This window comes from Podarcis bocagei, assembly GCF_964188305.1.
Source record: "Podarcis bocagei genome assembly, chromosome: 4".
NCBI lineage: Eukaryota > Metazoa > Chordata > Lepidosauria > Squamata > Lacertidae > Podarcis > Podarcis bocagei.
Genome location: NC_138128.1, coordinates 64,868,902 through 65,013,080, shown reverse-complemented (window position 1 = coordinate 65,013,080; position 144,179 = coordinate 64,868,902). Strand labels below are relative to the sequence as shown.

General features: G+C 41.8%; 2 protein-coding genes across 10 annotated transcripts; both read right to left on the bottom strand.

The window, feature by feature from the left end:
- Positions 1-28,871: 28,871 nt before the first annotated feature.
- LOC308585519 (uncharacterized protein) lies at positions 28,872-31,803 on the bottom strand. Its single transcript, XM_081191206.1, has 3 exons — positions 31,474-31,803; positions 29,704-29,951; positions 28,872-29,297 (listed from the first exon to the last, which is right to left on the bottom strand). The coding sequence occupies exons 1-3, from the start codon at positions 31,742-31,744 to the stop codon at positions 28,974-28,976; spliced, it is 843 nt and encodes a 280-aa protein (XP_081047332.1). The 5' UTR covers positions 31,745-31,803; the 3' UTR covers positions 28,872-28,973.
- A 13,052-nt stretch (positions 31,804-44,855) lies between these two features.
- KNDC1 (kinase non-catalytic C-lobe domain containing 1) lies at positions 44,856-125,298 on the bottom strand. 9 transcript variants are annotated; one of them, XM_081189442.1, is made up of 30 exons: positions 124,154-125,298; positions 121,692-121,890; positions 114,630-114,688; positions 92,271-92,423; positions 90,628-90,745; positions 88,701-89,671; positions 84,549-84,663; positions 83,679-83,750; positions 83,528-83,589; positions 80,999-81,157; positions 80,588-80,665; positions 78,682-78,763; positions 78,355-78,517; positions 75,611-76,515; positions 74,096-74,240; positions 71,895-71,980; positions 66,986-67,344; positions 64,028-64,121; positions 63,834-63,931; positions 62,754-62,977; positions 61,734-61,847; positions 61,192-61,339; positions 60,770-60,964; positions 59,695-59,904; positions 59,160-59,242; positions 57,996-58,146; positions 47,229-47,351; positions 47,030-47,089; positions 45,584-45,741; positions 44,856-45,334 (listed from the first exon to the last, which is right to left on the bottom strand). In XM_081189442.1, exons 1-30 carry the CDS (start codon positions 124,238-124,240, stop codon positions 45,103-45,105), a joined length of 5,703 nt encoding a protein of 1,900 aa, XP_081045568.1. In that variant the 5' UTR covers positions 124,241-125,298; the 3' UTR covers positions 44,856-45,102. The 9 variants fall into 9 exon arrangements, 8 of the variants coding, with proteins under 8 accessions (XP_081045568.1, XP_081045569.1, XP_081045570.1 ...); XM_081189443.1 differs by having other exon boundaries at positions 66,986-67,326; XM_081189444.1 differs by lacking the exon at positions 45,584-45,741.
- Positions 125,299-144,179: the final 18,881 nt, after the last annotated feature.

Genomic DNA, 144,179 nt, shown 5'->3' with positions numbered 1-144,179 from the left:
CATACATCACTACTGGGAAAACCATAGCTTTTACTATACGGACCTTTGTTAGCAAGGTGATGTCTCTACTTTTTAAGATGCTGTCTAGGTTTGTCATTGCTTTTCTCCCAAGAAGCAGGTGTCTAATTTCGTGGCTACTGTCACCATCTGCAGTGATCATGGAGCCCAAGAAAGTAAAATCTCTCACTGCCTCCATTTCTTCCTCTTCTATTTGCCAGGAGGTGATGGGACCAGTGGACATGATCTTCGTTTTTTTGATGTTGAGCTTCAAACCATATTTTGCAGTCTCCTCTTTCACCCTCAATAAAAGGTTCTTTAATTCCTCCTTACTTTCTGCCATCAAGGTTGTGTCATCTGCATATCTGAGGTTGTTGGTATTTCTTCCAGCAAATTTAATTCCGGCTAGGGATTCATCCAGCCCAGCCTTTCGCATGATGAATTCTGCATATAAGTTAAATAAGCTGGGAGACAATATACAGCCTTGCCGTACCCCTTTCCCAATTTTGAACCAATCAGTTGTTCCATATCCAGTTCTAACTGTAGCTTCTTGTCCCACATAGAGATTTCTCAGGAGACAGATGAGGTGATCAGGCACTCCCATTTCTTTAAGAACTTGCCATAGTTTGCTGTGGTCGACACAGTCAAAGGTTTTTGCATAGTCAATGAAGCAGAAGTAGATGTCTTTCTGGAACTCTTTAGCTTTTTCCATAATCCAGCGCATGTTTGCAATTTGGTCTCTGGTTCCTCTGCCTCTTCTAAATCCAGCTTGCACTTCTGGGAGTTCTTGGTCCACATACTGCTTGAGCCTTCCTTGTAGAATTTTAAGCATAACCTTGCTAGCGTGTGAAATGAGTGCAATTGTGTGGTAGTTGGAGCATTCTTTAAAAAGGGTGGAAGAGAACACTCTTGTTTCACTCCTCTTGAAGTTTTAGAGGCTTCAGAATGAGGGTCAGAGCTGGTCTAAATGGAAGTGTAACTGAAGCCTCTAAAACTTCAAGAGGAGTGAAACAAGAGTGTTCTCTTCCACCCTTTTTAACATTTATATTAAGGACTTGGTACCCCAACTGGCTTCAGCAAGTTATCCTCTAATTATTATTATTATTATTATTATTATTATTATTATTATTATTATTATTATTATTATTTATTACTTATATCCCGCCCATCTGGCTGGGTTTCCAAACCACTCAGGGCAGCTGCCAACAGATTAAAAACAGAATAAAACACCACACATTAAAGACTTTCCTAAACAGGGCTGCCTTCAGATGTCTTCTAAAAGTCAGATAGTTGGTTTTTCCCCTTGACATCTAATGGGAGGGCATTCCACAGGGCGTGTGCCACCACCAAGAAGGCCCTCTATCTGGTTCCCTGTAACTTTGCTTCTCGCAGTGAGGGAACTGCCAGGAGGCCCTTGGAAGTAGACCTCAGTGTCTGGGCAGAACAATGGGGGTGGATACGCTCCTTTAGGTATACTGGGCTGAAGGCTATTTATTTTGATGTATGCAAATCATAAATACTTACTTTGTAAGTAAAAGTAGGACATTTCCTCTTGTTAAAAAAAAAAGGAAGCAAAAAACCCTATTCTTCCTGGTGGAAATCCTTTGTTCTGATATAAACTATGTATCTTGATTCTAACACTGAGAAACGAGGATGGTCTAGTCACTAGTGGCATGGGCATAGCCAGGATTTTTGTTAGGGGGCAGGACGTTTGTTGGTGGGGGCAGAACTGACGTGATTGGTCAGTTAAGTATTTCTATTGTTTTACTTGATCTGGGGGGGTCAGCTGCTTGACCCATGTCTAGTGGTTAGAATGTCCTCCTAGGATACAGGAATGGGGAACCTGTGGTCCTGCAGATGTTGTCAGACTCTAATTTGTCTGTTTTACTATATGCTGATGACCTTGTTCTGCTCTCCCTGAACAAAATTGGACTCAGAAGGATGCTGGTCAAATCTGGCCAACTGTGCAAAAAAGAACATCTAAAAGTTAACTATGTGAAAATTAAGGAGGTCATATTTGGTAAGAGGGTTACTAAATCCAATTAGACATTAGGTGGTCATACTCTTGAGCAAGTACATAGGTGTAAATACCTAAGATTATTTACGGATGAAAAGCTTTCATGGAAACCCCACCTGGATGCAACCAAGTTATTATCTGCCCGCTCTACTGGACAGTTTTTCTGTTTGAAGGGGGGCCAGTTAATCAACCCAGCCATCAAGATCTATGTGTCAAAGATCATTGCACAAATGCTTTACAGGGCTGAACTCTGGGGAAGGGGTATCAAATCTGAACTAGAAGTCCAACAAAACAAATTCATGAGGCAGATATTGGGGCTTCCACTGGGGACCTCATGTCAGGATTCCAGCCGCGGTCAGAGGTACACCGGCCTCACTCCAGGCATTCGGCTGGGATCCTTGCTGACCTTCCGTCTGCGTCCTCCGGCAGGCAAGGTCATAAATCGGCGATTCTCCTCAGACGTGAGGAGAACACACCCTCCTCCTCCTCTCCCTCCCTGCATTCACCCCAGGGAGGGGAAGAAAGACAGACAGGAGTCCTATTTACATGTTTTATTCCTGTCATTCAGCAGTACAGAGAAAACGTGTCTGTACCTTTCAGACTCCGGCAGAAGAGTCTCTACTCCTCCCCTGTGCTTCCAGCACAGGTCAGATAACACTCTGAGCTAACATCCGGTGCTCAGTACAGAGAATAGACTCCACCTTTTCTCCAACAGTACATCTGCAAACCACAACATCCTGTTTTGCATTCCAGCCATCTGGAGTTGGCTTTTGCCTTGCTGCTTTTTCCCAACAACCTCCCCCAAAAGCATCAATAGGCAAAACATGATCCAGAGAAGAAACCAAACAGTTGTTATACATATAACAGTCCCCTGTTGTTTCAGTTCCACCCTTGGAACTCCCCACCACTGGTTTCACCAGTGTACCTCTCTGGTTGTCTGGCTTCCAAGGAATGAGTGCTTCTGCATTACCTTGGCTAGCTACTCTCTGTTGTGTCTTTGTCTCTGACTTAGACACTGCTTTAACCTGCTTTGAGTTGTTAACAATAGCAACACATGCAACAGCTAAGTTAGCAAACTCTTTTGAGTACCTCTTTGGTGGTACACCCTTTGTAACTCTCTCAGACCTGCGTATGAGGTGCTGATCCTCTCTGCTCACTGGTTCAACCTCTGGACTTTGTTGAGAACCAGTACCAATGGCTAACAGTGGTTCTTCCTTCACCTGTGAAGGTCTGTCCATTGTGTGAGATTTTCTCTCAATGACTGCTACAACTGAACTCTCTGAGCTATCACTGTCATCATCAGTACCACTGTAATCTGTGAAATCGTCATCATCTGAATTGTCATCTGTGGGAAATGTGTGTACTACTACCCGCTCTTGTTCCGGAGCACTCTCTAGAAACTTTGTGAGAATCACCTGACCAGATTCAGACAAAATTACTCTGTAGAGACCCTTTTCATAACCCACAAAAATGCCTCTGGCATTCTTTACACCACCTGGAGCTTCTGTTCTCACATGAGACCCGAAAACCTTGAAATAGGCAACAGAAGGTTTTCTGTGGAACAGCTTCTCAAAAGGAGAACATCCCAACTCTGTTGAGACCTTTCTCACCCACACGTGAACATAGGACGCTAGAGACTCCGCCCAATATTCATGTGGCAAATGTGAACTCAGCAATTGCGCATTCATCCCCTTTTGCAATTCTTTGTTCACCCTCACACAGACCCCCCTGTTCCACGCTTCGGTTGAAACAGCAACTTTGTGGTCTATCCCTTTTCCATCCAGGAACTTCTGAAACTTCTGTAACAGGAAAACTTGTTTGTCATCTGTGAAGAGACAATCAATGTTAGCATCATGCATATTTTTAAGCTTGTCACAAAACTCCTGAAACTTTTCTAAAGTTTCTTGTGGTTTCTCCATCATAAAAACCCAAGAATAATTAGTGAAACAATCAACACACACAAGGTAAAATCGTGCACCGCCCCTAGATGGTTCTAGAGGACCAATCACATCAGCATACACCCGCTGAAATGCTCTGTCGACCTTCTTGGTCACCTTCCTGGTGCTCACACTGGTCACACCTGCAAGAGAGATTACGTTAGAATCAGAAGAATTACATTTCATGTAATCACTTTGATCAAAAGTCAACAAATACAGTCCATCTTTGTAGATCTTGCAGCTTTTAGCATCATAGGTCAGTTTCAGTCCTTTCTTTGCAATCTGCGACACACTCAGCAGATTGAATCTCAGTTCTGGAACCAGGTAAACATTGCTTATAGTCAAGTTCAGACTCTCAAGATACACAGTCCCAATCCCGGTCGCTTCCAACTCCTGACCATTGGCCTGTTTCACAGCGAAGCTTTGCTTCTTTAACGTTGAAAACAGTTCTCCGTGCGGGCACATATGAACCGTCGTTCCAGTATCGATAATAAACGTGTTCCCAACATCTGGCGTGGTTCCTTTCGCCATCAAAGCCTTTGCAGGTTTCACCTGGTACTTGGTACGGCTTTTGCCTGACACCTCAGGCTTCGTAGAGCTGCTCTTGGCTCTTTTCTGCTTTCGCGGCCTCTTACAGCTCCGCTGAAGATGCCCAGTCTGTCCACAATTGTAACACCGGACAGCACTCAATGCTGTAGCATGCTCTGCAGTAGCACCATCAGTGGGGGAGCCAGAACTCTGTTCCTCCCTCCCCCTGTCAGCAACATCCATTGCATCTTGTTCAGGAACACTTGCAGTTCCAAACAGCCACAGTTCCTTCACCCCCCCTTCTGGGGTCAAAGCTCTCCTCAGCTTTCGATGAGCTCTTAGGAACTTGGCCAGCATCATCTTGGCTCACCCCTTCTGAGGTAGTTATCCATCCAGACCATGATGAATAACTGTCTCTAGTCAGGGGAGATGAATAAGGCAGGTCTCCCCCCTTCTTGGCATCCATCTAGAATCCAAGCCTTCAGCTCACACTCAAGTAAGCTCTAAAATCCAACAGTTGTTTCCTGTCATCTCTGTGGCAGGCAAACTGCAAGTTGTTTACGCTCTTGGCACCTGGCAGCTAAACGCTGGCTGCTATGGAAAGTCCCTTCCAAGAGTTCGTAAGTTTGTAGCCAAAACATTCCGTGGTTTTGTTTCGCTTTCCTCAAGCTTAGCCTCACAGTCCAGCCCCTTTGCCAGTAACTTTCCACGATCGTTACTTAGCAACAGTGCATTCCAACAGGACAGCTTATCTACCACAAGAATTTCTGGCATGCAAGTCTCCTCTTTCAGAGCTGGCTTTTTCAAATGCAGCTCCCGTGAACCAGGGAATAAATCAACCTGCGTTCACACTTTTGGCCCGAAATTCAGCATACCTTGAGGTTCCGTTGCTTGGAAAACACCTCCTCTTTCCACCAGCCGTCTGTTGAGCCTCTGGATTCATGCAGACGCTTGCCTTTCCTTGGTGCAGAGGATGGCAACGATCCATCCACCTCACATGCAGATTTCCGATGAATCATAACCACCGGTGCTGCTACCAGATGTCAGGATTCCAGCCGCGGTCAGAGGTACACCGGCCTCACTCCAGGCATTCGGCTGGGATCCTTGCTGACCTTCCGTCTGCGTCCTCCGGCAGGCAAGGTCATAAATCGGCGATTCTCCTCAGACGTGAGGAGAACACACCCTCCTCCTCCTCTCCCTCCCTGCATTCACCCCAGGGAGGGGAAGAAAGACAGACAGGAGTCCTATTTACATGTTTTATTCCTGTCATTCAGCAGTACAGAGAAAACGTGTCTGTACCTTTCAGACTCCGGCAGAAGAGTCTCTACTCCTCCCCTGTGCTTCCAGCACAGGTCAGATAACACTCTGAGCTAACATCCGGTGCTCAGTACAGAGAATAGACTCCACCTTTTCTCCAACAGTACATCTGCAAACCACAACATCCTGTTTTGCATTCCAGCCATCTGGAGCTGGCTTTTGCCTTGCTGCTTTTTCCCAACACCTCAGAGCTGAGTTGGCTCTCCTCTTGATAACAGCCAGAATCGAACTACCCTACCTCAGATACTGGTGCAGGCTGAATGCCTCTGAGGAGGACCATATTCTTGCTGAGCTCTGCTATTTAGAGCAACTAAGGACAGGTGGCTGGGCACAAAGGTGTCACAATAAGCTTAGGGTTTACAATCTCCAAATGGAGACATATTTGGCCTTAAAAATTGTGTCTTTGACCAGGATTCCAATCGAGATAGAGCATTCATTATAGCTGCCCATTACTCTACTTGGTACTCCCAAATTAAGATCAACCATTCAAGGCCCCACTACCTTGAGATACCAACTTTCCTGCAATTGCATTTGTTGGACTAAGATTCCAACAGACGCAATCAGCATACTTAGAGGGGAGACACCTGGGAATCCTCCATAGGGAACAAATGCATTTATGGATGCAATCAGGTAGATGATATCATGCACTACTTGCGGACTTGCCCCCTATGTACAATGCCCAGAAGAGGGGAAAATGCCATCTACTCTTAACCTTTTCTCAGGCCAATCCCCCCAGGAGGTGACAGTCAAACTCTTAGCTGATAAAGATCTACAGATTACACACCTGGTAGCCAAATTTGCTCTGGCAGATAAGAAGCTCCCTTCCGCTTTTGTTAATGCTCTCTAATTTTATTTTTTTATCTTACAAACTGTTGTAAAATTTTATAGGGCATGCCACGCAATTTCAGAGGAAAGCCTTGCCATGCCCTCTGCTGTACATTGTAAAGGCCTTTGGCTATGTATGATAAATTGATTGATTGGCTCCAACTTCCAAGAGTCCCAGCCAACATGATCAATGATCAGGAATGATGGGAGTTGTAGTCCAGCAGCATCTGGAGAGCCACAGGTTCCTCATTCCTTTTCTAGAACTAAGGAGTAAAAGGTAAAGGTAAAAGGACCCCTGACCATTAGGTCCAGTTGTGACCGACTCTGGGATTGCGGCGCTTATCTCGCTTACTGGCCAAGGGAGTCGGTGTACAGCTTCCGGGTCATGTGGCCCCATGACATGTTCTGGCGAACCAGAACAGTGCACGGAAATGCCGTTTACCTTCCTGCCAGAGAGGTACCTATTTATCTACTTGCACTTTGACGTGCTTTTGAACTGCTAGGTTGGCAGGAGCAGGGACCGAGGAACGGGAGCTCACCCCGTCGCAGGGATTCGAACTGCCTACCTTCTGATTGGCAAGTCCTAGGCTCTGTGGTTTTAACCCACAACACCACCCTGGGTTCAATTCCTCACTCAGCAGCAAAACTCACTGAACAATCTTGGGTCAGCCAATGTCTCTTAGCTCAACGTACCTCATGGAGTTGTTGTGAGGTCCATGAAGTAGGAGGAGATATGCATACCACATGATGTGCGATAAATAAATGAGTGGGCAACACTATTACTGTATCAAGCAAACATTTCTATTTTTTAAAAAGATATTTATTGCAATTTTTTTTAAACAACAAACAAACCACCAAACATATAAAATACCATCACCATACAGACAAAAAAGTCAAAGCAAAGTTAAGAAAAGAACAAAGAATGAAAGAAGAGTACATATAAAATACAGTTGTTCATAAGTCATATTTTCATAATCTTTGGACTTCCTCACATCACCCTTCCCTGCGTTCTCAGTCACATAGTTATAGACAGCAATTTATTACCTTATTTCAGTTCTTATTTTATAAATCTCAGATATTATGTCCCAAATTTTAAATAACTTTATCGTAAATTAAACTGCTTGGTTTGAACATAATATTGCTTCGAATTTCATCAATTCCTTGAACCTCACTTATTTTCATATGTCTTACAACAAAATTGCTGCTGCCATGTTACTTTCAACCGTGCATTCTCCTAACATTCATACAGTTTATAGTGTTTTTGTAAATAGTCTTTAAATTTTTTCCAGTCCTCTTCCACCGTCTTTTCTCCCAGGTCCTGAATTCTGCCAGTCATTTCAGCCAGTTCCATGTACTCTATCAGTTGTGTCTGCCATTCTTCCAGTGTGGGTAAATCTTGGGTCTTCCAGTGCTTTGCGATGAGTATTCTTGCTGCTGTTGTTGCATACATAAAAAAGGTTCTATCTTTCTTTAACACCCCTTGGCCGACAATGCCCAAAAGGAAGGCCTCTGGTTTCTTAAGGAAGGTATACTTAAATACCTTTTTAAACTCATTATAGATCATTTCCCAGAAAGCCTTAACCCTTGGGCACGTCCACCAGAGGTGAAAGAATGTTCCTTCAGTTCCTTTACATTTCCAACATTTATTATCAGGCAGATGATATATTTTTGCCAGCTTGACTGGGGTCATGTACCACCTGTATATCATTTTCATAATGTTTTCTTTCAAGGCATTGCATGCCGTGAACCTCACTCCGGTGGTCCATAACTTTTCCCAGTCAGCAAACATAACATTGTGCCCAATGTCCTGTGCCCATTTTATCATAGCTGATTTGACAGTTTCATCCTGCGTATTCCATTTCAACAGCAAGTTATACATTTTTGAAAGTACCTTGGTCTTAGGCATAGGCGCCGACTCCATGGGGCCTGAGGGGGCCCAAGCCCCCTCAAAAATTCGTTTGGGGGGGCTCTGCCCCCCCAATAATCTTGGGCGCCCCTCCAGCAGAGCGCCACCGCCGCCCCTCCCCCAGCCCAAAATGCACAGGGTCGGGCTGCATGCCTCCTGCCCTCCCTCCCGAGCAAAAGCTCCACCCAATTTCCTTCGGAGCTGATTAATAGGTGCAGCACGCTCTCCCCTATTCGCTCACGAGGAGGTGGCACCACTTTATCTGCATATTCATGAGCTTATTTATTATTCATGAGCTTTCGCGGGCTCCCCCAATATTTTTTATAAGTCGGCGCCCCTGGTCTTAGGTTCTAACAGTTCTGTTTCTAATTTCGATTTTTCCACCCGGAAACCTATTTTTTTATCTGCCTTAAAGACCTCCCTAATCTGAGCATAATGTAACCAATCTCGCACTTTGTCCTTTAGTTTCTCAAAACTCTGCAATCTCCAAGTATCTCCTTCTTTTTCTAATATTTCCCAATATTTCGGCCAATTGGCCTCCATATTGAGTCTTTTCTGAGCCTTGGCTTCCATTGGTGACAGCCACCTTGGGGTCTTGTTTTCTAATAAGTCTTTGTACTTTGTCCAGACATTAAACACAGCCTTCCTGACAATATGGTTCTTGAAAGCCTTATGGATTTTTACCTTGTCATACCACAAATATGCATGCCATCCGAAAGCATTGTTAAACCCTTCCAGATCTAGGACATCAGTGTTCTCAAGAAGAAACCAATCTTTCAACCAGCAGAAAGCTGCAGATTCATAATACAACCTCAAATCTGGCAGGGCAAACCCCCCTCTCTCCTTAGCATCAGTTAGTATTTTAAATTTTATTCGGGGCTTTTTGCCCTGCCAGACAAATTTAGAAATATCTCTCTGCCACTTTGTAAAACATTCCACTCTGTCCACAATCTGTAGGGTCTGAAACAAAAACAACATTTTTGGCAATACATTCATCTTTATCGCAGCAATTCGGCCCAACAAGGATAGTTTTAGTCTTGACCAACTTTCTAAGTCCTTTTTAATTTCTGTCCAACACTTTTCATAGTTGTCCTTAAATAAATTCAGATTTTTGGCAGTCATGTTAACCCCTAGGTATTTCACCTTTTTAACCACTTTTAGGTCTGTCTCTTTCTGAAACCACAGTTGTCAATTTTTTTCCCAAAACCTTAGTCTTTTGCTTGTTTAGTTTAAAACCCGCCACCTGACCAAACTCATGAATCAATTCTAAAACCCTTTTCGTACTAAATTCTGGCTCCTGCAATGTCAAAACCAAGTCATCTGCGAAAGCTTTAAGTTTATACTGTTTGGCTCCGACCTGAATCCCTTCAACCAACCAGTCCCCTCTAATCATATTCAGGAGCACCTCCAGGACCGAAATAAATAACAAAGGGGAAATAGGACAACCTTGTCGTGTTCCTTTCTCAATCTTAAACTCTTCTGTCACCACATTGTTAACTATTAATTTAGCTTTTTGTTCTGAATAGATTGCCTCTATGCCATTTTCAAACTCCCGTCCCACTCCCATCCCTTCAAGGTTTTTCTTCATAAACTTCCAAGAAATATTATCAAAGGCCTTCTCCGCATCTATAAAAATCAACACTGCTTTTGTATTAATGTTCGTTTGTAAGAGTTCCAAAATGTCAATAATGTTTCTAGTGTTATCAAACAAATGTCCAAACAAACATTTCTAAAATCATTTTAATCTTGGACAAAAATAATTATACCTTCACAGAGAGCAGCAGTGCTCTGTTTCTGTTTAGTTGTAAATTAAAATGCTCTAGTGGTTTCAGGGATGGACTCTGGTAATATGGCACCCTGAACAAGGATAGCATTTTGTGCAACATCCCCATGTTTATTTTCATGATCATTCATTTTGGTACAGATTACCATTACAGGGATACCTCGGGTTACATATGCTTCATGTTACATACGCTTCAGGTTACAGACTCTGCTAACCCAGAAATAGTACCTCCGGTTAAGAACTTTGCTTCAGGATGAGAACAGAAATCGTGCTCCTGTGGCGCGGCAGCAGCTGGAGGCCCCATTAGCTAAAGTGGTGCTTCAGGTTAAGAATAGTTTCAGGTTAAGAACAGACCTCCGGAACGAATTAAGTACTTAACCCGAGGTAGCACTGTATTATTATTATTATATTATTATTATTATTAATGATGTGCCCCTTCCATTCAGCATTTGTGCTGGGAAACTGCCTGCAACACCCTAAAGCCAGCAATGCTCATTTGAATAAATAGATTCTGCTAACAGATTCAAAATAGCAAAGTTAATCATGGCTTTCTAAATAGCAGCAATATTCAATTTAGTTGTAAATTAACATGTTCTATTGGTTTCAGTAAACAGGTAGTATTCATCATTGTTCTGAAGTACTACATATCAAAGGAGAACTTGATTTAAATCAGCCTGCCAGTACCCTGAAGCCAGATCCTTAGAAATCTCCTTATTCACTTGAGTGTGATTATTCTGAAGCAATTGAACCCACGATTGTAGCCTCCATTTGTCATCCTTTGAACCTGATGCATTCAATGTTGAATTGCAACTCACCACTGCAAATTTATTTCCCATGTGGATTGGCCTACTGTATTTCTGGGTAAAGGGAAGATAGCACTATCTGAACATAATTCTAAAGGGAGGGTCTGAAAAGAATAATCCAGCAAGATTAGCTTCCAAATGTATAAAGGGGCCTACAAATTTAAGGAAACAAGTTTTCTACCCCCAGGGCCAACTTGAGGAGCTGAAGATTACTAAGGCTTGTCAGTCACAAAATGGCGTTGCAAGGTCAGAACCGGTCACAAAATGGCAGCAAGTAGACACAGAGATTGTAATGAGCAGCTGGCAATTTCTGACATCATTTCCTGCCGCTATTTAATCCCTCTTTGGAAATTGCCACATGCTTTGCCAGAGCCATTTTGATGTGACATGCAGTATAGTTTATTCTAATATGTAGTTAGACACATTTTGTGCACTTACTTCAGCATACGGGATTTAAGAAGGAGATGGGCTGTTTCTTAAAAAGAACCAGATTATGGAAGGATACAATGAAATAGAAAATGATGGATAGGCCTACTAGGAGTCTGTCTGGAAAACCTGTCTCCACCTGCTACAAAAGTTACTTTTCTTTGCTCAGCCCTTCAGTAGAACTAAATTGAAGTAATACAGTTCTCTTTCAGCAGGCAGATAGGGAAATCAAAGGATGGGCCCCCAATTCTCCTCTGAGGCCATTGGCTCCAGAAGTCTCCAACCCTTCTGTCTTCTCTCAATTAAAATAGCCATTGCAGCACAGAACCGGTTTCTCCCTAGAATTCTTGGATCATTCATTCCTGTTTTCTATTTACTTGACCCATTCTGGATAGTCAAACCCAGAAGAACATTCATATCACATAGACAGCTGGAAGTTTTGTTTCAACGCAGGAGGAGGCAACATCCCAAAGAGACTCCCAGTTTGAAACAAGGCCCAACAGACTGCAAGAGGCAGAAGGCCAAGAGGCAGAAGGCCTCCAGACCATCTGAATGGTTATCAGACCTGTTGATATTATAAGGTTTGTGTCCAGCACCATATTTCAGACATTGTTGTGAATAATGCATGAGTTCCACACTACAGACCACAACTGTAGAGTTTTAAAACTGCCATTTCATAAAGAGTTTCCATTAACCTCTTGCGTACCATAATATTACATAAAAAGCAGAACCTTCAACAAAGAAGGGGTGGGAAACTTTTTTCTTTTTTTTTGGTCAAAGGTTGCAGGATCCCAAAGCTGCTGGAGGGTCAGTACTGAGTAGGACCTCACAACGCCACACAGACTTAACACAATGAAACCTACACCAAGCAGAAGAATTCAAATGATGTCAAGAAACAGCTGATCTGAAAGACCTGCCTTAAAGGTAATTGGTAAAGGACCCCTGAAAGTTAAGTCCAGTCGCAGACGAGTTTGGGGTTGCGGCACTCATCTCACTTTACAGGCTGAGGGAGCCAGCATTTGTCCGCAGACAGTTTTTCCGGGTCATGTGGCCAGCACGACTAAGTCGCTTCTGGTGCAACAGAACACCGAAACCAGAGCAGCACACGGAAACGCCGTTTACCTTCCTGGTGGAGCGTCTCCTATTTATGCACTTGCACTTTTTTGGCGTGCTTTCAAACTGCTAGGTTGGCAGGAGCTGGGACAAAGCAAAGGGAGCTCATTCTGTCATGGGGATTCAAACTGCCGACTAAGCCCAGGAGGCTCAGTGGTTTAGACCAGTGTTTCCCAACCGGTGTTCCGCGGCACACTAGTGTGCCGTGAGACGTTGGCTGGTGTGCCGTGGGAGGGAGGCGGGCGAGTCGGGCGGTGAGAGGCGGCGGCGGCGAGGATCCGCGTCGAGCCGGGGGCGGCTCCGCGGTGGTGGTGCCGAGGTTTCTCTCTCCATTCTCCCCTCACACACACACACAGGAAATAACACAGGATCAGCTGACAGGACCCAGCCAATGGGGCGGCGGCGGGGCAGCGCGTGCAAAAGGGAGGAGCGCGAGACAGCGGACGAGGAGGAGGCCGGCATGTCCGGGCAGCAGCAGCAACAACAGCAGCAGCAACTCCCGGCGACGGCTCCTCAAGCCCCGGGCAACCCTACTCCCTCACCGGCCTCGGCCGCCCTCCTGCTCCACCCGCCGCCGCCTCCCCCGCCGCCGGCGGCCACCTCGGCCCCGCCGCTGCCCCCTCCTCCGCCCGCTATCGCCGCCACCACCACAACAGCCGCCGCCGCCTCAGCTGCCGCCGTCCCTCAGTCCCTCGCTTTGCTGCCTCCTCCCCCCCCACCCCCAAAGCTTGGAGGTTCCCCGGCAAGGGGGAGGGAAAAAAATTGAAAACTTTCACTTTCGTGCGTCCCTCCCGGCGTGACGCTGCGCGCTGATGTCACGGGGCTGTAATGGTGGTGTGCCGCGAGATTTTTTTCATCAAACAAGTGTGCCTTTGCCCAAAAAAGGTTGGGAAACACTGGTTTAGACCACAGCGCCACCCGCGTCCCTTACAGTTATCCAAAGCCTCAAACTTAAAACTTTAAAATATGATTGCATCCCAAATACTGAATGCATGCAGTTGCAAAACGCATGGGACACTTTTTGCATATTTGCAAGCAGCACAACCTTACTGTTTATTCTGTCCCCCATGCTTTGCAACATCTATATGAATGTATGGAGCTGCCAGGAAGTTTCAACCAATGTTGTCATCAGTATGTGGATTTTGCCTAACTACCCAACTCTATCTCTCCATTCCATCACAATTCTCAGACTAGTTGCTAGACTAGTGCCTAAAGGCACTGATAGGCTAGATTAAAACTCTTAGTTGCTGGTGATGGGTGGCTCCCAAATCCAGAAGTTTTGGTGAGAGCCTGTTCTGGATAGGGATAGACCTGAACAGATCTGTACTGGAGCCATCATTGTCATTTGACGTCTAGGAAGCCCCAGTGGCAATGAATGTAAACCACTCTTCATAAACCACTTTGATGGTGTGTTTCCCCCCCCAATCAAGCGAAGTATAAGTTTTATAAAAATAGGAAAATAAATGCATTTTCCCACCCCTCCTGGTCTTGGATAGCCTAGCAGCAGTTATACATGCTGTGGAAGCCTCAACTTTAGTCTATTGTCATGCGCTGTACATGAGGCTGCCCTTGAAGATGGTCCGGAATGCAGCTGCAAGGTTGCTGAGTGATGCAGCAAAATGTGATGATAGAGTTGTGGAGCTGAGTGGGACCCCGAAGGGTCATCTAGTCCAACCCCTTGCAATGTAGGAATCTCAACTAGATCATCCATGACAGATGGCCTTCCAATCTCTGCTTAAAAACCTCCAAGGAAGGAGAGTCTATCACCTTCCAAGAGAGCTTGTTCCACGTCAAACAGCTCTTACCATCAGTAAGTTCTTCCTGATGTTCAGTCGGAATCTCCTTTCTTGTAAATTGAATTCATTGGTTCTGGTCCTACCCTCTGGTGCAGGAGAAAACAAGCTTGTTCCATCTTCCACGTCGCAGCTCTTTAGATATTTGAAGGCAGCTGTCATACTCCACCTGTTTCCTACCAGACACAATATAAAGTGTCAGTTTTGGTCCATAAAAGTTTATACAGTTGATACACAAATGCTTGAAGTTCTGCAGAGGAGACTGCCTTTCAACAGCTGTGGCTCTGTGGGTGGTTCAGGGCCTTCTGTCCTGACACCACAGTTTCTAAGGGATGTACATAAATATAGCAAGAATGAGAAAGTAGATAAAATCAATTAAAGTTAATCATGAAAACAGAAAATCCTTAAAATGGCTGCTGAAATAGAAATCTTTGTCAGGTGCCTGAACTTCAACAGAGAAGGGGCCTCTCTGGCTGCAGGGGGAGGATGTTCCACCGGATCACACCCACAATACTGAGCACGCAGTTCTGCTGGATTCAGGCCATGATCTGAGCCACTAACAGAGATTTTGGAACTCCCTTCCACTGGAGACTGTCTGTCTTGCACATTACCAGCTTTTATGTGTGTGTATTTTCCTTCAGGCTTTCGGAGACAACTGAGCTACGGTGCTGGTCTCTCTGCTACATTGGATGTCTGTTTCCTGATATTTCTTTGCAAGTGATCTTTGGTTTTACCATTTTAATATTGCTGTTTTGATTTCTTGCATTTTATCAAATATAAACCTTTGGGTTGAAATGTAAATTATTATTCCTGTTACCATCACTGTTATTGTTCTTCCACAGGCATTGGCATAAAGTGAGAAAATACTCTGTATGTAGTCTGTGCAAGCTTTCAATTATTACCAAGATATGTTTTCAAAGACTGCACACTTGACAGTGCAAAAGTAGTTCCTGGACTGAGCCCGGGATGCATTTGAGCTATTATGTCAACATTTCAGAGAGGGGTGTCAAAAGATTTTCTGGAATGATAATGATCTCTACCATGCAAACACATTGTTAACCCACAAAGAGCTGTTACTCAACCAGGCAAAACACAGTTAACCCATTAAGGAGCCTCCATGAACAGAGGCAGTATAGCACCAAATACCAGCTGCTAGGGCTGCAAACAGAAACAACTAAAATCCCTTTGTGCTTGGTTGCTTCCAGAGGCATATGTCCCTAGCTGACGTCAGAAACAATATGCTGAAAAAGGTGGACTTTCGTTCTACCTAGCTACATAGGATCTGGTGCCTATAATCCCCCGTTCATGCTCATTAGACCCCTCTTTCTTGCCAGATCACAGCAGAACATTTGGGTGATTTTGCCAGTCAATGTAGAGTCTTGTAGACAATGCTGATCTGGGTAGATCAATGGTCTGACTTGGTATATAAGGTAGCTTTCTGTGTTCCTAAGTATGGCCAGCAACCATTCAACAGGTAAAGATTACCTATACCCAGCAACAACCAACAGGTAAGGCTTCCCAACATTGTTGTGACAGGAGACGCGCCTTCTTTTCCCTTTCCTTTTCCTGCAAGGTCACACCAGCTATTTGGAGAACTGCTGTTGTTCCATTCTAGGCAATACCTTCCAATCCACAGAGCATAGGGGGTTGTAAAAGAGCCCTGTAAGGGCCAGGCGCCAGGAGTCTGACATGATCCCCAGCTACTCAGGACTGGATTTGGCTGATCAAAGGAATCCAAAATAGGGCAGCTCCCACCTCATCCCCTCCAGACTGTCATTGTCCTCAGGCTTTGCATGGGAGACAATGCCCCCCTCCCATGCTTCATTTAAGATCACACATCATTATCTGCCCAGAGGGACAGTTTCCCTTTTAAGTACCAACCATAAGCAATTGATGGCTGTTTGTAACACTCACCGCCTCCTTTGGAAATGCTAACAAGTTTATTTAGTCCAGCCTTTGATGTCCTTATCATTGCTATTAGATAGTCAATTAGGCTTCAATGAGATTAACTGGGTAAGAAAACCTTTTGTTTAAGGGACCCTTGCCCACTAACTTGTCCCTTACCTCGCCTTTTCCCTACTTTGGGGCAAAGGAGATATTTGGCATTGGTAAAAGTGTTGCAACACACACAAAACAGGGTTTTGGGACAGCTTGACATACACTTTCTCTTTCTTCCCAAATGGAGTTACCTGCTCCTTTACCAATTAGAATCCCATTCCTTCCCATTTGCTTCTGATTTTGAAAAAAATAAGTCACAGTTTCAAGGCCATTGGTTTCAAGGGAGGACTCAAATTGTGATTATCTCAGTAAATCTCATTAGCTCCTTGCTTGAGACTGATGATCAAAAGGATGGGATTGTGAAATGCGCTGAACAGCATTGCTACAAAAAAAAGTAGAGCAGATTTGTAAGTCTCTCACTCGCACAATGCCCCCAACTTGGTGAAATGGCCTTTTCTAACATCTTTGTGAGCACTTAGCAAAAAGAGAGTTCCATTGAGAAGGGATGGAATCTGCATTAGTGCTGGTTGTATTCATGTTGATCACATCTGTACATATATTTTTGACAGCTGGGTCTGCTGTTGGTTGAGGACTGAAACCTATTTTACGAAAGACAGCAGTGAAGGATTGTCCATGAGGACACTAATCTCACTCGGCCAACATCTTCTGACATCCATTCAATCCAGGGGTTGATACTTGCTGCCCGCTTCTACCTCCTTCCTCTTGGTGTTGCCCATTATAGAATGCAGCAGGGAGGAAGAGGAAGACCAAAATGGAATGAGTTATCTCTGCCGTTTATTGCCTCTGGCTTTAACTCCCTTCCTTCTACCCTCTCAATGTATTTTAAATCTTGTTGGAAGCCGCTCAGAGTGCCTGGGGAAACCCAGTCCAATGGCCTGGGTATAAATAAATGACGATTATTATTATTATTATTATTATTATTATTATTAGGCACCAGCCACTACTGAAAAAGGGGGTAGACCACCTCCCCTGCTCTAAAAATCCTGAGTGATATCTTGTTTAAGATTACATGAGGGTTTTTCTACAGTGCCCCTTTTATCATATATGCACCACACTTTCTAATGTCAAAATTATATATTTATTATACTATTTAATCTATACACATTACACAGTGCTATTATTTTTCTCTTAACACTCCCCCACTTTTCCTTTCCCCAGTTTTGTTGCAGATGTGTTGAAAACAGCTGGATGAAATCCAGACACCCCTCCTTGCAGCTGCTTCCAATTCCAAACTGCCTTGAGTCAAGAAAATATTCCATAAAAACCCAAAGCTTGAGTCCCCCACCACCACCACCACCACCACGCCCAGCCTCCTTGGAAAGGGAAGGGGGTGGGTTATCCTAGTTTAACTGACAGTTAATTGTGCTTCAAAGGGAGAGATAATAGGCAGCAATTAGACCTAATGGCCTGGCAGGGCGAAATCTTTCTCCTTGAACTCACAGCCTGAAATAGTTTCGCCTGCCTGGTAGGAAGGCATCAGGGGGCAGAGTGCTTTGCCCGAGGACACAGCTTCCTGCTGGCTTTTCTAGCCCCATTGCAGAATGGTTCCTTGAGCAAGAAAAAGCCCAGATTGCCTTGCTGATTCAGTCATGTTTCCCTGGAGTGTATCTGTTAAGGAATAATAATAGTCAGTAGGGGTCTAAAGTTGATTGGCAAGGACCCAGATCCCAAGCTTCCCTGGAATAAAACGCACAAAAACAAGTGTATTGGGTTAATGGGATAAATAAGGCCACAACTTTATTGGTTACAGATGTATTGGCTTAGGCAATTGGGTGAAGCAAGACTATAACCCAGGGATCAGCAAACTTTTTCAGCAGGGGGCTGGTCCCATAGCTGTCAACTTTTCCCTTTTTTAAAGGGAAATTCCCTTATTCCAAATAGGATTCCTTGCAAGAAAAGGGAAAAGTTGACAGCTATGGCTGGTCCACTGTCCCTCAGACCATGTGGGGGGCTGGACTATATTTTTTGGGGGGGACGACCAAATTCCTAAGCCCCACAAATAACCCAGAGATGCATTTTAAATAAAAAGGACACATTCTACTCATGTAAAAACATGCTGATTCCCGGACCATCCGCGGCCTGGATTTAGAAGGTGATTGAGCCGGCTCCGGCTCCCGGGCCTTAGTTTGCCGACCCATGTTAGAACCTGACTCCTGCACGCCCGCAGGAAGTCTCTTTGAAGGGTTAACCACTGGAAGGGGTGAGCCCTCTGATGTACATCAAATGAGGTCCCCCTCCCCGGGTCACCGTTAGGGATGTGTCTTGGTGCATGCCCAGGCTTCGGACAGGAACCACACACCCAGATCCCCTTAACGGGATACCCTTACCATGGAGGGGCAGGCGGAAGCAGCAACCTCCACTCCCACAAAAGGCTTGCCCAATGCCTAACCTCACAAAGTTGTGATGATTGCTACTAGGTAGGCGAAAACCAAGTGGCTAGAGTCAATTATGCCAAGTGGAAAATTTCCTACCTGGCCCCAACAACCAGGCAACCGACGTAAGTCATATCAAGGTCAAACTACAGGCTGGGCAGGCTGGGAGATCGAGGACTGGAAGCAGAAAAGGCAGCATCCCTGGCCACGGGAGAAGCCACGCCCCTATGCAAGCCCAATTGGTTGGGGCTGAAGGAGACACGGCCGGGGACCCTGCTGACCTGGGCGTCTTACCTCCGCCCACTCCAAGGTCGCTATGGAGACCCGGCTCCCCTCCCCGCAAAGCAGCCCCTCCCTAATGGGGAGTTGACTTCTGAAAAGGAGGCACAGACCTCTCAGGGAAGATCTCCTGGCCTGAGACCAGTGTCCTGAGTTGCAGATTTGTGGCAATAGGCCGGTCCTTAGTTTCTCAGTTGCTGAGAAAACACACACTACATATGCTCAACTGTACTGTATGGGCTGTGTCCAGTTACATCGTACTCTGAGGACAGGCATTAAAATCAGGGGACTGCATTGCAAGGGGATGGACTAGATGACCCTTGGGTCCCTTCCAACTGTATGATTCTAAGTTAGCCAAGTCCACTGATCTCAGTGCACCTACGCTGAGTATGAGTCACAGGCAGGATATGTGTTTTACTTGGACCAGTCTCTCTTGAATGAGAGTGTCCAAGCATCCCAATCACACACACCCATAAGATCTCCCAAAGGTGACTGCAGTTCTATAAAAAGCAACTGGAGCTGCATTGGTCCATAAGATCCAAAATAGACAGTTGGGCAATACTTTTATTAGGACCAACCAGCATGTCACAAAATAGTGGCAAGCTTTCTGAGTCCTGCAGAACTCTTCAGGACTTCATCAGGTGCTATGCAGAGCATGGGATGGGGAGACAAGGAAAAAGACAAACATTATGATGCAATCCTATGCTATAGTTGGCTTTGACTTTTTTGTAGCATCAGCTGAAGCCTTCCTAAGCTTAGAATTCTGGTTTTGATGTATCTGTGCCACCAGCTCTGCTCTTGTCTTAGCTGCTGCTCTTTGTAGTAGATGCTTTTATTGTCATCTATTTTATGGCTCTGGTTGTGTCATTGTATTTTATGTTGCGTATCCCTCCCAGGTGTCTTTACGGATGAAGAGTGAGTTATACTCACTTTTTAAAAAATGAATGGATAAAATCCATCTGGAAATGTCCCTGCAGATTCCTTCATACGACTATATCTGAGCAATGGAGCAACTGTTTGGATAGAAGTTTTGTTAACAGGAAATCCCTTCACAAATGAGATACTGGTTGTTGCTCTGCACAGATGTGCCCCAAATGATAGCCTTAGGTGATGCCTCCTTAACACAACACTAGATGCTGGTGAAGGTATTTTTAGGATTTGAATTCTCTTTGGACAACAGGTTTTCTGCAGTATCTCATGATCAAAGGCTCAGTCTAAACATTACCCCAATAAGCAATCAGTGACCACACTAAAGATATTTGATAATGTATTGTACTCTATGCTTAACAATGGGGAGATGCTTGAAATTTATTACAGTTTTCCAGAAAGTAGCACAATGAGATTGATTAAGAAGATTGCAACTGGAATATTTTTCTCATACTTTAACACTTTTTTTTCTCAACAGAAAAAGAACTTTGTGATATATATGGATGGTAGTGCATACTGCCCATTATGGCACTATACAGACTTATCATACTAAAAACACATTTACTTAGGAGTGAGCCCTATGGAACATAGTTAAACTTGCTTATGTTCATAAACATTATGTTTCAGTGTCATTAAGAAAGGTGAATTTTTCAACCAATTATCTTTCAAAATGGTTTGTTTTGTATTTCCTGCCATTAAAATGGTAATTGCCATTTTGGTCCTAGAGATTAAGAGATATAACAGAAAAAGTAGCCTATTTTATTTCACTAATGTTAGTTGGCGTAGAACCATCTACAGGGTGAAACGCTATGTGTCACATAGAAGTCTTTATCACACATAATTATCTGAGAGTTAAGCTATCATTCTGTTCTGCCTGGTGAATGTTCTGTGTAACCAGAAAGCTTACAATAAGACTCCTATTGTAGCAGAAGTTGGTCCCTAAAAGACTGTGACTCTGCTCCAACTCCAAATGATCACATTGTGCATGACTGAATTGGGGCCATGTATTCTCATCTACATCAACTCACTATTGGGGCCTGTATATAATATGCACACATCTCTAAACTGGTTCTGAATGCAGATCTCCTTTGACAGCACAGAGGAAATGTGTTTGTTGCTTTATGCTCCTGAAGTTAGGTAAATGCTTGACCTTCTCTGGCACCCATAAAGGCACCTCTTGTTTGCTACAACGTAAGTTACTCAGCTTATCATCGTCTGTCTGATTTTTCCTCTCCACTTCCTTTTTGTTTCATCTTCTCTGATGTTACTTTATCTCACCTCCCTTCCATTTTCATCCACTTGTCTTCCACAGAATGTCACAAGTTCCTTGTTTGTTTAAGACCATGTGTCACCGGTCCTTAAGAGGCAACACAGCTGGATACAGCGCCTTCTGAGAGAGAGAGGCACTGTTTGGCGTGTCACATCCTAACTCAAATGACAGAAGAAAAATAAGCCTGAAATCCACCAATTCCAAAATGCATTGATGGGGTCCAGAAGGTACCATTTGTGCATGCATGGCCAATTCTCCATTCCCCTCAGTTAAGTTTATGATTTCCAAATCATGGCCGTAGAAAACTTGTCAGTGGATCTCATGAGCCTTGTGGTAAAGAATTGGTTCACCATACCAACCTCAAGGAGGTCAATTGTTGAGGCCAATGTGGTGAAGAATGGCTGCCTCAACAAGCAGACCTAGAACAGCTTGCCTGGTGCCTAAGAAAACAATTGGCATCCATCGACAAAAGTGACACACTGCAGTTTCCCCATCTTTATTTTCTATCCCAAACAATTACAAAGATGATGAAAACTCTTGGTTAAACTAGGAAAATGTTGGGAGATATGAATAGGATCCTTCTTAGATCATAGCTGTTCTCTATTGATTCTGGAGGTACTTCTTTCTGGGCTCATTCTGCCGATGCATAGCTGTTCCCAAATTAATAATATATTTTGTTTTCTAAAAATAACAAGGCAGCAGTCTACACTGTTACCTATTCCTAGGACTTCATCAGCAGTTTTCTCTGCTCCTCCCATTCATTCTGCTTTTCTCCAATGCATTCTGAATGGGAGCTAAGTGGGCTGTAAATTCTCCCCTTATTAACACCCTTTCTTAATGACTGTAGTTCAGCAAGTAAGATCTGGAGATATGCCCTGGGGTGAAACAGACAAGCATCATCGTGAAACAGACAAGCATCATCTCCTGCTTTGAAGGCCACCTGAGAACTAGAAAGCCCTATAACTCTGCAGGGCTTTTAATTCAATGAGTTAGCATTCCAAGTCTAGCCCTGGTGTATTTTGGAGTACAAGCACCCAGTCTGGTTGTCCAAAACTAGGGATGGCTTAACAGCTGTTGGATGCAGACAGGATTAACCAGTTCATGGAGCTCAGGCTCCCTCTCATCTCTCCCGGCCTCCTACATACACCATTTATTATTGCAATTATTTGTATGTTTTAAACAGATTTTCTATATGTATATACTTTTAATTCTATTAATGTTTAGTTGTTTTAAATGATGGTTATTTCCTCCATGTTTTTAGTGATTCTTGATTTTATCTGTAAGCTGCCTTGAGTCCCATCAGGGAAAAAGGGAGCCTATAAATATATAACAACACCCCCCCCCCCGAAAGTAAATGTAGCGTCATGGGATCCAATTCAGATTAGGATCACAGCCCTGGGGATGGGGATGGATAAACTATTATGTAGAAATGAAAAATCACGGGAGACGAGAGAGGCAGGTGTAACATGAGGCGTCTGTCAGGGCGGGCCCTGGGAGCCTATTTTATTGAATATTGCAAGCATTGCCACAGGTGGGCCTGTGGCTGATTGGTTGATACATACACACAGAAACTTGTGATTGGTTAACATAAGTACTAAGGCGGGAATTACATGTGAGAGGTGGGGATTACATGTGATCATTTATCATTGATGGAGTAAAGGCTGGGAATCGGAGCTAGAACTAGACAGGCATGAAGCCTCCTAATTGAATTGTAACTAGAGATTAATATGGCACAAACAATATAACAATCAGGTTCTGTAGTTGTTGTCAGCTAGGCATGGAGAGCAGGTACGGTTTGTTTTCCATGAGCTTAGGATGTCTGTTACTAATGATTGATCATAGCATGTAACAATATAACAATCAGGTTCAGCTAGGCGTGAAGAGCAGGTTCGTACAGTGTGTGCAAAAGCAGGGAAAAGCCTACAAGCAAAACTTCTCAGAAAGCAAGAGAAAGGAGGAACAAGGCTTCCCCAAAATGGAGCAGTTTTGTGCAGAAAGAGACTAACAGTTATGTGCAGAAAGAAGACTTCCCTTTACTATTACCTCCATGTACCCATTTCCTGGTCTGAATCACTCTGCCAGAGCAGCAACTGGCTTTGCAGAACAACACCTGCCACTGCCAGCAGCTCTTGGAGGGAGATTTGGGCCAGGAAACTGGTGCAAAAGGAAGGAGTTGAAGTCCCTTCTTTTGTTACAACCCTGATCCAAACTGGGATTTTTCTGTGGCTGCATTTATCCTTCCCCTGCCAAAATAGGGGGAAGGGAAAACAGTTCTCCCAGGTAATTGTACTCTCTGTCTCTGTGTTGCTGTTGTCTCAATATCTTGGCCTGGAAGGGCCAGTTTCTTTGAACAATGAGAAAATATAGCACAGCAGCAAGAAACTTGGATTAAAGTGTTTTAAGAGCCGGTATGGACAGAGTATGGACAGAAGGCTGATCGCCAAAGAATTGTTGATTTTGAATTATGGTGCTGGAGGAGACTCTTGAGAGTCCCGTGGACTGCAAGAAGATCAGATGCATCCATTCTTAAGGAAATTAGCCCTGAGTGCTCACTGGAAGGACAGATCATGAAGCTGAGGGTCCAATACTTTGGCCACTTCATGAGAAGAGAAGACTCCCTGGAAAAGACCCTGATGTTGGGAAAGATGGAGGGCACAAGGAGAAGGGGACGACAGAGGACGAGATGGTTGGACAGTGTTCTCGAAGCTACCAGCATGAGTCTGACCAAACTGCGGGAGGCAGTGGAAGACAGGAGTGCCTGGCATGCTCTGGTCCATGGGGTCACGAAGAGTCAGACATGACTAAACGACTAAACAACAACAACGACAATGGACAGAGTGCAAGATTTGGACAAGCAAGACCCCCTTCATATGCCTACACAGCTGTGAAACTCACAGGAATGACTTGAAACAAGTTGTCCTCTCTCACAGCCTGCCCTACCTTACAGGTTTGTTGTGAAATGAATGTATACTGCCGTGAACTGATCGACCACAAATGCATGCTACCTAAAACTCATGTGTTAGTTGCTAGTTAATTACACTTAGGTCTGTTGCCATATGGTAGCCAGACTATATTTATCTTGAATATAAGTATTCCAAATAAAGCATCACAGAATGCCATAGAGGTCTAAAACACATCAAATTCTGCCTGTGTGTAAACTCATCCTTCTTGGAAAGCCTGTAAAAATAAACAAGTTCTTAGTATAAAAAGTGTACAATGTAACTTCAGAGGGCTGTGTGTTGCACAATTTCCAAGACTTCACATCTCAACCTTTTCACATTGATGCACAATTTGATGTGTACATCGCCAGGAAGGATACCTTCACAGGTATTTGCTAAGTCCATCACCATTTTACAGCCCCATAGGGAATTAGAAAGCAAAGCTACTCTGACTGTTTTCTGAATCTCAAAACATCAGTGGGAATAGAGCTGGTTAGAATTTTTTTGTTCAGAAAACTTTTGATTTTTTTATACTCTCCCAGGCTAAATCTCCTTTTTGTCTGATAAAGTCACATGTCAGGGTTCCCTTGGAGACATTTTAATCTTTCATCACATTGAAGAGAGAAGAAATATAACACCAGAAACTCTTTCCCCCTTTTTGCTCAGTAACTGATTCACATAAGGATGAGTAAGGCTAGAGACAAGATGCAGTATGAAATGGTACATTCCACCACCCTGGCAATCTGCTATTAGCTTCCAGATGTTCCCATCAGTTATATGTTCATTGTTGCTGAAGGATATGGTAGGATTCAATCTATTTATGCTCCAATCCAGGCTCAACAGGGAAGAATAAATGAACAAGGGCAACTGAACTGTGTTACATGAATGAACCACGCACTATATGCCACCTGTTTTCCACATGATGCGTCCATACATCATCCTGATCAAATGTCCTTAAATAGGATTTCACTACTGGGTATTGTTCATTATGAATACATTTTCATTGAGGTAGTCGCTTGTTCCCTGGGATTTATTTCTATCTTATCCTTAAGACAGGGCTGCCATGCGTTCAAATTTTCCCAAACATTACCAGGATTTCAAAGGCAGAAATGATGTCCAGGGAGAATTTCTGAAATATGGTGCTTTGTCCTGGATCTTAGGCAAGTTAATCAATTTTTTGTGTGTGTTTTTGTAAAAAAAAAAAAAAAAAAAGCTCAACAACATCTGGGTTTTCCTTTAAAAAGCTCAACAATTTGGGGGGGCGTTCCTCATTTTTATTTTCATGGTGTCCTGGTTTTTACTTTTTGAAATAGGGCAACCCGACCTTAAGAGCTCAGAGTGGCAAGAATGTAGGGGCTGTACAAAAGGACATATAAGGGGCCTTCACGGTAAGCTGCTCTAGATTTTGGGGGGGAAACCTGTGCCTCTCAAGTGCATCCAGTCCAGTGCTGGGTAAGGACTAGAATATCACTAGACACTCACAAGTGGTTCTTTGCAAGGGAAGGGCTGCAGCCTGCTGCTTAAAGTAGCAGACAGGCAGTGGCAGATAAGTGCTCATTGGAGCTGGTGGAAAGTGGAGAGGTCAACAGTGGATGGAGCCAATGCCAGACAGAGCCAACTCATTCTAGTTTTGCCTGCTGACTCTCTATCTTGTTGGGCTCCAACTCCCATCAACCCCAGCTAGTCTGGATTAAGGCTGAGATTAGAGTTTAAGGGTCCCAATCTTAAACACACAATCAACAGCTGAATTAAGATATGTGAAGTCGTTTCAGCATGAGGATTTGGGTTTAGGGATGGGCTCTGATCTCAGATACCTTGCCTTTTATTCAAAGCAAAGAGCCAGATCTTGCAGAATCCCAGTAAAGCAAATGAAATTACCCATTTTGATGCATAAGGCTTGGCTCAAGTTTTACTATGCCAGAAGAGACACCTAATCAGTGTTCCTGTGCCCTTAGGAACAGCCTGCTGTATACAAATGCAATTACACGTCTGGATGCCGTTTAAGGAACAAAGTAGAAAAAGTGGTACTTCACCTATTGCATTCTCAAGTTACCCATTAAATATGAATAGGTCATTCAAGCCGGACACATTGGAATGTCATGTGTTGAGATGAAATCCATAGGCTTGTAAATTAAATTGAAGGGTTCTATCCAATGCTAGTCATACTCAGAGCAGACCTATTGAAACTAATGGGCATGACTAACATAGGTCCATTAACATCAATGGGTCTACTCTGGAGTATAATTTAGCTGGATATATATGAAAGTTTGAAAATGTGTATTTTTATGGAAGCACACCCAGCTGGAAGTGGAGGGAGTATCAGCTCTGCATTGCTACTTCATGATGACATGGACCTCAACTTGATCCAGATCTGGGTTCAATTATTTCTCTGGGAATCCAGTGCATGTCAAGAGGCATGCTAAAAGACACACACACACACACAGAGAGAGAGAGAGAGAGAGAGAGAGAGAGAGAGAGAGAGAGAGAGAGAGAGAGAGAGAACCTAAATGAATCCATTAAAAAAGAGAGAAGGCTTGCAAAGTGAACCAAATGAAACTTCCAAAACTTTTTTTTTATTGTGTGGGGAGCATATAAAAATATACACATTGAAATAAAGTAGAAAGATGAAATCTCCTCTTAATACTCATTAACCGATTAATAAATCACTTCTCAACATTTGCACAAATGCTGTAATATTAAATCAGAGCAGATCAAATCAAATACAATCACAGTTCAAATATCTGTGGACTATCCAAAAGATACAAAATGATTAGATTTCTTTTCTGTTGGGCCACTTCGTCTAAAGTGCTAACATTAGGAACATAGAAAGCTCTCTTATACAGACTATTGGTCCATCAAAGTCAGCATTTCCTACACTGACTGGCAGCAGCTCTCCAGGATTTCAGGACTTTTCCAGTCCTACCTGAAGTTGCTAGGCACTAAATCCTGGACCTTCTGCATGCAAAGCATTTGCTCTACCACTGAGCTATAGTCCTATAACCTGAGAATAAACTCCATTGAACCTGATGGAATTTGCTTCTGAGTAGACATGAATAGGCCTGCCCTGCAAATTACAAAGCAGCTCACTATAAACCCCTATTCTGTAATGTGGGGGATATTAATGATCTACCTTGCAGGGCTGTTGTAGTTACCGGAGTATAAAAGTAGTACTATATAAATGCCTAGTACAGTGGTACCTCTGGCTAAGAACTTAATTTGTTCTGGAGGTCCATTCTTAACCTGAAACTGTTCTTAACCTGAAGCACCACTTTAGCTAATGGGGCCTCCTACCACTGTCCCTGCACTGCCGTCATGCAATTTCTGTTCTCATCCTGAAGCAAAGTTCTTAACCCGAGGTACTATTTCTGGGTTAGCAGAGTCTGTAACCTGAAGCGTCTGTAACCCATGGTACCACTGTATCATAAGGATTTTAAAAAAGGAATGTGGCAAGTTCCCTCAGTCTTCATCTGCTTTATGGGGAACAATAACCTGGACTGGGGACTCCTTTTCAGCCTTTCTGGAGGCCCTATGACCATGGGGAGCAGAGCCAGAGGAACACATAGGCAGAGGAACAAGAGAGGAGCTAGTTCCTACACACACACACACACACACACACACACACACACACACACACACACCTCTATCCTTCATCCAGGGAAGCAAAAAACATGATCAGAGTTCATAAACACATTCCAGCCAGGCAAAAACAGCAAAGGAATGTGCCAAACATGGCTGGGGAGAGGATGCATGACTAGGGATGGGGTGAGGCCTGGGGGAAAGTCCCAAGCGCCAGAGAGGTCTGGAGGCACATTTTGCCTATGGATATTGTTTACAGGATTGTTGTTAGCATAACAACTAGGTAATGCATGTAAATACCTGAAAGCACTACACAAATGTTAAAATTATATAGCTGTTTTTTAAAAAAAACAAAATGAATTTGTAATTTGAATTTTGCTTTACTGTAATAAAATCTCTAAGTGGTATATCTGATTAATTCTGCACATGCATACATCTTTACCAAAATAAATGGTTCCAGTTATTTTCTGTATTTGATATTGCAAAAAAAAAAAAAAAAGGCCAATCCCCACCCCAGCTAAAAACATACCTATTAATGCAGAAAGCATTTTGAATTAGCTTATGGCTTACATCTTATCATAAAGAGCAATATATTGATAAAAGTACAATATATTGCACTGCAAACACAGACAACTTTATCAGTGGGTTGTGAATGAACACCAGAATTTTATGGCACATCAATGTTCTCAGGGTCACCCTTACAAAGAAGTAAGTTAATCACAGTGTTTAACATCTCTCTGATGCTATTATTGCACAACTTTCCGAACAACACACTATCAAGCCCTAAATCAAGCATAAGCTGATCTTGCTAAATCGATCACAGGTGATGGGCTCTTGTCTAATTTTATATCAGGCTTCTCCAGATGTTGCTGTTCTGCCCCATGACCTAAATTTAAGGGGCAGCTTGAAGCTGGTCTGTGTCAAGCCCTCGTTTAAATGTCATAACTCAGTTAAGGTCTTGCTGAATGAATTAGCTTTTTTTAAAAAAACACACACATTGTCATCCCAATTTCCCACTCATATCTCTGTGCAAAATATATTCAAAACCTATGTATTCAGGAATCTCGGTAGCTATAAATATAGCTCTGGAAGAGCAGACTTTAGTGCAAATCCTTCTGTGGGTCAGCAGCATTCCTGACGATTGACTCAGAGGGGCAGGAAGACCGTTCTAGGGTCCTGGCATCCTACGAAGTAGGGCATGGGCATTGGCCAGAGAGCACCAGGTTGCCCTCCAGAGTTGCTTCTGGGATCCAGAGCTGGAGCTGGCATTGGAGGGAAGGGGATGCCAGAAGGAACAGCTTCCCTCCCAGTGAAAGTATGCTGGTGTGGAGAGTAAACATAGGACACAGGCCCACTTTGAGGTCCAAAAGGGAGGGGGCTGTAAAATGGCACTGCATGAAAAGGTTCGGGTCTCATCTCCTGCAACTGACGCTTCAGTTTCATCCGTCGGTTCTGGAACCAAGTCTTGATCTGTGGACAGGAGAGAGAGAGAGAGAGAGAGAGAGAAGTGGATGAACTAATGGAGGAGCCCTTCATTGGTTAACACAGCATTCTCCCTCACTCAACTACTTTTATATTGAAATCCTTCTGCTTCTTTAAAATTTCCCACACCACCATGTCATTTCCAGATTGTCATTTTTTTGGTGGTGGTGGGTGGAGACCTTGAACCTCACGCTGAAGGAAAGGCATAATATAAAATGCAGTGAGAATTGTTTAAAGTTAAGAAAAGTCAGTCAAGGAAATTCTCTCATGCACACATCCATACCCACCTGCCTCCCCAAAAGTAGCTAGATTATTTTATTGTCTTTTACTCAGTATAATAGCCATGTTAGGGTCTCTTGAGTTTGTCAGGAGTTGAGCCAGTCTGGTCGCTTACCTGCACTTCGGAGAGTTGCATCTTACTGGCCAGTTTGCGTCTCTCTGCGGCGCCCAAGTACCTGTGCCGCTTAAAGGAGTTCTCCAAGGTGCTGATCTGCTCCACGCTGAAAGCGGTGCGCAAGCGGCGGCTGTTGGTGCTTCTACTGCCGCTGCAGTCTTCAGGGGTCTGGCCCTCCGAGAGGCTCCCTTCGCCGTCCGAGCTGCCCTCCGTTGCACTCCACGTCCGCTTGGGAGCCTCAGACGCCTCTGGCAGAAAGAAGAGACAAAAGCCAGATGGTCAGGGACACGCCCACCGTGGAAATCAATAGCGGGTAAAGGAAAACATTTCCCATGTTCGGAGAAACTGATGTTTTATCCCCCTCAAAATCCTAGGGCAGTAAGCTAGGCTCAGCTATTTCCGGCTCATTCGTCCAGCCTACATGCATGTCTTATTTTTTTAAAAAAGAGCCCCATTGCACTGAAGAGAAATTACTCCCAATATAAGTATGCATCGCATTGCAGTTTTAGCGCCGTTCATTCACAGCACCGGGAAAACACTTCCATTATCCTCTATTTTATTTTGCTCGATCAATCGCACTCTTTGAAAACCCCGAACTATTTCACAATAAAAACATCAATAACCTGTGCCGCATCAATAACACACACAAGCGACTTCTAGGCCAATGCAGAGAAGACTGGGGGTGGGGAGATCTCCACTTAAAAGACTTGTTAAAAGAGAAAGGACTTCAATAGATGCCGAAAAGATAATAAAAGAGGTGACCGACTGATGGGAGTTAGTTGCAAAGGGTCTGAACCGCCTCACCAACAGTCGCGATTCCCTTCCCCTGCCCTGGGCAGTTTGTTGATAAGAGCATGAGACTTTTAATCTCAAGAGCCGTGGTTTCGAGCTCCACGTTGGGCCAAGTGACCCTCCCAAGTCAATGATTCTATGATTCCTACACCTGAGCTTGCCATTTGATGTAAGAGTTTCACCTGGGTGATTAAGTCTTATAGAGCTGGTTAGGACTTCCCGCACAGGGTCGGGATATATTTCAGCCAGGTCTTCCCCCGCAAAGTTGGCTTTTAGTTTGACAGATAGTGGTGGAAACACAGGCCACTATTTCCAGGTGGAAAGAAGGGCTCGGATGGGTTTTAGGGAAAGCGGCTTGCGATCAATGGTTTTCGCAGCTCGGCCTTGTCAAAGGAATTGAAAGGAAGCAAAGGACCTGATCAGTGACCGGGAAACCGGAAAACAGTAAGTGGCCTATACTCTTATTCCGTGCTCGATTGTTAGGAAAACCGAGCCAGTGTCTCGCCTCCCCATTATTAATGTTGAAGCCGCCTTTCCAACCTCCTAGGCTTTCGAACCAGCGTCCCCAGAAAACCCCTTCGCGCCCCGACGGGCAATATTCCCCACGTTGGAAAGTCCGGCTAGACTCCAGAGAGCATTAGGATTCGCCCTTCCCCAACGTTGCATTATTCCGTCGAAAAAAAGCAACAGCAGGGGCACTTGCTTCCGAGGAATTGCGAGTTTAGAAACCCGGAGATCAATGGGAAAGACCTATAAAAACAATAAGAGCCGTGCTGTATCAGGCCAGCGGCCCAGCAAGTCCGGCGCCCTGGTCTTAACAGTAGCCAACCAGATGACCATGGGAAGCTCAATAGCGTTCTCCCCACCTCCGTTTCCCAGCAGCTGGTATCAATCAGGACACAAATTGGAAGTAGAGTATAGTGAAGGCAAATTGATAGCCTCTCCTCCATGAATCGGAGCCTGCTAGAGAAGTAGTACCTGCTGACGTCGAGGAGGAATTCACTTTCTTCTGGAGCGAAGGGAGGTGTTCAGAAGGCGGTTCGTGGCCCCTGGGAACGACGTTTTCCCCGACCGGCCTTCGTTCTCTCCCGGCAGACCGGCAGTTAGACGGAGGCTCGCTCTGTTGGGTCGGGATGCCGTCGGGGAAGGCCGAAGACGCGGTTGGGCTGACTCCTTCCCTGCTCCGGGCGTGGTTGGTGGCTTGGCTGCTCTGGGAGAGCCACTCCACCGAGAAGGGAGCCTTGGTCATGGCGCGCTTGCCGTCGGGGGTTAGACGAGCTCGGGTCCTGTGCGCTGGATGAGCTGAAGCCTTTGGACGCGCAGGCCGTGACGCGCATCTTCCCTTATATGGGGCGCCCCCAAGCAAACAGCGACAGGGGCAAACACAACATCAAAGGCCAGATAAGTACCGGCCCATTATCATCATGCCTCCCCGACAAAAGAGGTTGTTCGCACATTTTCCAAAGCCCTGGTAGGGCTGGCTCCACCGTGTCTGCCGAGAGATCATTTCATTGGATTGTAAGCGATTTACAGGACTTGTCACATCCTTTATCCGTCCATGCAAATGTTCGCTTACTGCCCGACTCGATTGAAGGAGGCTTCAAAAGGCAACCGGGGAATTTCAATACCCCGCGCTCGGAGCAACGGCCATTTCTTCTTTTCTTTTTTCTTTCTTTTTTTTCAAATACACATTTCGGAGAAAAACGGGCCTGGATATCATTTACCGTCGTCTTCAGACTGGAATGAGGACCCGTTTCAGAGTGTATTTCCTTAAAGAGCTGCCAGGGTCGTAAAATGGATGTCAGAGAAGGCAAAGGTGAGCTTTAATGGGGGAAAGAAGCATCGTCGGTTGTTGCTGTTCGATCAGAGTTAAGCTTTTTCCATTCAGTATAGCAGGGCCAGGCAAGCTACATTTTTTGCTGGACCCCCAAGATCCAAAAGGCCCTTCCAATGAAACAATCCAGGCAGTTGCTTTGTGTGCAAGGCCTGGAGTTCACAGGCCTTCTAGGAAAACACCACTTCCTGGTTCTCCCCAAGCTTCTTCATAATTCAGAGAGGGTCAGAAGTGCTGCTTTGTTGCTGTCATCATTGAGCAGTTGGGAATCGGACATCCTGGCTGGTCCATTGCAGATTGCTGAGAGATCCAGGAGCAGATCCCAAGCTCCTAGACCCCTCAAGCCCCACAAACCCCAGCAATTGCACCAGCCAGGTTTTGATGTTTCTGTACTGTTAGTTATACTACCCATCTCCCTCCCTCTCCCCTCTCCAAAATAACAGTTTTGCCTCTTCAAGGCACTCCGTGGCTCTTCTCCCTTCTTGGCATAGTGGAATAGTCATAGCTGTTGGACTCCAAACTCCCATCAGGTCTAGCCGACATGGCAAGTGGTCAGGGATAATTTGAGTCAAATCCCATCAGCATGTAGAGTGGACTATGTTGGTGGACTCTGGGTTAAAACGTTGGGCTCCTAGGACCTGGAAGGCCAGGGTTCAAAGCCCAACTTGTCATAAAGCTCACTGATCTTGGAGCAGTCACCAACTATTAGTGTAAGTTGCAGGGTTGTTGTGAAGGGCGGAAATGAGAAGGGGGATGTCATGCAGTCCACATTGAGCTCCTTGGAGGAGAGGTGGCGTAGACATCTGTAAATAAGTAAATGAACAGAATTCTCACAAACAGCCCCTAATATGGGTTATTTTGAGAGTTTGTTGCTGTCCTAAGATGGCGATTTAAGATTCATGACTGGTTGGGGTTTTGAACCTAGGACACTGCCAGTCCTCCTTTACACCATGTTGACTTTCCCAGGTAGTAGTGAAAAGGACAGGCCATAGTTTGTGTGTTGTGATATGCAGGTATGTGCATATGTTTGTTTTTAACATTACAGTGGTACCTCGGGTTACAGATGCTTCAGGTTACAGACTCCGCTAACCCAGAAATAGTACCTCGGGTTAAGAACTTTGCTTCAGGATGAGAACAGAAATCGCGCAGCAGCAGCAGGAGGCCCCATTAGCTAAAGTGGTGCTTCAGGTTAAGAACAGTTTCAGGTTAAGAATGGACCTCCAGAACGAATTAAGTACTTAACCCGAGGTACCACTGTATTTCTACATTGAAATCTAGGGCACTGTTTTCAGTTTCCTTTTCTGAGCTTTGACGCACCCCATAAGCAACATAATATAAGAGATGGAAAATTCTTAAATTGGCATTTTGGTTAATTCTCTGCCAGCAAGGTTTGGTGTTCAGGAGAACAGCAGTTTCAAGGGAGAGATTAAAGCATGTCTCATTCTGTGTGAGATGGTGCCTGATTCTGTGTGAGATCGTGGTACAGATGTTTAGTAAAACTACCATCTGTAACCAAGTAGATCTGAGAAACTTTTCCAAGTTTAGCACCTGAACAGAAATCTCTGAAAACAAGGAGGGATAGATCTGTATCTGTAGATCTGTGGCATTTAAATACGTAGTGATTTGCATACATTATGTAAGCATTCCTTACAATAGCCCTAGAAGATACTATAATCCCTGCAGTGTCGGCCAATATGGTTTCAGTCTTTTGTGATCTACTCTCCCCCACTCTAAACAGAACCCTCGTGGTGCATTACACAATTTAGCTCTACAAAGCACCAGTGTTTATGGGGGATTTCTTTAACAGTTAAGGCAATAACTTAATCTGTGTTAGTGATGCCTAACAATATTAAGTAATGGCCTGCTGGATTCAATCAAGGCCCACCCTATCTAGTATTCTTTGGAAGAATCCCCACAAAGCAACAGGAGGTAGATGGCCCTTCAGAAATTGGCAAAACCTGATATACTTTCTGCCAGCCCTGTTGTAGATTAACCTCAGACACAAGGGCTTCATTGATTAATACTATTTTATTAATTCATGGCTAAGGAGAAATATAAACCAAAAAGACGTCCACACTTACACCTTTTGCTTCGATACCTACCACAACAGAGCACCAGATCCAAAACATGCCAGAATTCGCTGTAATGTTTTCCTCTGGCATCCAGTCAGGTCACTGATTAGCACTCATTTTCTGAATGTTTTTAGGGAATACAGTAGCAGCATCTCTATAAAGAAACAGACTATCAAGGAATTTTGGGCCTGCAAACCTTCAACTGGTAAAGGTAAGCTGGAACAGGTGAGTTTTTGCATTGAACATGTAACCATTGTAAAACATGGTTCTTTTTCACCAAAACCCCCCTCCAAAATCAGTACAACTTACCCACACTATACCCTATATTTTCAATTTGCAGCTAATATTTATCTGTGAGATCATCAACCAACCTAGCCCCTGGACAATACTGTCTCCAAATCCACATTCAGTAATGTGAGACAGGCCTCCTGTGCTTTTATTGATTGTAGAGGAGGAAGGATTTTTTTAATCATTTATTTATTGCAGCTGCCATGTTTCCTGATAGTGATTTAATGGGGGCAGGGGAGCTGTATCTTTTGAAATTTGCCTTCTCTTTGGCTGTTACCAGTTAGGTTTCTGGGCCTGAATTGAATCTGGTAATCATATTTATTGCTACAAGAAAAGTATTGACCAGTAGGCTAGGTTGGGTAGGTCTGCTGAATTGCCAATTTAGTTCATTGGCAGGAAAACGGGGTTAATGGCAACACATTTCTTAATGCTTTTTATGAAGCTGCCAGGTAATAACACTGAGCTAGCAGTCATTGTTCTTTCTCTCACTGACTACCCAAAGTGTTATGTCTATGGCAATGCTGTCCTCATTACAAGGTTCTTGCTTTTTTTTGGGGGGGGGAGGGACCATAAATCAGTGACATCCTTCCATGAGAAGGTCCCAGATTCAATCCCTAGAATCTCCAGCTTAAGAAGGATCAGTGATGGAAAAGAGTCAAAGTTGACAATGGCTGGAGGAAATGGACAAATTGTCCAACCTGATACAAGGTTGCATCCTATGCCGTAAACAAGGAGTGGGGGGGGTCTTTCAGCTTGAGGACCACATTCCCATCTCTGCAGCCTTCTGGGGACCACGGGCAAAAGTGAGCATGCAGTTTAGCATTGTATAGTTGTTGTTTAGTCGTGTCCGACTCTTCGTGACCCCATGGACCAGAGCACGCCAGGCACTCCTGTCTTCCACTGCCTCCCGCAGCTTGATCAAACTCATGCTGGTAGCTTCGAGAACACTATACAACCATCTCATCCTCTGTCGTCCCCTTCTCCTTGTGCCCTCTATCTTTCCCAACATCAGGGTCTTTTCCAGGGAGTCTTCTCTTCTCATGAGGTGGCCAAAGTATTGGAGGCTCAGCTTCAGGATCTGTCCTTCCAGTGAGCACTCAGGGCTGATTTCCTTCAGAATGGAGAGGTTTGATCTTCTTGCAGTCCATGGGACTCTCAAGAGTCTCCTCCAGCACCATAATTCAAAAGCATCAATTCTTCAGCGATCAGCCTTCCTTATGGTCCAGCTCTCACTTCCATACATCACTACTGGGAAAACCATAGCTTTAACTATACGGACCTTTGTTGGCAGCATTGTACAGTAGGCCTCTCTATCTTTATCCAGGCAACCAAGGGGCATTTTGATAGTAAAAGGGCACATTCCAAGCAAAAGCACTCAGGGAGGGCAGAAAGTAGGATTGGTCAGGGTTAAGGGTGAGAAGGTGCTGTGGCCTGAGGAGAGTCTTGAGGGCTGGATAGAAAGGCCCAGGGGGGCATTTTTGGCTCCCAGGCCTGAGGTTCCCCCCCCCCGCCATAAACCAATTGTTCACAAGGGCTATTAAAGTGCCAATGTGTTATTCTGCTATCTGTAAAGATTGGCAGATAGGCTTCTGGTTCCCTAGATGGCAAAGCTAGGATCATTTAAATGATCCCCCGCTTCATTGTTCACCAGCACCTAGAGCACCTTGCAAAGTCAATCCTTTTGGTCTCAGCAAAGGCCATCAGCAATAATAAATAAATAAACCCAGCCCATATCCCTGGAGGGGCTTAAATGACACCGTTGATCTGTAGACAAACAGCTGCTTTGTCCAGATTTGTATTCTATTTTGCATTGTTCAGGACCATCTGATTGCCATGACATTGTTTAGAAAGGAATTTCCCCTCAGGTCTGTGTAAGAAGGGGCCAAACTGATGGATGGCTATTCTTTGGGGTTTGCTCAGATGGGACCTTTTGCTAAGGTCTGGTAAGTCTTATGTCTGAGCTTTGGAGCTGGTGTCCTCATCCCCCCCCCCAACTCTCTTCAGTTGTCTGCTGCATTATCCTGTTTCAGACTGCCTCATTCCTTATGCTTCACCTTGGATCACAGATCCTCCAATGAGGTTTGGCCAGCTATTGCCAGGAACTGAGCCTTTAATGTGGCAGACCCTGCCCTTTGGAACTCCTTGCCAATAGAAAGTCAGCAGGAGCCATCTGTACTTTCTTTCAGACAGGCCTTAATAATGTTTTTCTTTTCTTTTCAAAATCCGAAAACGTGTTCCCCCCCACAAAAAACCCCCAATGTGTTTTCATTGATGTTATTGATGTAGGATGGTCAAAAAGTTTTTATTTTGTACACTGCTTTCTTATATATTTACTATGAAAGTGTGGTTTATAAATATCTAAATAAGAATATATTTTAAAGCAGGCAATTTTTTGTAGTTACCATACTTTTTGCTTGCCATAGGAGACACTCACATCCACCAATGAGTAGGTCAACTTATTTTGAAATGGTCTGTGCTGTTGCTTTTACACACACACATTCACCCATTTTTCTTACAATTATATTGAGGGGGCAGGCAGATGGGCACATGTTTCCCAGAAATATGCAAAGAGCAACAAAACAAAAGGTGTAAAATGAAAGACAGGCCAGAAAAATATGCTGCAATCTGGACAAGGCGTTGGAAACAAACTGCCACCTAGTGGACAAAGCACAACATTGCAAATGAGTGTGCCAGTTGGCAGCGTTGCTAACCCCTGGCCAAGGGTGGAGTGCTCACAGCACATTAAGCAAACACAAGGCTGCCCAGTGAACTAATATTTGTGCTTGCCAATGTGGTGCCTTTCACTATTGTGGTCAAACTCAGCTTAGTGAAATATTACGCCAGAGCCATTCCCTGTTTATTTTTAACTCCGCTTTCCACAAATTAATAGCTAATCCATCACAAACGGGAGTGAGCCAGAACATAAATCTCCAGCACATTCTGGTGACTGAGAAGAGGCCTGCTTTTCCTCTCTCTCCCCAGATGTTACAGGATTTAATGGGACACGTGGCTTCTCTAAACCTAGAGAGGAGATGGTAAACTACAGGTTCCATAGGACTTAAGAACATCATAAAGACTTATCAGTTGTTATTGCAGACTCAGTTCTTTTAAAACCAACATTTTCACCACTGGGATGACTCACAATTTAATATGGAGTCCAGCACATTTAGGTTCCATTTATTTCAGTGAGACTTGAATGTGCATGAAGCACATCTTTTGCCGTGTCAACTGATGGACACTTATGCGCATGTCTAGTCATCTGGTGCTATTGTGGCCTGTGCAGGCAACTGTCTGGTTCCTACTTGTGACAGGAGTAGATCTAGAATGTGGCAGGCTGCTTGATAGCTGGATGTGTCTTGCTGAAGAAGGCTTGTCCCAATTTCTGTCTCTTCCATTTCATGGTTCTACCTACGGGAGGCAACCGTTTTAGGAACGTCCAATTGACATGCGATTGCCGCAGTGTGAGTCTTTTTGGACCAGGAAGAGGATTGGAATGGGGCAGGCCTACCACCACTATGTCTTGAAATTAAGCAGCTGTATGTGACAAAGTACTGACCTGCTACACAACACACAGTGGCTGCCATCCAACATAGTCTATTCCTAGCATTGCTGGTTTGTAACCACTTGTTCTAATCACAGTCATGAAAAGATTGCCCATATTAGAGAGGTGGAACCTGTGGCCCTTCAGATGTCTGACTACAACTCCCATCAGCTCCCTCTAGCATAGGCAATTGTCTGGGATGGTGGAGTATCTGAAGTGGCATCCAATGCCCTGGTTCCATTAGCGCAAGGATTTATGATTGTGCAACAGACCTTTGCCCCCTTTCTCCCATATATGCTCCACCTGTTGTCCCTAAGTCTGTTCCAGAGACTTGATGAAACCCCAGAACAGATTTAGGAGGCATGGAGAGGGGTGGGGCAATTTTCATTGTACAAAGTTAAATCCTTGCACTAATGGACTTGATGCTACTCTCGATAAAAGTCCTGGTCTATATGCAGTCATGCCTTGGTTCTCAAACACCTTGGTACTCTTACGTTTTGGCTCCTGAACGCCGCAAACCCAGAAGTAAGTGTTCCGGTTTTCAAACATTTTTCAGAAGCTGAACTTCCAACGTAGTTTCTTCTTGAGTGCAGGAAGCTCCTGCAGCCAATTGGACGCCGTGCCTTGGTTTTCGAACGTTTCAGAAGTCAAATGGACTTCTGGAACAGATTATGTTCAAGAACCAAGGCACAACTGTATACTGCTTTGATGAGCAAATATAAGTGTCTCAGGTTTACCTCTTCCATGGTAGAGGGTAACCTAATGCAAGCCTACTACTTTTTTAAGGCTAGAGGGCATCTAGTCTAGTTTGCTAGAGGACAATTGCTTAGGATGCATTTCTGATGCTAACAGATCACCTGAAGAGGCCCCCTAGTGCCAATACTGTCTTTGAACAGTTCTCTTGTTTAAAAAAAGTAGAGTATGATTAATAACAGTAGAAACTTAATTCCTCTCTTCACATGGAAGGATTTATTCTAATAATGGAACATCAGGCTCTATTTTATTGCACCCTGGATATGGTACTATGTAACTTTATGATTCCTATGAAACTGAAAATACAGAAAAGGAGAATGATTGTGATGCGGTAAAAGACTAACATATTTATTGGAGCATAAGCTTTCATGGAAAGCTTATGCCCCAATAAATCAGCTGAATATTTCAAACCAACCAGGACTCTGTTTATTAAATATTAGATATGACAGAGGCTCAGGGTATTGCTATTCAAAAACTACAGAGGTGCTCCAGTACCACCTTCTGGAAGACAGTGTAATTACAAGGTACCAGAAAAGAGGGGAGCGGGGGGGGGGGAGGGAGAACTGGTACTTTTTCTAAAAGTCATTTTTCTATTTTTTTAATGTTTCCAAAGAGAAACTATTTTGAAATAAATAGGATGTATCTTTCTTTACAGTTCTAGTGCCATATTTTCTCTCTTCTATATCATTTATCTTATTCTCATTCTTTGCTACCATTTTATGCTTTAGGGGCAGGGTAGTACCTCTGGTGGGGGACATGTCATGCTCCCTCTCTGGTAGTTTGTCCACCTTTGGTTCCCACCCTGAACTCAGCTCTCACCTGTGGCCCCTTGAAGCTGTCAGCTTGCGACAGCGGCCACAACCCAGGAATGGCTTTGACTGGCCAGCTAAACCAGATGAGGGTAGCCAACAGGTCAGTGAGTTAGCGATTTCCCCTGCATGCAAAGACAAGCTCTGGTGGATTGAGCAGATGAGACCAAGAGTGGATCTGGTGGTGGTTTCTGCACATGCTGTAGGGGGAAGTGAGAGGTAAGTGGAGTTTGTTAACCTGGGAAGGTAGCCCATCTAGGAGAAGGAAAACTGATCCTAAACCTCCACTGTCTTTCAGGATATCTTCAGGAAAAGAAAAGGGTAAGGAAGCCAGGATTTATGTTGGGATGTGTGCGTGGCAGCTGGCGCCCCCACCTTGGCTACGCCCATGGTAAGGAGTGAACCCAACACAAATCTGGAGTGGAGTCCCTATGACAGCTGGCCAGGTGGGGCTCGCTGGCTCTGGGAGGAGGGGTGTGATTCCTCAGTTGGCGTAAGCTTGGGGCAGGTGAGGGTAACCTGCCTCATCAAGCCCAGATGCTGCAAAAGAGAAGCAGAGCTGAGGTGTCTGTTCAATGGCACATGTTGATGGACTTTGGGCTTGGATGCTCCTGGATCTCTAGGGGACGATGCTTCAGTATCCTGTATCTTGACTGTTGGACTTCAGACTTGGATACTTCGATTGACCCTGGACTGCGTTTCCTGACCTTTGGACTTTGCTTGCGTGACTTGACCCTCGGACTTTGAACTTGACATACTGACTTGCTGCCAGGTAGGCCAGGGGTTCAGGACACCATTTATGTTTTTAAAATGAAGCAGAAACTTCAATAGGAATAACACAAAAGCAACAAAGATAATACAAACTAGTCATTTATTTTCATGTGGTATCATAAAAAGCAAAAATATTTGGCTTTAAAACCCTTGTTACTTTACATATTGGCTGTTTCATATAGAAATAAATTATAAGCAATGTAAAAAAAAAAAAGCGCACATTAAATTCTGGATTGGGGAAAAAACAGATTTCAGTATAAGGAACCTCAAAGGAATTTCAAATATTATATAGTCACACAAACCCAATAAAATAGGATATTATGGCTTGTCATCTGAAAATAGAGTATTTTAAAGCAAAGAATTTATTTTACACTGCAGTTAATTTAATGAGAACTCAAGCTTGATGAACTGCTTATGAATGAGTAGCATTTTTTTAATTTTTAGCAATGATGGCTTTAACTCTTTCAGATGCAATTTTCTGCTGCAAAAGATATATACAGGCAGAAAAAAAGTAATTAACTTTATTGAAATGCAACAGGAAAATAGCTAATGAGAAAGTATAATGAATATTTTAAGATACTTATTTTGTCACAACTTTTCATTTTGTTTCAATACAAAAGCTGTCTAAAACCATAGTGTCAGGATTAATGTATTAAAAATAGAGGGAGAATATGTGCACTCAAAATTAGTGCAATAAAACTGGCAACACACAAGAAATGCAAGGCGGTTTCAAAGTTATACACAAATAGCTCAGTAACCAAGGAAAAGTATTGAGAGGATATAAAGAAAGCAAGACCAACTGGAATGAAACACCACAAGAAATCAGTGTTTGTTAATTGTGTGCATGTTTTGCTCTCAACAGGTCAGGAAGGAGATGAGGCTAAGCTCAGGATTGCCATTTCTAAAATAATATGGCTCTGGAGGGCCTTTGCTGCAGCTGCTTTTCTGAATCTGGATTTCCACAGATGCCCTTTTTAGCATGGGAAGGGAAGCCTTGCTAGGCCTTCATTGGACTAGACCAGGGATGTGGAACCCTTGGCCCTCCAGAAGTTGCAGGACAACTCCTCCCATTACCCTTTATCATTGGCCATGCTGGCTGGGGATGATGGGAGTTGAGAGTCTAACATCTGGATGGCAACAAATTAGCTATCCATGATCTACTCATAACCTGGGGAAGGTTAGGCAAGTTTAGGCCTTTGCGGGCATAATCCACTTTCAGGGCTGCCTAAGTGGGTGCGTATCTTAGTACCCTAGTATACATACTGGGGTAGCTTTATTTATTTCAGCTATGGTAATTACCAAAGTTTTGTCTGATTATTAGAAGTAAGGTTAAACCTCAGCTTCTTCACTGAGGTTTAACTTTCACTGAAAGATAGAAGCTTCCATACAGTTCTACCTTGTTAACTCTTCAGAGGAAACAGTTAACTACAACTGTCATTACTAAGGCCCTTGAAGGAAAGAGAGAGGGGTTGATGGGAATGCAAGATTTAATGCCTGTAGACTCAATGTGGTTTTCAGCAAGCCAATCTCATTCTATACAATACAGTACCAATCAACCTTCCTTACAGCAATGAAGTGTTCTGAGCATTGTAAAGTCACTTCACAGCAAAACATGTGCTGGGCTTTAAAAGCATCACAACTGATGCCTTCTCATTCTTGCCTGATGCAATGTAGGCACTGTAGTACGTTGACTGCCAAGGACACAGGGCCATCCAGTTATCACTGGCACCCAGAACTAGGGCGAGATATGCAAGAGTTTCAAAGAATTGAGGAGTCCAGGCACAAAGTGGGGGGTAGTTATACATGCACAGCTGGCTACTGCAGTGAAGTGAGAAACAGTTGGCAGCAAAGTCCATTTCAAGGCACTTAGCTGCTCTGGCATTCTACATTAAGATGGATGGGTTCATGGATACAGAGGCTGGAATATAGATAGGAAAGAAGATTGCAAAATTGATTGACTTAGCTTCTCCCAGGTCTCCTGCTATGCAGGTCTCGGGTTACACCTAGGATTGTATGGAAAAGCAATGGCTGATTCCAATTCTGAAAACAAAGTCCAGCAGTTACCAGGATCTATCTGCCTCCTTAAGCACAAAACACAAGTTACTTATTAAAAAAACAAAGTAAAGAAAAACACAATAGTTTTCTATTATCAAAGTTGGAGGGAAATTTTGGGTATGCAGGGGTGGGGTGGGCAGGTGTTGAAGCATATAGCCTCAGATTTTGCAAAGTTTATTTGTAGTTTACTTATAGGCCCAATACCTTTGCGAATGTGTTGAGTTCTTTAGTTAGGGTGGTTGCTGTGTTTATGGGGTCTGGTGTTGTGACCATCAGGTTGTCTGCAAACAGCCCTCGTTTGTATGCTTTTCCTTTTATTTCCGCACCCTTGATATCTGGGGCTGCTCAGAGTCAGATAGTTAGGGGTTCCAGGGCCAAGATGACTAGGAAGGGAGACAGTGGGCATCCTTGTTTTGTGCCTCTTTGGATTGCTGTGGTATTGGAGTCCATATTGTTAATTCTGCATTTTGCAGTTAAGGTTGGCATTGTCAGCCCTGGTAGGAATCTTTCAATTTCCTGTTCAGATGGGTTGCGGGAGGTGTATAGGTTGGCATAAAATTCAGCAAATTCTGAAGTTATTTCTTTGGTGGAGGATGTTATGTTACCGTCTTTTTTAGTGATACAGTGTATTCTTGTTTTGAGTGATTTTTTTCCTGCATCTGTTTGCTAATAGTCTGGAGTTCTTCCCTCCATATTCATAAAAGCATTGTTTTAGAGTATAGGATGTTAATCATTGTTTTATTGATTTCTAGAGTCAGTTTCTCTTCTTTTTTGTTCTATGAGTTTAAGGAGTTTTTTTGGCTCCCGATTGATTGTAGTGTGATGAGAGGGTTGTAATGTCCTGTTCTAGTTTACTAATTTTTGAGGAGGTTTGTTTTTTAAGGGATGCCCTCTCCTTTTATGCCTCTGATGACTGCTTTCATTGTGTTCCAGGTGGGTTGCAATGCTGCCCACATTGTTGCCTTAAAGTAGTTTTGGAGAGTTTTTAAGAGAGCCTCTCTAGCTAGTTCATGGGTAGGCAACCTAAGGCCCGGGGGCTTTATCCAGCCCAATTGCCTTCTAAATCTGGGCTATGGACGGTCCTGAAATCAGCCTGTTTTTACATGAGTAGAATGTGCCCTTTTATTTAAAATGCATCTCTGGGTTATTTGTGGGGCATAAGAATTCGTTCACCCCCCCAAAAAAAAATAGTCCGCCGCCCCCCCTACATGGTCTGAGGGATGGTGGACTGGCTCCCGCTGAAAAAGTTTGCTGACCCCTGAAGTTGGTTTGTGGTTAGGATGGGGCTGAAGAACCATGATGGGGTAGTTTGTGCTTCCTCTATTTTGAGGGTAGCTTCTACTGGGGCGTGGTCTGTGATTTTAATGTTACCCATGGTTGTTGTTTCTACCAGGGGGAATCAGGCCTTGTGTGAGCAGAATGCTGTCCAGTCTGGACACAGAGTTGGAGCTCTCTTGAGATTCTGAAATTCTGGCCTGCCTTGCTCGATTGTGCCCCAAGTGAAGACGTCAACAAGGGTAAGCAAAGTCAATCCATTGCCTTCATGCCTGTTGAATAGGAAACATCCCTGTTGAAGAGGTAACCAGGCTAACGATCCATATTTTGCCATGCTGTGAAATTTATGTTATTGCAGTACAGTGTGGCAAAAATAAAAAGGTGTTGGTCTGGTTGGCTTGTTAACAGGGATGTGTCCCTCCCCGCCCAAAAAATCCATTCAGACCAAGGGATAGGCCTGCAAAAACATAATTTCACCCCCTTTTGTAAGGTCCTTTGAAAGGTCACCAAAGGGGAGGCTCATGTAATGGCTTGAAGAAGCTTTTAGCAGAAAGCATCAAAATGCCTTCTTGGCACAGCATTCATTTCAAGTGAAATCTTGAATAAAATTACCTCTTCAATAGGCTCTGAAAGTAGAATGGGCCCAGTTCAAAGAACAGTGGTGGATAATGAGTTCATTGTTTGGAAAGGGAATAGTTGAGGCAATTACAAGCCTTACTGAAATGTAGAGATGTATACTGGCCTTCCTTTTCCACATTTAGCACCTCTTATTCTACGATAGAAATAACTCATACTGCAAGAGATCAGTTTGTTTTTCCTAAAGGAAAAGCAAAAGCAAATCTCAACCAAAAATTAATATACCTCCTGACAAGATAATAAATACTCAAACTTGATATAAATATAGCACTCATATTCTCCAATAAACTCCACTGTTCAGACAAAATCAAAACAAAACAAAACAATAAGGACTTAATATTTAATTTCCTCACATGACACACAGCTTTGACAAATTCATATGAGGGCAACTTGCTATTTGACAAGTGAGCAACACAGTAGGAATCTTGCCCCTTTTGCTTAGTGTTCGGATTTTTCAAACTGAAACATTCATAAATAGACCTCAGTCACTGCTGAGATGATACATTTATGGACCAATTACTATAAAAAGTAAATTATTTAAACCTTAAAAAACTGAGGATGAAATATAAGCAGTTATTGAAACATTGCCTTCATCCTATGCAGTGTGTCCTGGATTTTCCGAGACTGCTTTTCAGCTGGTATCTGGTAAAAGTTGGCATAGTTGTCTGCTGCTAAGGCAGAGATGTCTGCATCCCTAAAAGATGCTATTCTGTGTCTTAAGAAAGATTGCAGCAGGTGATCTGGAGAGAACAAGTAGTGGTTTTCTTGCAGTGCATGAACCTGGCTCACAACTTTCGCAATGTTTCTTAAAACAAAAACAAATTAAAGAAATGAGTTAGTTTCCCAGCTGACAAAGGGCAGGAAAGACTAATGTGTATATAATAAATATTTTTAAATGTTTTTTTGGTAGACGCACACAAGGCATTATACAATGAAATCAAACCAAGTCAACTCTTTTTACCTATAGTGAGATGCCAAAATACTGAATGTACTTTTAAGGTTTCCATTGCTCTATATTGGTTTGTGAAGAATTCTGTGGCATAAGTAAGATTACCTAAGTTTAGTCCATTTATATGTCCCATTTCTCATCGTAAATCCTCCAGTTTCAAGCTGCTGAACATGCATTGCCAGAACATGGGCTGATGGAATTGTTGGTGAAGTCTTAAATCTCTCTCCTTCCATTAAACACAAGCTGTCACTTTTTAAAAACACCTGGTATAATTTGTATAGATACATATGCAGACACATTAGTACATGGCATAAAAGATAAATCAGATGGGGGCTTTAGGGCACTGTACATAACATGCTCAGTGCAACAATAGTGTTTTAGGGAAAAGAACTGGGATTAGAGAAGGAAATAATACAGACGAGTAAGTGAAGCTTGAGTAAGAGATTGGCATGACACAGCCTGGAAACTTATCTCCAGCCAGGTGAACCTGGACAGGGCAATGTAACATCTTAAACAATTGAAGTGGCCGCATATCTATTTCATTGGAACCGAGGGTCCCCTGGAATGTATTTCAGAAACTGTAGTCAGGCCAAGAGAATTGCTAGATTTTCAACAAGAAGCACTTCTAGATTTAGGAAGCCAGAGTCCAAGGGGCAAAGTTAGTCGTAAGACAACTACTTCTGTTTACAAGTTAAAGATTATTATCAGTAAAACCCTATGCATGTCTAGTCAGAAATAATCTCAATTAGTTTCAGTAGGACATAGCTCCAGATGTGTGTATTAGATAACATACAATTGATGGATTGATTGACTTTCTCAGTTATACTGAATCTAGTAAGATAAAAGCTATTCGGAAACAAAGGTAGGGATTCCTTTCCTGAATGAATTTCCAATTCCTCCACCAATCACTATCCAGAATTTGTGAATGTTCTTTATAGCAAAGAATTTGAATATGAGTTATCTTGAGGGACAGGTAAAACCAATCAGCGGGGGCAAAGAACAAAAAGCTTTGTTGTTCAGAAGATAAGAGGCTCTAGCTCTGACTAGGGAAATCTGGTTTAAATTCCCCCATAATCATGAAGGCTCACTGTTTGAGAAAGTCTCCCCTAGGATCACAAGATTGTAGAGAGGATAAAAGAGGAAACCTGAGCTTCTTGGGAGTAATACTGGGACAAGTGTAAAATGTAAAATAAATAAATATTGTGCTAAACATAATGTGTTGGATTCGAGACCCATTAAAAACAGTGTGAACAATAAGTGTAGACTAAGTTAAGTCTCACTGATTTCAATGGAACTTAATTTCACCTAACCAATTCTGGATCCAACCTATTTGACACAATCCAAAATGAGAGGTGTGCAAGTTCCATTGCTTTCAGCTTTCTACAGATGCCTCAAATTTCCCTAGAAAAGAAAAAAAAAGTGTGTACATTTTCTTACTAAAACTGGATTTGCTGGGAAGCGGAGAAGTGGTAGGGAAGAAAAAAAGAATAACTTGAAGTTGGCTCCTGTACCTATCCACAATTCACATAAGAGATTATATTTTTGCAGTACCTCAACAGCCTTTAGTTCTTCCATTATTTCAGACACTTTAGAAGACAAGCATTTCCAAACCTTAGTGGAAAAAGGAAATTAAGCAAAGTGTTAGTCCTCTGAAGCTTGGACTTTGATCTGCAATTCAACATATTGCCTGTCCAAAATATATTATAAAACTACAATATCTGGATGAATTGCAAAGTGAATGCTTACTCACTGGTAATTGTCTCACAATGAGGTTTTCCAGTCCTTTTAGGATTTGCATTGCAGTAGCAAAATTTCTTTGCTCATAGCAACATTTTGCAATGATGAGTAATTTTGATAGCAAGTTCACCTGCATCTGGAATAAAAATAATAATACAATACATGTTTTATAGAACATGCTGATATTTAGTGCCAATGTGTGTGTGAGACGTATGCTTGGAAACCCTCACATTGAGGCTCCAGTGAATCTATTACTGTGCATATTGTTAGGCAATGAGAGAAGGCAGGGCTGTTCTAAGGAGGAAAATGAAAACAGCTAACTGCAGAACAACCCAATGCATGGAAATGCATTATCTACCATCTATAAGCTGGCAAAAAGGTTGACTTTTAGAGCAGACTATATAAAATTAAATAGCTATCAAATATTGCTTTACATGTTGGAAACAGGTATCATGGAACACTTATTTCATGACATCCTTATTCTGTAAAACCCTGTATTTTTTTTTTTTATAATAATTTTTATTGCGTTTTTTCCAAATTACAGATAGAAAAGAAAGAACATAAACAGTAAAAAGAAAGAAAAAGACAGAGAATCTCAACCATTTCATCAACTTATTTCAGAATTCTATCGGACTTCCCCACATCTCCCGCATAATGCATTCTTAACAATAAAATTTATCAGCAAATTATAACCTTGTTTCATGTGTTTCTTTTTTTTTCAATTGCAGTTTAAGTTTAAATCTCTTGTTTTCCATTTACTCTTAAAAATATAGCATATTGTCATTTTTACCCATTTAAACCTTAGTTCTTTCATAAAAATTATCCAATTTCTTATATAAACCACTTTTGTTGCTGGGGCTAACATTCCAAATCATACGGCGTCTTAAGTTTCATATAACTTATAATACTTTTGCATATAGTCCTTAAAATTTTTCCAATCCTCCTCCATAGCTTCTTCTCCCAGATCTCGGATCCTTGCAGTCATCTCGGCTAGTTCCATGTAGTTCATCAGTTGCGTCTGCCAGTCCTCCAGTGTGGGCAAATCTTGAGTCTTCCAATGCTTAGCGATAAGAATCCTTGCTGCAGTAGTAGCGTACATGAAAAGAGTTCTATCCTTCTTTGACACCTTCTGGCCGACAATGCCCAGGAGGAATGCCTCCGGTTTCTTAGGGAAGGTGTATTTAAACACCTTTTTTAACTCATTATATATCATTTCCCAGAAGGTCTTCACTCTTGGGCAGGTCCACCAGAGGTGAAAGAATGTCCCTTCAGCCTCCTTACATTTCCAGCATTTATTATCGGACAAATGGTAAATCTTAGCAAGCTTGACTGGGGTCATGTACCACCTGTATACCATTTTCATAATGTTTTCTTTCAAGGCATTACATGCCGTAAACTTCATACCGGTGGTCCATAACCTTTCCCAGTCCTCAGACATGATGTTATAACCAATGTCCTGAGCCCATTTTATCATGGCTGATTTAACTGTCTCGTCCTGTGTGTTCCATTTAAGCAGCAAGTTATACATTCTCGATAATAGCTTGGTCTTTGGTTCTAACAATTCTGTCTCAAGTTTCGATTTTTCCACCTGGAATCCTGTTTTTTTATCTAGCTTAAAAACCTCATTAATTTGGGCATAGTGAAACCAATCTTGCACCTTACCCTTTAACCTTTCAAAGCTCTGCAACCTCCAATTGTCTCCAATGTTCTCTATTATTTCCCAATATTTCGGCCATCCGGCCTCCATATTGGGTTTTTTCCGAGCCTTGGCCTCTATTGGTGATACCCACCTCGGAGTTTTGCTTTCTAATAAGTCTTTGTATTTTTTCCAGACCATAAATATTGCTCTCCTGACAATATGGTTTTTAAACATTCCATGTGTTTTTGCCTTGTCATACCACAAATATGCATGCCAACCTAACGAGTTATTAAAGCCTTCCAGATCCAGGACATCAGTGTTTTCCAACAAAATCCAATCTCTCAACCAGCAGAAGGCTGCAGCTTCATAATATATCCTTAAGTCCGGCAGGGCAAATCCCCCTCTCTCCTTTGCATCAGTTAATATTTTAAACTTTATTCGAGGCTTTTTGCCCTGCCAGACAAATTTAGAGATATCCTTCTGCCACTTTCCAAAACATTCCACTCTGTCCACAATCTGTAAGGCCTGAAACAAAAACAACATCTTTGGCAAAACGTTCATTTTTATAGCTGCAATTCGGCCTAACAAGGATAACTTCAGTCTTGACCAAATTTCTAAATCTTTTTTAACTTCTAACCAGCATTTCTCGTAATTATCTTTAAATAGGTTCAAGTTCTTGGAAGAAAGATTAACCCCCAGGTATTTCACTTTTTTAACAATGTTTAGTTCTGTTTCCTTCTGAAACTCTTCTGTTTCAGTAGCTGTCAAATTTTTCCCTAACACCTTAGTTTTTTGTTTGTTCAACTTGAATCCCGCCACCCGACCAAATTTCTGTATCAGTTCTAAAACTCTTTTTGTACTAGATTCTGGCTCCTGTAATGTTAAAACCAAGTCATCTGCGAATGCTTTCAGTTTATATTGTTTCACTCCGACCCGTATTCCTTGTACCTGCCGATCTTTCCTTATCATGTTCAGCAAAACCTCCAGGACTGAAATAAACAATAAAGGGGACAGGGGGCACCCCTGGCGTGTTCCTTTTTCAATCTGAAGTTCTTCTGTCACCACATTGTTCACTATCAACTTAGCTTTTTGTTCGGAATAGATTGCTTCTATTCCGTTCTCAAACCCCCTTCCCACTCCCATCCCTTCCAAGTTTCTCTTCATAAATTTCCAAGAAATATTGTCAAAGGCTTTCTCCGCATCGATAAAAATTAGCACTGCTTTAGTGTTAATGTTTGTTTGTAAAAGTTCCAGAATATCAATAATGTTCCTGGTGTTATCAAACAAATGTCTACCAGGGAGAAAGCCTGCTTGGTCCTTATGAATTACTTCATTTAAGACCTTTTTAAATCTATTTGCCAAAATGTCTGCAAATATTTTGTAATCCACGTTTAGGAGTGAGATGGGACGGTAATTCTTAAGTTGAGTCTTTTCAGTTTCCACTTTAGGTATCAGAGTGATGAATGCTTCTTTCCACGTATCTGGTGCCCTCCCTCCCCCCATAATCTGGTTGCAAACCTCCACTAATGGTTGTGTCAAGTAGTCCTTTAACATCCTGTAGTACTTGGAGGTAAGTCCATCAGGGCCTGGGGATTTGCCTAACTGCATGTTCTGTATGGCAACCTCAATTTCCTGTTGTGTTATTTTACAATTCAAGATTGATCTCTTCTCTTGAGATAATTCTGGTAGGCCATTATCTTTCAGAAATTGTTCTATCTCAGCCACTTCCTCAGGCCCTTGGGTGTACAGTTTTTTGAAATATTTCTGGAAGCACTTTCTAATTTCTCCTGGTTTCTGAATATTTTTTCCTTCCACTTCTAGATTGGTAACATAGTTTAATTTTTGTCTCTTTTTCAACTGCCAAGCTAACAGCTTCCCACATTTATTCGCAGATTCAAAAGATCTTTGGTTCATTTGTTTAATTTTCCATTCCACTTCTTGGTTGATCAGTTTCATATATTGTGACTGGTGAAATTTAATTTCTCTTAAAGTCTCTTTTGATTTTGGATTTAGTCTTAATTTTTTCTCTCCGGCTGCTATCTTCTCTAATATCTTATCCTTTTTCCCATTCCAAAGTTTTTTCTTGATCGTATTTTGTTGTATCAGAAACCCTCTCATAACAGCTTTACTTGCATCCCAGATTATTCTTTTTTCCACCGAGGTGTTGAGATTAATTTCAAAGTAGTCCTTTAAAGTTTTTTGGGCCTTCTTTACAATCTCTTGATCTCTTAGCAGGTTGTCATTCATTTTCCATCTGAAGGAATCGGCAGTAGTAAATCTCATTTCTATTTTCATAGCGTTATGGTCGGAGCATGTCTTTGGGCAGATTTCTACTCTTGTGGTCTTAGGTGCCAGACCTCTAGTTGTCCAGATTTGGTCGATTCTTGTCCATGACAGATGGGCCTCAGAAAAGAAAGTTCCTTCTTTACCTAGGGGGTTTCTCGTCCTCCATAGATCAATCAAATCCATATTGTCAGTTAGTTCGAAAAAAGTCTTTGGTAGTCTTCCATCTTTGGTCAGGTTCTGGTTCTGTGACTTATCCATATAGGTAGAGACCACCCCATTCATGTCTCCCATCATAATGATGTTAGAGTAGTCCAGATAATCCAGTAATGTCTCATGAAGCTTCTTGTAAAATTCTGATTTCCCCTCATTTGGTGCGTAAATTCCTAATATCAAAACTTTTTCTCCTTGGATTTGTATTTCAATTGCCAGGGTTCTTCCTTGTTCATCTTTAAACAAAAATTTTGGTGATAAATTCTCTTTTGCATAGATCACCACTCCTCTCTTTTTAACTCTGTCTGATGAGATAAATTCTTGGCCTAATCTTTTGTTTATTAACACTTTCCTGTGGAGCCTGGTCACGTGGGTTTCTTGCAAACAAATTATATCCAAATGTTCCTTCTTCAAAATATGAAAAATCCTTTTGCGTTTTTCCGGGGAATTCGCGCCATTAATGTTCCAACTATACAGCTGTAGAGACATCCTGTATTAATCTGTTGTTGCTCTTTATGGGGTGTCTTCTTTCTTGTCTAAATCCGAGGGTGCTGGCACTTTCCCAGACTCAGGTGGAGGCCAAGGACCTGCTATTCCCTTCTGCAGGTCTTCTCCGTGGTCGTGCAGAAACTTCTGGCTATCCTCTTTCGTTTTGATTTTAATCTTCTTTCCTGTGTAGTTGAATGATAGGCCTTGTGGAAACTCCCACCTGTAGGGTATTCCGTTGCTTCTCAAAAGCCCAGCTAGATCAGTGTAGTTTGATCTGAGATCCAGTAGTTGTTTAGGGATATCCTTGTAAATTTGAGCTCTTCTGTCCTGGATCTCAAGTGCTTTATTAAAATGTAGGTCAAGTAGTTTGTCTCTCTCTTGCTTGGTCCTTAAGGTGATCAAACAGTCTCTAGGCCTGTCCTTCCTGGCAACTCTTCCCAGTCTGAATGCAGTTGTTATTTTAAAGTGTATCTTCTTGTATACCCCAGAATTTAGAAAATTCTGCTGTCAAAAAGCCAGTCAAATCCTCTTTCTCAATCTCTGGGATAGAACGTAATCTCAAATTATTTTCCCTGTTTCTCAGTTCCACCATAGACAGGTAGGCCTGCTGGTCGCTGACGTGTTTGTAAAGCGGCCTTACTTCTCCTTTCAATTCATCCGCTTTCTGAATTGCTTGGCCTGCTTTTTCATTCGCAGCCTCGGCCAATTTCCGATTTTCAGATGTAGCGTCCTTTAAACTCCCAATATCTTGTGAGTGCTTAGCCACCTGTTCAGAAAGTTTAGTAATTGAAGATGTAGCTAGGTCAATTTTAGCAGTTTGATCGTCAACCTTTTTATTCAAAATTGCAAATTGTTGTAGCATTTCCTCTAAGAGAGATCCAGATCCCCCTGCTGCCATATCCTCAGTTGTTGGCCGTTCAGCTTCCTTAGATGGAGCTGTTGTTGAGGGTACAGCTCCCTGTAAAACAGCAGGGACTGAAGATCTGCGGGCCTGGGAAGTCAGAGTTGTTTGTACTAATTGGCCTTTTCCTGCTTTCGACGCAGCTCTTGTTTTCGGTGGACCACTCATTCCACACCTGCCTTTGGATTCAAGGTCAAACTGTCAAATGTTCCATGAGAAAGACAGGCCTCAAAGTAGATAACCAAGCCACAGAGAGTCAAAACAAAGTTGGTTCTCAGGAATTTGTAAATCCCAAACTCCACTAGAGGGAGTGTTGTTACAGTTCAGGAGAGAAGAAAGAAAGTTCAGTCGCCATTAAAGTTCCTGCAGTTAAGTAAATTAACAATAATCCTCAAAGAAAACTTTTTTCCACTGGCAAAGCCCTTTCAATATTGTCCCAATAGTTTATCTGAAGATGCAAGATACAGTTATTTAATTGTATCCACCAATGATGCCTCTATGTATCCGTTTCAACTTTGTATATGTATCCGCAAAGAAGCTTTTTACCCCCTGCAAGCCCGGGACTGGGGTTTTTAAAGTTTTAAAAGTCCAGTAAGGTAGAGGATCCTCAAGTAAAGTCAAAACAGTAACAGATAAAAAAATAAAAGCTTGCCTTTCCCTTCAGTTACCAACTCCACCAGACGCATGAAGCTCCCGTCTTTAAATCCCTTTTTATTGCTTCCAGCTTGTCAGTTCCTTTGCCTTTGATCTCTAAGCACTACCGGGAGACGGACTTCCTTTTTCTCGTTTCCCGCTTTCAGCCAAATTTTAACTTTGTAGTCCCGAAATTAATACTCTTCCTACTCACGAGTAGATGATTTAGAATCCAATTCTTAAGGAAGAAAGGTCGGCGCTCATCAGCAACAGCCGCGCGGCTTCACTCCCGCAGAAAGAGCGATGAATCCACAGCACCGCTTCCCCTCCGCGCTTCAGGACCCCCTTACGGGGACCCTTCTTCGTTTTGGGGGTCGCTCTAGGTGCCCGCCGGATCCCACGGCCACGAGCTCGTTCTGCTCGTGGTTTATCTTAATGGGTCGTCGCTTTGCCGCAGCGAACGACCCTTTTCTGCGGAGCCCCTCTTCGCAGCGCAAAGAGGACCGCCATTACTTGTTTCGCGCCGCCTCCGGAAGTCCTTTATTCTTCTGTAAAACCCTGTATTGACCACATTTCTTAACAACAGGAAAAGTGGCTGTTCTCTAACTGCTTGTTTTCTGTTACAGATAGGTAGCCGTGTTGGTCTGCCATAGTCAAAATAAAAATATTCCTTCCAGTAGCACTCCTTCCAGTAGCACCTTAAAGACCAACTAAGTTAGTTCTTGGTATGAGCTTTCGTATCTGAAGAAGTGTGCATGCACACGAAAGCTCATACCAAGAACTAACTTAGTTGGTCTTTAAGGTGCTACTGGAAGGAATACACTATGTGCATTTCTGAAGAATGCTATAGATAGAAACATGGAAAGCTATGAAAAGAACAGCTAACAAAATTTCCTGCTGTGCATGTTGAAAAAATAATCTAACTTATTCTTTGATTGAGGCTGGTGCTATCAAAATGATAGGAACAAGAATTCTCAAATTGACAAAATGAATCAACATATGAAATAGGAAGACAGGGTGTATGGACCCCATGCCGCTCTCGTGTATAGTATAAAGTTAAAACAGTCCAGCAAAGCAACCTGGCACTGGTAATATATTTTATTAATAGAAATATCTGGGATTTGTACCTTCTGAATTGGCAAGTTGGACTCAGCTAAAGAAACTATAGCATAAACACATCTTGGCTGCATTGGCTGAAGAACTGAATATTGCAAACAAAACAAAAACCGATATTTTTCAGCAAACATGTCAACAATGCAAACTTTTTATGGTTTCCTTTTAAACCTGCTAAAAATGTATAAATGAATTGAGCCTTTCACAACAGCACCAAATTTATAAAAATGCCATGCATCAGTGGCATATAAATTGCATTTCTATTATTTTATGTTAGGAAACTCATCAGCTCATCAATTATCCTACTGTATATGTTTCCTCCCCAAAGTATTGAAATTGGATAAGAAAGCTTATTATGGTTCCAAGTAAATCCTGACATTAAAAAAATATGTATCATCTGTGCACATGAAGGAAAAAGGCAATGAAGTGCAGTGGTTCTTATACATCATACTAGAAGTTCCCTTTGGGATATAAATGGGGCAGATAAATGCACAAATAAAACTCCTTCCAGTGTCCTTCCTTCTGCATGCATCTGCTGGGAGTCTGGCACTGCAAGACCCCTGCAGGCAATTGACAACCAGGACATTGTTTATTCACCAGCGGCTGTAGAATTATGGAGGGCAGCTGGTTTCCAGGAGATCCCTGCAACCAGCAGAGTCACAAATTACAACACTGCCAATGAAAAGGCCATGCTGATTTGCTGGAACTAAAGGCAAAGAAACAACTGGAGCTTGCAAGACTGTGGCCATAAGAGATTTCCACATGGGCAAGAACAAAATGGGTGACCAAGTGACGAGGAGAGGATCCTCATCTTGTTAGAGCTGAACCGAGGGGCAGATATATGGGTCTTTCTCCATGACTAGGTTTATTTATGGGACTTTTATCCAACCTTTACACTTTAGCAGGGGGGCACTCAACACAGAACAAGAAAAGCATTTCCACCTTTCTCTCTCTTTTCCCCTCTAAATTGCATCCTAAAACAATAGTTCTGAATAATACTCTTAAAGAGTTCCATAGAATTTGGTCATGTTATGCCTCATTTGTTTCTGGAGTACTAAAAGACTGCACCCCTTGTCAATGGACTATATGCAGAGACACCACAAAGGAAAATCATTCATCTCAATTTCTGCTGAATTCAACTTGCTGCCACACATGTACAAATAGATGACAGCTATTTCATCACACTGTGAGAAACGGTGACGTTTTATTGGTAAATTACTTTTTAAAAGGAAAGTCAGTATGAATGGTAAAGCCAACAGATGCAATTATGGCAAATTGCAGTCTCCTATTGAACCAGAAGGGGATTGTTGAAAGGCAAGCAGCTTAGCAGTTTTATCTACTGATCTGCTCCTGGTCCCAGATATTTTTTTGAACGTTAATAGAAAGATATGTCAACTCTACACTTCTGCCAACACTTGCAGAACATAACATTCCAATAAAGCAAATTTAATGAAAGGTGGAATCATGCCCTGAATCATAAAAATGAGAGATGGGTTCATGCAACCATGTAGCTGTGGCTATCTTAAATACTGCAAACCTGACCAAATTAGTGTGAAATAACATTTTATAAACTTTAACTTTAGATAGAGATCTTTTCATCTCAAGCATGGGAAAAAGCCCCTTGATGGCAAGAACATATTTATAACGCAAGATTAAAGGAGAGTTCTAATACCCACTTCAGAAAGTCATAGGAGCATACTTGCAACTCTAACTACTACTACTTCTCTCTTTTTTCAGAAGTTTGTGTTTTGCGTAGCAAAATATCCTCTCTCCTATCTGTTTGTGCAGCAGCAGCAGCAGCAACTGTACTGCAAGTGGAGCTGAGTTGCTCTGCCAGCTTTCCAACACTATGTATCACTGCCCTCGCCAAGAGGAAGAGGCGAAGGTGTCTGAAGGCCAGCACAGTGTGCTGGCACAAACCACACCACACTGAGGTCTCTGCTTCTTGCGCCTCCTGGTATTTGGTTGTGGCTCATGAGGAAAACAGAAGAGCAATACAGCCCAACCAGCTGCTACCATGTGTGTTTGTGTGTGCAAGAATATAAACAGGAAATCTTGGCATTCATGAAACAGAAGGCTAATTAAACAAATTTTTACTACATGCCTAGCTCATGGCAGGCCTTTGCAAGGATGCAAATGAATGATCCTAATCTCTAACAGCTATGAATTTCTAAAGCCTGTATAGCTAATCCATCCCTTTTTTAAAAAACCCTAAAAACAAAGGTGCCTATAATAGATGCATTTCAGTCCTGTGCAACACTTCTCCAGGTTATCTCTGTACTGTTATAGGAAGAGGTGCTGCCTTCTGCCAGAACATACTGAATGTATTCATTCATTTCTTAGGCCGCATCTGCACCATACATTTTAAAGCACATGGGGTGGTATTCAATGCTAGTGCTACTCAGAGCAAATCCACTGATGTTAAGGACTAACTCAGGTCCATTAATGCCACTGACTCCACTCTTGTGTAGAACTTATTTGAAATGTTTGACTTCCACCAAGGAATCTTAGGAACTGCGATGGTTAAGGGTGCTGAGCACTGTAGCTCTGTGCAGGGCAAGCAACAGTTCCCAGGATTCTTGGGGTAAAGCCATGGGTTTTAAAGTGTTACAAATGTGTGCATTAAAATATATGTTACAGGTGTGAACAATATTATTAAAGATAATCAAAATGTAATATAAACAGATACAAATATCAACATAATGTCAATAAATCAATGGCAGTATACATAAATCTCAACACTACTAAAAGCAACCACACAAAACAATGATTTAAAGCAACTGTATACTCTAACCCGCAGTTTAACCAGGAGAAAGAATAAAGCATATATTTTGTTATGTAAACAGAAGCATTGGGATTGTTAGGGAGAGCCAACAGAAATTTCACTCTCTCTCTCTCTCCCTGCCATAGTATTATAAAAAAACAAACAAAACCCTTTTCTCAGGAGCTAATGTTTGCATTGCAAGTGAAGCCTCTTCCTTTGAATGTTAAATCTCTTGCAGCCACTATGGCTACTTCATCCTACTGGCTGAGAACCTTATTTAGATCATAAAGGTAAAGGTAAAGGACCCCTGACAGTTGTCCAGTCGCGAACGACTCGGGTTGTGGCGCTCATCTCGCTTTACTGGCTGAGGGAGCCATCGTTTGTCCACAGACATTTTTTCCGGGTCATGTGGCACTAAGCCGCTTCTGGCAAAACCAGAGCAGCGCATGGAAACGCCGTTTACCTTCCTGCCGGAGTGGTACCTATTTATCTACTTGCACTTTGATGTGCTTTTGAACTGCTAGGTGGGCAAGAGCAGGGACTGAGCAACGGGAGCTCACTTCGTCGCGGGGATTCGAACCGCCAACCTTCTGATCGGCAAGCCCTAGGCTCTGTGGTTTAGACCACAGCTCCAGCCACGTCCATTCAGATCATACACAGACAAAATAACTGAATAAGAAGGGTCAACCACAAATAAATTATCAATACATATGAAAAAGCAATCATGAAAAAGAGGACTGCAAACCTTAGAGCTGTAGCTTGTTACAATTTCAGCAGCAACCCAATTACTGACATTGTCTGCATATTTTAAAAGCTGCAAAAGGTAAGCATCTTGGTCACAGTTTTCCGCAAAAAGGTTATAGGCTTGAGGAGGCAATTGCTCAGAGGAAGCAGCTCTGTAAAAGACAAGCATCTACAAAATTTAAATACTAGATTATATCCATACAAAGGGGGCAAAGCAACATTATTTCCTTACAATTAGTTGAGTGTAGCTCCCAGAATTACCCAGTGGCTCAGACAAAGAGACAGGTGTTGGTGATGGGGCTAGAGAGAGACATTCCTAGTACAATAAAGGCTCCTCCTCTTGGCTGTGAGGAGTCAAACAAGATACTCTGGAGCAGCCAATGCAGTGGGTAACAAGGCTTGGCAGGAGAGATTTGAATGAAGCAACAGAGTGAAGCAAGTATCACGTCCTCCTGGCCACCTGCTTATGTGTGTGGGAGGCATTTACTGAGGGGCACTCCTGCCTTCATTCCAGCAGATGGAACCCCTGTGTGAATAGCCAAATAGGCTAAATATATTTATTTTCCCTTTTCTCTCTCTCCCTGTGTCAGTAAAGTAACTGGCACAGGTGCCTTTGATTTACAGTCCCTTACCATTTCTGCTTCGCTAATTTACTTCTGTTAATCCCAAATTATGTATAGTGGGGAAAATAATGGAGAAAATGTCTTAACTCCCAGGCTCCAGTCTTAAATTGAGCCAGCAAAATATAGAACCTACAAAACATGTCAAAGGTGTAACAAATTATAATCGTGAACTGGAAGCAAGAGGTACGTTCAAAATGTGAGAGACCTTAGAATGTTTAACCAGAAAGTTTTCTCAGAAGTATAAGCACTAAGTTGCCTTATATAAGCCTCTGGCTAACACTAGACTATTAATAAATGAAAAATATCTATCTTACAAACTAGTTGTATGCTACTATTTTGTCAAAATGTTTTGCTTAAAAAAAGTATGTTCAGTGTTCAGCATCAGGCAGTAGCTATGTCCTTGGATAATGTTGCCCTGTCTCGGTTGGTGTGCTTTGTTGAAGTCTCTCATCATACTCTTAAGTCTACAACAAATTTTCTCATGCTAATAAATTTCCCCCCAATACATGCCATTAGGCTAGGCAAAGCAAAAGTAAACTTACTTTTGGAAAGACACACTCTTATCATTGACTCCAAGGAATCTTGAATTTAGAAAGTGCACTGGGTGACATTTCTGGAACATTTCCTAAAACAGACAAAAATGGCGTCTGATGCCTTTGATCTGGTGTACACTACTTATCCATTGACCCCCTAACTCTGACAACCTCTCTAGAAAGATACCATGGTTGATGGTATCAAAAACCACTGAAGAGGTCCAGGTGAATCAACACAGTTACACTCACTCTGTCCTAGGGCTGCCATATGTCCGGATTTTTCCGGACATTACCAGGATTTCAAAGGTGGAATTGATGCCCAGGGGGAATTTCAGAAAGTCAGCGCTTTGTCCTGGATCTTAGGCAAGGCAATCAAAGGTGTCCTGGCTTTTACTTTTTGAAATATGGCAACCCTACCCTGTCTCTTTCTTGGCAGGAGTCATTCAACAGGGCAAGAAAGGCAGTTTATGTGCCAGAACCAGGCCTGAACCTCAACTAAGAAACTGACCCAGAAAGTCGGTTTTATCCAAAAATGCAATTTTACCTGTTCCAGCAGCGTCAGCTGATGGCAAAGTTGTTGTGCGGTATATTCTGTTAAGAGATATGGCATTCCATCTATTTTAGAGTAAAAGCCTGAGAATTCTTCTGTTTCATTTGAATAGCATGGATTTGCTAAAGCTGATGTAATGCTATGCTTGCCTCTCTGATAAGGTGCAACAATTTCACTTTCCTTTGAGATATTCCAATTAAAGCTCTGTACAAAAAGAACAAAAGGCATTTGCTCTGTCTATAACTTTACTCAGGCAAAAATGAACACATTATTACATAATGTAATATGTAAGTTAAGTTCAAAGACTAGTACCTGTACAATAAATCTATGCGGTTAAATTTTATACCATCATACCCTAATACAACAATATCCATTTGAGAGCACAGTCCACAAGTCTAATTGAACAGGACTCTATAGAACCCTATTATTTCTGCTTCCCCCTTGCATTAAAATAACTTTGACTTTTTAGTTCAATACTTCAAGTTGGGTTTTTGTTTTTTACATCATTCTCCATTCTAGCCTAGTTGAAAGACTAATTATAAGCCTTAGCCAGAAAATAAGCTATAGCTTGGGTTTATTAACATGTAACAAGATATGCTAACAGCAAATATTTCAACTTTGGTTAAAGAATATTTTGACACAGTTGCCATGCTATTAATCTCTGTACACTAATTTAGCTCTGGTCAAAAATATGCTCATCATGCATATCTCCATACAGCCTACAATCTTCTATTCCCAATACTGGAGATCTCTCTCTCTTGAACTGATTATTTTCCATACTAGTAATCTTTTAAGGAAGTATGATGGGGACAGATGCTGTAGGGGAGAAGAGGGGTGAAATTCCATTGTGCAAGCGGAGGTCTGCTACACTACCAGAACAGCAGCCAGGAATGACCTATTATCTGGCGTGTCTTAATCTAGGCTGTGAATGTAACTCTCAGACCCTGTAACAGTTGTTGATGTTTATTGTATTGCTTTGGGGAAAACTTGTAATAAAAACTAAACAGACAGACAGAAGAGCACATGCCAGGTGCTGCTGTCTGTAGAGCAAGTTAAAGAAGCCTCGTACCTTTTGCAAAACATCTTTTGAGCTCTTTTTGCAATGAAAGTGTAAAGGTTTTATTTCACTGGTCTCCTCCTCCTCTTCTTCTTCTTCTTCCCATTTTTCTGTCTGGTAGTATTCAGAAACATTGCTTTGCTTCCTGCTAGTAATGCTTCCCAGTAGTGACAGCAACCATTCGCCATAGCCATTGAGTGGACCTACCTACAAAGAGGGCATTAATTAGAGTCTTCTTCAGATTATAATGGCCTTAATATCTCCAAAATAAACCCTGCTTTATTAGTGTGATTTAGGAAACAAAACTTATGGATCCCCAAGGCATGTTATATCCTCTCAGTTCAATTATATCGTATAACATTGATGCAATTTTGCATGTCATGACTTACTTAGATGACATCCACCTTAAATTTCCTGTAAGTATAGTGAATTACCTTAGAAATGATAACGCCTTTTAGTGTACTCATAAAATCAGGATTTACTGCAAAGTCTACAGCATAGCAGTCTTTAATCCAGGTTTGCAGAATGGCGAAGCTACGATGACATATTTTGCTAAGCAACGAACAAGATTCCAGGCTTGAACTAAGAACAACAGAAAGTTGGTGAATAAACTGACATTTGAATATTCCACCAATTATAATTATGTACTTGAAAGGATTATGTGTCTCAGTTTATCTCTTCCAGAACACAAACAAGAAGTGTAGGTTCCTTTTTTGTAGCTTAATAAGAAAGGAAAGCTATTGAAATAAGAATGTATTTGTTGGACAAAACACTCAGCCAAGAAGAGGACTCTTGTCTTTAATTTGCAGTTGTATCTTGTAATAAATTTTATAAATCCCATCTAACTTAACTGAATGCTTTTAGTTTCAAAATAAAGCGATCATTCACAATTTCAAAGGAACAAGGAAAGACTACCGATACATCTATGCTAGTAAACTGGAATGTATCAAGAGTTCAGCTTTATTTCAACACTTACTTGGGTAATGTGATTCTGATTCTATCAAGAAGAAATTGAAAAAATTCTTCTTGGGAGCAGAAGTAACGAAAGGTGAAGAGGAATTGCTGTACATAGCCTTCTAAAAATGCATTTCTACAGAGTACAAGAAAAAAATCAATATTGTAAGCTCAAGCGTGCTTTCTTGGAATCAAGTACAGCGAAAGATTGAAAAGTGAAAGGAAGAGATTCAATTAATGTCACTTGTATTCCCACAATCTCTATTTTCTTTTAAAACAGATCCTTTGTTTTTAGAAATTCCATCTTCAAAAAATTAATGACATTAAAGCACAATCCTACATTTTCAGGAGCTGCAACGAGGAATAGATAATCCCGAGTGATATCCAACTAAGTAATATAGTAGTCTCACTGAAATGATTTATCAAACCCTCTTATGTAAACAGGTCTATTGTGATTAAACCCCATTATTTCATTGGGTCTATGACTAACACTGGACATACCCTATTTCCAGTCCATGTGAATTTTAAATGTGTTCACTTCTTAAGTCTGTTCTGTCCCATTCCAACATTAATCTGTGATTTTAAAAAATATGCAGAAATAATTGGTACTTAAATACGTGTTTTATCCCAATGTGTTCATTTCTAAATGTTGATCTGGAATGCTCAATGTAATCCAGAAAATGAGAATTTCATAAAAATAAGAGCTCCCTTTGCCTTCCCCAACCATGACATGATAAAATAAATTTAACTCTAAACTATAGGAACCCCCCCCTTGCTCCAGTACTTAAAATGATAAACAGACCATCCTACTCTCCATTGCCTAAACTTGGAAAAGAATTGTTGAAAGGAGTTGTGTTAACCTGGGAGTGATTCCTTAACTTCTTTCTCACCTTACTTTTGCAAAGCAGTGAGACAGACACTTTCCTTTCACTCTTGCAGCATAAAATGCATGGAGATTGATAACAGAATTAAACCTTCATTTCAGTAGGGAGGGGGGTGAGAACAGACATCACCTTTTGTGAGACTGCAGAACAGGCTGTACCTGGAATAGAGATATGCCATCAGCCCAAGTGGTGTTCCAGCTTGTAGATTTCTTGGCTGAGTTTGATTGTCATTACACGGGGCTCTGTACTGGGTTTTATTTATATTATAGAAGAGGAGCATGCAGTCCAAGGAGCTAACAATGCCCAGAGCTTCACTGCTTGCCATGTTAACAACTGCAAGAAGGTTGCGTGCCTCAACTCCCCATTTCTCTATAGACATAATCTGCAGCAGAAGGAGACAAGGCAGACAAAATGGTACAAGGTTATTCCAGTGATGGGGAGGAGAAGGGAAGGGACACAAAGGCACTACTAACAGGGCCGTCTTTAGCATATGCCCCGCCCAGATGCACAGATCTGCCCAGCGCCCCAAATTTTAGTTTAGCCGCCCCCAAATTAACTTCTATTGAGTGGGGAAGCCAAAGTTGTTGACCTTTTCCCCCGCTCACCTGTAAAAACAACACAGCAGGGAAAAACCTGCTTTTGTTTTCTGACTCGTCGGGAATATTTGTCGCTACGGAGTAACAGAGCGACGGAGGAGGGGGGCAGGGACTTTCACTCCATTGCTTTTCACTGCTGCCAATTGAGAGGGACTGGAATACAGCAGGTATACATTTGACGCCCCACAGAATTTGGCGCCTGGGTGCCCCGCACCCCTTGCACCCCCAGGTAAAGACGGCCCTGACTACTAATTTGCACATCACTGGGCATGCAAAAGCTGGACATGCATATCCTCACTGCCCTCCCAGGAGGTTCTTTGAACTCTGTGCTGGAGAAGGAACTGCACTAGCTCAAAGTCCACCACCCTGATTCTGACACTGCCCAGCCAGATGCCTCTAAGGAAGCTGCTCATTCTTGTGTGACCAATAAACAGGTCCAAGAACTGGTGGGGAACTATGGGAGTGGTGCTGATCAAAGGGAGCCACTTCTACACATTAAAATAGCAATGCTACTTTGGACTCTCATACTTCATTCCTCCAGCACTGAAGTGTGGCATGCAGGAAAAAAATCTACTTCCTGCTGCACTGATATGGAAACAGTAGATACCAATTTCTAATTCAAAAAGAAAGCCAAAGAATTACCTGCAGATACTTCTTCACCAGGTCAAGAAACTGCACCTTTGATTTCATTTCTTCCAGCTGTCCCTTCAGCTTGGGCAACACTGTTTTCACTTCACCACCTCAAGATTTAAAAAGTGCAGTAAGGGCCACTTTGCGTCAGCACAGATGCACAATTACTGTAACAAAGCTCTTAAAATTACAAACTACAGATATACCTTTGCTTCTTCTCTCCTTATGCAACAACCTCTGGTAGAATTTTATACTCTTCCTATAATTCTTTGTCTCCATCGTTATCAGCTGCTCAAGTTCCTGGTGTGAAGGACGGAGGGAAGTGAAAGTATAGTAAGTATAATGATGTAGTGGTTTTACTTCTGATAAGCAGAAGCTGGTTGCAAATAAGAATCAACCAACAATAACACCTAGTATTGCCCCTAACAGCTAATATGCATAAAAGGTAAAGCTAAACATTATCACATTTTAACTGTCTGTTAACAATTCTAACAACTAGCCATATGGGTCTGGTTCAAAAGTATAAATTTTGTTCCGATTAAACAATGGTTTATCAGACCCGAAACTGAGTTGTGTTCCTATATGCCATCTCTTCTCTGGAACATCCGATTATAACTGTGGTTTAAGGGCTCACTCCAAACAAGGATATGGAGGGCCATCTTGATACGGAATGAGCCCTTAAACACCCTACATGCTTGGCTATGACAAGAAACTGTAGTTTAAATAGAGCAGGATATCCTCAACAAGGCCAGGCATACAAAGGACGGAGAGAAAAGGAGAAAGCATACAGACACATAGTTTGCTCCCAATCTGCTAAACTGTGGTTAATTGGAAATGAAATTCTCTCTGAACGGGGTCATAGTATCGGAATAATAGGTACTTAAACTCATTTAACCACATAAATTGTACTTAAATGCCTTTAAAATTATTGATGAACATAATTATTTTCATTAATATTATATGCACATCATATAACCCTTTCTTTCTTTCTTTCTTTCTTTCTTTCTTTCTTTCTTTTTCTTTCTTTCTTCCTTTCCAGGAATACTGACAAGTCTATAGTCTGTTTTAAATTGAATGTTCAATGCCAGCTGAAGTAGACTTCAACGAACGGTGTAAAAAATCAGGATGAATGAAACAAAGTATTTATAAAAATATCTAGGGACCATCAAGACTAGTCATGTGTCCCAAAACAAGTCAATGTCATATAGGAAATAAAGACTTTGCTCTGTTTGCTTTCATTAAAAGATTTATATTCCGCAATTCTATCATGAGATACCAAAGGTAGCTTTTCCCAGCTCTGCAAGGGAGATCTGTATGCTAATATGGTTGTATATCATTGTGTGAATCCAGACTCCTTTCTTTGTGCATCTGATGTAGACCAGGGTATACATTCCTATTCAGGGGCACACTAACTGATGTGTGTTTCCCCTGAGCAAACAGTTCTTAAAGGGTGGAAAGAGTAAGTGAAAACAACAATAATTCAGATTCTTTCCTGAGTTTCAAAAGCATGTTTTCAAGTTGTAGGCAAGAATCCTATTAAAGAAGAATTACACAAAAGTCCTGGTGCATTTCCGTCTGGAGGGTGGCCTTAGCATGTGAGTGAAAACAAGCTGTATGACTGACACACCTGCAGATATGCAATAAAGCCTGGTGTTTTAATTATTTCCATTGGAAACCATTATCAACAAAGCACAGCAGTTAATTCTAGAATGAATAACTTCTTAAATCAAATAAGTGAGGTCTGATTAGGGCTGTTTACCTTAAATAGCAGCGGCATTGCCTTATAGCATTCTAGGTGAATGTGGGTGTTTGTAAACTGAAAAGCATTTTGTGAAATAAAAGAAATGGGAATACAGCCAACAAACTCAAAGACAAACCAGTTCTCTTTCTGGTTTGGAAAAAAAAAATCATTAGGTTTAACTCAACATAAGCTTTTGATCTGTTAAAGTAAGGACCATCTTCCATTGCTCTCCCTGAAGCTAAAGATGCCTGAAGGCTAAAATTTCTTTGATAAGAACACAAGGTGATGTGTGAACTAATACAGTGGCTCTTGAGAACAGCCTTTGCATTTAAGCACATATTAAAGACCAAAGGTCAACGTTCTTCGATTCAAAACATGTCCTCACAAAAATGATGTCTCTGCTAAATACTTGACCTACTATGTAGGCAGAGAATTACACATCAAAAGTGTGCTAGATTTCTGTGAGCTTGATCGCTGAAATTGTAATGCTCATTGTAAGACTATACAAAACCCTTGATATTAGCTGGTAGTGAAAGCCTAGTAAACCATTTGGAGTACAGAAGAGACGGCATTAAAAAACAACAACCCCAGAGTTTTTTATGGCACCTTAACGACGAATACACTTATTACTGCATAAGCTGCTGCAAACTCAAGCCCACTTTGTCAGATGTGTGAAGTGAAATCTTAGTTGGCAGATACAAAAAGGAGCAAACTGTAAAGTTGAATGGCAACTCAACCAATGAACTCCAGCAGCAGCAGCTCTCCACAAAAGGGCTCCCCCCTCTCCTTCCCTGGGGCCTGAGATTGGTCCCCAGTACAATCTGTAAGGGAAGGGGACAGGGGATTGCTCAGCCGGGCAAGCTAATATGCTTGTGAGGATGGAATGTCTGTAACAGTGTGACATTAAATTCCACTCGTAGTCTTTAAGGTGTTGCAATACTCTGCTGTTTTCTCTGCAAGGGGCTAACATGACGTTTCCATTTCTCTTGCGAACAAATGTCTCAACTTTCATAATCAGGCAGAGTAGTTTAAGGCACAGCTTCGCAATTCTCCATGACTCCCCTTCATGCTCATTAAACATGAAGCCCAGGGAAGCTCCCTACCCCAACATTGCTCATGATACTGTCCAGATTACACAAACCTACACTGGTACTTATATGTACTGCAAGAGGATATTGCAATAGTGTGGACAATAGTAACTAGAGTAACCCATCTTGATAGGATGGAGAAAATAGGTTTTAAAGCATATCCAATGCTTTTAAATCACCCATATGAATGCACCTTGTAGAAAGCATATGTAATGTACTAGTTTACATCTGGAAGAATTAAAATGTAGCCTGCTTTTCATGCTCTATATTACACCTTGAAACAAAAAAAAAGTATCCCTGATTTTTCATCCATTCTTGAAAATCAGGATACCTACCGCTTTTTTCGCATCTATGTCTTGTGCATCATTAACTTTCCGCTTTCCAAGTTTTCTTATGTAGTGATGTACTTCCAAACTAAAACATTCCGAACCATAGAATGCAGTGCTCCAACCAAGACAAAATCCACACAGTTCAGATAAGCAGGGAGCTTTGGTGCAAACATTTTCCTCCAACTTTAACAGAACCTGCTCTTGTTCTTGGTTCTCTGCTGGCAAGTCTGCACGGAGGTAACATTCGTTGGCTTGCAAAATTTCTCCACCATTCTTTTGGATTCCACCTGCAATTTCCTGTGATTTGGCTTCCTTTTCAGAATTATCTTGTGGGAGGTCATCTGCATCTGTGCCAGCAATAGAAACTGCAGTTGTGTGAAAACATGTTCATCACATTTCTTTCATCAAACTGGCAACTGTCACCAAGCCAATTGGCATAAAAAACATGCGCACAAACATTATGTGTAGCAGCTGTGGGAATATTCAGCGGGGCAGGAGAGAATATGTTGTTTATTAATATCTTTTCTAACTTGCATTAGCAAGTTTCTTTACTTAGCAGCATGCATTCCCCTTTTCACAGCAGAAAACTAGTTGCAAACTCATGTGAGTTTCTTAAGACAATACGCAATTCAATCTGGCTCGTCCAGATTGAAATGTGTTCTAATGTTTTCCTGGTAAGACCACTTGAATCCCTCCTAAAAGAATAAAGACACCACAGTCTTATTCATAAGCAATAAAAAGAAAGTTTACTCATGATCGGGCAGAGCACAGTGTGATCCCTGAAGGCAGGTTTATTTCTTTTAAAAAAAATTTATTGGTTTTTTAACACATAATTAACACAAACAAAACACAATACAATTACAAACAAACACATAAACATGTAAAATTTCAAAACCTTCTTTTCTTAAACCCTGTTTCTCCGACTTCCCCATACCTTCCCTTTCTGCATCCCTGTTTTCAAATTTCTTCCAGCAAATCCTCGCTTCAAAATTTAACTAATTGACCTTTTACTCCTCTTGTCTTTACCAAATCAATACAGCAGTAACCTCTTAGTTTCCTAACCTTGGCGTTTTAGCATTCATTTATTTTATAATAGTTCTTAAGATAGACTTTGAATTTCTTCCAGTCTTCCTCCACCGTCTCTTTTCCTTGGTCTCGGATTCTGCTGGTCATCTCAGCTAGTCCCATGTAGTCAATCACCTTCGTCTGCCATTCTTCCAGTGTGGGTAGTTCTTGTGTCTTCCAATACTTTGCTATAAGGACTCTTGCTGCTGTTGTGGCGTACATAAAAAAAGTTCTGTCTTTCTTTAACACCAGTTGGCCAACCACGCCCAGGAGAAAAGCCTCTGGTTTCTTAAGAAAGGTATACTTAAATACCTTTTTCATTTCATTATAAATCATCTCCCAGAAGTCCTTAATCCTTGGGCAAGTCCACCAGAGGTGAAAGAATGTACCTTCAGTTTCCTTACATTTCCAACATTTATTATCAGGCAGATGGTAGATCTTTGCTAGCTTGACTGGTGTCATGTACCACCTATAAATCATTTTCATAATATTCTCTCTTAAGGCCCTGAAGGCAGGTTTAAGGCTTAAAGTTACAAACTTATACTAACAGGTTTATCCCATAAAGAAGATGACCTGGAGGACTGCTTGGCTGGCAGCTAGCAGTTCATTCCAGGAAGTTCGCAGGATGAAAAGAAGATGGAAAAGAGAGAGAGAGTGGCAGCATGCCTTGTCGTTTTAACAGGTCTGGAAAGGTCACGCCCATCCACATGCAAGGAAGGATGCTCCAGGCCAAGAGGAACAGGAAGTTTCGCCTGGCTGGACCAAACATTCCTTTGCATGTCCACTATAGCAAAACAAGGAATGTTGTACTTGACTGCTCTCAGTGGATTACATCCCACAGCAGCAACCTTAAAATTTCTTCATGGCCAGGGACCCACATACCCTCTTCACACAGAAGTACAGCCACTGCAAATTTTCTGCAAGGTGGGGCTCTATTCCACATGCCTACACTGCATGCGGGGACACCATGTAGGGCCTTGACTGAACTGTACAAAGGTTAAAAAAAAGATTTATCCCATTGCAGTTTAACACTGCCCTATTTTCTTAGCTTTTTGAGTAGGACGCAAAACTCCTCTCCCAGTAAGCCTATGGGCATTTACAGTAGCAGAGTGTGGCCTTATGTTCCTCCTGCTGTAGATTATTTAGAAATATTACAATCAATGAGTATTCATGATATTTTCATTTTAACTGTGTTATTATTTTTTGTTGAATGTCAGCTTAAGCAATGAAGGGGCAGTGCACAAATGCTTAAAAGAAAGAAATGTAAACAAAGTATGCTACTCAACCAGAATGATTAAAGGATGGATATATTGTCCAGCCATTCCAATGCAATCTTAGAGGCGAAATCAGGTTTCCAATACACATTTCTGATTGAGAATATGGATTAGTATGGCATCGCAGCTGCTTTGGAATAGCAGTGAGTAAAAGGGAATGAATCTTTGCTGCATCTTCACATGTGTGCACCCATGAGGGTCTCCTGCCCTATTTCTACATTAAAATTTTTAAAAATCAGCATGAAAATTCATCTTTCAAATAAGTATTTTTTTTTCAAAAATCTGCATTTCCAAACAAATTTTGCTTAAAAAAAAAGCATTATTAGTTGTTGTTTTTTAAGCTGCATTTTGAACCAAAAGTAGAAACTATGAAGATTTGGAAAATGCAAGCTGAGGTGGGATCTGGGGTGGGAATCCTACTGTTTATGACTCAAGGAACATTTCTACCCTGGCACTGCCCAGTGCACCAGCACTCAACTACTATCTTCCCTGAACACCACTGGACAGTGTACCCCAAAATAGCACAGAAACAAGAATTCTGCATAGACCCCACAACATCACACACAGTTAGGTTTTTATATGGAGTACTTCTGTCACTGTGCCCAAGTTGAGGTAATCAGCTAAGATACAACCTCTCCCATACAGGGTGTGATGTCATCTGCAGCCTCAGAAACAATACTGACATCATAATTAAAGATGCTGACAAAGGAGCTGCCGTCATCACTATCAACAAATTGGGACTATAAAAGAAGGCGAGACGCAACTTTCCAATACCATTCTTCTACAGTCCCCTATTTTTAGCTCTCATTAAGAAAGTACAGTTGGTACTAATCTGAATGGTAGATTTTGGAGGAGTCACTGGGCTATCAGGTTGGTCTTAGGATATGCCTTGATGATGAAGCAGGAAAAGAAAACTCTTCCAGGAAGTAATTAGCTGCCAATCAGTTTTACAGACCCTCCAAGATCGACAGTCAATGGAGTCAACACAATAAGGGTAAGTAAAATAACACAAAACTCGCGTCCCAGTAAGGGTGGGGGACTTGTGAACATTCCAACACAAACTTATAGACCATTGCAGTCCCCACTAGGACAAAGTCCTAATAGCCCAGTGAACCCTCCTAAATCTACTGTTCAGGTAAGTACCAACTATACTATTTCAGGAGGGTGTTGCTGGATTATTGGGTTGGGATGTTCCACACAGCAAACCCAATTAGAGTGGATCCCAGCTGCAATGGAGAGTAAGGCAGAAGGACTTGGTGCAAGACCATACAGCCAAAAAGCAGCCTCTGCTGAGGCATAAGCTCCATCTTATGACTTCCCCTTGTGAATGTAGCTAGGGACAGCCAACTGGCTGCCCAACAGATATCAATCAAAGGGTTGTTAGCAAAGAAAGCTGTCAAAGTGGCTGCCACTCTAGTAGGATGAGCTGTAAAGATGGTTGATGAACCATCTTTGTTTCATCAAAGAAGATGGTTGGAGAAGCTTCAAAGCTCCATATTCCACCACAATACAAGCTTTAAGCCACCTAGATAAGGTGGAGGAGCTAACCATTTTGCCCAAGGAAGTGTGGTGAAAGGAAATAAATAAGAAATCAGTTAATCTACACACTTTAGTCCTTGGGTGCACACCTCACATCTAATGAGTGCCAGGCCTTTTCCAATGGGTGAGCAGGGTTGGGACAAAACGTAGGGGAAACCAACTCTTGCTGAACATGGAATCTCAACAGAACTTTGGGTAGAAAGGAGGGGATGACTCTGTCCTTGTGGAAAACACATAAATGCTTTGCTACAGATAACGTCCCCAACACCAACACACTATGAGTGGAAGGGACAGCTATTAGAAAGAGTTCATTCTCCTGTGCACCTTCCAATGTGATCTGTGCCATCATCTGTCAACATTGCCTTTCTACATAAGACAAACAGGTCAGCCTCTATTTAAAAAATAAATGCACATAAATCTGACATCATAAACCACAACATTAGAAAGCTGGATGGAGCAGGCAGCATTTTAACCACCATGGACACTCTGAAAGTGAGCATCTTGGAACAAAACAATTTCAAAGAAAGTCTGCAACATAAAACTGCTTAATTAGAATACATCAAGAGGTTCAAATGTGGTCATTTGTGAACTGAACCTAGACAAACTCTTTTTAGCATATTATATATGTTAATTGGTTCCACAATATGTGATATCAACAACTGTTTTGTGAATTATCACTGTGAATTAGGCAATTACCGCTCTGCACTTTTCTGCATATCATTTCCCTCTGACCTCACTATTTACAATTTCCCCACTCCCTGCCATCCATGTGTATATGTATACTTGTAATTCGGGGTACATATGCATCTGATGGAGTGGAGTGTAATCCACTGAAGCTTATGCCATAATACATTTGTTAGTCTTTAACATGCCACAAGATGCTTCATTGCTTTTTGCTGCAAGGAGCCAACATGGCTATCCCACTGGCAATTGAATTAATATCTTCAGCAACTGAATTAATATCTTCTAACACTTTCTGGTCTCATTATCATCATCACAAGCTGTGACCATCATCACAAGCTGTGGTCTTTCCTTACCATTTGTTTCTTCACTGGCATCCCCAAGATTCTTAGGTTTATTTTGGCTCTGAAATGTGTTGCCACAGTATTTTGTTTCTTTCATGCTGTAAATAGAGAGACGGGGTGGTGAGATAGTTGAATACACAGAGACATGCAGGAAAGATTTGTTAGGGAGAAAAGCTCAAATAGGAGGTTCAAAGGGCCTGAAGCTTTTAAAAACAATTTCATTCAGGTTTTCTTGTTATGCAGCACACAACAAAAGTAAAGGAAACAAGACCTCGGAGACCTAAACTAGCACTCCACGTGAATTGTTTTGGACCAGGCCGCAGAGTCTTCTGCAATGTACCATAATAATAAAAACAAAAATTAAACAAAAGTCTGGCAGACAGGTCGATGTGCAGAGTTTCCATAAAACAGAAGGTTTGAAAACCACTCCACTAGTATACAATGACATTGGACAAGGTACAGTGGTTGTGAAATTTCCTCTGTTGTTCTTTCTTTCACCCAAAGAAGCGTGCAATATAAATTCCAGAGACATTCCTAGCTTTCTCCTCAATAGTCAATCCACAACACATTTTCAGTTATGTCTATAAAAGATGTTCTGAACACAGTAATACCTGATAAAAATGTGAAAATACTTCTTTTAGAAACTATATTAACACCACCCCAACACACACACATTTCTCTCTTTTATACAAAAAACCATTTTCCAAAACATTGCCAACAGGGAATAGACACCAGTATATTATCAGACTTCATTAAAGCCTCCTATGTACCACATTAGTCATGAGATACATTAAGCAAAACTAGAGGCATTCATGATATAAATTGTTATGAAATGCCAACCATATGTTTTGAGTCATCGTCTTTTTCTTTTTGCACTCAACACCGAAATTAAGAAATATCTTCATTATATTCTTAATGAAGTTTTAAAGTTAGATACACTATAACCAGGCTCTAGAGAACAAACTGCATAGTGTGAACAAGAGAGATTCCATCTTGATTGCACGGCAGCTTGCAGTCACAACTTCTGAGTGGTTTATAGCCTCTCATGGGTTTATTCATTTTTACATCAGCACAGTCATGTTTATGTCCATACAGATATACCAGCCAATTCAAGCTCCTGCATAATTCTTAAATGCTAAAATCCTTTCCTTTTTAAAAATGCATTTCCCACTTGGTTAAGTTTCCCTGACTTAATAATTAGATGAAATGTCAGGATCCGACCCAGGAATGGTAGTTTAGGAGTCAATGTCAAAAGCCAAGGAAGTTCATAGAATCACAGAACTGTAGAGTTCAAATGCGCTCCGATAGTCATCTAGTCCAACCCCCTGAAATGTAGGAATGTCAACTACATCATCCATGGCAGATGGCCAGCCAACATTTGCTTAAAAACCTCCAAGAAAGAAGAGCCCGCCCACCACCCCCTGAAGCAGTCTGTTCCACTGTCAGACAGAAAGTTCTTCTTGATTAATTGGAATCGCCTTTCTTGAACCTTGAATCCATTGGTTTGAGTCCTACCCTTCAGAGCAGGAGAAACCAAACTTGGTCCATCTTCCTTGTGACATCTCCTCTCAGTTTCCTCTGTCCCAGGCTAAACATACTCAGTTTCCTCAACCATTAGATCAATGAAGAAGTTCTAGAGCAGTGTTTCCCAACCACTGTTCCGCGGCACACTAGTGTGCCGCGAGATGTTGCCTGGTGTGCCGCGAGATGTTGCCTGGAGGGAGGCGGGCGAGTCGTGCGGTGAGAGGCGGGGCGGCGGCGGCGAGGAGAGGCCGCCCAGCGCGGGGCTCTCGCCGTCTGCCTGCCTGGCTGCCTGCGAGCTCGGCGGGCAGCGCCTCCGTCCGCAGCGCCCGCCTCGCGGCTCTCATTCCCTGCCCCTGCCAAAGCTCACCCAGCCAAGCCGCGCTCTCCTTCCTGCCTCGCTTTGCTGCCTCCTCCCCCCCACCCCCAAAGCTTGGAGGTTCCCCGGCAAGGGGGAGGGAAAAAAATTGAAACTTACACTTTCGTGCATCCCTCCCGGCGTGACGCTGCGCGCTGACGTCACGGGGCTGTAATGGTGGTGTGCCTCGAGATTTTTTTCATCAAACAAGTGTGCCTTTGCCCAAAAAAGGTTGGGAAACACTGTTCTAGAGAGTTCCAGTGCCTCATTCAGAACTCAAGCCAGAGAACAAACACCAACACATATTCTAACAGATAACAGAAGAGTCACTTACCTTGCAAATATAACAGTTTTACCATTTGCTGCATCATACAGTTTTGCTAGTAGTTTTTCTTCCCAGAAAAGGCCGCAAAATTTTTCGGAGATTGCATTACAGAAAGTTTTATATTTGAGATCCTTTAAGCTGTAAATATATTTACCTGGTTCAAGACATTTTAAAAAATGTGAATTAAATCGGGACGGGGGAGACAGCAAATCTTTTACGTGGTTATAAATATGTTTTGTGAAGCTATGTTGGGCAAAGAAGCTTTGTTGATTTTAATATTGTATTTTTAAATGGTTGCAACCCACCCTAGGACTCATGGTGAAGAGAAGAGAAGAAATTGAATAAATAACAAGTTATTGTTCCTTTGATCAAGGGAATGTCCAAAGCACTTGAATTTTGATTTAAAATGAAATATGGGGGGGAAATACCCCAACCAATTAAGGTATAGGGCTAAGTAAACAATCTGTCACTGGGAAAATATAGTTCACCCAAATTTGTATGTCTATTGCAGTGTGAAGTATCACATATGAATGGCTGCACCAATTATCGCAGCAACCGACTGGCTACATTACTGATTATAAGTGACCTATTCTCTCCTGCATGCCTGCAACATTTTGTGAACATATTTTAAGGAGGGGACAAGCTCAAAGACCGATCTCATGGTAAATGACCCTGGGACTGCTTACCATGTCTCAGGGTAACCTACTTACAAGGTTGTTGGGAGGATAAAATCATGTAACACCTGTATTGAAAGACCTACATTGGCTCCCAGTATGCTTCTAAGCAAAATTCAAAGTGTTGGTGGTGACCTTCAAAGCCCTAAACGGCCTCGGCCCAGTATACCTGAAGGAGCGTCTCCACCCTCATTGTTCAACCCAGACACTGAGGTCCAGCTCCAAGGGCCTTCTGGCGGTTCCCTCACCGCGAGAAACGAAGTTACAGGGAACCAGACAGAGGGCCTTCTTGATGGTGGCGCCCACCCTGTGGAATGCCCTCCAATCAAGCAACTATCTGACGTTTAGAAGACATCTGAATGCAGCCCTGTTTAGGGAAGTTTTTAATGACTTATGTTTTAATGTATTTTTAATCTTTTGTTGGAAGCTGCCCAGAGTGGCTGGGGAAATGCAGCCAGATGGGCGGGTTATAAATATTAATTATTATTATTATTATTATTATTATTATTATTATTATTATCTTAAGTTCCTTGAAGGAAGGGCAGGATACAAATGTATATAAATAAAACAAGAGCTTCAAAAATTCTTATCTAGAATAAGCTTTCCCCTTTACACAGATGAAATCAGATAAAGGAAGAAATCAGAACCACTGGAACTATTCAGGTCATATTAAAAACAAAAACCACTTTCAATGGTACAGGAGAACTCTTGGGATCTGCACATGCCAACTTTAATTAAAAATAACCATCAAGACCATGCCTTGCACAAAGCCACCAGAATCTCTATTTGAGCATGGTCTAGAATATATTTTTGCATCTATGATGTGATTTTCCAAGTATTAAATGCCTACCTATGGCCAGAGCTTCAACTGTGTTCATCAGATGACTACCAGATGCAAACTCTTCTTGGATAAGATGCACCACTTTCTTCAAGAAATTTTCGTTTATCCCATTATTATGGAGAGAGGTTTCCAGGTTCAGTGAACAAGGAGGACTTGATTCCCCAGAGGCAAGCGACGAGTGATTTGATAAAGGGTCATTATTCCTTGCATCTGTATTGCATTCCTCACAAAACGTTAGGGACAGATTCTTTTCAGGATACCTGGTTTCAGGCTCTTTGTTAACTGTAGTTAGGGGTAAACTATTAATCTTCAGTTTCATGTCCAGACATTCATGCCGTGCGTTACTAGTCTCGCAATTCCTCAGATGGTTCGTGGGTGAAGTGCTTTGCAACGCTTTGTCAACATCATAGTTCACTATAGAATCCGAAAGGAGGACGTGTAAACTGGGACAACAACTGTAAGCTGTTTTTGAATGAAGAGGCTTATTCGGTATTTGCTCTGATATAGCAATCTGGACTGGTACGAGGGTTAACACCCTTGTGACTGGGTCCTGCTTCAAAAGGAAATTGTTTATAAAAGCCATACTAGAAGACACGGTGCACTTAGGATCGCTTGAGGAAGGACACTTCCCTTGAGAAGGACATGAGGCTTCAGAGAATAAGGGTAATTTTGCCATGCCTGAGCTAGCACTGTTTGTTTTTGGCTCCTCTGCACCAGTCGGAAGTGATGCTTCCAATCCTTGTTTATCCTGCTCCAGAATACCAGATGTAGTAACGCAGGCTGCTGGCAAATCAGAGTCCTCATCCATCTTGCTTTCAGAATCAATATTTAAACGTACTGAATTTTTAAAATCCACAGGCACACCACTTTCCATAGTCATTCCACATTGTATCACTGAGGATGCAGCAGTACCTCTGAAAAACAAGATATTTTATGCAAAACAGTTGCAGGAATTTGACACATCACACTGACCCATCCACAATCTGCTGTACTCTTACCTTCCACACCGAAGTCTTCTTAATACAGTCATACCTCATGTTACGTCCACTTCATGTTACGTTCTTTCAGGTTACGTCCCGTGGCGACCCGGAAGTACCAGAAAGGGTTACTTCCGGATTTTGCCACTCATGCAGAAGTGCAAAATGACGTCATGCACATATGCAGAAGCGGCGAATCGCAACCCGCATGTGCACAGACATGCCGCTGCGGGTTGCATTCTTTTCATGTTGCGGACGGGCTTCCAGAACGGATCCCGTTCGCAACCAGAGGTACCACTGTAACTGTTTCTGTGTTTCAGTGACAACTCTGAACGTATCTACTCTGAATCCCCTCCCTAGTTCCTGTTTAATCTTTGTTGTTATTTGCCCTATATATGGCTAAGAAAAGACATAATAGAGGTTTGTAGAATTTTAACTTGCATGGAGAGACAGAACAATGTTTCTTTCCCAATATAACCATCAAGCTAATTCAATCAATTTTATTGGTAGTAGGTTTAGAACATATAAAAGATTTTTCCCCCCTCACAGAATGAATAATCTTACAATTAATTACCAAAATGTAATGATGGATACCAGCCTCAATGACTCTTAATAGGTGCATCAATAGCTATTAGGCATGGCAGTTAAGATGAAATGCTGCTTTCCTTTTTAATACGGATGTAAGAGAAAATTGTTTCAAGGTGATATCAACAAGGTACATTACTTCTCACCCATTAAGCAAAATAAAAATCACTGTTTGAGTCTGAAGAGTTAGAAACAGCCAAAACAATGAAAGGAGGGTTTTTTTTGTAGTAGGAATGGCCCACTATAAGAGTACTGGGGGAAGGGTGGGAGTAATAATTCTACTGCAAATAATTCTTAAAATTATACCTGTGGGAGATTTTGCAGTCAAACCTAACAAGGCATGTCTATGCTAGTTAGTAAATGAAGTGGTTAAGGACCACAGAACTGTAAATTGCTAGAGAAGACTCGGCTAGGTCATGCTCCCTCAGCTTCAGGGAGGGAGGATTAAGGGTTGTTTCCTGTTTCCACACCCCTCTTGTTCGAACCATGTAACTGACCAGAGGCATGAGGCTGGAACTCCCAAGCTCCAGAAACCAATTTTGAAAACCATCTTTTGTATTTTTGTACTCAGTAAGTTTTTACCTGTGTTGTTTCTGCTACAGCACTGAATGATGCATGAGTGACCTATGATTGCTGTAAGTAAAATATTTAAACTTACTTAAGTTTGTGGTCTTTTCACTGAGAGGGGATAGAAGTGTGGGAATCACATTGTGAGTGTTTAATACTGGGATATTTAAAGGTCTAGCACCCTAAATTGCCTGCGGTTTGCATCTGATGTCAAAACTACTGGTGTGGTATTTTTGCTATAAATAAGGCACTGTTTCAATTTATGGCATTAAAATGAAATGAAATTCCTCTTCCGACCAAGTATAGCCTCGAAGACATGTTAGCAAAATGGAAATTCCATATGACGGTACCACAGCTATTGCAAATGCCAAGGATGGACATCTGACTTGCCTCCGTGGGCAATCTGAATGATTCTTGGTCTGATCTAGTAATCCTTATGCTCTTATTATACTAGAAAAAGCAGGAAATCTACATGGCGCCTTGCTGAAAAATGATGTTCAGAACACCAAACCAAGCCAAAATGGCTTCATCTCAGTCAAAAAGAAGGAAGAATATTAAAACAATACTAAAATCTCATTTTGCATTGCAAAATGTACTTTCTGGGCATTACATCAACACACTTACTTTTTAATATCAATGTTTTGATGTAGAATAATAGGCTTGAAATGGGTTGCTGTAGAAGTGAAAGCACTTGGCAATATGGTACTTTCTCTGTTCAAAGAAGGCTGGCAGGGGACTGGTCCTTTCACTGCTATCAGTTTGCTTTCACTGCTCATAGGTAAAAATCCTGAATATGCAACAAGGTGAAGACAAAGACAAAAGTATGCATTTAGCATAAAGGTAGGATGTACAATTGCTTACATAAGAAAAATATTTCCAACATGACTGGACACATTACCTACTAGCGTCTTCCCAAAATAAAAATGCAGGAATGCCTACAGGTATACTCACCTAAGTTTTCATCCACTGAACTTCTCTCACTTTGTAAATCAAAAGGCATGCTATCATTAAAAGAATCCGCTTCTTTGAAAGCCTAACAGCCAAAGAGTAAAAAACAAAAACACAAATGCATTATAAATTGTCTTTTAAAGCACACAGTGATAAAGACAAACATTTATTTGCTCAAGCTTTCTTCTGCTCTTTCCTGAGGGCTCAAGACACTTAATACTTCCAATTTCAAAGGAGTCAAAAGAATAAAAGCATAGAGCGAAGTCCTTGAGCCCAATGTCGTTTATATTTCTAGACCAGCCATAATTGTTCCTTCCTATTGTGAAATATTGTTGAAACTTGCTCTGGATTAATAATAGCTACATTTTCTGCACATATTCCCTGGAAGGAATGCATCACCAGGTTTGAATCCCCCCACTCCCAAAAACAAATGCACCAGAAATAAAAGGACGCGTGGAATGCGGCATTTAATTTCCCAAATGCACTGGGAGGTTGGGGAGAAGTCGAATAAGCAATTGTAGGTCACTAGTACACTTCTTGGTCATTTGAGTCAACTGGCAGACAAAATGGCCGTTGTCAAAGTCTAAGGCTACCCTAAAACCACTGAGGGTACTTATCCTATAAAAGGCTAAGCATCTCTTGGTCATATTCCAGCATGCTCCAATTCTGCTGCCATAGCAACAAGCAAGAAAAGCAAAGAGGGAGGGTGCTGTCTTTCCAGGCACCTCTTTCCCACACATTCTTGCCATTTTTGTAGAACAAGTTCTTTAATCAGGAGAGCCACTAGCCTGGTATATCAAACTCTCTTTCTGCTCTAAAAAATACCCTTATTTGAGCCAAGCATAGCGTTATGTGGCTCCTGGGTTTTTAATTAATGGAGCTTGAACACTAGAAGCCAACGCTGACCTCATACAGTTTGACTCATACAGTTTGAAACTTGTCAGCTTCCAAAAGTACAGTATAGATTCCAGCATAATACAAGGCCAGGAAAGACTAGACAGTAGAAAGAGGTTTGAAGGAATGCAGCGCAAGAGCTACTCAGAGGACATAAGCTATTCTCATCCAGGCTTGTTTTAGAAACACATCAAAACAAACACAATTCTGTATTGGTATTATTATAATATAATATTATTTTGAGTCACAATACCAATTGCATTGGGACAGTCAGTGCATATTATACATTCATTATATACAGAGTTGTGTTTGTTTTGATTAGATTCTATTCTTTGTATAGAAACACAACACAAAACAGAGAAAATGTTAAAATATGACAGTATTCCATGTTGATGTGGGAGAAGTGGAAATAATAGTGGAGGGACAGCCAACATAAAGATTTCTAATTGGACATCTGCCACCAAGTCATGCCCCAACAGCACTGGTTTGAAAATTACTAGCTGATGAAACTTTTCCAATTGGGAGGTAGGCCAGTTTGCAGAAGAGCTACTCCCAGTATATAAAGCAGGCAGGATTCTGTAACACATGTAAAGCAGCTCCAGATATTGCAGCAAAATGTACAATGCTGACAGAAATCTTAACTTGTCCTTAATTAAGCAAGAGTTTCGTGGACAATGGAGGAGATGTGCTCCAAGATATTTGAGATATGGCACATCTTTAATGATTTTTGAACAGCCAACGCTAGTGCTTCTGTGGAGTGTTGTTATTGTAGATGTGGTTGTTAGGATTCAGGAGCAGTTTACATAAACATGAGAGAAGGTTTACACATTTACATATGGAGTTAAAAAGAAATCTTAATTACATTGATCTGTTATGTTAAATCTATTTAACCAAGACATTGCAGAAATGGGAGGTGACAGAAGAGTTTCATGGAGCCAAGTCTAGTTCTAAGAAGCTTCATGGGAATTCTCATTTATTTATTTATTCCTGAACACATGAAGGTAAATACTCATACCTGAAAGGCAGATCTGGTTAAACATGCCAGAACTTTCTTGCTGCTTATTCTTTGTTCAAGAAGATAGCTATCACATGTCTAGAAAACAGCATTTTGAAGTGTTTAGTATTAGACAGAGGATAGGTGCAAAAATTAGAAATAATTTTGCAAATAATTTTAAATTTAGGAGTATTATTTTATCACAACTAATCTGAAGTTGCTATCTTTCAATATTGTTTTTAAACAACAACAAAATGCCACACCTTGGTTCTCAATGGAGCCACTAAGGAATGAAACCGAGTACATTTATCAACTCCTTAATTTAGAGTTGTTACCGAAAAAAGAAATTTATCTTCAGTACCAGAATAATTTGCAGGAATAAAATACATTTTTACAATTTTTGAAAAAAAGAAATTGCTTAATTTAAATCACCTTAATTGCATCTGCCAGAGAAGGCCTGTCTTCTGACTTTCGTCTAGCCATATCCAGAAGAAAATTCTTCAGTTTCCTTGGCAACACTATTTTGTGATCAGGTGGGAAATTATGTTTTGCAGCTCTCCACAAAATTGCAGCAATACAGTAAATACAGACCTGTTGGAAATGGCACAGTGAATAGGCAACCAAGTCACTGGACGACTCCCACTCAGATTGAACCCTGCTCTTAAATACATATACTTAAAGCAGCCAATTTCAGGTCTCCAGCGCAAGGATGGGTATTCACTAAAAGCACAATCTACAAATGGCTGTGCTGACATTCCTTCCGGCATCGGCACAGGCAACTGAGCCAACCCCAGGCATACCTGAGGTCACGGCACAGCATAGCATAACTATGCACCTTCCTTCATGGTCACCGAAAGCATGCCACAAGCACACGTTGGTCACCACTGAGTTAGTACCACTGAATCGTCAGTTCTGAAAGTAACACAAAAGCAACCTGGAGGGAGAAAGCACTGTTGCAGTTCAAGACTTTGGAGGTATCTAAAATCCAACTAGATGTGCTGTGTAGAACAGACATAACATAGCAGAATAACACAAAGCCTCCAAAAAGAATTAAAGTGTACAAAATTAAATAGAAAGGAAAAGGTTTGCAAAACAGCATAGCTGGCTATGGGGAGAGGGAAAAGAAAAGGGAAGCTTTCTCAATGCGATGTTCACACAACGATAATGCAGACAGCAATCTGCAGCAGCAATGAATGCTCCCTGTCAATGCGTCATATATTGTTTTCAAATATACAGTGGTACTTCTGGATAAGAACTTAATTCGTTCCAGAGGTCTGTTCTTAACCTGAAACTGTTCTTAACCTGAAGCACCACTTTAGCTAATGGGGCCTCCCGCTGCCGCTGCATCGCCAGCGTGCGATTTCTGTTCTCATCCTGAGGTAAAGTTATTAACCCAAGGTACTACTTCCAGGATAGCGGAGTCTGTAACCTGAAGCGTTTGTAACCCGAGGTACCACTGTATACAATAGTTCATATTTGGGTGTAGGAGATATTGTACTCAAAGCGCTAGCTTGAGATGAGAAGCTTATGTGCAACAAATGCATATATATTGCACACAAAACATCTGATCAGCATAGGAAAATGTTCCATTAATGCTTAACCGCCATTAAGATAGCAGAACAGAAGTCAATTTCACCCATGCTCTTGGGGCCAAACTAAACTTCACATTTTGTCACATAGTTTGTGGCCACAGGGCCTTGATTAAACAAATAGCAGGCACTGGGGGCAAGGGACCCAAATCAGAAGTGTAAGGGCAGGGAAATTAACCCTTTGCCCCACTTTGGTTTCAGGCACCCTCCAGTCAGCTATTGGCAATGGAGGTCTGATTCCCATTAGAGCGACAACAAACTCAAAGGGTTAAAAAAAGCCCACCATCACCACCCATGCCATGGTCTCAGTGCAGCTCCTCTGGCTAGACCATGGGTAGGCAAACTAAGGCCCGGGGGCCGGATCCGGCCCAATCACCTTCTCAATCCAGTCCACGGACGGTCTAGGAATCCGCGCGTTTTTACATGAGTAGAATGTGTCCTTTTATTTAAAATGCATCTCTTGGTTATTTGTGGGGCATAGGAATTCGTTCATCCCCCCCCCAAAAAAAATATATAGTCCGGCTCCCCACAAGGTCTGAGGGACAGTGGACGGCTACCTGCTGAAAATGTTTGCTGACGCCTGTGCTAGACGCTGACTATTAACAAAAATGAATTGAGAAATACCACACTACATAACAAACATTAAGCCTAGTTTGGTCTTTATATTCTCCAAATGCAATTACTCTAAAATTAATCAGAACAACATATTGTGTTACCACTTGGCGATTCTTTCAAAACATCCACAAAATGATGTTAATTTGAAATGTTTTTAAAATGTAAAAACTTTACTTTGCACTATTGTTTACAGATCTCGAGTACAGTGCCACAACGTTCACTTTCAGTTTTGAGTTTGCCTCAAGCTACAGTAAATGAAGTCTAATGTCACAGCCAAAAATGTACTGCTTGAACTAGAAGCTAGAAAGCAGATGTGGCAATATTATAATTAATATTTTTTTGAAAGAGTAAAACAGGAGCAGCAAGAATCCCCAATCCATAATGGAACAAAAAGTTAAACTGCCCTTTACACACACATACACACAGAGAGATTCTGATCCAGATTGTAAGGCCCTTGCAGCAACTAATTACTTTAAAAAAAAATATTAGTAATTGTGAGAATAATGTCAAGTCTGTTTTGATACTTAAGGTGAGGGGAAGACTCTTACAATACCTTTTTAGTTGCATTAAATATTCTAGTGACTAAAGTATTGGCTAAGATAAAGGTTTGCCTAAATTTTTTTAAAGCATAAGATGGAACTATCTTGGCACCACAAGCATCCCTGCAAACCAGAAAATGTGCCCATTATTTTCTTTAAAGATGTTCTTCTATTTAACTTTTAAAGGAAACAGCCATATTTGTAACATGTCACCATACCTTTTCAGTAACATAATCCTCTTCCTCTGTCTCAGGAGCCAAATAAAACATATCATATGAGCCTAAAGTATTAAAAAAATAAAATAATCTATTTTAATCTTGGTGACAAAAATAAACAGAAATTCATAAAATTAGCAGCATGCTAAATTACCTTCACTTTCAGGTGGAACAAACTGAACACTTCCATCACTGTTAATCAAGACAGAGTCTAAACACAAGTATGCTGAAAAACAGGTATTTTAAATATTAGAACTGCTGAGAAAATAACAAAGTCTTGCTTTCATAAACTCATTTGTGGGACTGTATATATTCTAAAATAAATTATACTTGAGTCATTCAGAGATTCGTGCTACAGGGATTGTTCAGACAAAAGCAAAGCAAAATATAGCAGCAATTAAGTACATCTAAACATTGTGGGCCTCGCAGTATCACGAAAGATATCATAAGGCAGTACATAATATTCTGACATAATAATGGAAGAAAGTTTGTTAAAAACAAACAAACCTCCTTTCCCAAAAAATGAATGCGCTTCAAGACACTGGCTTGCCCCATCTTCCCTTGTAGAACAAAATCTGCCTATTTTGACTTCCTCCCTAACAAAGAGACCCATGAGTAGAAACAAATTTCCACTTGGAGATCTCTTCTTCTCAAGTTCAGGTGGGATGGGATACCCTACATACTTATATCCTTACAACAGATGATGAGCCAGCTGGCTGTCTCAATAAACTCTTAAGGATGGGAAGCAGGCACCAGGGTTTTTCCAACAGCCATTGCTCCCTGTCTGACTGCCCAGTGGTATCACAACCATCAGAAGATAACCTTCTTCTCAGCTGCCCCCACCTCTTGGCATGCCCCATAGCACTGGCCATAATTTATGAACCATAGATCAATGTGTACGTCCCAAATGCCAATCCACCTTCTCCTCACCAGGGCCCAGACACCTGTTTGCAGAAAGATGTGCCCTTAATGTCAAGATAATGAAATAAATCAGTGTAAAAAGAAGAGATTAAGGAAGACCTACCTGGATAAATTGTATAGGTTTCCATAGCAAGCAAGCATTCATGGCATAAAGCCCAGAGCTCATAGTCTTTCAGTGGTTTGTCATACTGTGTTAAGAGACGTTTCAGAAAAACAGACTGAAAACAAAATATTAAGGACAGTTAAGAGACAAAAAGCATTTCTGAAGCCAAATTCACTGATTCAAGATCATAGTTTTATTCCTTTTCCACTGGCATATGAAGAGACGTTTCCCCCACAGACAAAAATGAAATTAATAGATATATACAAAGAACCAGGAGAAACTTTAAAAAGTAACTGGTTCCACTGTAGAGCGCTCCAACTATTAGAGTGTTTAGGGAAAGTAGGGGAAATGTCTGACCATTTGCACAACGATTGGAACCTCTATTGATTAGCAAATGCTACCTAATGTATCCTGTTTAACCTCTCCAAATCTAGCAGCATTTCAAGAAGGTCTCAACTTTCGAAATAAGATTCAATTGAAATTAAACTTTGTAAAAGACAACAGAAGAGGAGAATAGGCTATTTTTGTCCTTAATAAAAACTCCAGTCTATTCTTTGCAACATGTCAGAACCTCTTCAGCTATATCTGTCATCTCTAACCTGCCTGCTCTAAAACTTGATCTACCTTGGCAGCTGTGCTTTGTACATCTTACTTTAAAAGCTTCATCAGTACTTAGAGCTCTCCTGTGAAACAAGCAAAAATGATATGGAAAGATAAGTATTTTGTGGCAAGCCTTTTATTCCCAGAATATATGAAACATCGCTAGCGAAGTTAGCAGGATATTAACTTACTGCTCCAACAAAAAGATTGGTATTACTTATATATTTCACAGAAACAGGTTGATAGCACCGAGAGCCAAACTACAAAGTCAGCAATCTCGCATGGTGTTTTCTGTTGCTGGATTCTTAAGATGTCAAGACTGTAAGAGCTCTAGCTTTAACTGCTGCCATATGACAAACAACCCCTATATTTATAAAACCAACATGCCAAGCAGAAGGCCTTACCTTTTCCCTGACCTGCTCAATTTTTAATATTCCCTTTTCTTTATACAAAAGGCAGCAGTTGACTCTCCAGTAAGACATCAGAGAGGGGTTACTGAGAAGTTTACTGAACATGAATTACATGTTACTGCAAACTCATATTGCAGCACAGGATAAACATATGTCTTTGCTGATCCACTGAGGTTAAAATTATCTGCCTTTTATGCATCCTTATAATACTGGAGCAGATGTCAAAACACTTCAGGCCTACCATCCCTTTATAGGTGAGCTGCATAAAACATAATTGTTATAAAGGGATAAATCAAAACCAAGTACTGAATTTCAGGGGTTTGTTTTTTAAATGAAACAATTCTTGTCGCTTTTCTTTAAAATACATTTGCTTTGTTCCTTTGTTTAAAAACATCAAACACAATTTTACTGCAAGACCAAATCACAGAGTAATTTTTTCAGATACTCTTTCCATGAGTACATCTGGAATGCAGGACATTTAGAACATGGTCATTTTTCGGAGGGGAAACTGTAGCTCACCTATCGCAGACCTACAATCAGCACCACCCTAAACAAATTTAAATTCCCAGGATGTTTTGGAGGGGAAACCATGTGTGCTCTAAAATGTCCAAATTGTATGGTGTAATGTGACCAAATTCCCAGTGTTGCATTTGTAGTGGGGGAGAGGCAAAGCAACCATGATTTCAGCAACAACATGCATCAGCACACTATGAGTTCACCTTTATACCCGTTACAGGTAGGTTGCTGTGTTGGTCTGCCATAGTCGAAACAAAATAAAAAAATTCCTTCCAATAGCACCTTAGAGACCAGCTAAGTTTGTTATTGGTATGAAAGCTCATACCAATAACAAACTTAGTTGGTCACTAAGGTGCTACTGGAAGGGATTTTTTTTTATTTTGTTTCACCTTTATACCAGTTTAGCTTAACTGTAGTTTAAGGTGATGCGCAAATTTTACTTCATTTTCACTTCTGTCACTTTAAAGGGTTTAAGGCCACTGGCACAAAGCAATAGAAAGAATGCACACACAAGCTGTAGCTTCCCACACTAAACACTCTAGCAATTGCATGAAAAGAGATGAGATATAAAGGCTGGAATTATGTAGGTTAGAGGAAAAAGGAGCTCCAGTCACGCTTGAATTGATAAAAGTGTTTATTTGAGAATTGCAAAGAAAAAGCCATTTAAAAGAATTCTAAAGATACAGTTTTGAAGCCAGCAGGCAAACAGGTTTGGCAATGTTTGGCAGAGAATAAAGAAAGCAAGGTTATAGCATAAAGGAAAGGCATACTAACCACTTAGGAAATGCAGAGAGGCATTATTTATGGGACAAAACAGAACACCAAAACCAATGGACTGGACTCCAATGAGCACACCAAAGTCTGCACAAGAAGGGGGATTTCTATATTCTCTAAGGTCAAGAAAATGTCACACACACAAGCACTACATTTTAAACACCACCTCCAGCACTGAGGAGAATGGGGAAAGCTCACATGGAGCTGCATGAATTGAAGTCAGCTGCAAAAGGAGCTGCATGATCAAAGTTACAAAATGATTCTTGTGCAACGTATGAGAAATGGAATCCCCAATCTTGGAAATGCATGCCACAATGGAAAAGATCATTGGTATTGCAAAGCCTTTGAAAAATTAGTGGTAATATGTAATTTGGTGGTGCGTGAGGGAAATCAGAAAGTAATGCCTATGTACCTTATGGCACCCAAAACTGTAGAATAAAGGGAAGCTAAACATGGATTGCAATAGATTTCAGTTAAAACAAAACAGGATAGCACTGCTTACTATTTCACCTTTCCCAATAAACCTCTATATAATTTCAAAAATATCCTCTTTCATGATAATACACTAAACTATTGTATCTATCTCAATATCCTTGCATCTCAACAACCTTGCATAGATATAATTTCAATTATTTCGGATGAAAGGATTAGTGACAAGAATCAGAGACGCCTGTATGTTACAAAAGATTGCTGATACCAAGTTTTAATATGCAACCTTGTAGTCTCTTGCCACAATGCAGCAGTCTCTAAAATGTCTCACACCTTCATTTGGGGCCAGATAAAACAAGTTTGCAAATGCTTCTAAAGCAATACTAGAAATTCTAGGTTTTGTTTATTTGACTCTTCCTAGCTGTGAACAATTTCTTATGCAAAATTAACCAGCAGAGAAGAAATCTAACCATAGCACTCAACATTCAAGTTTTCCTTTATGCAAGAATTACACCTCTAATATACCAAACCTTACTCAAGCTCATGCAAGTGAAACACGGGGGGGGGGGGGAGAGAGAGAACATATGCTGGAAAATTAATCTTCTCCATCTCTAAGATGGGGACTTTAACCTAAATATCTTCACACTGAATCAAACTAATTTAATTCATATATATTAGCCAAAATCAGCAAAGAATATTGAACCTACTTATGTATCTACTAATTTTTAATATCTCAATGTATGCTATGACAAAAAAGAGAGAGTGTATCATAATACACACATAAATTAATGACACTACAGCAAATATATGTTTAAACTGCTTTAAATTCCTCCACATTGCTGCTGTCATTATAAAGCAAGTCATTCAGATGGAGCCATTCACCACTATTGGTGCATTACTCTCATAAATCTTTCTTGGACAATTCACAGTGGTGGCAGGGAAGAGAGAGCAGATTGCTCAACTGCCTGGTAAGGCACTACATAAGTAGCTTGCCAAGGCCACACAACACTAACTTAGCTGCAGAAAAGAAACCAGAGAATTTTTTTTCTTACAAAACTGACTGCAAATTGAGTGACTCAGGATGATTTCTATCTGCAGATAATTACCTTTAATTTATTCTGACAAAAGTATAGTGCAATTTAAATCTATAGTACTAGTTCAATTCAATTAAAGTTAACCATACAAATGTCAAAACATCAAAGGCTCACCAACCACACACCTCAGTTCAGATCCTTACTAATTAAATCCTTTGGTAATAATGAAAGTGCTCAACTAATTGCTGCTGACTATAGTGCATGTGCAATGTAAGCGAGTTACGGCGTTTCCAAGGAAGACAACCCTCACCATCCCCCCCCAAATTAACTATGTCCCTTCAATGCCACAGTTAAGACAATTTTTAAAAAGAAGTTTCTGTTTCTACTACCTGCTTGCTGTTTCTCATTTCTGACTCCCTGCTTTCATATTGTTTCTCTTCAACATAATAGTCTTTCATCTCACTGTGATTTTGTTCTGGAGAACTTAGCAGGCTTGAGCTACATCCATTTTCATTAAATGTTCTAAGCCCCGTAGTCATCCTGTTAATATGCAACAGACTGCTTTCATTTGACCTTGCGGAAGTTTCTCCACAGTATTCCCATGATTTATGGTTTTTTAGTATCTTGCAGTCAGAATTTGATTTGTCTGGTTCATAGTTGTTTGAAGTTTCAGAACCCATACGAGTGTATGGAAGAATATATGCTTTTTTATCATTGCAGGTCGGTTTGTGGATTTGATAAGATACTTCCGGGCTCTTGTAAAATTCATCTAAATTATTATTTGGTTCCTGGAAATCTGCTGCTTTTAATCCAAGTTCATTATTTCCATCACAATGACTTAAGTTTCCCTCTAAAGCAGCATTCTCATTATTATTGACTTGAGATAATGACTTGGGCGGTAATGGATATTGTTTCCTTGTTAGTGGTCCGCTATGACTTACAAAGGGGAAGAAAGTTCTTGGGTCTATCTCAGATTCAGACGGTAGCTTTGGAAATGCTTTTACTTTCCTTGAGCAGGTTCTTTTCAATGCATCTTCCTCCAACTCACTTGTACATGGCTTTGTGTCTAAGACAAGATTCACACACTTGCTGTTGTTGTTATTGCTATTCTCTTTACAGTTTGTGACCTGAGTTGAAACATGCTGACAGCAAACATTTTCATGCACTGAGTTGGTTTTAATTTCTTTTATATCACCATTTCTGTCATTCATGGTATACGTGTGAGAAGAATTTTCACCATTCTCAACTTCCAAGTCTTCCACCTCTGGAGATGAATGCTCTCTTAAATTGTAATCTGTGCACTGTTCATAAGGTGAAATCCTCTCATAGACTTTTCCACTCCACAAGTTATCACAACTGTCTGGGTGCAAAGACAGATGTTCTTATTAAAAACATTTTCGGTTTTCTCCCCCTCCATCTCCTCATCCCATCCAAATTACAAGCAGCTTCCACTGATATTACATGCACACCTTATGCTGCCCTACAGTTGGAAAGAGACTACTATAAAAATTTGGTTGGCTTTTTAGAGAGAACCAAACCACAGATGGCTTTTAATGCAGGATCCCAAAGGCATTTCAAACCACCTTTCCCCTCCACTGTGACAGAAGGTGTTTTATATGACAGGCAGCAAATAGCCACACAACCCAACTGCCCCATTCACATATGTGCTAATTTGACAATCTCAACATGCAAAATTAGTACAGTGCTAGAGGGTGCGGAACTGTACTTTTGCAGCAGTTGTGCTTAATCCTAATTATTTGCTAGCAAAACAGGATATATGGTTATCATAAAAATATCTGAAAACATGAAATAACAGGAGCATGAAAATTCACTGTAAGTTAACAATGGGATTTTTTTTTATTTTTACTTAATACAGTGGTACCTCGCAAGACGAATGCCTCGCAAGACGAAAAACGCGCAAGACGAAAGAGTTTTCCGTTTTTTGAGTCGTTCCACAAGACGAATTTCCCTATAGGCTTGCTTCGCAAGACGAAACATCTTGCGAGTTCTTGCGAGTTTGTTTCCTTTTTCTTAAAGCCGCTAAGCCGTTATTAGCCGCTAAGCAGCTAAGCCGTTAATAGCCGCTAAGCCGCTAATAGCCGCTAAGCCGCTAATAGCCGTGCTTCACAAGACGAAAAAACCTCAAAACGAAGAGACTCGCGGAATGGATTAATTTCGTCTTGCGAGGCACCACTGTACAGTAGAAAGGGACCTGGATTCCTCCCACCATTTATAATTACTTGGGTTCCGTATCTTTAGCAAGAAAAAATGCTCTTGATTCCATTACACAAATGGGCTACATTATCGAAAGCATACCGTGAAAGGTGCCACATGATTCAATTGAAAGCACTCTTCTTCCAATTGCAGAGAGGCATTGGCAAATATCACTCGAGGAAGAAAGCTTCAGGTTCTCTTTACTCAATGATATGACAGTCTATAATGATAATTGTAAAGTAAAGCATTTAATACCTAGTTATCATACAGGACATGATACAAGAGATTAGCATTCCCTAGGAAACGTCAAGATTTTGCATTTGTGAAGCAAGGCCATTCAGGAGTTGTAAGGGAACATTATTTCCCAACTGTAGCCTTTCTCCAATTTTTAGCAGAGATTAATTTGAACTGCAGCATTTTAAAATGTTTTATAATGGATTATTTCAATTAATAGTTCAACAAAGTATTAATTATAAGTATATTAATCTTTACCAACTGTAAATATATTTAATTAGGCTGATTTGCCTATTTATGAAATTCATTGTTTTTAGTTAAAATTGTGTTCTTCAGACTTTTCTTGAATTAATAATAAACTCTATAGCCATCATTCATAGAATGTTTTACATGTAGAGAGGTACATACTCAATAGCACAGAGTCGTGTTTCAACAGTAAATGGGAAGTCACCCTCAAGCAAAGAGAGATGTTTTTTCCTTACAGACATTAAGAGAGCTCAAACTACAATATCACTTTGTTGAAGTGATTGTTTCATTATTATTATTGTTTTCTGATACAAGTTGAAAAACTTCAGCAGTCATCCAAACATTATGTGTAGTTAGTCAGTCCCTAAAATTCCAAGGAGAAAATGTCCCTTATACTTATTTCATTGATGTTCACTTACACCTCCATTCATGTTTTTAGCACATCCTGTCTAGCCCATGCTAAATTGTCACTGGTCAAAAGAAGCAGATAGTGTAAGGAAGGGTCATGAATCCTTACCCGTTCCCTTTCCTGGAAACAAATCTGCATTCTCTTGGTAATTCTGCTGCATATGAATACAGTGGTACCTCAGGTTACGAACTTAATTCGTTCCAGAAGTCCGTTCTTAACCCAAAGCATTCTTGACCCGACAATCCCAACATAGGCCTCCCACGGCCCCAGAAGTGGATTGCGTTTGTATCCCGGGGCAAAGTTTGCCACCCGGAACACCTACTTCCGGGTTTGTGGAGTTCGTCATCTGAAGTGTTCGTAAGCAGGACTCTTCGTAACCCAAGGTACCACTTTACATATAATATTAAACACATGAGTGCTGTTAAGGGGAGGCTCTCTTTCCAAAACATTGAGCCTTATTTAAAACTACCACCACCACCACCACTTATGGTTTCCAACACAGAAGGTTATCAATTACTCTTGTGCCTAGCAGTACAGTATGTAGAACGGTGAGCATCTGTTGTTTTTGTATTGCTGCTGCTACTTTGTACCTTAGCAGCCACTTTGTTTCAAGTGCTGTGTTGGGCTACTTTGAGTTGGAAATCATTCTCTGCATTTCCCTGCATCACCCCCCTAAACCCTGTATTTACAGTATACAGTAATTGCTTTGCCCATCAAGCAACTGCCTTCCAAAAGAGTAACTAAGATATCCTTTAAGAGTGGAGAAATGTTGAATGTTAAAGGTGACACATCAGGATAGTCAATATGATATGGAAGTTTCCAAGGCAAAAAACCAATCGCACACTTTTTTTTTTACCTCGATATCTGGTCTCTCTTTAGGACTTTCTTCCTGCATTTGTTCAAGCAAAGTATGCAGATCTTGACTGAATTTGAATTCTGAATCGGTTCCAGGCTCCATGATATATTCGAGGGCTGCTTTTAGTGTAGCTCCCAAGGAAAAGATATGTGCCTGCAATAATTGGGATACAGAAAATGAGCACATTGTACAAACTACCACGTGTTCCCACTTAAAGCCAGATTAGCTCCATTAAAATGAGCAAAACCAGCTTAAGCCGTATGTGGACCACAGATGAAGTAATACACCTGTAGTACACTTTCCCCACCTTGTGTAAACACTAGCAGCCATCAGCAATGTGGTTCATTCAGACTGTTTTGAGCCACCCTCCATTAGCCCCAGCGAGCATAGAAAATAGGGATTATGCAATTATAGTTCAAAAAATCTGGAGGGCACAAAATTGGGGAAGCCTGCACTCAACCTTAATGTTATATCTTAGGCAAGGATCAGCCTTTGTATAACCTATAGTCATATAGTCCCTGAGGGTGAGCTAATTTTGGTAATCCAATTGTACCAAGTGTGCACACCAATACGAGTAAGAGAAGCATTCAAGTGTTCCTGCTAATGATCTTGATTGTCCACAGAGGGAAGCAGTTATCAGCAGCAACCATGAGTTGGAAGGAGCATCTAAATCATCTCTGAACATTGCATATGATTGCAATGCTTCTGATTTCAGGTAAAAATGGAAAAAAAAATTGATTTGGCAGCATTCCACTAGGTGGAGCTTTCTCCAAGTCTATTAAAACCATTCACTGCAACTTTGACAGTACTGATTAATTATCTGCAATATATGTACACACAGCCTTTTAAACCCTCCCTACTTTTAGTGAAGAAGAAGAAGAAAACTCATCAAAAAGAAAACCCCTGTGTAAGCATCGTTTCACACAAGACAAAAATTTGCTACATGGGAGAAAAGCTGTGTGTCATTCATCATCATCATCTTACATGCATGCAGGTTAACAAAAGTTTTCAATTCATAATTCTGTACATCAGTTCAGGGATGACTGCTAAAACAAAGATCTGGATCTATGGAAAAAGGAAGAGAATATACACAGTGGCGGAATATATGCTGTCTATATGGAAGGCTCCCTGGCACCTCCTGGGAAAAAGGAACTAAGCAGGGATGGGAAAGGACCCCACAAAGTTCATTGAGACCTGCTGCTGATCAGTGCATACAGTATATTAAGCAACTAGGCAGCTTAATATATCCATATGTGAGGTTTTCACATATGCTTACACTTCCCATGTAGGAAACGTAGCAGTGAGCAGAGGAGGAATGACTGCTGGGAGGAGTGCAGAAAGAAGACACACCATTGTACCCCTCCATCAGCACAAGTGGATGCCTTCATCTGCCCCAGCTGCAACAAAACATGTTTCTCCTGTATTGGTCTCTGCAGCATCTCCAGCTAGAGCTGGTTGGGTTCACTGCCTGAAACCCTGGAGAGCTGCTATGAGTCAGCATAGACAGTACTGAGCTAGATGGACCAATAATCTGTTTCAGTATAACGCAGCATCCTATGTTCCTAATTCCATCAGTGTTGTATTTGGAATGAGAGAAGAATCACAAATTCCAACTTCATGAAAACACAGCCCCTGCCCCACACAACCACTGTGTGTATAGGCACTTATAGGCAGAAGAAGGAGGTACACAGTAGTTTGCAGTGAGCACACATTTCATGGAGAGCTTGGGCTTCCTTCATCCTAGGAAGTAATGGCACAGGTGCATTGAAAACCCAGGAAAAGCTGTACAACCATGTGAGATGGAGAAACAGAATCTAAAGTGGAATCATCTACACCAGGCATGTCCAACGAAGAAGGCTGTAATCTATGATCCAATATAAAAACTGGCAGTGATCTACCACCCAGGGATGCAGGCAGGGTAGCTGGGCGCCCGACACCTGCTTCCTCCGACGCCAGCTTCTTCTTCTGAGGGGGCAGGGGGGTATTCCGCCTGCTTCCCCTGATGCCGGTTGCTTCCCCTGACACGGCAGGCATGCACAGCAGCAAAACGTCACCTCCTGTGAGAAGAACTTCCTGGTTGCTTCCCTGACTGGGTGCACATGTGGCGTCACAGCAGCCCCTTGGGTGCATCTCCAGCAGAGGGAAGGCCGCGATCTACGAACATTCATCCCGCGATCAACTGATCAGTCACGATTGACACAATGGACATGCCTGATCTACACCATAAGTGCTATAATCTGTAGCTTCTGCCAAGCGGAACTGTACTTCAACAGTGACATGATGTTGAATAAGACAGGGACTGCACCAACCAGCTAGCATCTTTCATGACGCAACAGCATATATACGTTTCATAATATTTAACAAGGTATGTTTCACGTGTTAGTGGCCAGAACGGGTTAAAAATCCTTCCACATCCATGAAAGAAGAGCTGTTGCAATCTATGAACAGTGTTGGCAAAAAGAATTCCATTCTAGATTAATTGTTTTATTTGAAGTAAATAAGTTGAAAAATGCTCCAGACCGGAGTCATTAGCCTCACTTGAGCTTAGAGAAGCATGTCCTATAATAAAGTTTCTAAGGGAATTCAATCTGATTAATGAGAACGCCAAAAAACAATCTCAACATGATACAGTATCCAAACAAAGAGACAAAAAAGCTCTCCATAACTGGAATTGTTAATGGTGAGTAATCAGATGGTAGGAGAGGATAATCTGAACTTGTAACAAGGTATCAGCTTTTAAAATAGCAAAAATTTCTGCAATAACTAGAAGATCTTAGCAATTCAGCTGACTCATCACCACAATAAATCTTTAAGCTAAAGTTCAATTTCTGTCGAACATGTGCAGAATACATAAAGATTCTGCAAGATCATCTAACAGTTTACTTGGGATATTCTTAACATTGCCTCTTTCCCTGAGAGCAGGCCTTGGAGGTGGCTTGCCAGTTACCACACAACAATCTATTACAATAATAAAGCTATGAACACCCTCAGCTTCAGAACTAAACAACGGTTAGTACAACTAAATAACATCAGAACTAAACAACCTGAAAGACCATCTCTTCCCCCTAAGAGCATTAAGATCAACAAATGGAATCTGTATTCCCCCTCCCCACAGCCCAATGGGCTTTTTCACTGGTGGTATCAGTGTTGTAGAATTATCTCCCTGCTGAAATGCCACTGGCACTGGCGCTTGTCCAGAAGCTGTAGCTAATAATAAACCTCAGCATTCCATCACACGCAGACCGTTGCAGTAAGCTCTGTTTCAACCCTGCCTAGTATCCTCAAGTAAGACTTGCCACTTTGTCAATCAATAGTTTGATCATCTGCAGAAGCTTTGGTCACTCCCTGAGTTGGCAAAGCTCATCTGATAGCAATAAAGCCTTTTGTGTCATCAGCACAGTCTTGAGGAATACAGATTCAACAGGAGCCTTCTGTTTCAAGTTTTCACAGATCAAAGGATTGTAGAGTTGGGAGGGACCATGAGGATCATACAGTCTATTCCAACACCCTGCAATGCAGAAATCTCAGCTAACTGAAGCATGACAGATGACCATCCAACCACTGCTTTACAACCTCCAATGAAGGAGAGTCCACACCTTCTAAGGGAGTCTATCAGTCTATTCCACTGTCCAACAGAAGTGTTTTTTCAGCACCTGCTGAAAACTGTTCTGTTCCATCAGCTTATACAAGGCAATTAAGAATACAATAATAGTTGGCTGATATCTGATGAAATTTGCTAGCCATGATCTATGACCTTCACTGACAGAAGTATACTCTTCCAAGGCAGCTAACAATAAAAACACAATAATACAATAAAAATGCACATAGATAAAATAAAAAGACAACAGCTGCATTTACTATTAATAATATCTTATTATTTCAAATTGCCATTGCCATTTTTGGTGAAGGGCAATATACAAATCGCTCAATAAAACAGCCCTACCCAAAATTACCCAAAGTGAACAGCAAAAGCAGACCAATAACAAAAATTGTTCTCCATGGGAAAGCCAGAAAAAGACAATCTAGTAAGCAAAGAATTCCAAAATAAATGTGTTCTGATTAATAAATCTATTCGTTCTGTTAAAGCAAACCGATGTGTCCCTAAATCAAGGTATCTCACCACATTTTATTTTCCTGATCTTCTCAGCCAAGCTTCTGAATAGACCTGTGTTATCTATATAGGGGAGTGAGGTGGACAGAGATTGGTTATTTGGCAGTCAGCTCTCTCCCCTGAAGATACTTAAAGAGCTCCACTGTTCTTTTAATTCAGCAGGTGGTGACAGCTATGAGTCTGTAAGGGAATTTTAGGCTGGCTTTAGTACTGGTGCATTATGCTGGTGCAACCCAAAGCCCATTTACCTCAGTACTCCCTGGGATGCCAGTTTAAGGGAAAAAATACTCCCTAAAGGGCCCCAAGGGCATGCCACAAGGTCATATAATAAAGAAGCTCCTAAGAGGGCATGGCACATTTTGCCTGAAGGCAGAGACACAATTTCTCTGAAATCAAAAGTTCCAAGGAAACAAAACCCCACTCAGATAAAAACCCCTTGGCAAAAACAAGTCACCATCAAATATCTTTTTTCGGAAGCTGCCTTATACCAGGTCAGACTATTCGTCTGAATAGGCTTCTGTCTGAGGACTTATTTGCAGATAATAAGATGCAACAGCTTATATACAGAAAGCAGAGTCCAACAGGATGTTCCAAACAGAGACAACTAACACTGATCCAAGTGCCTGAGCTATTTGCATTTTGCACCACAAAATAGGAAGTGTGGTATGGAAAGGCATCGCTCATACTTGAATTTCTGGCTAGGAGCAAGCACAGTCATATTTGTCAAATGGAGGGCCAGTCAAACAATGATCCATTTGCTCCACTGCAGCATCCTATCACTTACAGCCATCCCTACAGAAGCAGCACCATCAATTCCCTGTATGTAGTACAAGGTGCAATGTAAGGGGGGGGGGATGAAAAAACATAGTGCAGTTGGCACAGAATTTTTTTTTTAAACTGTTTTGGATAATCCTGAGTTATGCAGGTATAGGAAGGGTTGTAACCAGGATATTCAGGCATATATATCCACTACTATTTTTCCCGACCAACAAAGGAATCTACATTGGATAAATAGTCAAATATCTTTGCTATGGCTTTGAAGAGCACATAAAAGCCGTTCTGGAAGTCACTCTTGGCAGGAAGTCAGGGTACAAATATAATAAACCAAACAACAGTAGCTATGACAACATCGTTAGAAAAGGTGAGCAAGCTGCTGGTCATTGATAGCTGTGTATTAAAGGATGAGAGGCAGCATACAGCTGATTACTAACTGCTGAGGATCATGAGCAGGAAAATGCGACTGAGCTCATGGTCTGCTCTTGGGCTTCCCATGGCATTGCCGGCCTCTGAGAGAAATGGTGCTGGACCAGGTAGGCTTGTGGTCTGACGCAGCAGGGCTCTTACTGATGTTCTCAGCTAATCAAAAATGCAAAGTTTAAAGCGCTCTTTGAACGGGCAAGTTTCTGATTGCCACTGAAGTTTATTTTGGCCCCAAATCCCTCAAAGTAGTGAACTAAAATGCAATCCATTAAATGCACCATAAAAACAATCCATGTTCATTTGGAAATACTTTGTCAGTTAACTCACCGCATAAGAATAAAATGAAGAAAGCTCCTCTTGAAAGAGCATAGCGTTCGTTAGAATCAAAGTCTCAAAAGTTACGAAAGGTAGGTTTTTGTGAGCTTTATGGTTGCACGTAAAATCTCGAAGGTAATTGTTTTATTATATTTTGACCCCTCATTTTCTCCAAAGAGCCTAGTGAGGTATGTATGCTTTTCTTCCCTCTCTCCATCTCCACCATTATATCAGGGGAGGGGGGCAGGTGAATACAGAGAGCCTCTGACGCTGCTGAGGAGCAGCTCCTCGTCCAGTGGTGAGGGAAGCCACACCTCCAGTGGAGCAGAGGGGGAAGGGGGTAACCAGGCGAGGGGAGGGCTCAAAGATGCGACTGAGAGCCCAAGAGCCTCACCTAGCCCAGCTGGCCAGGAAACAGACATGCCGTTTCCGTCACCCAACTTGCGCAGAGGGGTGAAACGTAAGGAGAGATTTGGGGTGTCTAAGTTCTTATGTTGGGGGGAAAACCCAGATGGGGCCACTCCCGGAATCTGCAAGTGACTGAGATGGACATGAACTTTGGGGTTCTGCCCTGTAAATAGTTTTTCACCAATAAAACCTGTAAAAGACAGGTCGGAGTCCTGCCTGGTTACTCACGAGCAACAACTTCCAAACCTGACAATATCCCAACTACCACCCTGAAAAGTAGGTGAGGTAAAAGAGATCATAGCTGGTTTGAAGTCACATAATAAGTGTATAGCCAAATGTGGATCCCACCTCCAACACTCCAACCATAATACCTAATTGAGTGGTTGATTCGATTTATTTATTATATTCCTATGTCACTTCTCATTCAAATGGCTCCCAAAGTGGCTTACAAACGATAAACAACAATAACATGATAGAACAAAATAGAACATCACAAACAGAGCATAGATCATATAGAGTAATTAACAAATCATCAGTGAAACAATTACAATCTATAAAATGGTTAACAAATCTACAGCTAAAAAACAACAACTAAACATCATGAGTTTGACCAAATTGCAGGAGGCAGTGGAAGACAGGAGTGCCTGGCATGCTCTGGTCCATGGGGTCACGCAAAGTCAGACACGACTAAACAACAAACATCACAATTAAAGCAAAAGTCATATTATATGATGAACAAATCAATAAATTGATTTATAATCAATAAAAGAGTATTAACAACATTAACAAAATTGCAACCAAAAAATAAGCTAAGCATTGTTAAGTTCAGACACACTTCTCCACACCCCCATAACCTTTCACTCTATTCAGCTCATTAAAATGCAGACACACATAATGCCCGTGGCAACAACTGCCTTCTGAAGGTTCCTTGGGCTGGAGGTGGGGCTAACCACTGTCTGATGGCAAACAGTGTCTCTCTCTCCTCATAGCAGTTCCTCTGGAAGGAGATTCCTTATGAAGGCTCCCAGGGCTTGAGGGTGGGGCAAGGCAGGTGGGAAAAGCCATTACCTGCTGGCCAGCACAGAGTCTCTTTCCCTTATGGCTTAAAATGTCAATTTTAATACTCTGGGATTTTTGTTACAATATTCTGTTGTTCTAATCTCTTTTATGAAGGCAGGAAGGGCCAGGTATATAGAAAAGTTGTGGGAAATTCAACAAGTAAGGAGCTTGAGAGCCTTTCCACTTTCTCTAGCTCTGTTTCCATGGAAAACAGCTATCCTTCTTGCACAGGAGTCTTGAAAATGCAGTCATCAAGCAGAGAGTGTCTCAGTAAGATTTTACACATCTTATAAGAGTAACATATCAAGAATTGTAGTCTCTATTCAGCTTTAATAAAACACTCCATTTATCACATCACATTCCATAAAACACACCTCAGCAAGGTCCATAGAGCAACAAAGCCATATCAGAAAAGGGAATTAGGAGTTATCCTGGTCAATTGCCCATTTCAAATTTATTTAGTAAAACATAGTAAATTTTGTGCTATAGCAGCTGCATCACTAATTCAGGACAAAGTAGTGGCGAAGATAGTCTTTCTTGATTATAACACAGTTACAGAAACAGTAGGAATGAGAGAGAAACTAAAGAAACGATTGCAAATTCACATTCAAATTTTATAAATTCCCTATCTTATACAAAAGCTAAAATACATTCATAAGCTAGGTTAGATGGTATAGCAGAAAATTATATTTTACTTATTTCTTTATTGATTGATAAATCACTTAGTCATCAACACTTCTAAGCAATGTACCAAAAAAACAAACAAACTGATATGATGAATAAGAACAATAAAATTCACAACAAAACTAAACACTACCATAAAATGCCTGCTGAAATATGGAAGTCTTGGTCACATGCCTGAAGTTCCAATCTCAGTTGGAAGAGAGTTCCACTAGCTTGGGCCGTAACACTGAATGCATGGCTTCTAGTAGTTACAAACTATGTGGCTGAGCCATGGGGGAAATCACCAACAGAGACTCCCCTGAAATATCACAGTGACTGGACAGTGATATAGGGAATCAGCTGGTCCCTAAGAAATCATGGAGCCAAGTTGCAAATTAGCAAGGGCCTTGAAAATTAATACCAGAACCTTGAACCTGATCCAGTTACACATGAGCAGCCAGTGCAAGTTTTAAAGCACCACTGTTATATGGTAGTCTCTCCCCATTGACTGTCTAGCTGCAGAAATTTGCACCAGCTGGCTCTTCCAAGGATAGCTGCACACAGAGATCGTATCCTCCCTAAAAGAGGGCACATGTTGTGGTGAGACCTGGAGACTGACCTCCTGTGTCATGGGTGGGTTGGACTGGATTGCCACAACACCCAATTGGTAGGTCCCTCGATGTTGGGTTCAATCTGACCAATGGGGCACAGTCCAAATGGATCGAGGGACCTATTTATACCCATGCATATGACCCAGAGCTTCCTCTTTTGGCTCGTGCATTCGGAACACCCACCCACCTCTCCCTAAATTTAGGGATTTGTGCGACTGACCTTGCTATGCAGTCATGTGTCGTCTGCCATTGGGACAGGGGCACGATAGGAATTTCCCCACTTGGCCAATTGGCTCTTGCCATTTGGGTTTCGCCTGCCGCATAGCAAATCACCACAACTTGTAAGGTTGCGGATAGGCACAGGTTCAGGTAATACTCGGGGGGGCATCTGGGTGGTGAACAGAGTCTGTTCCTGGCTTTTCACCTTCCCAGGTGTTCACCTTTGGGCTGACCTATGCTGGTGCCCTGGGTCAGCGCTGCCCGCAAGAGTGCAGGGAGCTAGTCGAACCAGAGCCTATGCAATCACTCACTTTCTGTAATCAATAAAGTTGTGGCCTAAATTCTGCCAAAAAACAAAACTAAAATTTGAGTCATGTGTGAATTTATTTAGGGGGGAGGTCTCTGGGTCTGAACACGCAACACATTGCAATAATCAAGTCTTGAGATTGCCAGTGCGTAAATCACCACAGCTATGTTATCCCTGTCCAAAAAAGGCCAAAGTTGGCACACCAGCCTTCGTTGAAAAAAGGACTCCTAGCCAGGGAAACTACTTGAGCCTCAAAAGCCACAGACAGGATGAGAAGCAGGAGCAGAGACACAGTTTCCCTTTCTTACTATCAATATACCATAGGTCACCCATCAGGGCCATCCGGGCTGATTCAGTCTCAAAACAATGCCTGAAGACAGACTGAAACTGCTCCAGATAGTTTCTATCGTCCGGGAACTCCTGCAAATTCTCCACCATCACTGTCTTTACCACCTTGCCCAAAAAAGAATGCTGGTGATAAGAACTGGAGGCAAAGGTTCCAAATGAATAAAAATAGAGGTGAGAATAAAAATAGAGGTAAGTTTAGGAATAGGGGGGCAGCAACAGAGAGACAACAGATTTCAGGAACAACATTCTTCATTTGTGAATAGCCTACTACTGCGTTTAAATGATGCTACTATAAATATCTTCAGTAATCTCCTTTCTGTATACATCCCATTGAGTCAAGAAGCAACAAAAAGGAATGGAGGTCTATCCCAAAGGTCAATTAAGCATGTGAAATTTAAAGCAGTGTAAAGCTTTAAATGGCCTCCATACAAGAACTTAACACAGAACATTTCATATGTAGAAAACAGGGGGATACATATTGGTAATCTACAATATCTGTTTGAATGGCAGCTTTGTAACATGGACAAATGCCTGTTTGAGGCTGAGCTGACACTAGCAATGCTTGTTAGCCCCAGCAGAAACCTACTGTGGCAGTGCATAAAATGAATCTATTAAATAATTCTCAAATGGGAATTTTTGTTGCAAGCCTTATTTAAAATTCACTATCATCTCTTTCCAGCATAGCGCAATACTGGAGAAAAAATGAAGATGAAATCCCACTGGGGAAATGAAAGGTTCCACATTTGGCACCTAAAGATGAACATGGTTTTTTTTTGTTTCTTTGGAAAAACAGCTAAACAGATCACTATAGTGCTCAATATTAGTTTTATACTAAATCTATATTTTCTCATGAATGTGCTGAGCAAGACTGGAGTCTTCTCGATGGAAGTAAAAAGGCAACATTAAAAAGAAAGAAAGAAAGCTTAAGGCTAGAAAAATAAGTAAGTCACAAATGTTGAAACAAGCTAGCAAGAACAACAACAAAAAACCCTGCTAAATTAAATGCAGTTCTCAGCTCTTTAATTAAACACTGCTACTAATAAACAATGGTACAGTATACTGAGAGTGTATTAAAAGCTGAACAGTTTTAAGAGAGTAACTGGGAAACTTTTCTGTGCACATCTTATTGACGTGTGAATATTTATTTCTTCTCTGTCTCATTTTAATGTAAAGTGCAAAGCTTCATTTGAGTCATAGCTCTAGGATCTCTTAACAGCAAGACTCGCCTCTAGAATAAAGGTAGTAGTACTAGTGACTACGAAAATTTGCGGATTTATTCCTGTCTCCCCTTCCATGTATACCCACACACAAAAAAAAAATCATAGAAACCACTACCTGCAGCTACTTGTTCTTGAGCATGTCAGTTCTTGGTGTATCTGTTGTGTTTTAAAAGGTTGTTGGTTGCTTTGAGGGCTCAAGCCAAAAAGTGATGCATAAATGTTATGAATAAATACATTTGTGGATGTAATATGCAAAGCAATCATATGGAATCCATCTCATGCACAAATGAGGCCTTGGCATGTTCTAAATGCTTAGCATAGATTTTTTTTAAACACGCCTGTTCAAATGCCATGTCAACATTTTCCCTAAAACAACAGGTCACCTGGACAGCTTCCCCACATTTGGCTACGCTAGAAGCCTGAATACAGCTTAAAGTGCACAATATCCAAGCACAGGATCCAGGAACTGAAAAATTGAAATACTCTACAACTCCTTTAACAGAGATATGCTAGGTATCAGTACAATGCATGAACTGTAAGTCAAGGCCAGCCTTGCGGGCATTAAAAAAAAAAAAAAGCCTCAAGATTGATTGGAAAACTTGTAGATTTGAAAAGATCCAGCAACACTTCAGTGACAACACTTGGTGTGCTTTTCCCAGCCACCTCATTTTAACATCTCTGTCCTCAAGGTATATATAGCACAGATGCCAGGAATGTCTCAGAAATGATTTGTAGCTAGAAAGTGTTGATATTTACCTTCTTGCTTGGTTAATGTTTCTTTGACGTTAATATAAACATCCGTGTATAGTGATATGCCTCTACAGAAAATTCATGAGGAACATGAATGCAAAAATCAGCAGAAACAAGGAAGGAGACAGGATGGGAAAGAAATCAGTTGGAGAGACAGATCAGTCAAAGAAAAGCAAGTGATTAAGGTACGTAAGGAGTTCAGTGTGAATGTAAAACAAGACAGGGAGCTGCGGTTTCAAGGTTTTCGATGATGGCAATATTGATGATTACAGCCTCCCATTCCCTTGGTCTTAAAGCTTTTTGCACAATGATAGAAGTTTGGACCAGAGAATTTTCTGAGCAGAATTTAAACTGCATGGGCAGGTCTGACTGGTTAAAGCAAAGTGCAATTTACACAGAATTATGTCTATCATTTTAAAATGTCTATTTTATGACTGCTAAGATACACCTAAAAGATGGGGGTGGAAAATTTCAATTCTGAATATTTTGCCGTTGACACACATTTCCAGTGAGAAGGGGCAGGATACGTGCCCTGCACTGCTTCTTGCCCTTCCTTCCCTATACCTAACAGACCAGAAAATAGCAGAAATTCTTTTACATATCTGCTTGCTTTGCCTAATTTATAGTTTGCAAAATTTACTTTTGCACCCACCAGTACCTTGCCTGTTACTAGCTAACACAATGTTCAGTACACAGGCTTCATAAACTTAAGACATCTGCTGCATCGAACCAAAGGCAAACTCGGCCCTCCAGATGTTTTGGGACTACACCTCCCACCATCCCTAGCTACCAGGTCCAGGGGTCAGGGATGATGGGAATTGTAGTCTCAAAACATCTGGAGGGCTGAGTTTGCCTATGCCTGATCTAGTCTGATACCTGGCTTCCTACAGTAGCTAACCAGGTGTCCCTGAGAAACCCCAAAGCATAGTGTAGGCAACAGCTATCTTTCCTGTTGTTTGTCCCTAGCAAAGTGGTTCCAAACCTGGAGGGAACATATAGCCATCATGGCTAGAAGCCATTCAAATCCATTCAATTGTGAATACATTTGGCTTGCCTGGACTTTCTGACCAGAACATCTTTAAGGTTTATGTGCTAAGGAAAGTGTTCTAATTTTAAGTGGCCCAATATTAAATGCACCCTGATGTGATTTTAAAAAGCATAAAAGCACATTTAGATTTGCATTTGTAATGACCTAGATACATCATAAAAGCCTAAAACACTGAAGCAGCGATCAGTGGTTTATCCAGTTTGAGAAACTGTAGCCAAGCCTTCCAATTCTAGGTTAGCTGCATTACCTACAGAAAATATTTCACCACAACAGCACAACATTCAGTGGAAATTATTTATTTATGCCCCATCCTATCCTGTTGGTTCCAGCAGACATATAAAAATTCACTGAAGTAGAAAGCCCTTTGGGGCCATGATAATCTAAGTAATGGGCATTAGATGGATTGAGGAAACTAAGTAGGTCAAAGTGAAAACAGAAAATATTTTCTTGTCCTTATCACTCCTCTCCCAAAATACAACTATCCCATGAAGTACACTTCATCATCACTTGATCAATCAATGACTTAAAGCGATGTGCATGAACCAAGCCTCTGTGTTTTAAGTAACACTGGAGAACACCAAAGCTCTCTCTGGGTTATGAGAGCTGCGATGGCTCATTCAAACATGCCAGTCACCACGTGGTGAGCATACATTTGTGAAACCACTCTCTGTGTGGGTTCTCTTGCATGGGCACACATAGCTCCTTTGCAATCATTCCTAACACTATAACTTATAAATCTCACTAACAGTTTGCCTCAATGCATATTAGACAAGAGGAAGTGTTTCCAGTTAGAGTTGCCACACATCCTGCATTGAAAACATGATCAATGAAAGGAGGAACAAAACACAAAGGTTAATTTTTTTATGACTTGCCTGCATGCCCGAACTAGGTTGTGTGGTGGTTGATCGTCCACAAAATACCTCCCTACTGTATCTTAAGCAATGTATTATTGCAGCAAGTTCTGTGGTGACTTTAGGATACAGATGATCCACACCCTGCATCCTCTTTCCAGACAATACTTTACTACCCAGAAGTTTTAGGTTATGCCTCCTTGGACAAAGGGGAATCTACTCAGCACTAGGGCTGATATGAGGTTTGAAGCTCCTCACTATTCAGTCCCCCCCCCCCAAATGAAGATAGGGGTGACAGCAGCCACTTCACATGGTACTTCTCCACTGAACATCAGACGGTGCGTCACTGCATGTCCCCACTACTGCCTGAAGCCCGCTCACCCCTTTAGCTTACTGGGCTAGGCAGAGTCTGAATTAGACAAAATGTCACCTAAAGGGCAAGTGATCCATACCGAGCAAACACAATATTAAGAAATAATAATAGCCAAATCTATATACTCATATTTTTCATTGTATATCTAGGGGAGTAAGCAGAATTAGCCTTTTAATGTCACCGCAAAGCAAGCTCACCGACAAAGACCTTGCGGGGTTTTGTAGATGCTTGAGCTGACTTTTAAAAATGAAAGCTAACGTCAGTGTTTAGCAGTAGACAACGTGGTATGGTTTGTATTTATATTAAAGCCTCAAAAGGCAGCACAATTAAATTTGTCAGTTCTGCTGTTAACAATAGTAACGGGGAGTTTTCATAACTAGCTCCCTGTTGAGCCATTCAAATATATAGCAGATTTACAACACCAATTATTTTAACAACATTTCTAATGTATTTCAATTGTGTGAACGCAAGCAACGTTCGCGGCAATGACTACACAACAACTTCCTGCACAGGATCTCTATGTAAAATAATAGCACGGTGTTTGAAGTAGCTATGCCTATTATATATTCCTCTTCCATTATTGCTATTCACAGCCACTGAAGCGACTATCCATTTCAGTTAATACAAAACAAAGCAACACATACAGTGTATTGGCTCAGATGCCATTATTTGATTATTCTGTTTAAGGAGACTAGAACAGGACTGCACATTAGTGGCGCTAGATCAATGTGCAGTAGTAGCAGAGGCAGCAGCTGTAGAATGAGTGTGCACAATGGCACCACCACTAGTCATATCAGCTCTCATGCCACTGTGATGGTGCCGCAGCGATTAGAAAAAGATCTTGCCAGTGTAGGAGTGTCAGTGGCACTAATAAGTCAAGGTCTGCTGCTGAAATTTTGACACCACGTAAAACACTAGGCTAGTACACACCTATGTTTCCACATTCTCAGTCTACCACTGATGGCACAGCAACTTTAAATAATTGAGCCACTACTTAGGATAACTTGGAACCCTAATTTAATGAGGAATTCTTCAGTGCTTGGTGAGGCATTGGGCAGATGCAGGCATTACCCACATCTTTTGTACACAAAAGTTTCACTATTCTTCTTCCCCACCCTTTTTTTACTACTCAGAATCTGTTTATGTCAATGCATGTATACATTTCACCAATACTATACATTATGCTGTACTTTTGTAAAGCAGAGCATGAGCACACTGTTCCACATTACGTAAAGGGTTCTTAGTTTGGTGAGTATGTAAAGAAAGCCTGAATAACCAGAGACACACCATATTCCTTTTTCTACATGTATGGGAAACTGTATTAAAGTTCACCCGTTTCAATCAAGATGACAGACTGAACCTTTCAAAACTGCACCTATTTTAATGACTGATTTCAAAACACTGGCTTCCTATTATTCCCAAGCAATACCAGTATAAGGCTTTTGTCTCCTTGATCAATACACTGTGGAGGGAAATATGAAATATTAATGTTCCTCTCCGTATATAAGACAACCAAATTAGATGTAGATAGGTAGCCGTGTTGGTCTGCCATAGTCAAAATAAAAAAATTCCTTCCAGTAGCACCTTAAAGACCAACTAAGTTAGTTCTTGGTATGAGCTTTTGTGTGCATGCACACTTCTTCAGATACACTGAAACAGAAGTTGCCAGATCCTTCTATATAGTGAGAAGGTGGGGAGGGGTGTTACTCAGAAGGGTGGTGGGAATGGGAGATAGGCAGATAGCTGAGAGAGCCTCTTGACGACTCTTAACGACTGTAATAGGTCTTACAGGAAAAGGCAAGGGGTGGGAAGGTGAGAAATGGTTTAGTCATGTATAGTGAGATAAGAATCCAATGTCTTTGTTCAGCCCAGGTCTTTTCATGGTTTTAAGTTTGGTAATGAGTTGTAATTCAGCAGCTTCTCTTTCCAGTCTATTTCTGAAATTCCTTTGTAGTAAAACAGCTACTTTGAGATCTTGTATAGAATGTCCTGGGAGATTGAAGTGTTCTCCTACTGGTTTCTCTGTTCTGTGATTCTTGATGTCAGATTTATGTCCGTTTATTCTTTGGCGTAAGGTTTGGCCTGTTTGTCCAATATAGAGAGCTGAAGGACACTGTTGGCATTTGATGGCATACACAATGTTAGACGATGAGCAATTAAATAGTCCCGAGATGGTATGTGTGATGTTGTTGGGGCCAGTAATGGTGTTGTCCGGGTGTATGTGGCAGCAAAGTTGGCATCTGGGTTTATTGCAGGCTCTGGTGCCAGTGTCTGTGTTAAGTCTGGTTGTAGTATTATTGTGGGTTAGGAGTTGTTTAAGATTGGGTGGCTGTCTGTAGGCAATGAAAGGTCTTCCTCCCAGAGCTTGAGAAAGAGAACTGTCATTGTCCTGGAGAGGTTGTAGATCTCTGACGATGCGTTGTACTGTTTTAACTTGGGAGCTGTCATCACATACAGCTCCCAAGTTAAAACAGTACAACGCATCGTCAGAGATCTACAACCTCTCCTGGACAATGACATTTAATGCATGAATGGCATCAATGGAAACTTCCTTTTCCTGGGACTAATAAGGGCAGTGGAGGTGGGAAGTGGGGGGCGGGGGGGAGGTAATGTGAGGTCCTTAAATCCTTCTCCCCTAAACTACCCCGGTATTATTTGGAGGTGAGAACTACAATTGTTTCCCTATCTGGGAGATATGCTATCTGGTGGTAGTATTCCTACATCCAGCTGTTGCTGCTGAAATAGGTATCTTCAGCAGGCAGGGGTGCTTTTTACAAAATGTTGGTATGACAGCTGCAAAAATATCATAGCCACACAGTGGCTCACACATTGGTAACCTCAAGACTGAATTACTGTACTGCAATGATTTCCATTTGGAGCTACTTGAGCAACAGCAGCCAGTGCAGAACATGGCAGCACACCTCCTGATAGGTACAGTTTATCATCAGCATAAAATATTTTTACTTAGTCTCTACTGGCTACTACTACTACTAATTGTATTATTTATACCCCGCCCATCCGGCCAGGTCCCCCCAGCCAATCTCTATTGCCTACTAATATGCAAATTTAAGGTACAGTGGTGCCTCGCAAGATGAAATTAATTCGTTCCGCAAGTTTTTTCTTCTTGCGAGTTTTTCGTCTTGCGAAGCACGGTTTCCCATAGGAATGCATTGAAAATCAATTAATGTGTTCCTATGGAAACCGCTTGCCAGGCTGGCGGTGCGGAGAAGGGCTTTTCTCCCCACCGCAAGCCTTCAGGACAGGTACGGGAACAGAGGGGAAGGGGCGCAGCGCTTCTCCTCTCTTCCCGGGGCTTGCGGTGGGAGGAGGGTTTTTCCTCCCCACCGCCAACATTCAGAACAGCATTCTGAATGTTGGCGGTGGGAAGGAAAACCCTCCTCCCACCGCAAGTCTTCAGGACAGCCATCCGAAGGCTGGCGTGGGGAGAAGGGCTTTCCGCCCCACCGCCAGCCTTCGGAGCAGCCTTCCGAAGGCTGGCGCGGGGAGAAGGGCTTTCCGCCCCACCGCCAGCCTTCGGAGGAGGTCCGAGGACAGTGGGGAAGAAGCGCTGCGCTTCCCCGCTGTCCCGGAGATTTCCCTATGGGCTTTCGTCTTGCGAAGCAAGCCCATAGGGAAATTCGTTTTGCGAAGCGCCTCCAAAACGGAAAACCCTTTCGTCTAGCAGGTTTTCCGTCTTGCGAGGCGTTCGTCTTGCGGGGTACCACTGTATATAAAGCCGTAAACAACATGAGCCTAGTACACTTGCCCTATATAATCCTGCTCAACCACTAGAAATAGCAGCAGTGACACTTTTGACAGTGCTTCACAATGATACTGGCTCCATGAGTACAAGGAGCTTTCAGTGTGGCAGTACTATTGTTCTGGAGCTCCTTCCCAATGAATACTATGCAAGTGCCCTCCGTATAACCTTCTGCATAAACCTCAGCAGGGATTTCAAAGGGGCTTTTCACAAAGACCTGAGCTTAATCTGAGAACCATTACATAACAAAGGACACAGGTAATGAGTTCTCACATGTCATCCTGAGTCATATCGGCTAGGCATCCCGCTTAAGGGCTACAGCAAAGTTACAAGGGTGTCTCTACCTGACAGATCTTATTTTGAATATAGTGATCTTGTCTTGACTGAAAGGGACAAGCTTGAGTTCCTCAGTAAATGCACAAAGGGCACTTGGTTTAATCAAGACAGGATATGTTTGCCTGGATGGGATTTATTCACTCTCAAGAGTAGGATTCATGGCCAAACTATAGGCATTGTTTATGTTGGAATTGGCAAGGAGTTCTGGGGAATCAATTGGGTGTGTGCAATCTCCTGGGATGTGGGTGGCGCTGTGGGTTAAACCACAGAGCCTAGGACTTGCTGCTCAGAAGGTTGGCGGTTCAAATCCCCATGATGGGGTGAGTTCCCATTGCTCAGTCCTTGCTCCTGCCAACCTAGCAGTTCGAAAGCATGTCAAAGTGCAAGTAGATAAATAGGTACCGCTCCGGCTTAGTCATGCTGGCCACATGACCCTGAAGCTGTACGCCGGCTCCCTTGGCCAATAAAGTGAGATGAGCGCCACAACCCCAGAGTCGGTCACGACTGAACCTAATGGTCAGGGGCCCCTTTACCCTTTACCTTAATCTCCTGTCTATGACAGTGTGGTGGCTTGCACCATAATGGCTCACTCTCTCTGTTTAGCAAATGATCGTTGCTCAGAATACAGCCAGTAACCTAGTCCAGGGGTGACCAACTCCCAAGAGACTGTGATCTACTCACAGAATGAAAAACTGATAGTGATCTACCCCCTTTTTGGCATTCAGGTCAAAGTTGTTGAGCTTTTTTTAGACAGCCCTGGGTTTTGGGGGGGTCAAAGTTGTTGAACTTTTTTATGGAGGGGGAAAGCCCTGATTTTGGAGAGTTCACGCCTAACTTCAAAAGAGATAGAGGAATAGCCACTCACTAGCAGATCGCTGGGAAAACAAACAGCCTTGCTGAGTAAACTCCATCTTCCAATCTGCAGATGGTGCAACAATGGAGAGCAGAGTGATGGGGAGGGGCCAGATTATATTTTACCTATGCTAAAGAAAGGCAGCCAGCGATTGACCGCAATCTAATCTACCAGTGGATCGCGATCAACGTGTTTGATATCCCTGACCTAGTCTAAGGCCATGGTTCTCAACGGCTGTCCTGCACCACACTGATGTGACAGGAGAGGATGGCAAGTGTGGTGGGAAGATTCGAGGACAAATAAACACTTAAAATATTTCAGTGCAGTACAGTATAGTATCAAAATATTGTTTTTCATTTGCAGAATATGGATAGATATCTTCAAAATGAGAGCAAGAGCTTCAAGTGATACTGAGGACAGTCACAGCTGTGATCCAGAATCACTGTTCAAACAGAGTTCTCCATGGCATATTGTTGTGAACAAGGATTGGTTTCGGGCATGGACACAATTACAGCTGAAAACGAGCTACTCAGTGCAGAAAACTGGGTTCATTTACCTTCCTTAAACCTCAATAAATGCATCATTTCTATTTTACTATGTATTTTGTTGCTGTAAACTAAAAAAAACCCCAAACCTCAGAATTCATATAACTAGCCATGTTGGTTTTGTTTGATGTCCGTGCTGCAACCCTCCCTAGTGTACGACCCAAAATTCTGACTTGAGTTATGACTTACTGTATTATGTAGCAAGTGTTTTTCCTAATGTAACCACCCTTAATTGTATCACCATAATAACACTAAGAAGTAATCACAATGATACCACTTTACAGATTTAGAATGATACTAATTTGCCCAAGACTACTTGAAAAGGGAGAGCATAACATATGAACTTAACTTTGTATCAAGTTTATCAAGAGAATATTAAAAAGAACTTTCCTGGTACTTTCCAATATTGGGAAAACCACTAGTAATGTGCTTCGCTCCATATTGTTTTGTTTCATTTCATTTTTGCAGATGAAGCAACATATTGCACAATGTGCAACTTAAACTTCTTGAATTTTGGAACCTTTGATTCAGCAACCCTATAAGGCAGGAGTGGGGACCACTCGTCTTCTGTGAAGTCTTCCCTCACATAAAAATGAAGCTTAAAAACAGCCTCCTATGCTCTGAAAGCCTAATTGCCTTTTGATGGGAGGCTCTTCAAATATTACTGTGAGAGAGAGGGGGATATATGGGTTTGTATTGTGGGTGCACGTGTAGGAATGAATGTATATGGGCACTGCTCATGGGCGTAGCCAGAGATTTTGTTAGGAGGGGCAGGCTTTTGTTGGAAGGGATAGACTTTTGTTAAGGGGGTCAGAACCTCAGATTTGTATTGATTTGTATTGACTGGGGGGCAGCTGCCCCCTTCCCCTTTGGCTACACCCATGGCACTGCTATTTTTCTAGAAAAAGAGGTGCCAGAACTCGCCTTATTCTCTTTGAATGACAATGGTGCCCATGTTCCAGAACTGAATTCCGGCTGGAAAATCCCTATGAATGGGAACTATATATGAGAGGGAGAAGAATCCCACTCATTTTTTTGCATTGGCTTGACATACTAGCAACATGGGACATCCAGAAGGTTAGACACTAGTTAATGCAGCTCTTCCCCACTCCTATTAAAAAGTCAAATATCATGGTGAGACCATCACTCTTAGGTGGTCTACTGACTGAAAGAATACTATACTTTTCCATGTCTAAGACTAGGTTTTTTTCTTTAAAAATGATGCGAAAAAGTGGGGGTCGTCTTATCAACAGATAGTGCATAGGGTGGATGTTTGATTGGTTGCCGCCACAGCTGTTAGCAGCTATCAGGCGTGTTATTGGTTGCTGCATCAAGGGCTGGTGTTGACTGGCTAATGCTGCGGCAATTGGGCGGGCAATTGGTAGCTTCTGCTGGTGAGGGGACAGATGAGAGGCGGATTGAGCAGCACGTGTGGGTGAGCGATTTTCGACATTTTCCCCTAAAAAAAGCTCCACAACTCTGAGCCACCTCTCCCCATTTTCTTAAATTTGAGCCCCCCAAAATAGGGAGTGTCTTATACATGGGGGCGTCTTATACATGGAAAAATATGGTATGTCTTTCGAATGAATAGAATAACTGTACCTAAAATAAAGAGGATATAAAACAGCAGTACTATCAGCCACAAGTGGCCAGGTACCTAATGCTGAAACATATCCAATAAGTTCACTTTTATTACCAATAAAAGTGTAGTGATACATTTGATGTAGGTTCAGGTAACTGCCCTATAGATTGAAAGATCTAAAAGCATAGTTTAAAAGAAACTTAATAATGTGAAATACTGCTTTGCATCCTGCTGATATATAATATTCCAATTGCCAGGACTCATTTACACATTATTTTTAAAATGGAGAAAAATTATGAGGATTTTAATTGAGTAGCTCTATACAATGGCTCTATAAAAAAATAGAAGCTCACATTCACACACTGCTAATTAGACTATTTGAATATAATTCATAATAGAAACAACAAAACATTGAATATTCTGCACAGGATGTTCAACAAAAATTCACACATTGCAGTTGGTCTAAAGGGTGTCTGATCAGGGAGGCTAATGAATCAATGGAAACAATTACGCCACTAATTCAGCTCAAGAATAAAGAACATTTATGAACTACTAGGCTACAGACATCAGTTGGTAAGTTCATTATACCAGAAGACTAAATTAATTATTCCATCATGAGTTATTTTTATAGAAAATACCAAGTACATTTTATAGTTTGCTATAAAATTCAGACCCAAAATTAAAAGACGCCTGCTTCTTGGGAGAAAAGCAATGACAAACCTAGACAGCATCTTAAAAAGCAGAGACAACACCTTGCTAACAAAGGTCCATATAGTTAAAGCTATGGTTTTCCCAGTAGTGATGTATGGAAGTGAGTGCTAGACCATAAAGAAGGCTGATTGCCGAAGAATTGATGTTTTTGAATTATGGTGCTGGAGGAGACTCTTGAGAGTCCTATGGACTGCAAGAAGATCAAACCTATCCATTCTTAAGGAAATCAGCCCTGAGTGCTCACTGGAAGGACAGATCCTGAAGCTGAGGCTCCAATACTTTGGCCACCTCATGAGAAGAGAAGACTCCCTGGAAAAGACCCTGATGTTGGGAAAGATGGAGGGCACAAGGAGAAGGGGACGACAGAGGACAAGATGGTTGGACAGTGTTCTCGAAGCTACGAACATGAGTTTGACCAAACTGTGGGAGGCAGTGGAAGACAGGAGTGCCTGGCGTGCTCTGGTCCTCCTCCTCCAACAACAACAACAACAACAACAACAACAACAACAACAAAATAAAATTCAGAATTAGCCCTTGAACAAATTAAGAAAAAACTGAGTTTAAAAGAGCTGGTGCTTAGTGCAAACCACTACTTTTATCTGCCAAACAGTGTTTTGTTTTGTTTTGTTTCAGTACATAATGAAGGACTAATTTCTTGGAAGTCATTGTTAGTACAACAAAAAAAATCTGTACGTGATCCATACAGTGGTACCTCGGGTTAAGTACTTAATTCATTCCGGAGGTCCGTTTTTAACCTGAAACTGTTCTTAATCTGAAGCACCACTTTAGCTAATGGGGCCTCCCGCTGCTGCCGTGCCTCCGGATCACAATTTTTGTTCTCATCCTGAAGCAAAGTTCTTAACCCGAGGTACTATTTCTGGGTTAGCGGAGTCTGTAACCTGAAGCATATGTAACCTGAAGCGTATGTAACCCGAGGTACCACTGTATTAAAATATGTGGGGGCCAAAATCAAGGGAGGGGGGAACATATAGACATTCATTTTGGGGAATAATCAAAAATTCAAAATTTTATGAAACTCTTTGTGGTTATAGAAGCACAAGGTTGTTACATGGAAACTTCATTACTTACCTCAAATGTGTTACCAGTTTCATCAATCTCTGGTGGCACAAAGGTACCTTCTGGGTCATCTTTAAAAAGAAGCAGGGAGTAAGAAGTTAAAATAGAATACATTCAAGCAGAATGTTTCAAGAACAAAATTTTAAAAATCCTTCCAGTATCTATAGAGTAGATTCAACAGCTTTTGACTACTGAATTATATAAATGCAGCAATATGCATTGCCAAAAAAAATCACACAAAACAGATACAATTACTTCCTAATATTTCCTCTCTAAAAATGGCATTGTAAAGGTGTTCTGTATAACTCACTAGTAATTCTATTTAGGGAATTACTAATATCCCAAATAAGAGTGATAAAGACATACCTTATCATCGCATGTCCCTAATGGGAAAAAACAAACTGCAAACTATTTAATCCTTGTCATGTGCAGCTATCTTGAAGGTTAAAAGCCATCAATCCATTTCAAGGATGAAGAAGAAGGCTGACAGACTGATAGATTCTTACAGACTCCAGATCTTAAGATGCTGACTCTGGGCTCTTCTGGAAGATATTTCTAGCACATTCTGTCTTACAGGGTCAGAGAGACCTTGCATAAAGACAGACACAGGATCTTCCAGTTAATTTATTAGTATCTCCATAGTGAATTATCTCCCCAGCACAGAAGTGGCACACCTAAGGTACCACACTAGTTCATGGTCTGATCCTAGTCGCCCACCAGCACAACCTCAGAAACAAAGTATGGTCCAAAGTATACAATTACTCTGTTGGGTTTGTTTGATAACACAATACGAGCAAAGCAGTATCTACGCTTAAAATTGGAGCTCTATCAACCAGGGTGGGACTCATTTAGGAAAAAGAGTCTGATCAAAAGTATGGAGGCAATTTTCATGAATACTCTTAACTGCATAGGAAGATATTTCCCCCCCACCCATTCATAATTTGGGGAAAATTATAGTGAAAGAGGATCCAAGTGTTCACCTAGTGACATAGCCTTAGTCTCCACTTATGCCACATAAATCTTCAATTTCCAGAGATAATGATGATGATGATAATGACAACAGCGGACAGAAGGAACTAAGGCTGCAAGCAGGTTTGAAAAAGAACTTAACAGTCTCAGTTGCTAAGGGTAAATACACAGCAGGTGGGTAGGTGGTGAGCAATATCATGGGAGGAGTGTTTCCAGCTACCCCCTCTTTGCCCTTGGAAGCCTTATAAGCTGCTGCTGCAGGAGAGGGGCTGAGAGCAACATCATGGGAGGGGTGTTTTTAGGAGTGTGATGAATCTGTGAAACTGCCTTGTTATTTTTATTATTGGATGTTACATGTTGCTTAAGTAATCTTTTCATATTTATAGTACTAGAATGTGGCTGTTTGGTAAATTACTACTTTTGCTGTTGTTTTGCTATGTTAGTACGCTATTATTTTTGTTTCGCTATGTTCCGAAATTGCTACTGATACTGCTTTTCTACGTTATCATGAAATTGTTTTTGTAGTGTTTGTTTGAAATGCATGTGTTTCTTTGTTGCAAGCCGCTTTGAGCATGATTTTTGTGTGTGGAAAAGAACCATACAAACAAAATGAATGAAATATTTCTAGGTGCAAAACAGAAATGGGTGAATATTGCACCTAGGAACAGTAGCAAGTTCAACACTAGAGCACTTTGTTATCTGCAAGTTAAATTTAGGGTGAAATGGACAAATCAAGACAGAGACATCTCCTTTTAAACAAAAACATCCAAGGAGCAGTGCTTGAGGATTTCAGACTTGCTCAATTCATGCTTTAACAAATCACTCAATTGAGGCTACTGAATCATTGGAGAGAGGACACCATCCGTGCAATGCTATCCACAAATTCTGTTCTCTTGTCATTTCAACAATTACATCACAGTTAAATGCAATCTAGAAAGACATCATCAATGAACTTGAGAAGAGAACTGGAGATTTTGAAATTCTGACATGGTTGTTAAATAAATTAATATTTTTTAAGAAAGAGAGAAAGCAGAGAACAAATAGGTAGTAACAAGCTTGCTGAAGATCTCAAAGGCTTCAGCACTGAGTAAATCAGTTCAATTTGTTTAGCTTCAGTTCCTACCAACAACTATCAAAAAGTCTAAGACAGTCAACCTTTCACATTACAAGAAATTTCAAAACAGAATTCTGGTTGTATGCAAGCAAGGCCCCTTAGAATGTAAAGGTGCTGGACAGCTGTTTCAATGACCATATTTAGGCATGTCTAAGTTCTGACATCATATCTACTACATATGATGACCATCATATCTACTACTGTGGGCAAGAATCCCGTAAAAGAAATGGAGTGGCCCTCATAGTCAACAAAAGAGTGGCAAAAGCTGTATTGGGATGCAATCTCAAAAATGATAGAATGATCTCGATACGAATCCAAGGCAGACCTTTTAACATCACAGTAATCCAAGTTTATGCACCAACCACTGGTGCTGAAGAAACTGAAATTGACCAATTCTATGAAGACTTACAACACCTCATAGAATTGACACCAAAGAAGGATGTTCTTCTCATTATAGGGGATTGGAATGCTAAAGTAGGGAGTCAAGAGATAAAAGGAACAACTGGCAAGTTTGGCCTTGGAGTTCAAAACGAAGCAGGGCAAAGGCTAATAGAGTTCTGCCAAGAGAACAAGCTGGTCATCACAAACATTCTTTTCCAACAACACAAGAGACGACTCTACACATGGACATCACCAGATGGGCAGCATCAAAATCAGATTGATTATATTCTCTGCAGCCAAAGATGGAGAAGCTCTATACAGTCAGCAAAAACAAGACCTGGAGCGGACTGTGGCTCAGATCATCAGCTTCTTATAGCAAAATTCAAGCTTAAACTGAAGAAAGTAGGAAAAACCACTGGGCCGGCAAAATACAATCTAAGTCAAATCCCTTATGAATACACAGTGGAAGTGAGGAACAGGTTTAAGGATTTAGATTTGGTGGACAGAGTGCCTGAAGAACTATGGATGGGGGCTCGCAACATACAGGAGGCAGCAACGAAAACCATCCCAATGAAAAGGAAATGCAAGAAAGCAAAGTGGCTGTCCAACGAGGCCTTACAAATAGCGGAGGAGAGAAGGCAAGCAAAATGTGAGGGAGATAGTGAAAGATACAGGAAATTGAATGCAGATTTCCAAAAAATAGCAAGGAGAGACAAGAAGGCCTTCTCAAACGAGCAATGCAAAGAAATAGAGGAAAACAACAGAATGGGAAGAATCAGAGATCTGTTCAAGAAAATTGGAGATATGAAAGGGACATTTCGTACAAAAATTACCATAATAAAGTACAAAAGTGGTAAGGAGCTAACAGAAGCAAAAGACATCAAGAAGAGGTGGCAAGAATACACAGAGGAATTATACCAGAAAGATATGGATGGCTCGTACACCCCAGGTAGTGTGGTTGCTGACCTTGAGCCAGACATCCTGGAGAATGAAGTCAAATGGGCCTTAGAAAGCACTGCAAATAACAAGGCCAGTGGAAGTGATGGTATTCCAGCTGAACTACTTAAAATTTTAAACGATGTTGCTGTTAAGGTGCTACACTCAATATGCCAGCAAGTTTGGAAAACTCAGCAGTGGCCAGAGGATTGGAGAAGATCAGTCTACATCCCAATCCCAAAGAAGGGCAGTGGCAAAGAATGCTCCAACTACTACACAATTGCACTCATTTCACACGCTAGCAAGGTTATGCTTAAAATTCTACAAGGAAGGCTCAAGCAGTATATGGACCGAGAACTCCCAGAAGAGCAAGCTGGATTTAGAAGAGGCAGAGGAACCAGAGACCAAATTGCATACATGCGCTGGATTATGGAGAAAGCTGGAGAGTTCCAGAAAGACATCTACTTTTGCTTCATTAACTATGCAAAAGCCTTTGACTGTGTTGACCACAGCAAACTATGGCAAGTTCTTAAAGAAATGGGAGTGCCTGATCACCTCATCTGTCTCCTGAAAAATCTCTATGTGGGACAAGAAGCTACAGTTAGAACTGGATATGGAACAACTGATTGGTTCAAAATTGGGAAAGGGGTACGGCAAGGCTGTATATTGTCTCCCTGCTTATTTAACTTATATGCAGAATTCATCATGCGAAAGGCTGGGCTGGATGAATCCAAAGCCGGAATTAAGATCGCCAGAAGAAATATCAACAACCTCAGATATGCAGATGACATAACCTTGATGGCAGAAAGTGAGGAGGAATTAAATAACCTTTTAATGAGGGTGAAAGAGGAGAGCACAAAATATGGTCTGAAGCTCAACATCAAAAAAAACGAAGATCATGGCCACTGAGCCCATCACCTCCTGGCAAATAGAAGGGGAAGAAATGGAGGCAGTGAGAGATTTTACTTTCTTGGGCTCCATGATCACTGCAGATGGTGACAGCAGTCACAAAATTAAAAGACGCCTGCTCCTTGGGAGAAATGTGATGACAAACCTAGACAGCATCTTAAAAAGCAGAGCCATCACCTTGCCAACAAAGGTCCGTATAGTTAAAGCCATGGTTTTCCCAGTAGTGATGTATAGAAGTGAGAGCTGGACCATAAAGAAGGCTGATCGCCGAAGAATGGATGCTTTTGAATTATGGTGCTGGAGGAGACTCTTGAGAGTCCCATGGACTGCAAGAAGATCAAACGCATCCATTCTTAAGGAAATTAGCCCTGAGTGCTCACTGGAAGGACAGATCGTGAAGCTGAGGCTCCAATACTTTGGCCACCTCATGAGAAGAGAAGACTCCCTGGAAAAGACCCTGATGTTGGGAAAGATGGAGGGCACAAGGAGAAGGGGACGACAGAGGACGAGATGGTTGGACAGTGTTCTCGAAGCTACAAACATGAGTCTGACCAAACTGCGGGAGACAGTGGAAGACAGAAGTGCCTGGCGTGCTCTGGTCCATGGGGTCACGAAGAGTCGGACACGACTAAATGACTAAACAACAACAACAACAAGTTCTGACAAATCAGAAATGGCAATCTGAAATCCTCTCCACGCTAAGCTTTTCATCAAATGCAAAGTCCAAGAAAGGGCAAAGAGGAAAAACAAGACTGATGTCTTAGTTCAGGGTCTCCAGGATATTTATACAGCAGTCTTAGAATTAGTGAGGAAGTTGTACCTAGACAAATAAGAAAAACAAATGTGATAGGAGGAGGTCTTGACTTTGCAGGGGGGGGGGAGCAAAAATGGGACAAGTCCATACTACATTTCTCACACTTGTCCCAGATGTGGAAACTCTAGATAAGACTAAACCAACAACCAACACCATCTCCCTGCACTATTTTATGCTATTTTATGCTGAGTAAGGATGCTACCTCTTCCTCCTACCCACCCATCTCAGACATCCTCATATATAAAATGGCACATCAGTGAGAGAGGTTATATCTCCGTCCTATAGGAATTGTGGTCCTTCCAACATTGTTGGGATTCCAACGCCTATCAGCTTCAGTCAATATAGCCAATGGTTAGGGATAATAGAAGTTGCTTGCCAACAATATCAAGACAGCATAGGTTCCTCACCTGCAATCCTAACCAAGTCTACTCAGAAGTAGGTCCCACTGAATTCATTAGGGCTTACTCCCAAGTAACCAGTGCCAGGATTGCAACCTTGTTTGTCAGGAGTCCCAAAAACATTTAGAGAACACCTCTGATGACAGAGTAGACATAGTTGCCCCCACTACATATTTACTACAATGAGTTTTGAGATGCTGCTAGACAGATAATAAATCCATGCTGAAGCCATTAAATCTTGTATTGCAAGCTGCTAGACCCAATTTAAAGGTGCTTGAAAAAATACAAGACATGAAACTAAAACCAATGAGCTAATATAGTACAGCTTGACGGACAGTATGAAAAATTTACCAGTACATAAGCAAAGTTATATGCCCCATTTATCTTGTGTCACATAACCTGAGAAAGCTACTTTCTTAGAAATTACTGTTACTTGCCCAAGGCAGGTAGTGAATTTCAAGGCCAGCATAGTTACCCAGAATAAAAGGCAATACATCTTGCATCTGTGGTGGAGCCCTCAACTCTACTTCTGACTTGCCCATCTGCACAAGGCCTCAGAAGAGTAGAAGCTGGCTCTGATGTGCCTTCTCTTCCTCAGTTCCAAGCAGACAGGTTCCAGAGATCCATCCTTCCTCCAGTTGCTTACAGGCAGCTCCCCACATCACATTCATTTTTAACCCCATCTCTCCATATTTGCAAAGAGTCCTCACCTCCAAAACAGAGTATACTCTCTGTTGCTGGCTGGATGAGCATTTCAGGACACAATTATATTAACAGAACATTCCCAATTCCTCTCACATACTGGAGAACCATGTTTCCCCATCACCTCCACTTCCTCATAGGTTTCCTCTTGCCACATCGGAGGGATTAAATGTTACCCAGCTTTGCATCCAGCCTTCTTGTTTACCTCCAGGCTTCTTCTTCACAATGTTTGGAAATACTGAGGCAAGGCAACATTACTCTGATCATCTTAGCCAATAGTAGTTCAGCATACAGATTAATGGAATATGGAGATAGTTTGGAATTTAATTCTTAGCCATCATTATTTCCAACAAGTATGAGACCAATTCACTGGAGGGACAGTAAGTTGCATAAGGCTGTAACCTATTGTTTGTTAAAAAGTTTTTTTGCCAATGCCAGATACATCAGTTTTTACTAGGGCATCTCCTCCTCAGTTCCTCACATCCTCTCCTAGTTGTAAGACTCTCTTTAGATTTAAAGCACATTCAGACAAGTGTATGGCAGCAATCATCATGTAGATCCTTTGGAAGATATTGATTAGCCCAGTGAATCAAATCTAAAAGCTTATTAAAATTTGAATTGGAAACCTTTGTTCGACACTGTAACAACTAAATGAACATACAGTATTAGTTGATATATCCTAATTTAGCTTTACGTGGGCTGACACTCATCCTTGCATTAAGAAATTACAGTTTCCAATCTAATTAAAATCCATGTACAAGTCTGATGGAGAGAATATAATGTTTCACTACATCCTCTCAGCGTGAGTTTTTGCACTTTGCAACGAATTGCCTAGGAGCATAAATACTTACCACTGATCTGCTCCATGAAGCATACATTGCCATTGGTGTTAAAAGCCAAAGTGTCAGGAGTAATGCAAAGTGTCTGAAAGATTGCAGAATGGGCAATGCTCTTCAGAGACTGGCTACACTCCAAGCAAACAGCCCAGACATCTTCCTCAGTGAGACAGCTATCCCGCAGTGACAATACATCAGCAAGAGACACGTTCTCCTGCCAAGACATGAATTCATAAATTACTCCATATTTTTTTACATTACTTGTAGCCAATTGTGTCAAATATAATCTATAATACACAAACCCAACATGTTTCCAGCAAGTTTAAGGCTTTCTAGGACAAAAGATCTAAAAGACGCATGTCTCTTTCACACAGTGCACTTTTATGGTGACTTCCAGTTGTTCCATTCCTCTCCTGTTCTTCTTAATTCTCCCCCCTACTGTCTGTGGTGCTCTTTTTCTCTAGTTGAAGCTGTCTACAGATTCCAAAATGTGTTTCATCTGGAACAGTTGCTAAGGTGATTGTCAATGACACAGCACAGGGCTTGTGGGGCACAGCTATGAATGAGCAGCACAGGAAAAATGAAATAATTCCATCTCCTTCCCTTCCTCCAAATAGCTTGTTACTAATGAAAAATGCATGGAATTAACAATAATCCAAGATGAGAGATGTGTGTATTTATTTACTCATCTATGATGCTAAAAGAAAATGAGACACATTTATAAAAAATATTAAACCTTTCCTATATGTCCAAAGGTTCATGGGGAGGGGGAGGTAAATATTGCTACTATCACCTCACCTGGGGTGAGGTCCATGGGGTCACGAAGAGACGGACACGACTAAATGACTAAACAACAACACCTACTTTATGTTAATATCCAGTATTAACTTGATTGGTGCTCACAACGGTTACAGTATTTTACTTCTCAATGTAAGCAGTTCCAAAGTAGCTGTTTGTGACATTGCATGTACTTTGTCAACTACAAAAAATACTTCCTTATGAGCAAGCTAACAAACAGGTTTATCACTTGATTTCCCCCAAAAAAATGAATGCATGTTTTTTTTTAAAAAAAAAAAAAAATTCTCACACTGACATTCATTTTTCAAAGTTGCCTTTTGACATTTCTGGGTAAATACTTAGCTTAATATACTGGCCTTGGATACTGCCCTAACTCTTCTCTGCTTCATTAAAGCAAAATCTTTTACTAATGAGCAAACGATAAACCAAAGAATGCCTTGATCTGAATGAAAACCCACCTACTTCCAGTACAAGTGGAAGACCACATTTACATTCCTATGTGCTTTTTTTTGGCACATGTCTAGAGTTTGATGAACACATCTTGTTGCACTAAAGGCCTTTTATGGAAAGTAATAATACTGGCACTTTACTGAAGTATCTAAAATTCAGTTTCTCAAAGCACATGCCTTTGTATTAATATAGACTGGTAACATACACAGAAGGTAATTCAGCACAGTTTAAAAAGTGAAATTAGGCTTAGAATCAGAGAGTTGGAAGGGACCCTGATGATCATCTATACCAACCTCCTGCAATGGAGGAAAACACAGCTGTCCCATACAGGAATCAAGCCTGCAACCTTGGCATTATCAGCACCAGCTGAGCTATCTTCCATGACTTTGGAAAGATACCAATGTTTCAAACTGACCCTAAACTTGGGCACACTCCATCAGTGTAAGACCCGCTGACTTCTGTGAGAGTTAAGTTTCTGCTTATTTCTCCCACTAAAATCAATGGGATCAAAGGGGCAGCTGACTTTATGGGATTCAGCCCCCTTTGCTTAGAGGTCACAAGTCATCCTCTACCTTTATGAAGCAGCCAGGGATTTCAACGAGGCTTTTTCAGAACAAGATTTGCTAGGACTGCAACCTCTCTACGTACATTAAGGGATTAAACCCGCTTGATTCAATCTCTGTGTTTACTTAGCAACCATTGATTTCAATGAGGCTTTTTAAAAAAACCAAGCATGTTAGGACTGCAGCCTCTCTTTACCTACTTTAAAAAACTTGTTTAATAGATCTCCTTTGCAACTGACTGTACCAAGGTTCACTTTTTTGTGCTTTTGTTTTCTAAAAGGCATGTGGGGTAGTTTTCACTGAAAAGTGGACTGGGCTCAGCCAGTCGCCTTTATGGAGCAATTTTGACCAGTTGCTGCTGCTGCTGCCTATTCCCCGAAAGGTTAATAGCGGCCAACGGTTGTCAGGCCATGGAAATGCGGTACCTAGGTTACATTCCCACAACACGGGAGGGCAACAACCGCAGGTCAACCAGCGCCCATTATCCCCGGAGTGGCCTAGCAGGGGCGATTCCACCCTCCGCCCCGAGACAAGCGCCACACACAGAAAGCAGCCGAGCGGGGAGGGAAGCTGGAGCTGGAAGGCGCGCAGGGTGGAGGCGACCGTCCAGGGCAAGTTTGCGCGCGGCGCCCGGGCTGCTCTGTCCTCGCCTCGGGCCACGCTCACCTCGTCCTCCGAGAGCGCAGGCAAAGGCTCGAAGTCGCAGCCCGCCTCGTCCTCCGCCTGCTGCTGCTCCTCGGCAAAGTCGCCCATGGCTGCTTGCGCGCAGACGCCTCTCCGCCCGAGGAGAGGCCAGTCTAAAAAAGGACCAGAGCTTCGTCGCTCCTGGCGCAGCGCGCCCCGAAGTCAGGTCCGGACCGCGAGGCTTCCATGGAGAAGGGCTGCCCTGTGGCTCTGCTCGAACTTTTTTCTGTGCGCGTCTGTGTCGCGCCTTCCCGCCACCTTCTCAGCCACGCCGAGTTTGCAGCTCGGAGCCGCCGCCTCCCCGTCCTGTCCGACGAGAGAGCCGGCGGAGGAGACGAGCGCCCAGGGCAACAGACGCTGCTTCGCGCCTCGCCTTCGCCCACCAGGCGACGCCCCGCCTCTCTCCGGCCGGAGAGAAACACACACCCGCCCGCCCTCCCTTGGGATCGATTTGGAACGAAAGGAGGAAACGAAGAACTGGACGGGGAAGGGAGTGTTTTGTTTTTAAAGGAGAGGGAACGCCACGTGGAACGCAGCCCACTTTCTAAAGCTCAGAAGGCGCTGTACTTGAGCTACAATCCTAGATACATGCGCTAGAGACGAAGGCTATTTGAGGCAACCTAGGTTGGAGTCCAAAATCTGTAGAATACTAGGGATTAAGGTCTTATACGATCACCCTGTTATCTGAGGCAGTTTGGGCTCCAGTCCTAAATATACGTACTAGGAAGTGAAGCTGCAATCCTATACCTGGCTATTAAGTCCTTAGAAACAGAGAAGCGCGTGCTTAAGTAGGCATGCATGGGATTGCGCTCCGTTGATCTCAAGGGGGTTTAGCTTTTGGATAAAATTGCCTACAGCTGCACTGATAAGGACTGAATTATGTCCATACAAGTCTGGTCTTGCTCTTAGGCAGAGGGAGGCTGCAGCTTCGGGAGCCAATTCAGGTGTCAGGAAAGGGTAATTGTTATTAAATTTATCTTTTCTCTTGGTTTCAATGTATCTATGTGGGGTTTATTTGTCTTAAGTTTTTTGTGGGGGAGATCCCCCATCCTTAACCCAATAAATGAATGAATGTCAGACTCCAGCTAATATTTTCCCAGTCATCCTTCAGGGCATTAAAATAAAGTTCTGGGCTTCTTGCTCGCCTGTTTTATTTCAGTATGAAGTCTGATACAAATATGTACCCTAAGGTATAAGGCGTTAATAGGCAAGTTGCAACATTGTAGTGAGGCCTGCTTTCTGTAAAAGATCTGGCTGCAGCCTGCAAGGGAAGTTCTGCAGTGGTACCTCAAGTTACAAACACTTCAGGTTACAAACTCTGCTAACCTGGAAGAGTTACCTTGAGTTGAGAACTTTGCCCCAGGATGAGAACGGAAATCGTGTGCCAGTGGCACAGCAGCAGCAAGAGGCCCCATTAGTGAAAGCACGCCTCTAGTTAAGAACAGTTTCAGGTTAAGAATGGACCGCTGGAATGAATTAAGTTCGTAACTAGAGGCACCACTGCATTCTTAAATGTAAAAGCAGCAGCAGGAGGGAAGCCAAGCAACATCAGTTTCTGTGCCCTTGGCAGAGCCAACCTCATCAATGGCTAGGGATGCCCCTGGAATCTTGCATTGCTTTTGGAGATTGGAGTGGTATGTAACCAACCAACAACAATTTTCATTGCTTGGGAGGGACAGACCTATTTGCTGGATTTGTCAAATCAGATGCCAAAATGTCGTTTCAGCAGCAACATGTCTTGGGCCAACCATGCTGAGCTTTCTTAGACTTCAAACCAAACTTCACCAGATGCACAAGAAGTAGACCCCCTTCAAAAAAGAAAAGAAAAGAAAAGAAAAGAAAAGAAAGTCACTCCACACTAAAAAAGAGTTAAACTTCTAAAGGGCTATTGGGCCACTGTGGCGAAATCAGGACACTAAAAAGTAAACACATTTTTGTTGTTGTTCTGGTATCTGCATAGTGACTAGAATAATATTATTCTGACGGTTCAGTCCAATGTGAGTCTATGCAAATGGGAAGTGTGCATAGGATTCCAGTGTATGGAAGAGTATGTGCATGTTTCTACAATGCCATTCAACGGCACTCACTCCTAGCCTTTTGCTGCAATCTGATGCATTTACCTGGGGCTCACAGCATGACTTACTTCTGAGCAGACAAGACCAGTTAGGATTGTCAGTAGATGAAATAAGGTAATGGCCCAGTTCTCATTTCAAGCGACACTTCCTGAGCCCCATCCTCTCTAATACTGGCACGCTGTTGAAGGCTCTTAATAGTGTTGTAAGCTTCGTTCATTTATGCCACAGCAGCCTGTCCTTGGTTGATTTAAAAGCTACAAGAGAATGCTTAAAAGAACAAAGCAGAAAACAGAATACAGCATGTCATCAACAGTTCAAAAACAAGCCACAGAAGCTGGTGGCGGAGTGGGTGTGTTGTGTGCTGACTCATTCATTCCCAGACTGTTACACGTGTGTGATGTAAAGACAAAATGCATTTCCATTCAAAGATTTAATTTGTACAGAAAAGCTGGGGTCCTGTTGCACTCCAGATGCTGTCAGACTCCAAGCCAATGTCACCAGCAGTGAAGGATGATGAGAGGTGAAGTTCACCATCATCCAAGGGCCCCATCTCTACTCTAGAGCCAAGTGGAGAGAAACCCTGGAGAATGGCAACACTAACAGCATTTTAATGAGGCTTCCCTGAAAGGCAAAAATAGGGAGAGATAGAAGAAAACTGGGACTGTCCGCACTTCAGCTGGTTATTTTTAAAAAGTTGGGGGACCTTGCAAGCACTGATGCACAAATTTGCTTTCTTCCTCTTCCCTCCAATAAGGAACAACCAGGAAGGAGGTGCAGGTGGGCCTCTGTTGCTGTCCTGGCCTCCCAACACAGTGGGGTGCTGGTGCTTACTGAGAGGGAGGAGGGAAGGGGCATGGCAATGGAAGCTCAGCACCATGCAAGCATAGCAAGGGGGTCGCATCAAGAGCATCAGAATACCCTTGCCCCTCTCTGTGTTTTAGATTCTAAGCTTGAGGGCAGGGACTGTCTTGCTTTATTGCTTAAGGCTCTCTGGGATCCTTTCCCCAGCCCCTTCTGCTTCTTTGGGTTGTAAAAAAACCTTTAAATATAAATAAATTTGTCATATTATGCATTAGTTGGAAAGTGCATAACACCACATCAGGTAAGCAAGATGATGAAACCTTTTCGTTATAAATATTTAAATCAACACACATCCCAGAACAAGTCAAGTTGCTGTAAAAAAATAATAACAACTCTGCAGTATATTGGGACAGTTTCTCCTTATTAAATATTGATCCTTGGATACTTTCCCTACCTACAATATTCACTTCTGAAAGGATATAAGAAAGGAAAAAAATCAGATTAGAAATGTTCAGAAAAACTAGGAACCCAATGCAGCTGTCACTAACATAGAGAACTACAGTGGTAGCTCCCCATCCCGCTGGGAGTAGCTGGGAAGCCTCTACTGTGGCAGCAGGTGGTAGAGGATTGCCTTGGTCTTAACCCTGACCTCCTCCAGCAGCACAGCTCAAGGGGTTAGGGCCACATTGTTAGGCAGCAGTCTTATGCCCACTTACCTGTTGAAAGGTTTGAAAGAGAGATCCTGACTCTCCTGTAGCAGAGTTAGCACAATAGTGGTTGATCCAAGCACATTTAAACTTGGTGAGATTTATTGTACATCTGCCCTTATCCACCTTTAAACATGTTCCCCATGCAAATACTTAGACTAGAATAAATCTCAGACGCTTAGCTGTGCAAACAGGTGAATATTTTACTCACAGAGGTTCCAGAAGTTACCAAAAATCAGTATCCATCTGTTGGCAGTAATTTGAAGGTGCAAAAAGGTTCTAAACAACTTAGAAAGAAAAGAACTTTGTTTCCTTACAAACAGGATCATGCAGTCTTTGTGTTAGCAAAGACACAGGCTATAAAATCTCATTTTTAGATCAATTCAGTTCACTTGGTTTTTCTTGCAGTTGGGAGCCATTCCACATGGGTCTTTCTTGCTTGTTCCAGGAAGCACGAAGAGACTGAGACAGGAAGGGAGCAAACAAAAGGCCGCAGAGAGCAGCCTGCGCTCAGGTTAAACCTTTCATGCATGCAAGTGTGCGTCAGTAACTGTATCTTACAACACTTACTTCTGAGTAAAGAAGTAAAGGATTGCACTGTCAGTCTGTGTTGGATTCAGACTGGATTTAGCTTCAGGATTTTGCTCCCCTGAGATCTCTCAGAATTGAAGTGTATGAATGGGTAATGGATTCATCTTGTCTCCAGGTAAATGCATGGGCCTGAATACTAAGGAGCCACACGGTACACAGCCTGCCATTTCACACACTGCAGTTGCTGATGTATAATTTGAACAGTTATGTTTTTCTAGTCTATCTTTACCAAAAGAGCCATCACTCTCTTAGTATTTAAATCAATGGAAGGCACAGGTTACTGCAGAGTTAATAAATACAGCACACCGATGTAGCATAGAGCCTTTAGCAATATGTATGGTAACAGTGTTTAAGGGAGTCAGGGGATTTAGGTAGTGATCCTTGGTATGAGAAGTGGAATATTACAAAGCACACCCCAACTCCTTAATGTGGAATGTTGGAAGGTGTATTATTGAGCATTAATCTAACAAACGACTTTATAATTCTTATCTCCCATTAATCTCTATTGCTGCATTGTAGAAAACACATTAAATGTTAGTAGCCAAATACTTTCCCCGATAAAAATGGTATGGATTAGATGAGAACATAAACTGGAACATTAAGGTCCACTGTGCAGTCAACCAAAAATTAGACCAGCTCCTGGAAATTCTACTGATTCCATGAAGAAAATGGAAGCCAAGCCAGTCAATTATTATTAATTATATTTTTCAGCCACTTTTCTCTAACGCATAAACTGCTAGGTTACACATGGATAAAATAAAACTAATATTGCAATAAAATTGTTAATGAAACACAGTACAAATTTGAAAAAAAAAATATTCCCACACCAGATGCCTTCTTCTCAGTCTTTCAGATAAGAAAGATTTGGAGGAAATCCAACCATTGTGACAGCACAACAGAGAATGCTCTGTTCCTTATGGTAGACAAACTAGCTGTCAATTGCGATTGCTCACAGAGCAGGGTTTCTTCATAAGATCTAAGGGTGCATGGAGTTTCATAGAAAAGCAAGTGTAATATAGTGGCAAAGAGACTGTTCTACAAATCAATATGTCCCTGATTTCAGTTCAGCTAACATGAACTCAGGCAAATCTTTCTTTCTTGAGTAATTACAAAAATATAATGTATGAGAAGCACTTTCGCCCCGTTTGCATGTCCGATTAAATAAACCATGGTTTATTGAACAAACCACCATTAAGCCAAAAGATGTCCTGCAGATTATTCAATTAGCTATGGTTTGTTTCATCCACCCAGTCTAATTCCCACCCTCAGCTGTCTCTCTACTTGTGGCACCCAGCTACTGGCCTTGCCTAGCCATATTAGCATTTCTCTTTCCACTGGTCACCTGTGAGAGTGACGGTGTGGGAATCTTAGCAATCTTGGCAATTGTCGAACAGCCAGTTACCCCTTACTTCTGCTCTCTCGAGAAAGAAACACCCACACCCCTTTGCAGCTTGCAGTTGTTTATCCCTTTTAGCCTACTCTTCCACTCTGTAACCACACTTTTTCATTTCTCTTTTCCCCCAGCCAGCAATAGGCTGTTACTGTGAACTATATATTGACTTTAATAAGCATCACTCTCACTGTGCTGGATGGCCTAATTGTCCCCTAAACCTCAGCTGATGTGGGGCAGCAGCTAAGGACTGCAATACAAATGCACACTTAAGTAGTTTCATCTGTTACTTGTAAAGACTGTCAGGCAGGAATGGGAGATTCAGTTTGCATTTAAAGGGAAACAGACCTAATTCACACTTTCTGAAAGAATAGGCAGGCTGAAATGCAGCCAAGCTAGAGCCACAGCTACTTCAGTTTTGGGGGAAATGCCAACTGGGGTGGAATGCTGAGAGCAGCTCCATTTTCTAGCAACTCTTGCCTAGTAGCTTCGTTGCTTGACAGGTGATTTGGGTAAGGCAATGAAACAAACCACACTCAAGCCATAGTTAAGGAGGTGCCTGCACTGATGTACAGACTAGATCAGTGTTGTTCCACGAGCATGAAGTGGCTAGGAACATTCTGTTCCATCACAGCAGCCCAGCCAATCGGTTTTGGAGGCTTCACTTTCATAAGCAAGATACGGCAGAGATAACATAAGAAAAAACCTGAACGGAGGATGTTGGTATTAAGTAGTGGGTTGACATAGCAGCCGGCACAGCGATTTCTTCAAGTAGCTCTTTATTAAGACAAGCTGGAATAGAACTGACTGCGAACAGCTCAGCCGGCCTGTATTTATAGGCAGCCGGCTGTCAACATTGTAACCACAACAGCCCAGAGTTCCCGCCTAAACTAACTGCCGCGGACCTGAGTGAAAACTATCTACAGACCTGAGTGAAAACTATATACAGTATCCCCCTGTTGGCCCAGGGTGAAAACTACACTACATAACACCCCTCCCCACCGAGATAAGGCGTTAGGTACAATCGTAATGGTTTCCTTATATACAGCACTACGCGTAATGGTTCAATTAGGCACAAAAGCATAACGGTTACATTCCCATACTTAGACCAACAGTGATACCTGTCCAACAACGTAGTCCTTTAAATAAGTTGGGCGCTTGGAAACTCTGCCAGACCGCCGGGGACTGGTAGCCAAGTCCGGAGGGCCACACAGTTCTCGCTGAGGCTGTGGTGCGACCCTAGGTGGCGTTGGAACCAACTCCCCTGGATCCGCTGCTGTGGGTGGAGCCTCCGCAAATGGAGTGGTCTGAGTCTGTTCTGAGACGGCTTGGTTCGGCTCCACGCTGGCAGTTTGCGAGGGAGGTGTAGGTGGGGCCTCGCCATCTGTACGTGTCTCTTCTGGAGCCGCAAGCGCAGTTGGGGGCACCTCGGTAGTGTCCAAGTCGCCAACCCTGCGCCTAAGCTGGTCTATGTGTCGTCGCCACAAACGTCCGTCTTCGAGTGCCACCTGGTACGAGCGAGGTCCAGTGACTCCCACTACTGTGGCTGGCACCCAAGGGATGTCCCCCACATAGTTCCGGGCAAAGACCTGGTTTCCTGGGACAAATGACCGTGGTGCGTTGGCACAGCCTGGGGGTTCAGCCACGGCAAAGTCTGGGTGTAGCCGGTCGAGCGGTGACCTGAGGCGGCGGCTCATAAGCAGTTCAGCAGGACTCCTCCCTGTGGCCGCATGAGGAGTGATGTGTTGCACGAACAAGTATTCGGCGACCCGCTCATGCCAGTCTCCCCGGTCCAGGCGCGCCAGTGCCTCTTTTGTCGAGCGCACCATTCTTTCCGCTTGCCCGTTGCTGGATGGATGAAAAGGTGCCGTTAGGGCATGGCGGATGCCCAGTTCCAAAAGATACCGCTCAAACGTGCCTGACGTGAACTGCGGTCCGTTGTCAGAGACAAGGACATCAGGACACCCATGCGTTGCAAACAGGCCTCGCAGCACCCGGATGACAGCTTCGGTAGTGGTGGAGGGCATCAGGGCGACCTCCAGCCATTTGGAATAGGCGTCCACCACTACCATAAAGGTCCGGCCGTGAAAGGGGCCAGCCAGATCGATGTGCACCCTCGACCAGGGTGTCTTTGGCGTCTCCCAGGTGTGTCCCTTAGCTGCCGGTGGTGCAGGCCTCGACTCTTGGCACGCTTGACAGGTGGACACCCAGGCAGTGATGGCATCGTCCATATTAGGCCACCAGACGTAACATCGAGCCAACGCCTTCATTTTGACAATTCCCGGGTGGCCAACGTGCAGAGCCTCCAGGACGCGCTGACGGAGTCCCTGGGGAATCACGACGCGGTCTCCCCACAGCAGACAGCCGTGATGAGCTGAGAGTTCATGTTGTCTGGTTGCGAAGGGCTGGAACTCCGATGCAAAAGGCCCTTGTGGCCACCCCCTCCACACCCAGTTGAGCACCCGGCTGATGGTGCGATCCTGGGCAGACGCGGAGGCCACAGTGGCAGCCGATACAGGCGCTGCCGGAAGATCCTCAATCAGAAGGAGCGATGAAGCTGGAGCCGGGTCTTCCACAAACGCTGGAAGAGGGCAACGGCTGAGGGCGTCGGCATGGCCCATCGATTTCCCGGGGCGATGGATGAGCCGGTAGTGGTAGGCAGCCAGGAAAACAGTCCATCGCAGCATGCGTGGTGAGAGGACCGGTGGAGTTGGACGATCACCGGCGAGGAGGCCCAGGAGTGGCTTGTGGTCAGTGATGAGGTCAAAAGTCCTGCCATAGAGGTATTCATGGAACCTCTTCACTCCAGCCACAAGTGCCAATGCCTCCTTGTCGAGCTGGCTGTAATTCCGTTCCGCCGGAGATAGTGTCCTGGAAAAGTAGGCGAGCGGTGCTTCTCTTCCATCTGGAAAACGGTGACTAAGGACAGCACCGATGCCAAAAGGTGAGGCGTCGCAGGCAAGGACCAGCGGTCTGGATTCACTGTACTGTACCAGCACACTGTCTGAAGAAAGGAGAGCCTTGACCGCGTTGAAGGCCGCCGTCTCTCGATGACCCCAGGCCCAAGGCGTCTTAGTGCTAAGGAGTCGGTGAAGAGGCTCAGCCTGTTGGCCCAGGGTGAAAACTACACTACATAACACCTGGTATGGTGGCGTGTTTTCTCATTAGTTGTGCTTTTTAGTTTAAATTACTGGGGTTTCCCCCCTTTAGTTCATTATAAGAACTTGGCAAGTCTGGTTTCTAGATTGTCTAATCATAAACGACTGTACTACATTTTATGGGGGGGGCGATGCTATTGTAGATGAAAGAGTACACATTTGTTATACTGTAATTAGAAGCGTACTCTATTTTGAAGAGTTTTGTTTACTGCCGGGTTGCCTGAAGGTGTTCATTTTAATTTAGTTTGGGTGAAACCACAAGAACCAGAGGGGTGCAGTAAAAATACTCAGTCCTTTTGCATGGTCGAGCCATTTCGTTTCACTTCTTTTAACTTTTATTACAATGGCTCCTCTTTTAATAGCAGTTTCATTAACACCGTCTCTCTGAAAGCTGTTATTCCTTTCTCTCTCACTCTCCTTAATTTCTCTCTTTCTCCCGAGCAATTGCATCATTATTTAAGCAGGAGGGAAACATTCTGGCAATGTCTGACTGCAGCCCTGTGTGAAGCAGCAGTGCGAATGCAGCAGTGAAGAAAGCAAATAATGTCTTGCCGTGCTCTTAACTTCCTGCCATTAAACAAACATGTACACACAAGATCCAGGGGCGAAGAAACCGCAGTCCCCATCACCTGTGGCATGCAACCAGCTTCCACTCTACTTACTATTACAGTACTGGAGATTATTTTATATCCTGAACACCTAACAAGTATGTAAAGATTTCTGAGGCTGCAGTTTTTGTTGCTGTGCTTTTCTAATGGAATTCTCCTTGGAGCTCTCTAACAACAACAACAACAACAACAACAACAACAACAACAACAACAACAACAACAACAACAGAGGGCTATAAAGACAGTGTCACAGGCCATTTCATGTAGATTGGTGGTTGAATAAGAGGGAGGGAGAAGAGTGTATTTACAAATTACACACCCATCTTTGGATTTAGGCTGGATTTAGGGGAAACCATATTCAATATTCCGAGAACTCCCAACTCCACTTTTTTAATCAGTGCCTGTTTTCCCACTGTGTGCAAAAGTATACTGAAAGTTGTGTTCTAACCTGGTTTTGGCAGTGGCAAAACTGGGGAAGTGAACTCAAATTAGACTTGTGGTTTTTTTTAAATCACAAATATGGAGCCTCCCGTGCCCAAACTAGTTCAGAATCAGACAGGTATTCTTTTTAAAATCAACTCACTTGCCTCTTAGTAATTTTTTCTGTTATTACTCCTTATTTGTGGAATTAATTGCCAGCTAATTTCTTTTTTATTAAGTCCTAGGACTCATAAGATAAGATTGCCTGTTTTAATTATTTTGTATTTGTTGTTGTTGTCTAGATTAGATTATATCTCCCTACCCCTCTACTCCAAGTTCTATACAGTCCAGTGTTTAGTTTTCCTTTCACTCAACAAATACTGAATACTTTTTGTTCACAGAATCAAAGGATGAGAGAGTTGGAAGAGACCATGAGAGTCATCTAGTCAAACCCCTGCAATGCAGGAATCTTTTTCCCAACATGGAGCTCAAATCCATGAAGCTGAGATTAAGAGTCTCATGCTCTATGGACCGAGATATCTCAGCTATTTATTAAGAAACCAGAAATGCAGGGGGGAAAAACCTCTATTAGCAAATAGAGCCACAATTGTCCTGGCATGTGCAAATCTAATTTGGAATCAATAACCCTCCTTAAATGCCCTACATCAAATGCCATCTGCCCTCAATAATTTAATCAGCATTTAACAATGTGGTTGCTTGGCTATTGATCTCGGTTCATATCTCTAAAGTGAATGTCAGAAAAGAGCCCAAGAACAAAGTTAAAAGGCATGTTAAGAAGGAATGTGAGAAATACACATGCCCTTTTTTACATTTTGACTTTACAATTTGGAATATAATAGCAATGATCTCCTATTGCTTTGAAACTTGCAATAAATGGCTTCAGAGATCAATGAAATGTCTCAAGTTAGTTTTAGCAATTAATTATACTCAGGAGCCATTTGTTGCTTCATGTATTACATAACAACAGACATTGTTTTCAGAATCACAGCTTTCAGGATAATCTAAATGTAGCTTAAAGCAGCAGGCCACACTTTTAAAAATGGCAAAGCATTCACATGCCAAACACAAATATATTTCGTAATTTTATCACCTCAAATCAGCTGGGATGATACCATAGTCTCCTGACATTTTATAGCTCTCACTTTTATAGCTGCATAAGAAGTAGAAATCCAACAAATACAACTTTTCTTGGCAAATATAAAGTTAGAGGAAGGCTGCACTTGTTGTTAATAATAATAATAATTTATTATTACGGTCAAAGACCAGTTCAAGAAGCACAACTGAGACTACTTTCACAAAAGTGAAATAGACATTTAAAACAGTATATAATAACAGCTTATAGATTAAAATTGAAATAGTTGCATATACACGAAAAGACCTAAAATTAGACTAACATGCGGATTGACCCTGGGACACCCAGGAGGCTGGCTACAGCAGTTTTCCAGGGGGTGTTCTGCACCTACAAATCTGTGCGCAAAATCTGGTGACCATCCAAGTCGTCTTGTGATTTTTGCCTAAGAGGAGAAAATTGAGTTTTGGCTTGTCTGGAAGGTCAGCAAGCCTTACCAGATGAGGGTCGATGGTATCTCTACGTGCCTCATCATAAAAAGGACATCTAAAAAATAAGTGTTCAGGCCTTCCTATTTCCCCTAATGGGCAGGCACAAAGTCTTTGGGCGTACAGGACTTTTCCAAAAGATCCTTCCAGAACTGGCGACGGCAGAGCTGAACGTCTGGCGAGAGTAAATTCTGGATTTCTGGATACAAGGAAATGGAGGTATGCTGCCGGGACAGCAACATATCTCTCGCATTCTGCAGTTATGTAATCAGGGGACCTCAAGCAGTCCTGTTGTTTCTCTATGATGTCTGTAATTCTTTGCCTAACCACAGATCTTGCTTGATCCAATCCCACATTTAAGATGGCTGGAGGATCAAGGCCCAGTTCTTGCAGAGAGTTCAGGACCACTATCTGCCAGCCAGACTGGAACCGATCATACAGAATCAGTGGAGCTATACCTTGGGGGAGCAATTTCAGTGTCAACCACTTATAGATTAATGTTAAGCTAATATAAGCCTTGACTCTCATCCCCATTTCTAATCTGAGGCTGCACCTGTTGAATTTCTGGTTGTTACGTGGTTGTTAAAAGATATAGGGCCCCTCCATTTTATTGTGCATACATAATGATTTGTGCTCCTGACATACAGGGAGGTAATACATTTAGATTTAGATTTAGATAAATTTGTTGTCATTGTCCGTATATACACAGTACACACAACAACGAAAATCAAACACCCACCCAAAGACCGGGTCCACATATACATTTGCACGTATCTCCGACACTCTCATCCTATTCAAACATAATCTATAAAAACATAAAATCCAGAATATAACATGACCTATTAAGGCATAACATAACCTAAAACCTAAAACATAACCTAAAACCTATCTCATTCCTTCCTACTCTCTGCTTGCTAAACCTTGCAACTGGCCCTGAGATCATTATTTAGTGCAGTCAGAGCTCTTGGATAGAAACTATTCAGAAGGCGTGTGGTTCGTGTTTTCATTGTCCTATATCTTCTGCCCGAAGGCAATAGTTCAAAGAAGTTGTGAGCAGGGTGGGTGGGATCTCTCAGGATATTATGTGACTTCTTCAAAATGCGAGACGTGAAGATCTCATCCAGGGTTGGTAGTCGGAGCCCAATAACATTCTGGGCAATTTTAATTGTTCTCTGTAAAGCTTTTTTATCCGTTTCAGAGCTGCTCCCATACCACGATAATATACTATAGGTTAAGACACTCTCAATGGTACTATGATAATAGGACAGAAGTAGGTGCTGGGATAGATTCAGTCCCCTGAGCATTCTCAGGAAATACAACCTCCCCTGCACCTTCCTCACAACCATATTAATATTTACAGTCCATGAGAGGTCCTCCGAGATATAAATGCCCAGGTATTTAAAACTACCAACCCTCTCCACTTCCTCGCCATTTATGTGCAATGGTAAAAATACACTTTTCTTTCTTCTAAAGTCAATTATGAGTTCTTTGGTTTTTTTGGTGTTAAGCATGAGATTATTTTCTTTACACCATTGAATTAACCCCTGTACTTCTTTCCTATAAGCAGTCTCATCGTTCTCACTGATGAGCCCCACCACTGTTGTATCATCCGCAAATTTGATGATTGTGTTGGACTTATACAGTGGGGTGCAATCAAATGTGTACAGGGAATAGAGAAAGGGACTTGATCCCACTTTCAATACTGTACCATTTGCCTCTCCAAAGGTTTTAGGGTGGTCATTCTGCTTCAATTCCAGTAAGTGCTTCCTGCTGAAATCCAGAGGAGAATTTAACTCAGAACAGACTTCTTGAAATTAATGGACCTACCTTAATTATGTTCATCAATTTCAATGAATCTATGTTGAATAAAAACTCAGTGGAATACCACCTTTTAACATTTTATATCACAAACGATCCAGTTTATTTTTTGTCTCTCTTTCGTTGCACAACTGTGCAAGAGTGCCCCTGTGGACAGCATAATTGTGATAGCACCAGGGAAGCATTTCAGAACAACTCATAAAGCAGAATAACGTGTGGATGGTCCAGTTTAAATTCACCACTATGCCAACGACATGTTGCATAACACCCCTACCAAACAAACCCTAGTCGGGATGGGATGCCCACAGATGCCCAGCTTTAACAAAGTAGTATAAAAGAAGAGTAACATGATTTCATCATCATTATAGCTAAATCAAACTTGCCTACCATTCACATTTTTCATATTTTTTGTAATGTTATATCATAAATACAACAATGCATTTCCCCCCAAGCTGTTCTAGTCTATGTTTTGATGATTTCATTGCTATTTTGTATGTTGGATACTGCCTTGCTGTATTTTTTTAAACAAAGTGTGGCTTATAAATATGTAAACAACAACAAAAATAGTTCCACAAACTGGAACAAAATCAATATGAGAGAAACATCATATCATCTGATAGCAATATGCTGCCAGGCTAATCCTTATTTAGCAATCAGTGGGGCTCAGTCCATTATAGTATTGTCATGCTGTTAGTTACAGTCCATTTACCATAACCTGGCTGCAATTGGCAATGTACCTTGTGTTACTTTTACTCCGGAATTATGTAGCTCTTTGAAACAACAAGCTACAGATTTGCATTATATTGATACAGAAATGCAACCACAAATAAATTGCCACTCTGAAACAGTAGATCTTTTTGAGGGAGCCTCTAAACTGGAAAAATTGAAATAGTCACTTGTATAGAACATATTCTCTCTCTCAAAGAATAATAGTATATCCAGTCATTAGGAACAGTATCTAGATTTTCCCCCGCCCCCAATTGCAGAATGGATCCTTGAATCTGAGAACAAGAAGACAACCTAAGACCATTCTCTTTCTCCAATGAACATGAAGAATTAAAACATGTGGAACAGGCCACCTGTCTCCTATAAAACTTAGAAGTGCAAGTCTGGAAAATCATTGAAAGCAGAGTTGTGAGAGGAAGAGAAGGCCACAATTTCAGAATGTACATACAGCAATGCAAGCAACAAAGCAGAACGTGTGCTCCCATAGATCACCCCCTGGCTGTGTTATGGACAGAGAGATGTGTTGCTGGAGAATAGTCTCAGCCATGCTTGGTTTACAGGACGGCTCTTGAATACATTGGGTCTGGGCATTCTAGCTTGAGATGGAGAAGGGTTGAGTGAGAGAGGCACAAGGGACCTGAAGTCTCTACCAACCTCACATAGTTGTCAAACATTGGATGATATTCAATGTAGCACCAAGGCAGATGTTCCATCAGTGGAATGTTCCACATTGGAATGTTCTCCCCCTCCCATTGTGTGCTCCCTTAATCTGGATTCTCCCTCACCACAATCCTCCAGAGCAGATTTGGAGATGGAGCAGGCAGGGGCAGATCTACTATGAAACTTATTAAGCTTAAGCTACAGGTGCTCTAAACCTGGAGTGGCCTCAGAAGCAATGCGGGGGGCATACTGCAGAATGGACGGCAATGAGTCACTTAGTGAGTTCACAGCAAACAGTTAATTCAAACCAGCGACTCCCTGATTCACAGGGTAATCTCTAACAGTGGAATCATAAGCATGTTTGCCCTTAATAAGCAGTGTTGTGCTTCCTATGTGCACTTACCGGGAAGGAAGCCCCATTGAACAGAGTGGGACTTATTTCTGAGCAAGTATGTGTAGCATTGCTACCAATGCATACCTCAGTAATATAGTACCCAAAGTATCAGAGTGACTTCAAACACAACAGTGGGTGGTATCCAACCAAGTCATACTCAGAGTAGACCTATTGTAACAAATGGACTGAAGTTAGCTATAAGTCTAGTTTAAGTCTGTTAATTTTAGTGGGTCTATTCTGAGTATGACTTGGTCCCATACTGCCCGATATTTGTCTTTTTCTTTCAGAAGTACTTGAACTTTTTAGAAGAAAACACTGTACCTTCTGTTTCGTATTGTGAAAGTCATAAGATGGATGAGTTGTTTTTTATTTGCAAATTGATTCCAGTAACCTCTAAGGTATTCTATGGTTATTGTTTTGGACACATTATTAATCATGTTTCTATTCTGGAGATGTAGATTTGAATCAATCCATATGCTGTGTTGCTTCACAAAGGTCTCCGATCCCATTTTTTCTATCAATTTTTACATAATTACATCAATCACTGGTGTTCAAAAGCTAGAAAAGAGAGGACACTAGCTCTGTTTTGTCTTTTTATTTTAATTTTATCCCCAAAAGGGGGAGAATAAAGGAAACAGATTTACTCAATGAATTGTGAATGTAAGTGGGGAAAATGCAGAATAATTTTTTTGCTGTGCTCCCAAAAGATTACATATTATCTATCAATAACTTTATTCACTGATGTGGAATATAAAATAAAGCATTCATTCTTTCCATGAATTTCATCAAATGTTCATTTTGTACTTTTACACAAAGAGCTAACTGCTAAATAAGGAGGCCAATTGGAATGAGTGAAAAATGTCAATCACTTCCCATGTTGAGACTTTTCTGCTAAACTGTTAGGACTAAGATATAAAGGAGCTTTTATGTGTTACATTCTTGAACAGTTGCCTATTTGTTTCTTCTTGAAAGAGTGATAAATTTGGTTTGCAAATCCTTTTAGCATTTCCAAGGTTATATTAAATTATAATGATACCTCTCCATGCATATTTGCAGCATGCTTATAAAATGGCAGCAGCAGCCATAACAGATGCATGCTCTCATCATGCTTTCCTCCAGGAAAGTATAAACTGAGGCTTTTTTGTGAAGTTATTGTACAGAAAACATTTTGATACTCATAAAATGTGATCGCACTGGATAGATGTTAAAATGTAATGTTTGTATCAACTGAAATTAAAACTTCTCTAAAGATTTGCATTTGCAAAGCAGATAAGTATACATTAAGCGAGAGGTTTCACTCTAGAACTCAGCAGAAGGCTGATGTTTTTCCATTTAACAGGTTTAGGCTACCTGATTACTCATTGCTAGAAACCTGAACTGCTGATCTCTAACAGCAGTGGCATATGAAGCCAAGTTCTGCAATGCTGAACAAGTTTAGGATCTCTCTGGGATAAGAGAGAGGAGAGTTTACTGAACTACATAAAGGGCTTAAAGGACTGAACCACATTGCCTGCTATTTGAGAGCAATGTCTTACTTTGTAACATTTATCTTTCCTAACATATTTAAGACTGTTCTTTGGTAAAGTTTTGAAACTCATTCCTGAGGTGGAAAACTCATTTATTTCTATACAAGGTCCTGATCAGGAGTACTGATGAACAAGTCTAACAGTAGAGCCCATAAACATAGAGTGTTCAAAGAATTAACATCTAATTTTTTTAAAAAAAATCATTCCAGGACCTTGGAAGCAGGTGGCCAACTCAGCTGACCCTAAGAAACTTTAATATGAATATTCTGTTAGGGTGTGAAACCTAAGACGCTGGCAAGTTAGCAATGTCATGTAACTTTAAGTAGTCAAGCTCGTTAAGTTGTTAAGTTGCTCAGTATATAAAGAGTGTTTGTTTTCTCTGCGTTGTGTGGGGCGTGAAGCAAAAATGTCCGAAAGCTCCAGAGGTGTTTCTGTTGTCTTTCTGCAATAAACCTGTCTTTGGAAAGACAGGCTTCCCTGTGTCGTTATTTCTTTGCTGCTGAGACTTTGAAGCTTGTACTGCAACAAGAATCTCTGCACTGGACTTAATTAATGCTCTGCAAAGAGAGCCGTTGCTGATGGCGCAGCGGAAGCGTTTACTGGACCAGTACACAAACTCTCTTATATTCTGCATAACAGAAGACTCTGTTCAAAAGAATATCCCAGGTAAATTCACTCTCGCCCTTTAGTAGAGATTAAAGTATCACCTACTACTCCTTATCTCTGGACCACCTAAAGCCTTCAAGAGGTAGGGATTATGAAAAGCCAATCTGTGTAGAAGATCTTTCCTATTGTCCATGATGATACAAACTAGTACAGGAAGAAAACTCCAAATTTCAACTTTTCACATTATCTAATTAGTTTGATATACAGATTTTTAAGGGTGATTAGGAGATAGGATGGAAATAAGTTTCCAGAAAAACCTAGCTTTTGTTGTCTAGGTGAGAAAAAGACAATACGGTTAGCAGGTAAGACAAGCTAGCTTCACTGGCACAAAAAGGGAGTTTTGCCTTGTTAAATGGAAGTCAGAAATATCAAGTTGGCTCAACCTTAGCAATCAATTTACGTAAAGGCCAGACTGAGAACAAGAGATCTCATATCCCCTGACTGCCATTCTTGTCTGATAACACAACAAAACATGTCTGGGTTGCTGTGTCCTTCAGTAGCTAATGATGCTCCAGCATATAATGTGGCTTTTCACCTGCTCTTTAACTGATGTGAGAGGAGAAGCTTCAGGTATAAGGCAGCCCCTTATTTTTCTCCCAAGTTTTGAAATCTCGGTAGTTATGTACTAAAGACAATTCATACTCCCTAACTTTGCAGGTGAAAAGATTGCAAGTGGGGGAAGGAATTCATCTCAAAGACTACATACCCCGTGTGCCCATCCTAGGACACCTGCCAGAGCCCACCCTCTCAGTTACGTGCACCAACTTTTACCTGTGCAGATTCTGTGAAGCCAGATGCCCAAGTAAGGAGATTCAACCATAGAAGAAGACTCCAGCATGAATGTCACTTTCTGGAAGATAAATTATGAGTCCGTTGAATATTTATCCAGATGTGCAGCCAAGTGTAGATGCAATTCCTTTCAGAGGAATGTGCTAGGCATTTGGGAGAGCAACCATGCACCACCCATACTGTCTCACTAGCTACTACTGGATTTTCACAACCCATAAAAACAATGGATAGCATTCAATCACTGTATTCGTTCACTGTATTCGTTCAATTGAGCGCACAGCCAGTATGTGTCCAACAAGTGATATGCCCATTGAAGGCTGTTTGTGCATGTGACTCTCCTTAGTTTGAGCAGGGGACGGAAGCGTGTGTCAAAGGAAGAAACTTGTCTTGCCTCTTCTTCATCCTCATTTAAATAATTTCATAGATACAAAATGAAACAGTTACCATGAAGGCAAGGCCAGTATACACAGCCTTTACCATTGGATCCATACTTGTACATCTAAACCAAGAAATAAAAGCCCACCTATAGAATAATTGATTGTATTCTTATTTCAACTCAAGGCTTGTCCTGAGGGACTCCTCACAGTGAAACAAATCAATGCTCAGTTTTAAAAATGTCTTGGTTCATCAACTCTCAGAACTGCTGTGGTAATCACTGCTGAAAAAGCCCTGAGTGTGTGTACCGAGCTCACTTGACTAGATGCGTTTAAGTTCTATTTTTGTCCTTTCTCTCATCTGTCTCCGTTATCTGTACTATTACGATCAGCAGCATAATAATGAAGTGTGTTGACACAGTCATCCATGGCTACTTCAGCTCAGAGACCGGTAATGAGTTTCATGTTCCAAGGTAAATGAGGAGAGCATTGCTCAGCGAAGGAACATATACTTGTTGTGCTGAAGGCCCCAGATTCAGTCCCCACCATTTTCAGGTAAAAGGAACAGGTAACAGTTGGGGGGGGGGAGATCTCTCTCTGCCTGATACTGTGGAGGGCTGCTGCCAGTTAGAACAGGTGGTATTGGACTAGGGCAATCCGACCTCATAGGAGCACCCTAACTCTGAGGCCCCCCTTTTCACCTTAAGAAAGAGCAAGGGGCAAAGCCAGCAAGCTGCTAGGCCAGCCCATGACATTTTTGGCACTTGAGGTGAACCACAAAATGGCGCCTCTCCACCAGGGAAGAAGGTTTGAGTGAAGATCTATATAAGGAACAAGACAGAAAGATCTACATCAGGATACACTGCCCCTATGGATCCTGCCACCTGAGGGAGTCACCTCAACTGGCCTCATGGGTGGGGCAGTCCTGGAGGAAAATCTTTTCCCGTCTTTACTGAGAGTAAACAGAAAAAACAAAACAAAAACATGAGATAGTAATATCAACTTTTTAACTACCCAAAGCAAAGGGTCCTGTCTCAGTTAGTTCACTGGAAACAGAAACAGAAATAATATGGCCTGTACAAAGAGCCAAACAATGGGATAGGGAAGAATGGAGAAGCTCTCTGGGCTGCTGTTTGCTAAGTGGTACAAGGAATGGGACCAATCTGCTGTTTTCGGTTTCTATCAGTTGCCTATTTTTCCAATCTTAACTTCAATTCTCCTTATCAGTTGGTGATTAGTATTATTATTTCTTTTAAAGGCATCATAAAAATACACCAGCATATTGATGCCATTTTCTCCTGATATGCACAACTTTGTCCCCTATTGCACACATTTTGGCAAATCAATTTTCCACAATATTACACATTATTGTGTCTTATTTTTACTAACAGATGCATTTTTGTGCACACTTTACTCTGGCACATGCATTTTTGTACACGTCGCTTGGGGGCAGAACTATATTGCACAGTGTGTAGGAATGCATGTTATGGAGGATAGCCGAGTCCACAGGTTGGTCCGCATGTTGCTTTGGAAAGTGTGAATTAGGGAGACATGCCTTTTAAATGTGAAATGGATTGGATTTCTCCTGCATCTTCTTCTCGCAGGTAAGTCCCACCAATCTCCCGGCCCCCTCTTCTGTCTGAGAAGGGAGAGAAAAAGCCTTTTATCCAGGGCAGGGCAGACACATCCCTTCCCCACTGTCTCTTTGTTGCTTGCCCCCATCTGGA

What these genes read in the sequence shown, in the direction of transcription:
- KNDC1 (XM_081189442.1), bottom strand. Translation starts at nt 124,240, where the DNA reads ATGGGCGACTTTGCCGAGGAGCAGCAGCAGGCGGAGGACGAGGCGGGC. An exon ending in AAGAACTAAAGGCTGTTGAG is followed by an intron (nt 45,742 to 47,029) that starts GTACTGCAAAAA and finishes AAATTATACCAG; the next exon opens with GTGTTTTTAAAAAGTGACAG. An exon ending in TATAAATGGACTAAACTTAG is followed by an intron (nt 45,335 to 45,583) that starts GTAATCTTACTT and finishes TTTTGTTTTAAG; the next exon opens with AAACATTGCGAAAGTTGTGA.
- LOC308585519 (XM_081191206.1), bottom strand. Translation starts at nt 31,744, where the DNA reads ATGACCAAGGCTCCCTTCTCGGTGGAGTGGCTCTCCCAGAGCAGCCAA. An exon ending in TTCCTCCTCGACGTCAGCAG is followed by an intron (nt 29,952 to 31,473) that starts GTACTACTTCTC and finishes TCTTTCTGCCAG; the next exon opens with AGGCGTCTGAGGCTCCCAAG. An exon ending in TGCAACTCTCCGAAGTGCAG is followed by an intron (nt 29,298 to 29,703) that starts GTAAGCGACCAG and finishes TCCTGTCCACAG; the next exon opens with ATCAAGACTTGGTTCCAGAA.